This window comes from Eptatretus burgeri, chromosome 13 (assembly GCF_056783735.1).
Source record: "Eptatretus burgeri isolate ZD-2024b chromosome 13, Ebu_testis_v1, whole genome shotgun sequence".
NCBI classification, from domain to species: domain Eukaryota; kingdom Metazoa; phylum Chordata; class Myxini; order Myxiniformes; family Myxinidae; genus Eptatretus; species Eptatretus burgeri.
In genome coordinates, this window is record NC_140973.1 from 63,223,829 (window position 1) to 63,348,828 (window position 125,000).

The 125,000-nt window shown below is 39.7% G+C and overlaps 3 protein-coding genes across 4 annotated transcripts in view; 2 read left to right on the forward strand and 1 right to left on the reverse strand.

The window, feature by feature from the left end:
- The window catches only part of LOC147014638 (short transient receptor potential channel 7-like), a 110,652-nt gene extending 99,045 nt beyond the window's left edge, over positions 1-11,607 (forward strand). For both annotated transcript variants that reach the window (XM_085852765.1, XM_085852764.1), the window contains exons 10-13: positions 4,069-4,287; positions 6,123-6,203; positions 8,107-8,182; positions 8,813-11,607. In XM_085852765.1, the coding sequence (XP_085708891.1) occupies positions 4,069-4,287; positions 6,123-6,203; positions 8,107-8,182; positions 8,813-8,973 (537 nt within the window). In that variant the 3' untranslated portion in view covers positions 8,974-11,607. The remainder of the gene's footprint in view (positions 1-4,068; positions 4,288-6,122; positions 6,204-8,106; positions 8,183-8,812) is intronic.
- Positions 11,608-40,640: 29,033 nt separating this feature from the next.
- On the forward strand, positions 40,641-50,990 carry LOC147014639 (ubiquitin-conjugating enzyme E2 A). The gene is made up of 6 exons (XM_085852766.1): positions 40,641-40,876; positions 41,000-41,080; positions 43,582-43,607; positions 48,942-49,031; positions 49,483-49,571; positions 50,642-50,990. Exons 1-6 carry the CDS (start codon positions 40,833-40,835, stop codon positions 50,768-50,770), a joined length of 459 nt encoding a protein of 152 aa, XP_085708892.1. The 5' UTR covers positions 40,641-40,832; the 3' UTR covers positions 50,771-50,990.
- A 117-nt stretch (positions 50,991-51,107) lies between these two features.
- LOC147014640 (uncharacterized) lies at positions 51,108-106,116 on the reverse strand. Its single transcript, XM_085850609.1, has 5 exons — positions 105,778-106,116; positions 102,264-102,291; positions 87,786-88,068; positions 87,616-87,721; positions 51,108-51,281 (listed from the first exon to the last, which is right to left on the reverse strand). The coding sequence occupies exons 1-5, from the start codon at positions 106,114-106,116 to the stop codon at positions 51,108-51,110; spliced, it is 930 nt and encodes a 309-aa protein (XP_085706735.1).
- Positions 106,117-125,000: the final 18,884 nt, after the last annotated feature.

The window sequence follows — 125,000 nt, forward strand, 5'->3', positions numbered from 1 at the left end:
AGAGCGGATGGTTACCGAGGTCAGTCGGTCCAAATGCCCAATTTGCCGCTTCCCAATTTCCCAACAGGCACTCTGCTAAACCAATGAAAGAAACACAGAAACGAGCTGAAACATTGAACAGGGGATTTATTTATAATGGTGGGGGAGGGGGGGAGGAAACACACAAAGAGCAGAGTTATCACGACTAAAGCAAGGCAAAGAATATACAACAAAAAGCACTTAGACAATTGCTACTTATGGACTGGGCTCACGGACACACACCCAAAAGAAAAGATGGCCACGGCCTTTATTCGGCCCTTCAGCTCGGGAGGGAAGGTGAGCCGAAGGGGAGAACATGTCTCGCACCTCCCCGCCTCGTGCGGTTTTCGATTATCCAGATCGGCGGGACTCGAACCCGCAACACAATGCAATGATGGACGCCAGCCGGCACTAAGGTGGATCAGACAGAACGCCAGCAGGCCAGACGAGACGACCAGGCGACGTGACCTTGACTCAGCCTCCACTGGACCTCAACACACTCTGGCCCAAAAACTGCGCTGGACTGATCGCAACCTCGCTCGCGCACCGTCAGGTCTCAGCACACTCTCTCTGGTCGGTTTGATCGCACCAAAACTATATCCCCTTCTTGTCCAGGGGGGGAGGGGACGCCTCCTCGTTACCCGCTCTCCCTCACTGGATGGTTTTGGCGCGCAAATGCGCTCGTTGCCTCTGTCACTGGCCAAAACAGGCGCCAAGTCCGTTGATTGGTCCGGGGGCGTGGTGACATCACGCGGACCACCCCTCACACAGTGGAGGAGTCCCATTGGTTGAAGGACGGCAACTTCGCTCGCATCACCCCGATTGGGTGAGAGCCGCCGCTCGGTTCTGCCTTGAACTCCGCTCACCGCGGGTGCTATGGCGTCTGGTTGAGGAAGCAAGGTGAAGGCGTGTTGTTGTTGGCTTTGTTGATGTAAAAATGTAAAAGAAAACCCTGACTATCAAAATAACTCCACAGCGCACGAACATTTAATTCCCATTAGACTAGGGACGGTACCCTAACTAGAAACACATACTTACCGATATAACTGATCTATAGGGACTCTGACTGTTGTGTGTTCATGGCTTCCAAATTCGTAACATGATAACCCCTCCCATTTTTACTCAACTCGACCTTGAGAACAAACATCTCACCTCAACAAATATTTGAGTTGTATATAATAAACAATTCATCCCATGTCAAATCATCAATATACAACCATTGGCTTTAACATCAAACTGAACAATCATGCCACCTAACAGTCATATATAAAGAATTTGCAACATCATTTTACTATTTTTGAAGAAAACATGTTGTTGAGTATTATGTTTATGAAACATTTTAAACACCCCTCAGAAATATGCATTTGGAGGATTATCCTGAGATAATGGAGAAACATAGTATTAAAACATTCCTGATATATTTACATGTATGAACATCAAATCACCACCTCGAAATATCATCTTCATATCACATCACCTCTAAATATCATCTTCATATCACATCAACTCTAAATATCATCTTCATATCACATCAACTCTAAATATCATCTTCATATCACATCACCTCTAAATATCATCTTCATATCACATCACCTCGAAATATCATCTTCATATCACATCACCTCTAAATATCATCTTCATATCACATCACCTCTCAATATCATCTTCATATCACATCACCTCTCAATATCATCTTCATATCACATCACCTCTAAATATCATCTTCATATCACATCACCTCTAAATATCATCTTCATATCACATCAACTCTAAATATCATCTTCATATCACATCACCTCTAAATATAATCTTCATATCACATCACCTCTAAATATCATCTTCATATCACATCACCTTGAAATATCATCTTCATATCACATCACCTCTAAATATCATCTTCATATCACATCACCTCTCAATATCATCTTCATATCACATCACCTCTCAATATCATCTTCATATCACATCACCTCTAAATATCATCTTCATATCACATCAACTCTAAATATCATCTTCATATCACATCACCTCTAAATATCATCTTCATATCACATCACCTCTAAATATCATCTTCATATTACATCACCTCTAAATATAATCTTCATGTCACATCACCTCTAAATATCATCTTCATATCACATCACCTCTCAATATCATCTTCATATCACATCACCTCTAAATATCATCTTCATATCACATCACCTCTAAATATCATCTTCATATCACATCACCTCTAAATATCATCTTCATATCACATCAACTCTAAATATCATCTTCATATCACATCACCTCTAAATATAATCTTCATATCACATCACCTCTAAATATCATCTTCATATCACATCACCTCTAAATATCATCTTCATATCACATCACCTCTAAATATCATCTTCATATCACATCACCTCTAAATATCATCTTCATATCACATCACCACCACTATATATCATCTTCATATCACATCACCTCTAAATATCATCTTCATATCACCACCACTAATTATCAACTTCATATCACCACCACTAAATATCAACTTCATATCACATCACAGCACCACCTGCTTGCCTCCCTCTCTCCCTCTTTTGCACATTTTGTTTGCGGGAGTTTGACATCTTCTATTGAACTCAGTGTTTTGTCACTGCGATCATTCAAACCACTCTCGAGAGATTATTGATTGTAACTGGCAGGACATTTCATCTTTTGTGCTCCAACACTCAGGCTGAAATACTCTTGGCATTCTTTTATTCTTGGTAAATCTGTGTAGTGCAACAAAACTGTTTAATACACCCATGTCATACTAATAGTGGTTTCTGTGTACAGCAATCAGAAAACATAATACCTTCTCCCTCTCGTGAGGAAATACCGTGTAGGGATTGTACAGGAGTAGTCCTTTGCTGAAAGGATGGACCTGATGAATAAGGTGATCAAGCCGACCTTCATGGCAAAGGGAATGTCATTCACAAAGTAAATTGGGATCTCGGAACCATAGCACCAAAGAAAACCTCAATGGACCTGCCACATCCATTCACAATTGGTAATGGACAATCAGATTAAGGGGTGCAGGGGCTCAGTAAACAACCTTTATATCTTCATATTACGTCCAAAAAGATGAAGGAAATCCAATCTCTCTTGTCACCTCGTGTTCCCCATACAACCTTTCATCTCTCTCCTGCACTCCACCCACCCCACCCTCAAATCCTTCTCAACTCCTCCACCCTCTCTTTCTATTTGGAATCCTCTTTTCACTTGCTTCACCATTATATTTCATTTCATCACCCACTCCCCCATCCTGTAATATGATAACATTCTGGAATTTACAATACAGCAACACTTTCACGGCCATTACATTAAAAGCAAAACCTTATGGTAATATTAGTGAAACAATATAGAAGCTTGACGTCCTGTAAACACTTCGTACCTGCACACCTTGTCACCTGATGCTTGTAGATCGCTCCAGCCTGGAGTTTTTCACACGGAATGGGCACACCTGTTGGGCACACGTTGAGCTGAGCATCTTGTGACCTACAGGCAATTGTCTTAATGCTTTGTTTGGCATGGTGTACCCAATCATTCTGGGAGTAAATAAACCTTATGGTCCATTAGGTTAGAACCATTTTCACGAGGCTTCTCAATACTCTATTCAGACTTCAGGAGTGAAAACGATCGGTGGTGCAGAGATAATTGATGAGAAACAAATCCCCCCACATAATGTGGTTTCTTTGCCATTTGGTGCTGATTAGATGCATTTCTCAGTGCTAATGTGTAACCGGTCCGAACCCTTCACGCTAATGGCCATTTTTATTGAGCTAATAATCATTCGATCATTGGCCTACGTGACTACGAGAATGGAAATGACTTCTTTGTGAGTATCCATGACACTCTTTGATAAATTAATGTTGCTGCCTTTGCATTATCTCATTGTATTGTGCAGTTTCCTACCAAGGCAAAACAACCTTAGCTCCTCCATGAACCTCAACCTCCGGTATTTAAAAAAAAAAATACATCAAAGATGGTTGCTTAATTATATTGCTCTGTGCCATTGCCGTACAGGATGATGCTGATGTTGAGTGGAAGTTTGCACGTGCCAAACTCTGGATCTCCTACTTTGAGGAGGGCCGTACACTTCCTGTGCCATTCAATTTGGTGCCAAGTCCAAAGTCCATAGCCTACTGCCTACTAGGCATTGGCCCAAAAATTCTTCGGGTCTGCAAGAGAGCCAGCAGTGAAAGAGCAGTGAATTCTGTGCCTGAAATGGAATCTATCTCAAAGGTATAAATGATTAATATGGAATAGGCAAAGCCTAGAAGCGAACGTATAATTCTTCTTAAGGGGCTCTCACACCTTGATGTTTTAGCCAGCGTATGGCAACGTATCAAAATGTATGTAAAACGCTGGTGTACGCTGAACTATTGATGTTTTTTTTTAAGTTTTGGGCGGATAATAACGTGTTGGATGTATGCATAACGTATTAGTAACGTACACAGAACGTTTCAATCACATATAGATAACTTATACCAACGAATGCTGAGCGTGTTGTCAGCGTTCACAACCTATGCCCAACGATAGGCTAACTTATGCATAGCGCAGCAGCGTATCGCCGACGATCACGTGGCGTAGGCTATTAATAGGCTGTGGCTCGACGATTCAAATCATAACCGCACTAGACATCGACGTGTGAAGCCGCTGTCACACCTTGACGTTTTCGCCAGCGTATGCCGACGTATTAAAAATTTGCCGAACCAAGCTGGCACACGTCGAATACGTTATGGGTAAGTTTTGTATATGTTAAGAGCACGCTGGCATACGTCGTAGTATGCTGGCGTATGACACACGTTCCGCATACGCTGGGCATAAGTTTTGGGCATGTTACGCGATCGTTGACACACGTCGACACACGTTACTTGTACGTTACTCATAAGTCGAAACACGTTGAGGTAATGGTTGGCGTCAGTGTTCCAGACTCCCTGTTTTTTTTTTTTTTCGTTTTTTTTCTTCGGTATGACGGTGATGTTGACACTTCGATTTCTATTGTGGTTATGATTTAAATCGTTGAGCGGAAGCCTATTAATTATATTATATTATAACCGCACTAGAAATCGAAGTGTCAACATCACCGTCATACCAAAGAAAAAAAAATCAGGGAGTCTGGAACACTGACGCTAACCATTACATTGACGTGTTTCGACTTATGAGTAATGTACAAGTAACGTGTGTTGACGTGTGTCAACGATCGCGTAACGTGCCTACAACTTATGCCCAGCGTTATGCGGAACGTGTGAGTCATACGCTGGCATACGTCGAAAAATTTCAAGCATGGAAAATTTGTCTAACAGCTCGGCGTACTACGACGTATGCCAACGTACTACGACTTTTTTCCTGCATACTACGACGTATGCCAGCGTGCTCTTAACGTATACAAACTTACCCATAACGTATTCGACGTGTGCCAGCGTTTTAGCCAAATTTTTCATACTCAGGGATACGCTGGCTAAATCGTCAAGGTGTGACAGGGCCTTTACATTCGATGCTGCAAGTTCCGGTTACTTCGGCCTGGATTCGGGATCAGTGATCAAATAATGGAAATCACAATTAAAAATTATTTTTTGATGATGCGGGAGATATGGTTATTAAAATCAGTGGAGGAAATATACACCATGCCTGATATTTGGGTCTTTCATGTCTCCGACGATGCCTTTATCTCCTGGTACGCATCATTCCCCATGACAAAAACCAGAAGCAAAAGGGTCATAGCCGACGACACTGAATCCAAATTGTCAGGGTATTGAGTTGTTGTTGTTGTTGTTGTTGTTGTTGTTTCCTATTCTCTCATGTGCACGCGTTGAGTATGAAGCTCACTACGTTAGCTATAACTATGTTTGAACCATATTATTGACAGCCCTTAAAACATCAGACAGGTATATGAGAAGGATAGCAGAAAATTGAATTTAAACACTTATCTTATGGAATTCCAGCAAACCGTTCCAATTTTTTTTGTTTGTTTTTAATCAGGGGTACGTGAATACACATAGGTTTATGGAGCTATCAGGAATCATCACCTGTCACGGAGGCATGTTCCTAATTAAGATTTTTTTTTTGAACCATAGGATCAAACCAGCCAGGTCAGTATGAGAAGTGTAGAAAATCGAAGTATTAACAGCATCAGCCATCAACCAACACGCTACCAGGTAAGTATGCACATGAGATGCAGCTGCTGACCGAGCGATGTTTTGAATCCTGAGAGCAATTGACATAATACGTAGAGAAAATGACTGAATTTATGCCATCTTCCCTGGTGTTCCCACACCCCTTTCCCTACACATTCTCGTTCACTTCCCTCCCTCCGAATGCACGACAATATTTTGCCTTTATCACCCATCACACCAACTCCTCTGCCCTCCCTTTTGTGCACCATCTGTTGGATGGACATTAAACTGATCATCACGTCTGCCACAGGTTGGTAGATGTCAAATATCACATGGTGTCCTTCGTGAAGAGTAGGCGAGTTATCGCCGGCACATTAAACAAATTACAGGTAGGAAGTGCTTTGGTCTTCTCGGGCATCTCTTCAGACCTGGTTACGCCGCTTGTTATCTGGTTTCTGTCTGGGAAGCAGTTTCTACACTATAAACAAATTGACCAGGTAGTTTGCATGTTACATGTGAATGGCCTTCTTCAAATACGAAGGTCAACCAATTCTATAAGATATACGATAGATAATACTTTACAGTGAAGTAATTCACTCAACATTGGTGTGATATATTTCACTTGTACATGTGAATTGGTTGACCTTTATAGACAAACACATTGGATATCACCAGGAGTGTAGTGGTGCCGGAGCGCACCAGTGCTGCTCCGGCACTTCAATCCATCCGAGGCGGAGTTTAGCTCCACAACAGTTTAACAAAATACAAAAAAAAAACACGTTCAGATCAGTTGAGTTATTATGCTTTTTGTGCTTTCATGGCAAAATAATCAGGGAGAAAGCTTGGCCTGAAGCTTAGATATGTCGATACGTTGAACACTTCGTCGAGGGAGCGATATTATAACAAAATACATGCTATAAGCAACATAGACACATATTAATTGCCGAATACAGCAAGGTGCAGAAGTGCAATAAACTTGGCAACCATTTTAAATCCAAATTAAGTGAATCATCTTATGTTTACTAAAAGTATTTACACCCTGGAAGACATGAAGGCTTGGAAAAGTTTTGATGCTGACAACTTGTTGAAGTCTGGGTGGATCGGTGATGTGGCTGTTAGTGTTCTTGTGAACGATGGCTATCATGTTATATGAGTAAAGGTCGGCATATAACATAACACATCAACGGCAGACTCATGTTGGCAGAGCAGGTAAGCATGACGTTATGTTAACATCATACATATCTGCTCTGCCATCTCCTTTAATACTCTCGGATGTTTATCCGGCCCCAAAAGCTTTATCTTCTTTTGTCAATTCCAAGAAAGACACCAACTAATGTGAAAGGCAACAAAATAACTAATGTCAGCAGACTGGACTCCCAGTTTAACATCCATATGAGGAGGGCACACAGACACATTGATGAATCACTCAGCCTGTGAGAGACTGCGATGACAGTTTATCATGGAGCTGGGTCAGGATTCAAACCAAGACAAGAGAGCTGAGAGCTGAACATGCTCTTTGCCATTCTGCCAGCCCTTACCACATGGTACAAAATAAAAAAATTCAAAAACTTCTCTTTATTTCTTAAAATACATTGTTTTGTCGAAAAACAGTGGTTTGACAACCTCATCTGATTTTTTCTTTAAAATAGATTCGAAATTGTGAGATTAAGTCGGTGTGAGTGCTAAGCTTTTGTTTATTATGGTAAAATGTGTGTATTTCACCTTTCACACATTTGAGTACTCAATTGTTAAACCTTGATGTTACAGTCATTCTGGCGATGACGTCACTGCTGACATTTTCGCAAGGCTCCAGTATGTTAAAATTTGGCACTACACCACTATATATCACTGATAAACAGATTTATAATGTATGACTCATTGTTTACAACTAACCTAACACTTACACCTCATCCATTTTGCCTCAACCCTCCCCCCCCCCCAAAAGAAAATAATGAGACGTCTGATCAAGAGATACGTCCTGAAAGCACAGTTTGACAAAGAGAATGATGAAGTGAATGAAGGTTGGTGCTATTCTCATGCATATGGTGACACTTGATCAATGATGTTGTTGCACATGGTCATTAAGCTTAATAAAGGATGAGCAATGGTTAATTGCGATGTGTTTCTTTTCCCTGGTTGTTAAGTTACAAGGATTTATGGAGATTCTGAAATGAATTTGACAATCCTGTGGAATTACGATGACATTTTAAGGCCCTCTATGTGTATGGCCGAGATGACACCAGAATTTCAAAATCGTTTTTCTTTATAGTGAATTCAAGTGAATTAAGGGGCCAGATATTTATTATGGACACCATAAATGTAAGAATGATTGAACTCCTTCTTCTCACCCCCTCCCCTACCCTGTAAATGGCATAGATGCCCTTCACATCCCCTACCCACCTCTTCCTCTATATATTCCCTCCATTATCTGTCTGGTTCCACCTCCCCACCCCTTCTTTTCCTTCTTTTTTTCCAATTTTAATGTTCTCAATTTTACCTTCAACCCCACACCCCAAGTGCATATATAACAAATAGTTGCCCCCTTATTTAATGAACAAACCTTTTGGCATTTAAATCTTCTACTTGGTGTTATAAAATCATTACAAAAACTCGATATCTGTACATGGTTGCTTTCATATCGAAACCCACAGGTGAACTAAAGGACATCAAACAAGACATATCCAGCCTCCGATATGAGCTCTTGGATGAGAAATCTCAGGACATGGCTGAAGACATGGCTGCTCTCATCATGAAGCTCGGAGATAGGTTTGGACTCAGTCGTGAGCTCAGCACAACGGCACGGCCCAGCTAACTGCAGCTTGGACGGAATCGTGCGACAGAAGCTACAAACCTGATCTACGACGTCACAAAATAACGTGAATGAGATGCGCAATGTGGGATGCGCGCCTCTCGGTGGTCACAAGATGTCCTGCATCGCTAAACCACAAGCACATGGTCCCTGGACGTCCATACCAAACCGCTACTTCAGCGATATCTCCTTCGGAGATTCGGGAAAAGAAAAAAAAATTGACAAAAAATAACACAAAATGAAAGGAGCAGAATTTTGTCTGGTATATTGTTAATCGTTAATAATATCCATATATGTACACTCTGTGTAAAGTATTCCCATTACATTCCTATACACATCGTTATATGGCATTCCATAGGATTTACATTGTATCACTCAGTGTTTCTTTTGTGAAATCGTCTTATCCATTGAAAGTCTTTGTAGCTCACGGGCATGTTATCGCCTTAACAAGAACTAGTCTGATAACCTAGAGTGGTAAACCTGGATGAACCATTGGTTTTATCATAAGTTTGCAAAGGTAACGGTGTTTGCTGAAGAGCACAACAATTGCTTTATCACATCACAAGGCAATTAAAACATTTCAAACTCATAACATGTCTGGAAACGCGAGTTTCCACGTCCTGAGGATGAAATTGTCCGTGGAACTCGTAATTGTATCCTTGTATTTTTCACATCTCACTTTTTGGGTTATCATCATGAATCATGTACCGTACCTATGACAAGCTTTCGATTGGTGTTTCATTAATCTTCTGCAAGAGCTGTAGTTCTTACCAACTCTGATTATAATCATCAGATGTCAAAAATAAACAATGTGAAACGTTTAGATTAATTTACTTCTGCTTGTTTCGCTAGCATTCCTTAATATCTGAGTTATTATGTGTTAGGTACAAGCAAAGAAAAAAAAATTCATGTTCCTTCATGGGAAAACTGGCTGATGATCCCAAGAATACAAATAGAATGCAAATCTATTGAATTCAAATATGGTAGTATGTTGGTATTTAAAACGAGTTTGCAGGTGATTTGTTCACTTGCTTCTGGCTCAGAAAGCTTGTTTGCACCTGCCTATAATATAGCATAATGATATTTGGTCTGCTTCACCAATGACACACTGAAATCGCACACACACACACATCACTCATAGGACGGCTTGCCATTTTAACTCAACTAATGAGGGGGGAATCCACTCCGTGCTGATGACAGCCAGTGAGACAGAAATGCATCCGTGGATCGATTCTTTTCTGGGTAAGGTAGCTGGCTTTGCAAAAATTGCCAGTGTAGGCTGACTGATGCTATGGTTAGCAATTTAGCAGCTGACACTGCTTTTTATCAGTGGGCAGCTGTGTCTTTAACAGACTGTGACGAAGCTAGAATACGTATTTATCCAAAAACACACATGAAGAGACCGGACATAGTACTCAGATACAAAAAGGAAAATAAGGCATTGCTCTTTGAGGTTTCAGTACCAAGTGATTTTGGTCTAAATAACACAGAAATCAAGAAAATGACCAAATATCAAGACCTCAAGAATGAAGTGAAAAATGCTGGAAGATGAAGAGCACCAACATTGTATCAGTGATAACTGGAGCAAGGGGAATGAGAAAGAACCTTACGAAGATCTTAAAAACCATCCCTGGGAATATGACTGCAAATGAACTGCAGTTGGAGGCTTCCAGGGCTCAGTGACGATCCTGAAAAGAGCCCTCGGAACAAAACTCGAGAACAGCACAACTTCACAATTTAGACCTTGAATCATGATCCTTCACTGAAACGAAGGTGGATACTTTGAGTCCTGGGAGGACTCCGTTCCACCTTCTGAAATCCGAATTGTGGAGATAACACTCGACGACACACACACACACACACACACACACACACACACACACACACACACACACACACACACACACACACACACACACACACACACACACACACACACTTGGGTTTTTTTTTTTAAACATGCATATTGTAGAACATGTGTGATATCAAGGATTATCCTAATGTAGACCAATTCCAATAGATTTATTTTAAAGAAATGGGTCCTGCATTGCCAGGCCTTTCTGTTATAAATGGACACATTAGTTGGGGTGAACTTAGTTCAACATTTATTATGAACTTGGCTTTCAACCAAGACTTGGCTGAAACAGTCTAAAAGCAGGTAATATCTACCAATGACAAAACAGGAAACCCATTAAAAACCACTCCATCCTGTCCCTAGATTGTAAGAATCTGTTTTGCCAACACAAGCAGCTCAGTCATGGTGATTACTGGAGACACTTCTGAATTGCTGTCCAATGAATCTAAATACCAAAAGGTTTTGGTCTGTTCTGATAAACGAAAGATTGCCACAACTTTTAAACGTGAGATGATTTTGTTATTCAGTCAAGGGAAGACAATTTCTCATGTTAGTTTGGTTTTCATTGCTCACAGGAATGCAATGTGCACAGAACTCGTTGGGCACGTGGATGTAAACTATGTAATATATGTTCCAAAAGTATATTTCTGCAGTGAATGAAATCAACTTTCACAAGCGATGATCTAATTTAACCTTTATTGACAACCAACTGGTGCATTTTATGATATCCTTGTGTATGATATGTAAAATCGAACAATAAACACAAGTTTGTCATCAAAGAACGTTGTTATCATGATGTCTTCTGTAGAGACTGGTGTTTTGGTATTGTGGTCTCTCTTCTCTCTTCTCTCTTCTCTCTTCTCTCTTCTCTCTTGTCTCTTCTCTCTTCTCTCTTCTCTCTTCTCTCTTCTCTCTTGTCTCTTCTCTCTTCTGTCTTCTCTCTTCTCTCTTCTCTCTTCTCTCTTCTCTCTTCTCTCTTCTCTCTTCTCTCTTCTCTCTTCTCTCTCTCTCTCTCTCTCTCTCTCCTCTCTCTCCTCTCTCCTCTCTCCTCTCTCCTCTCTCTCTCTCTCTCTCTCTCTCTCTCTCTCTCTCTCTCTCTCTCTCTGCCTTGTGGCTGCTGGTAGCATCATTGGTTAGGGACAGAGTTATGCCACTGATGCAGTGCCCCTATTACCAGTACACTGGTTCTCATTTTGCCAACCTCAGAAGAATGACAGGCTGAGTCAGCCCCACCTGGTGTTAATTCAGCAGCTGATGGGGTTCAAACTCAGGATCCTTGGAAACAGAGCCAGCCACCCTCACCACAAAGGCAATGCCAGGATTATTGGGGGTTGAGGTCAGGTCAGGTATGGGAGCATGTGTCAGAGCAGTCCACTTTCCACCGGTACTCCAGGGGCCTTTGTTTGGCCATCCCCCAGGCAGATGCCTGGCCCATCACCATCTCCTTGAGATGTTGATCAACCTGCTGCAAGCAAGAGGCACGTGGTCAGCCCATTGGCCTCATCCATTCATGAGGCTGCCTCGCTGAGAGAATCTGGTGAGCAGGATCAGCGTCAGGAAAACGAGTCACATGTCCATGCAGCTGCAGCTGATGCTCATGGACCATGCAGGTAACAAATCTCATTTGAGTCTCTCTCAGCAACCGCTCATTGGACACAAAGTCCGACCAGCAATAGCCAAGGATTCTCCGAAGAGACCTGCTACCAAAGGAATTAAGCCTCCATCTCAGATCCCTGGTCAGAGTCCAGGTCTCACATCCATAGAGCAAGACTGGAAGCACCAAGGACCTGAAGACTCGGACTTTCGTCCTCCCGCACAGGTACCGGCAGCGCCACACCCCATGATCCAGTGAATCCATGACTCCCCAGGCCCGACCCAGACGTCTGTTGACCTCTGGCTCACAGCCAGCAGACACATGAATATCACTGCCAAGGTAAGTGAATCTCTCCACGACCTCAACATTCTCACCACAAACAGGCACAGACAGGACAGCAGCATCCAAGATGTCATTGAAAGCCTGGATCTTAGTTTTGACCCTGGAAACCCATAATCCCAGTGGCTCCGACTCCTCATTCAACACCTCGAGGGCCCACAAAAGGATATGTAAAGTTTCCGCAAAGATGACTGCATCATCTGTGAAATCAAGGTCAGAGATCTTGAGATTCCCAAATTCCAGTAACACTCCAGCTGCCTTCTAGTAACAGTAACTCCAGTAACATGAACTCCAGTAACAACTGGAAATAAGTTGGAGATGGTATTGCCACATCTCACAGCACTCTCAGTTTCTACAGTATAGTTCAGACATCACATTTATCAGTTTTGGTGGCACCCCACAAAGACTAAGAATCCTCAAGAGGGCTTCCCGATTCACTGAATCAAATGCATTGCAGAGATCAACACAGGCTGCAAGCAGCCCCTGCAGAAACTCTCGTTTGTGTTCGATGGGGACCCAAAGGGCAAGGATACGGTCAATCGTTGACCTCTTTGATGTAAAGCCTGACTGCCCTGGGCACTGGTGCTCAAGCAGATGGTGGCGAATCCTATCAAGAATTATCCGAGCAAAGACCTTGCCCAGCAATGAGAGCAGTGTCACCCCTTTGGTCGTTGTTGCTGTCATGGCAATCACCCTTCTTTTTCCAGAGAGGGACAACAAGGACCTCTTCCAGTCAGCTGGGATGATGCCTGTGTTCCAGTCAGAGCACAAACTGCATGCAACGACACGAGTGCAGCATTTCCACCAGCCTTGAGAAGTTGAGCAAGGATGCCACAGATCCCAGGAGCTTTATGCCATTTCAACTGGCTCACCGCAGCCTGTGTTTCCACAAACGAAGACGGATCACAGTTGATTGGAGGGTCAGCAATCGGGATAGTAACACCCCTGACATCCAACTCGACAGCTGGTGGATCAGCCTGGTGCAGCCACTCAAAGTAACCGGCTCAGCGGGCCTTCACTTCGGACTCCTCCTTCAAGAGCCCACCACCCTCTGCTCTCTCTGCAGTACACCAGGAGATGGGCTTGGAGGAACGCAATGCACAAAATCCCCTGTAAGCATGATGAGAATCACTTGACCACAGGTGATACTCCACCCCTCAGATTCCTCGCACATAGGGCTCCTTGTCCACCCTCAGCACATGTACAGTTTTATGCCTCAGCTCCCTGAATAGCTCAGCTCTGCCATTAAGCCTTCCCCTGTGACTCTGGTCAATGGTATCCAGTGTCCCTTGAGAGACAAAATTCTTCTTCGCTATTCGGTGAGTTCCAAGATATCCACCGGCTGATTTTAATTGGTGATTTGATTGGCACAAAGAGAAAATGGAATTCTCACGACAGGATCTTTGGCTTCCACAGCAATGTCAATTGCACAACTGGGAAACCCTGCTCCTCTTCTTCTCTCTTGCTGTCATCATTGTTCAGCGATGATGCCCCTGACGTAGTGCTCCCTGTAGGTTCGAGAAATAATTTGTTCAGCATACTGGCGATAAGTTACCCACTCTTCATCGAAAGGCAATGTGGAATCGTTAAGAACCAGTTGATGCTTGCAGATGAGACACGCAGCTTGACATCCATCCAAGGGTTGGCAGCACACTTTGTGATGCAACCACCTGCCTGTGACCCTGTGATACACATACACACACCTGACAGTTTATAGTCAGGTCAGGAATCAAACTAAGACTTGACAGCTTGAAGGTAAGTGCATTATCTCTGCACCATTTGTTATTTCACCATTTATGGATGGTGTTGTGATTAGTCTCACATAATTTTTTGAGAAATAAATGAGTGGTAAAGTGCCAACTGGGGTATCCATCCATCGGAACCATACTGTGTACAGAGCGTCGGTGCTGCCGAAGCAGTTTCCTTGGCTATTGGGCACAATCCTGGACGGGTCGCCACTCCGACGCAGGATACTCGAATGACTCGGTCATCCCAGCAAGCTGGTACTCATTTTGTCGACCTCGGAAGGAAGGCAAGCTGAGTCAACCCCCTGGTGAAGTAATTCAGCAGGCAACGAGGCTTGAACTCAGGACCCTTGGATCCCCAGCCGCCGCCCTAACCACTGAGCCAACAGCAGGCTTCAACTGGGGGTATATGTCAATCTAATCAATCTTAATAAACTATCATCCTGTATTGAAAATCAAAAGCCTTGTTTGATTAACATTAATACAATTCAGAGAAAAGTAGCAGTAATAATTGATGTTTTGCTCACAAGAGAACAGGTGAAAATCTTGAACGACACTGACTCACTTAAAATTAAAATGTCAAAACCAATGTTGAAGAAATATTAAATACGAGAGACGAGTGGAGGATTTCTCCCATTTCTAATTCCTTTATTTGCTGACTTAAGTGCGGCTGGAGCATTGTCAGGCGGTATTTCGGCAGCGGTAAAAACTGCCAACGAAAGGAACCCTCAAATGCAGGCTCAAAAAGAGTTGGAAAGATGCAACAAAGAATTGGAGAAACAAATTAGTGGAAGTTGAGTAATTATAGATCTTGTTGAAAAACTTGAAAGCCTCCCTGATAAAGCAAGATTGTGAGTTGGAGATATGCTTTCTTCAATCATACAAACCGGTGTAAAATTAACTAAAAGGGGAAATGTTTTTTATCTTTCTCATAAATATATGAGCATTGATGAGTGGTTTCAAAATTTAGAAAGAATACATCAAATATAGAACTTGCCAGATATTGTAAGAAATTAAAAATTGACAATGCGATTATTTGTATGAGAGATGAATTAACAAACTCGTCGAGATATACAAAGAATATTATTATGAATTTATATGAGAATAATGGAAACGGTTATCATTGGGTTTTATTTGTAATAATCAGGTTAAATATTATTTTGATAGTTATGGTCTTCCACCACCTGTTGAAGTCATTAAATTATTTCAAAATGATGTTAATCAAACATTTCAAGTCTAATAATTAAATGCCAAGTGCTGTGTCAATTATGTCTGAATGTGTTATTTCAACTCAAAAATAATATAAAAATTTATGATGTTATTTTTAATCTAATATAAATGACATGTTGGAAAAGATGGTTCTACCTTTGGTGTATCCCAAGAACTGGATATTGATTTATCAAATTATTACACAAAAGGCACAGGCTGAACGACAGAAATTTAGTATCGCAAAAAATATTAATATGAAAAATGGTTTTAAATTACTAAATTATTATCCAAGCCCTACAGATGCAAATGACTTGGTGAGATTCAGTGATTTATCACAATATATATCCTTAAATAAAATGGCTGTGTATTCCAAAGATAAAGAAATGTTGATTTTATCTCCAGATCATACAGAATTCACAGTTCCAATTGAAATATAATTTTATAAAGAAGGGTGTATCGTTTGTATGAGAATAGAACATTTGGGATATGATATGAATGATTTAGGGTATAATTGGTCATTTAAAATATACATAAAAGACCTGAAAGAATTAAATCAGTCTCGTAAGGAAGAATATTATCCACTTGGTCTCGATAATGAGATTTGTGGAAGCACGATTAGCAAACAACAAATAAAAGAATTTAATAAGGCTAAAATCAATAATGGTTTTGCTGTAGTTTATATAATGAAAACACAAAGAACAGGAATACATATAGTAAGTATGGAAATACAAACTGATTTAACGATAGGAAGATGGGGAGGTATCCTATTTAACGATAGGAAGAATGGCGCGAAAAGCCACTGAGCCTCTTGTTGGTTTTTGTTTGAAATAAAAGATAGAAAAAGAAAAACGACTGACTCAAAGCATCGCAGCCCGAATGAATCACATTTATTCCCTCTAAACAATGGGTTTGGGGCTAACTACACATGTACTTAAGAGATACCTCACCTAAGGGACCTGGATGGTGGTTTGCGAATTTCCACAGCCGTAACACTACCCCCTCCCCTTTTTACAGACTCGTCCCAAGTCGTCAAATTCTCGTGTGCCATCATGTGTAGTTCTCCCCTAGTACGTTTTACCTACGGATCCCTGAGTGTGACATTCATGGTATTCGTGTCCCCAAAATAAATAACCTGAGGGCTGAGTAACTTACTAAACAAACCCACTCACTCAGACGACTTAAATAAAATTGCCGGCGCTAGACAGACATGCCGGGGGCGCACTCATATTTACAGTACATCTTAACACCTTATAAATTTTACACTAAACCATGGCCCAGGATCAATGGACTCTGCAGGCAGAAAAAGTCAAAAGTATTACCTGTCATCATATTAATCTCTCATATATTTCTGATACATAAATGACTGCAAGAAGGCTTCAAGAAAATTATCATTTCTGTGTCCAAGTATACCTACAAGAAAAGGGTATTCAGTATTTTAATAAATATGTTCTACAACATAACAATGGGGGGGTTTCAATAAAAGATTGGCTTTATACTGATGTTGCTAAACCAAGAACTTTGGATTTAACTAAAATGTTAAATAAAGAAAAGGTTTTGAAGTTGATAAAATACTGTTACGAATTCCGCCCGCCCAGCGTTCGATCGGCCACGTAACTCAAATCGCGACACGTCGCCCACTGGAACGGACAATTCAGTCGTGACCCTCTTGGAACTACCGCCAAGGAGCCAGCCATGGGTGGGGGTTTAACCTCACCACAACCCAGTCCGCATTCTACCCGCGCGAAATAGGGTGAATCGCCGAATGTCGAGATACCTAAGTACCCGCGCGAGTAGCGTACCGAGGAGTTGCACCACGCCGCAGGTTGACTGGACACGAACCGCTTAAGCAGCTTGTTCCGTGCTGCAGGGATAACCGAGCGGAGTTATCGTCGACCTCGACGGTTCAGATTATTTACCGGGTGTTTTAAACCCACTATCAATCCCTTACGTGATGCAAGATGGAGCTTTCAATAAGGGGAGAAAAAGGACGCAACGAAATGGGAAACAGTTCACACAATGCACATTTATTTCACACACACACAAGCACGTATTCACAGCCATACAGTAATGCACATAAAAAAACAATGACACAATGCAGAGCGACAACCGAATATAATTATTACAACACTTAAACAGTTCTACTTTACAAGACTGGCGCCACACACACACATTTACACCAAACCCCAAAAGAAAATGGAAGTGTGACTTCCCTGAGCGCGTCGAGTCCTCCTTTTGAGACCGCAACTCTGAGCCCCTCCGGCATGGTCCGCGAGCTCGTGCCGCGCGTTGCTCGTGTGGTCCGCTCGACGGTACGGACGGGGTTTTGGGGAAACGGACGGGGTTTGGTCGGCGCTATTTTCCGCACTTGCGCACGGGGTCCTGGGGCTCGCGCGAGGATCAAAGAAGGCAGGAACAACAAACTCGCGACCCGAACCAGAAGACCAACATGAAGACCCACATAAAGAAGACACGAACCCTCCTCGTTCGCCCCTTTTGTAGCGCAGGGCTCCGCCCTTTGCCCCGCCCCGTTTCTGGCTCCACCTCTCTTCTGGAAGCTTCCCAAAAAGGGGCGTGCCCTCTCGTTTCCCCCTCCCCGCGCCGTGTGGGGGGGGGCGAGGAAAGTCAGTCTTGGCTCGGGGCCAGGGAATTATTCCCCCAAAATCAGGCCCCCACCTTTTTTCACCTTTGACCTCCGGCTCAAATCGGCCCTCCCCCATGCCAAAGCGTGGGAAAAGCAGAAGGGAAAATCCCACAGGCGTTGTTGGTTTTTGTTCTTGCACGCGCCGTATGACAAGGGAAGAAAGACTCGGGCGGGAGATGCCCCTTCGCACCCCGGCCGCCGCTGCCACTCCGCCCCTCCCATCCGTCCCGCGGAGATCGTGACCGCACGGTGCTCGTTGAATGGCGAGTGGCGAAGATGTGGTAGCATAGTTGTGGAAGGTGGTGTCGTGTAGTGAATGGCGTGATCGTTGAGATGTTGGTTGTGGCGATGTTCGTTGTTGTTCTTGCACCAAATTAACAATAGCCAAAGAAAAACGGCTTACTGAAGCATCACAGCCTGAATGGATCACATATATTCCCTCTATACAACAGGTTTGGGCTAACTACACATGAACTTACCGAAATATCTCACCTGAGGACCCTTTATGGTGTAATGCGAATTTCCACAACCGTAACAATACAAAGCCCTTTTTGAAATTCAGAATAAATTTTATTGGTTTCCTTTTATAAAAAATTATTTTGGATACCAGAATATCGAGAAATCCAGATGAATATATTGTTACGGCTGTGGAAATTCGCAAACCACCATCCAGGTCCCGTAGGTGAGGTATCTCTTAAGTACATGTGTAGTTAGCCCCAAACCCATTGTTTAGAGGGAATAAATGCGATTCATTTGGGCTGCGACGCTATGAGTCAGTCGTTTTTCTTTTTCTATCTTTTATTTCAAACAAAAACCAACAAGGGGCTCGGTGGCTTTTCGCGCCATTCTTCTCTGCGCTTGGTGCGAGGGAGGAGAAGCGAGGGGAGGGCAGCTGGCGCCCGATTGGTGGATGCGCGGTGTGACGCGGCCAGGGAGGAGGAACGCCCCTCTTCGAGACCTTTCTCGAAGCGCCTCGAAGGGGATGGAGCAAAGAACGGGGCGGAGCAACAGGGCGGAGCTCCGGGATATAAAAGTCGGAGACGGGCGAAGCAGTTTTGTGGATGCTCTTGCTTGGTGGATATTCTTGCTTCGTGGTTGCTCTCGCTCTCGTCTTCCGGCTCGCTCGTCCTGGTGGCCGCTGGCCTGGTGTTTTGTGGGGCAGTTGCAAGACCCCGCTGGCAGGAAGGAGCGTCCGCAATTCCACCTCTCCCGACTTCGGGCATCTACGTTCCAACCCCCCCCCCCCCCCATCCGCGCTGGGATAGCGCCAAACACTCGGTCCGTGGCGTTGAGTGGCCAACACGTGCAGGCGCGAGGCAGGCAGGAGAGGACTCGCCTACCACGCCAGGGCATGGAGTCGGTTCCAGGCGGGACCACGTCCACGGACGTAGGAAAGGGACTCGACGGCCCAAAAGGGAAGTCACCATTTCTTTTCGGGGTTTTTTTTTGTATGGAACTTGTGGCTCCGTGTCTTGTGAAGTAAAACTGTATAAGTGTTGCCGTGTGTCGGTCTTAGTCGGTTGTAGCTCTGCGTCATCGTTGCTTTATTGTTTTTGTTCTTGCATTTGCTTTATGTGCATTCTGATCCTGTTTGGCTGTATATGTGTGCTCTCCGTGTGTCGTGTGAATAAAGTGCTTGTGTGAACTTGTTCCCCGTTTCGGTGCGTCCTTCCCTTTGTTGAATCTCCATCTTGCTTCACGTAAAGGGTTCGTAGTGGGCTTAATACGCCCGATAAGTAATCAGAACCGTCGAGGCCGACGATAACACTGCTCGGTTATCCCGATAGTACGAAACGGACCGCTTAAGCGGCCGGTGTCCGGAGTCGACCTGCGGCGAGGTGCGATCGCCCGGTTTACCATCCGCGTGGGTACTTAGGTAGGTCGAGTTTGGCGAACAACCCTATCCCACGCGGGTGGCCGATTAGCACGATCGTGATGAGGCCGAAAGGCCCACCCGTGACTAGCTCCCGGCGTTAGTCCGAGAGGGTCACGACAGAATTGTCCGTCCGGTGGGCGACGTGCCGCGATTCGAGTCACGTGGCCGTTCGCACGCCGGCGGGCGCGAATTTGCGACACTGGTGTCAGAGAGCGGGAAAACAAACTCTCCTGTCTCCAGCTAAATTCACGGGAATCGGTTCGGGGTGAGAGGAGTGACCCCCGATTCCCTCCAAATTTCGAGCGAGCTAAATTAACCCCTTACGAGAAATAAGATGGCGTCTCAAAGCGAGCGGGAGCTGGGGGTATTAGAAATGGATTTAGAATGTGTTGAATCCATGGTCCAGGATGGAAACCCCAAGCAGGACATTGGTATGCAGGAACAATTTCCCCCCCAACTGAACCCAGAGCCCGAAATGGGCGCGGCGGCGGCCGCGGTGTATGACACCTCCCCTTCCCCTCTCCACCAAAACCCCCCCATCCTGGCCGAATCGGCTCAGCCGAGCACACCCGACATGGCCCAGCTATGCGCCATGCTGGCGGCAATGAATGCGAACATAAACAGCAAAATGGATGGAAATACGCAACAAATGAACGAGATGGATAAGAGAATGGAAACAAACATGAAGGAAGAAATGGGAAAAATGCGGGGTGAGACGCAGAGCATGGGAATGAGCCTAAAAGGAAGCTTGGACGAACTAAAAAAAATGAAATGAAAAAGGAAGTCGACACGATACGAGCGGAAGTGACCGGGTTGAAAGAAAAAGTAAAAGGAGTGGGGGTCGCAATGGAAGAGAGCAAACAAGAGAGGGAAAACGAAATAAAGACGGTGGTGGGAAAGATAGACAAAGTAGGAAGAGGACTGGGAGAAGTAAAAAAGGGACAAGACCAAATAAAGGAGGAAATGGGGAAGAACACGACGACGATAGAGGAATTAAAAAGAGAACAAGGGAGAATAAAGGAGGGATTGGGAGCCGTGAAGGAGGACTGTGAGAAAAGACATCGGGAAATGACAGACAGAGTTGAAAACCTGCGAAAGGAGGTAAAAGCGGAGACACAGAAAGGATTAAAGGAGGTGGAGGAGGAATGTAGAAAGAGACATGAGGAGGTAATTAATGAAATGGAGCGGAAAGCCGGAGAAAAGACAGAGGAACTGGGGGAACGGATAGAAAAACACCGGGGCGAGACGGAAGAGCAGTTTAGGACAACGGGGGAGAAGATATCCAAGACAAATAAGGTGGTGACACAGGTACAAGGGGAAGTGGAGCAAATAAGAGAGAAAGTCGGAGAACTATCGTTGGAGACGATAGGGGAGGAAGTAAACGAAGTAATAAAGGGGAAAATGGAGGAAATGGAGAGACTGACGGAATGTGTGGAGACCCGGTGTGAGAGGCAGGGTAGCCTCCTCCAGTAACGAGGGGAGGGAGTATGCCCCCTTGAGGCGAATCACGACCAGGTGGGTTCGCTCGTGCTTTGCGAGTTCGAGGGGAGGAGTGCTGCGAATGGGTGCACGGAGAGCTTGGGGGTATAGAGGCCCCGGAAACTCTTGGGGTGGCACAAATCCCCAGTGTGGTTGTCCCTGTGTGTGTGGTGCAAGGTGTGAGTGAGCCCCCGTGTGTGAGTGGTGTGGTGGTGAGAGTGCCGGAGTGCGTGCTTCCCAGCACGCTGTGTGTGGATGAGGCACCGCGGGTGAGTGCCCCCGCGTGTGTGAGTGGTATGGTGTGTGCAAGGGAAATGGCACGAGTTAGTGAATGGCCGAGTGTGAGGGAGACAGCGTGTGTAAGGTCGCTGTGTGTGAGGGAGATGTCGGTCGGCATGCGGGAGCACGCAGCCGCGTCTCCCGGGGTGAATGTAATGGAGTGGTGTGTGAGCGTTGTGACACGCAGGTGTGCGTGGTTTGAATGGCGATGAAGACGGCGACAGAGGAATGAGAGCCGGGTAGCGGCCATAGTTGTAATGGGAACCGCGCCGGGTTTACCCAGCAGCGAGCGTGAGGTCCGTGCTGTGCAACGCATGAGGCCGCCACGTGCGCGCTTGCGGGAGTGAAACCCGGTCCGGAAACGCCAGCGGTGGATGTTGCCGATCCCGCGGACGGACAAAGTTTAGGCAGGATAATGGATTCGGACCGGGCAGGTGTGTTAAGCTCCAACGGGCAGAGCACATGTGTTCGCGTGGGGAACCCCTCGAGACGTGGGGCTTGTGTTTTTTTTATGCGCCGGGTGACGTCATGGCTGCGTGTGTGTATGTGTGTGTGCGCGTGCGCGTGCGCGTGCGCGTGCGCGTGTGTGTGTGTGTGTGCGTGTGTGTGTGTGTGTGTGTGTGTGTGTGGTTGGAATCCGGCAGGAGGGTGGATCCCTGCCGGATGGTACCGTCCAAGAGGGACGCGAACAGTTGCCATAACGTCACACCAAAGGTGCGTGGCTGTGAATTGCCGCGCTGGTGCGCAGGTTGCGAGTTACCGTGCTGGTGCTGCGCAATTAAAAAAAAAAAAAGGCAAGCCTCGCTTTCAGGTGAACAGGATTCCTGGGCAAGGGGTGGATGATTCCCTTGGCCTGGGCACAGGATGGACACTAGTTAGGGGGAAGGGTTAGCTTAGCTTGACCAGCTCCATGGGGCAGGGGTAAGTCCTCATGGGGCCCATGGAATGGATTAGGTAGAGGGATTTAGATGAGATTTAGGTTGGGAAATAAAATGATTTTTGGGGACAGTGACAGACTTTGAATGTGTAGAGGGACGTAGCTTAGCTACGTAGTGTTAAATGGAACGTGCTGTAGTTTAAGGGACGACGTGGGAGCATGAGTTAGTTAGGGGAGGTAGTTAGAAGGATGGCAGAGTTCAGCGATGTGTGTGTTGAAGAGTTAGTGAGTAGTGTGGGGACATGTTGAGTGAGTGAGGCCAGCGGGTCTGTGTGAGTGGAGCGAATGTGGAATGCATGGTGCGATAAGTGATTGGGGGGAGGAGTGACTCCCGCCCAAGGGACCCCGGGGTCAGTGTAGAGTGAGTTAGGGGGTTAGTCAAATTGACAAAATGGAGGTTGTTTTGTTGTTGGTGGGAATGTAGGCTCGATACCCATTTGGAGGGGTGCAGGAGCCCTGTTGACGGGCTGGGAGCGTGGCTGCGAAAGGTGAGTATCGCTGAGTGGGTACCCCGGGCACCAGGCTAGTCGGCCAAGGGCCCATGGGGGGCCGGGATAGCGTAGTGGGCACGGGTGCGCCCGCATGGTGCGGGGGCCTGGGACGCCATTAGCCGCGTGGGCAGTGTTGTGGGCACGGGTGACCCTCGGAAAGGGGCCCGGGAAGCCAGCCTGCCACGTGAGCGTTTCAGGGGAGTCGCCATGAAAGGCACTCCCCGGTGTTTAGGGAGCTGGTAGGCTCAGAGGCAGTGTAGTGCTCAGGGGTGCCAGAGCTGGAGATTCGGCAGAGGGTCGTGCCTGCCAAGGGAGCCACGCATCCCAGCCATGAAACCGTGTGAGGGCACGGAAAGAAAATTGGGGGGCGAGGCCCGAAATTGTAAGGACACCAACACGGGCGACGGGAATCTGGGTTGTTAGAACCAATAGTTTAAGGGAGAGGCGCTTGTTGAAAGCCCCGGGGTAGTTTAAAGGTAAATGGATAGGGTAGATTAGGAAGTGTACCCCTCCGCACCATCCATCCCTTCGCTCTCGTTGTGGGCCGCTGGACCCACTTTGGGTTAAGATCGCTGAAGTCTGGGGAGGCCATCCTGAGGCTTCGTTGGGCCTCGACACAGGACGCTAGCTCTCCCTCATTCCCCTCCGGGAAGGGAACGTAGGGGTTGGGATTAGGCGAGATAGGTTAGCCGAACAAGGACGATAAAGGGGGTTAGGGGACGAATTATAGTGGGAGGTATAGGAATAAAAAGAAAATAAAACAAAAAATTAGTTGGGGCTAAGTTGGGTTTTACAGATTAAGGGGGTGGGTATGAACAGTGACAGGCAAAGGCGATAGGTGGGAGGGAGACAGTAGGCAGGTCTGAGCCCACCTTCCGAGTGGCCAGCACCACCGCACTCCCTCCACCAACCTCCACTGAAAGGCAAAGGCTGGCCAACTTCATCGGCTGGCTGTTTTACTGCAAGGCCTGTGCCGGCCCACTTCGTCGGCTGGCTTTTTGCTGCGAGGCCTGTACCAGCCGGATCGTCTGCAGCTGTTTTCTGCAAGGCCTGTGTCGGTCAGATCATCTGCCGGCTGTGTTTGCCTTCAGCGGCCTGGTTCTGCAGGCTGTGTTTGCTTGCTGCCTTTGCCATGCCATGCCCACTGCCCCTGTTCACCTGCCCCCGTGCAATTTTGCTTTGCCCCCCCCCCCTGTTCATTTCCATGTGCGCCAGGATCAATGCAACAGTTTGCAAGCTGCAAGAACTGTCCTGTTGGCAGCTACAACATTGGCCTGCAGTGGCGGCCCGTGCACCGGTTTTCTTTTGACTTTTTCTGCCTGCAGAGTCCATTGATCCTGGGCCATGGTTTAGTGTAAAATTTATAAGGTGTTAAGATGTGCTGTAAATATGAGTGCGCCCCAGGCATGTCTGTCTAGCGCCGGCAATTTTATTTAAGTCGTCTGAGTGAGTGGGTTTGTTTAGTTAGTTACTCAGCCCTCAGGTTATTTATTTTGGGGACACGAATACCATGAATGTCACACTCAGGGATCCGTATGTAAAACGTACTAGGGGAGAACTACACATGATGGCACACGAGAATTTGACGACTCGGGACGAGTCTGTAAAAAGGGGAGGGGGTAGTGTTACGGCTGTGGAAATTCGCAAACCACCATCCAGGTCTCTTAGGTGAGGTATCTCTTAAGTACATGTGTAGTTAGCCCCAAACCCATTGTTTAGAGGGAATAAATGTGATTCATTCGGGCTGCGACGCTTTGAGTCAGTCGTTTTTCTTTTTCTATCTTTTATTTCAAACAAAAACCAACAAGGGGCTCGGTGGCTTTTCACGCCATTCTTTTAACGGAGAGGAAATTTGGGAAAGGAGAATTTTCAAAGATTGATATAATCATTAAAACGAGTGTTTTGGGTGAAGAAGAAAAGACTTTGAAATTAGAAAAGTTGAATGATGAATATTTTGAGAAAGCAACAGCCTTACATGAGGGAATAGATGTTGGTACAATCTTCATGGTTGATAAGGTGCGAAGTGAAGTCGAAGTAAAATAAAAATTGAGAAAATTAGATGAAGCATTTTCAAGGTGAGAAATGAAGATTACCAGAGTGGTGTCAAAGCTACCCAATGCTCGCCTGTTTGTACATTTATCGTTTTTAAAAGACGAGTCTAATAATATTTTTTATCAAGCATTGCAGTGAAGTCTGATCCAAATAATCTTAAAGCAATATATGTATTTGTATATTGTAATCAGTAAAAAATAGTGTGGTAGATAAAAACATTAGAAAGAAAATAACTTGCACCAAAAACTTTAACATTTTCACGCTCACGCCGGGGGTATCGCTGTAGCTCTCTGTTCTTCGAACAGGTGAGCTAAAAATGAGTTCTGGGTGAAAAAGAAACCAGAGAGTTGGTGTCAAAGCCACCCAATACTTGCCTGTTTATACATTTATCGTTTTTTGTTTTTAAAAGACGAGTCTAATAATATTTTTTATAAAGCATTGCAGTGAAGTCTAATCCAAATATTTTTAACGCAGTAAATGTAGTTGTATATTGTAATCAGTAAAAAATAGTGTGGTAGATAAAAACATTACAAAGGAAATAACTTGCACCAAAAACTTTAACATTTTCACGCTGACGCTCACGCCGGGGGTATCGCAATCGCTCTCTGTTCTTCGAACAGGCGAGCTAAAAAAGCTCAAAATTAGATAAGTTGAATGAGGATTATTTTCATAAGGTGGTGGCTTCTTCTTCTTGCATATGGCAGTTCAGCTGCCAGGGAAGCTCTCATTTCTTGGAAGCACAACTGTGTCGCTGATGCAGTGGCCCTCTACCAGTACACACTGGTACTCATTTTGCTGACCTCAGAAGGATGACAGGTTGAGTCAACCCCCTGGTGTGTATTAATTCACCAGCCAACAGGGCTTGAACTCAGGACCCTAGGATCCCAAGCCAACACCAGGTTGGGTAGTGGCTATAAGGAAGGGAAAAGATAGAGATATAACTTTTACAGTTGATTTTAAGCCGAAATAAATAAGAGAAGAAAATCTGAAAGGTACTCTTAAAGTGCTTATGGTATTAAAGGGCTGTATTACAAATGATGATAGAAAAATCTAAAGAAGTATTTTCTTCATGTAAATGTGTTAATATTTCTCATAAATAAATGAGTTATTGTCTCAAATATAAAAAGAAAACCAACACTAAAAGTATCTCATTTGCTAAAAGTAAAAATAATAGTTTATCATAAGAGAATACGTTTAGTGTGTGGCTCCAAAAAGTGTCAATTCATCTCTAAGCATAAAAGTGGGGTAGATTTGCAAAAGTTTTTATCAGGAAGTAAATTTACAACAACTGGAATACCAGGGGAATTAAATCCACCAGGATATTCTTTCTGTGGTCTGGGCACAAACTTGGATAAAAGATTAGATGAAGCCAACAATCATAAACCTTGGTCTAAACCTAAAAACAGAGTTGATGAAGTGTGTATGAAGCACAATATTGATTATGGAAATAGCACGACAATGGAAGAAAAACACGAAGCGGATCGAGAAATGTTGTATAATTTGTCTTTGATACAAAATCCAACGTTGAGAGAAAAAGTTGATGGGTTCATCGTGAAGAAGATGATCAGTGCTAAAATGAGACTTGGGCTTAGAAATTCAAAAAACTTATTGGCTCTAATGATGTTATTAAGATTAAAGAGAAATTAGCTCTTGAATTAAAGAAACCAACAATCACAAAGTTTAATCGAAGGAAAAATTATTCCAAATAAGTTGATTATGTCTAGTCCACTGACTTGATCAAACTCAATAATAACTAGAGGGGGAGCACTCGGAGAGTGCAAAACCTCCGCCGCCAATACTGCTGGGTCACTCAAGTGAACCTTATATCTTATTCATGAAATATGATGTCAACAGTGCTGACAGAGTTATAGTTCTTTTCTCCAACATTTTTTTTGGGTGGGGGGGGGGGTGGAAATCACTTAAAACATGTAAATATGCAAAAAAAAGAAATCGAAATTTTGTTGAAAAAAAAGTTGCAAAAATTTTTTTTTCTCTAACAAATTTTTTTTTGGGGGGGGGTTGGAAATCACTTAAAACATGTAGAAATGCAAAAAAAATTCTCTAACAATTTTTTTGGGAGGGGGGTTGGAAATCACTTAAAACATGTAGAAATTCAAAAAAAACATTTTTTTCTCTAACAATTTTTTTTTGGGGGGGGGGGACAAAGTCCAAAATCTAATGGCATGATCCTTGGACCATACCTAACCCCCCCACCAAGTTTTGTCGAAATCCGTCGAGGAGTTTTTCCGTAATACTGTTCACAAACAAACAAACAAACAAACAGAAAGGGGTGAAAACGGTCACCTCTGATCTTCGATGGCGGAGGTTATAAGGGGTACAAGTATGCTTTAACCATTGTTGATTTGAGGAGTAGATGTGCATGGGTTGTTCCTTTGAAAAACAAAAGAGGTAATTCTCTTATGTTAGCCTTCCAACAGATATTTACTAAAAGCAAGAGAAAACATAAAAAATTGTGGACTGATGAGGGCACTAAGTTCTACAACTAAACATTTATGAATTTACTTAAAGATAATGGTATTACATTATAGGGCACCTTTAATGAAGGAAAAGTGGTTGTTATTGAGTGTTTTAATCACACTTTAAAAGAGAGACTATATAAAAAATTAACTCAACTCGCTTCTCAACAATGGTTATCTTTAATTCAGGACATTTTAGATAAGTACAAAGACACGATTCATACCTCAACAAAATCAAAGCCATCAGAAACATTTGCAAAATTAGGATATGAAAAAGGGATTAACCTAAGAAAGCCTAAGTTGGGGATACAGTAAGAATATACAGGAGGAAATCTCATTTTGAAAAATTACCCCCATGTGGGGGTGACGGTCATCTCTATAATGTTTTTTTACTATCATAATCGATGAACCGTTGCCAGATATCTCCTAAAATGACAGACTAGAAAGGTTTTGAAAATGGCGACTTTCACAACTTTCGTGATCTTGACTCTGACCTCAAATCTGGAAAAAAATATGTCGTTGGGTATCACTCATCGACCTCGACCCACATACCAAATTTCATCAAGATCGGAAGTAAAAAGTTTTCTTTGTACCGGGAGGTGTTTTTGACCATCTTCCAGGTTACGTGGCAGCCAAACGGGACAGAAATTCAAATATCTGTCCAGTTAGATACAAGATAATATTTTTTACTATCATAATCAATAAACAGTTGCCGAATATCTTGTAGAATGGCAGACGAGATACGTTTTGAAAATGGCAATTTTTTATAACTTACGTGACCTCGTGACCTTGACCTTGAACCCGGACAAAAGTTATATCGTTGTGCAACACTCATCGACCTCTACCCACATATTAAGTTTCATCAAGATCGGAAAGAAAAATTGTTGACGGACAGACATTTGGTCCGGCTTTATTAGGTCATCTCTACCGAGATGACCTAAAAAGGTTATACTAAACAATGGACAAATGAATTTTTATCCCGCCACCCGGAGGGAGGGAGCGGGATATTGTAATCGTCCAGTTTGTTTGTCTGTTTGTTTGTCTGTCTGTTCGCAACTTTACGGCAAAACGGCTTTAGCAAACACTATCAAATTTAATCCACAGGTGGGCAATGAACCTTGGATGACCCCATTAACTTTTGGGTCCAATTGGATCAAAGGTCAAGGTCACGAAAAGATCAAAATCGTTTTTCGCTCATAACTTCGTCAAATTATCTGAATTACTTCAAACTAAGCTTACAGTGAACCTTATTCTATTTGTCACTTATAATCCTACCCATTCCTATAATGAAAAATGCATATTTGTATAGGGTCCGAAGTTTTGGGGGTCATGGTCATCGGTCAAAATTACAAATTTTCCATGATAAATCAAAAAAGTTTCGGAATATGCGTGTTTACTCTGGAAGACATATATCAAGTCCTTTATTGGCTTTCATTTGACACCATGACCTTTGACCTTACGTGGCCTTGAAAGGTCAAAATCATTTTACGGTCATAACTTCGTCAAAAATGGTTTAATTGACTTCAAACTAAGACTAAAATATTCCTTATTCTATTCCTTATAATCAACATTCAGGTTAAGGATGTATCAAATTTAAATTTGATCCCCAAAATAACATTATGCCTTAAATGGGCGGGATTTGTTGTGCCTGGCACCACTTGTTTAAAATTGTTGATGTAATAGATGCAGTTCCTTGGACTTACAAATGATATAATTTAAAAGGAGAAAAAACATTGGGTTCATTTATTCACAGGAATTACAAAAGACAAAGACAACAAATTAAAAAGAAAAAATTCAAAAAATTGACTCCCCCTCTTTTTTGACTCCACCTCCACCACCCCCCTCATCCCACCTCCACCCTTCCCCACACACACACAAGAATTAAATCATTGTGAGCAAACCAAATATAACAAGTGGTGCCAGGCACAACAAATCCTGCCCATTGAAGGCAGAAAGTTATTTTCACCATAGGATTGTGAGAATTTTAAGTCACAAATAGAATAAGGTTCACTATAAGCTTAGTTTGAAGTAAATCGAATCATTTTTGACGAAGTTATGAGCGAAAAACGACCTTGATCTTTGACCTAATTGGACCCAAAAGTTAATGGGGTCGTCCGAGGTTCATTACCCACCTGTGGATACAATTTGACAGTATTTGAGACAGCCGTTTTCCCGTAAAGTTGTATTTTCATAACCATGTTTTTTAATGGAAAATTTGTAATTTTGACCGATGACCATGACCACCAAAACTTCGGACCCTACCGATATTCACAAATATGCATTTTTCACTATAGGAATGGGTAGGATTATAAGTGACAAATAGAATAAGGTTCACTATAAGCTGAGTTTGAAGTAAATCAGATCATTTTTGACGAAGTTATGAGCGAAAAACGATTTTGATCTTTTCGTGACCTTGACCTTGACCTTGGATCCAATTGGACCCAAAAGTTAATGGGGTCGTGAAAGGTTCATTGCCCACCTGGGGATTAAATTTGATAGTGTTTGCTAAAACCGTTTGGCTGTAAAGTTGCAAAAAGACAGACAAACAAACAAGCAGTCATAGACTGGAACTTACGAAATTGTCAACTTGAACTCTGACCTTGTCGAATAAAAGGTGTCTCGAGAGAAGGTAGCGACGCAAACCAGAAGTTTCTACGATGATTCTGCACCAAACCATCAAAAATCGTTATGTCGACCGAAGCAAAAATCTCCATTTCTCCACGCAATTATTTTTATCAAAGTCACAAAACCGTAATATTCGGCCATCCACCAACAATCTGTACATAATCCGACGGCTCAGCGAGTCAGGCATGCGACGATAACCTTTATTGGGATAAAAAATGACTTTTAAACACCATCTTTATCGAAAACACCGTCAGCGCGCACACGGAAAACCTTAACGTGACTCAACGACGCGTCTGCTCGAGCGCATTGCATCACGTGACGACCCGTGACGCGTCGAGTGAAATATTTTTTACACAATCTTAAAACGTCTCCAAAACATCCGATTTTTACAAGAATTTTTCGACAACCGAGTTTTAAGCGTCCTAAGCGATCGCAAAAACCGAAGACAAAATTAAAATCGAAGTTAAAACGAACTCGTAACGTCGAGCGAAGCAAAAATACTCCATTTCTCCACATGAATTTACGGAATTATGTTTGACCTCACTATAACCTTGACCGTTGACCGATTTTGACAAATCTAATCAGCGCGAGCCATCACCCTCCTGAATCACGTGGTGTAATTTCACATTGGTAGCTTCTTCCGTTTTCGAGTTATCGTGCCAACAAACAAAGAAGCAGTCATAGACTGGTACTTACGAAATCGTGAACTTGACCTCTGACCTTGTCTAATAAATGCTGTCTCTTGAGAAGGTAGCGACGCAAACCAGAAGTTTCTACCATGATTCTGTACCAAACCATCAAAAATCGTAACGTCGACCGAAGGAAAAATCTCCATTTCTCAACGCAATTATTTTATCAAAGTCACAAAACCGTAATATTCGGCCATCCACCAACAATCTTTACATAATCCGACGGCTTAGCAAGTCAGGCATGTGACGATAACCTTTCTTGGGATAAAAAAAAAGACTTTTAAACACCATATTTATCGAAAACACCATCAGCGCGCACACGCAAAACCTGTACGTGACTCAACGACGCGTCTACTCGAGCGCACTGCATCATGGGACGACCCATGATGCGTCGAGTGAAATATTTTTTATACAATCTTAAAACGTCTCCAAAACATCCGATTTTTACCAGAATTTCGACAACCGAGTTTTAAGCGTCCCAAGCGATCGTAAAAACCGAAGACAAAATTAAAATCGAAGTTAAAACGAACTCGTAACGTCGCGGAAGTAAAAATACTCCATTTCTCCACATTAATTTACGGAATTATGTTTGACCTCACTGTGACCTTGACCTTTGACCGATGTTGACCAAAATCTAAGCAGCGCGAGCCATCACCCTCCTGAATCACGTGGTGTAATTTGACTTTGGTAGCTTCTTCAGTTCTCGAGTTATCGTGTCTACAAACAATCAAACACACAAACAAGCAGTCATAGATTGGTACTTACGAAATCGTCAACTTGACCTCTGACCTTGTCTAATAAAAGCTGTCTCTCGAGAAGGTAGCGACGCAAACCAGAAGTTTCTACGATGATTCTGCACCTAACCATCAAAAATCGAATGTTTTCGATGTTTGACCTCACTGTGACCTTGAGCTTTGACCGATTTTGACCAAAATCTAAACAGCGCTAGCCACCACCCTCCTGAAACACCTGGTGGAATTTGCAATTGGTAGCTTCTTCCATTCTCGAGTTATCATTTTTTGGATGTTTGACCTCACTGTAACCTTGAGCTTTGACCGATTTTGACCAAAACCGAATCAGCACCAGCCATCACCATCCTGAATCACGTGGTGCAATTTCACATTGGTAGGTTCTTCTGTTCTCGAGTTATCGTGCCAACAAACAAACATACAAACAAACAAACAAACAGAAACGGAAGTCATCAATATACTTTCAAAATCTTTTGATTTCGTAACTAACAAACAAACAGAAACGGAAGGCATCAATATACTTCGGAAATATTTAGATTTTGTAAGTTATAAATACACAAACAAACAAACAGAAACGGAACTGATCAATATACTTACGAAATCTTTAGATTTCGTAAGTAACAAGCAGTCATAGACTGGTACTTACGAAATCGTCAACTTGACCTCTGACCTTGCCTAATAAAAGCTGTCTCGAGAGAAGGTCACGACACAAACGAGAAGATTCTACGATGATTCTGCACCAAACCATCAAAAATCGAATGTTTGACCTCACTGTGACCTTGGCCTTTGACCGATTTTGACCAAAATCTAATCAGTGCGAGCCATCACCCTCCTGAATCACTTGGTGTAATTTGACATTGGTAGTTTCTTCAGTTCTCGAGTTATCTGTACCAAACCATCAAAAATCGAATATTTGACCTCACTGTGACCTTGACCTTTGACCGAATTTGACCAAAATCTAATCAGCACAAGCCATCACCCTCCTGAATCACTTGGTGTAATTTGACATTGGTAGTTTCTTCAGTTCTCGAGTTATCTGTACCAAACCATCAAAAATCGAATATTTGACCTCACTGTGACCTTGACCTTTGACCGAATTTGACCAAAATCTAATCAGCACAAGCCATCACCCTCCTGAATCACGTGGTGTAATTTGACAATGGTAGATCCTTCCGCTCTCGAGTTATCGTACCTACAAACAAACAAACAAACAAGCAGTCATAGACTGATACTTTCGAAATCGTCAACTTGACCTCTGACCTTGTCTAATGAAAGCTGTCTCGAGAGAAGGTAGCGAAGCAAACCAGAAGTTTCTACGATGATTCTGTATAAAACCATCAAAAATCGTAATGTCGACCGAAGCAAAAATCTGCATTTCTCCACGCAATTATACCTTAACATAACTCAACGACGCATCTGCTCGAGCGCACTGCATCATGGGAAGACCCGTGACGCGTCGAGTGAAATATTTTTTATAGAATCTTAAAACGTCTCCTAAACATCCGATTTTTACCAGAATTTCGACAATCGAGTTTTCAGCGTCCGAAGCGATCGCAAAAACCGAAGACAAAATTAAAATTGAAGTTAAAACGAACTCGTAACGTCGAGCGAAGCAAAAATACTCCATTTCTCCATGTGAATTTATGGAATTATGTTTGACCTCACTGTGACCTTGACCTTTGACCGATTTTGACCAAAATCTAAACAGCACTAGCCATCAACCTCCTGAATGACGTGGTATAATTTGACATTGGAAGCTTCTTCCGTTCTCGAGTTATCGTGCCTCCAAACAAACAAACAAACAAGCAGTCATAGACTGGTACTTACGACATCGTCAACTTGACCTCTGACCTTGTCTAATAAAAGCTGTCTCTCGAGAAGGTAGCGACGCAAACCACTAGTTTCTACGTTGTTTCTGTACCAAACCATCAAAAATCGAATGTTTTGGATGTTTGACCTCATTGTGACCTTGACCTTTGACCGATTTTGACCAAAATCTAATCAGCACTAGCCATCACCCTCCTGAATCAGGTGGTATAATTTGACATTGGTAGCTTCTTCCGTTTTCGAGTTATGATGCCTACAAACAAACAAACAAACAAACAAACGGAAGGCATCAATATACTTACGAAATCTTTAGATTTCGTAAGTAACAAGCAGTCATAGACTGGTACTTACGAAATCGTCAACTTGACCTCTGACCTTGTCTAATAAAAGCTGTCTCTCGAGAAGGTAGCGATGCAAACCAGAAGTTTCTACGATGATTCTGCACCAAACCATCAAAAATCGAATGTTTTGGATATTTGACCTCACTGTGACCTTGACTTTTGACCAAAATCTAATCAGCGCTAGCCACCACCATCCTGAATCACGTGGTGTAATTTGACATTGGTAGCTTCTTCCGTTCTCGAGTTATCATTTTTTGGATGTTTGACCTCACTGTGACCTTGACCTTTGACCGATTTTGACCAAAATCTAAGCAGCGCGAGCCACCACCCTCCTGAATCACGTGGTGTAATTTCACATTGGTAGCTTCTTCCATTCTCGAGTTATCATTTTTTGGATGTTTAACCTCACTGTGACCTTGACCTTTGACCGATTTTGACCAAAATCTAATCAGCACTAGCCATCACGCTCCTGAATCAGGTGGTGCAATTTGACATTGGTAGCTTCTTCCGTTCTCGAGTTATCATGCCAACAAACAAACATACAAACAAACAAACATACAAACAAACAAACAAACGGAAGTCATCAATATACTTACGAAATCTTTAGATTTCATAAGTAACAAGCAGTCATAGACTGGTACTTAAGAAATCGTCAACTTGACCTCTGACCTTGTCTATTAAAAGCTGTCTCTCGCGAAGGTAGCGACGCAAACTGGAAGTTTCTACGATGATTATGTACCAAACCATCAAAAATCGAATGTTTGACCTCACTGTGACCTTGACCTTAGACCGATTTTGACCAAAATATAAGCGGCACGAGCCATCACCCTCCTGAATCACGTGGTGTAATTTGACTTTGGTAGCTTCTTCCGTTCTCGAATTATCTGTACCAAACCATCAAAAATCGGATATTTGACCTCACTGTGACCTTGATCTTTGACCGATTTCGACCAAAATCTAATCAGCACTAGCCATCACCCTCCTGAATCACATGGTGTAATTTGACATTAGTTGCTTCTTCCGTTCTCGAGTTATCGTGCCTACAAACAAACAAACATACAAACATACAAACATACAAACAAACAAACAAACAAACAAACAAACAGAAATGGAAGTCATCAATATACTTACGAAATCTTTAGTTTTCATAAGTAACAAACAAACAAACAAACAAGCAGTCATAGACTGGTACTTACGAAATCGACAACTTGACCTCTGACCTTGTCTCATAAAAGCTGTCTCTCGAGAAGGTAGCGACGCAAATCAGAAGTTTCTACGATGATTCTGTATCAAACCATCAAAAATCGTAACGTCGACCGAATCAAAAATCTCCATTTCTCCACGCAATTTTATTAAACCTTAACGTAACTCAACGACGCGTCTACTCGAGCGCCCTGCATCATGGGACGACCCATGACGCGTCGAGTGAAATATTTTTTATACAATCTTAAAACGTCTCCAAAACATCTGATTTTTACCAGAATTTCGACAACCGAGTTTTAAACGCCCTCAGCGATCGCAAAAACCGAAGACAAAATTAAAATCGAAGTTAAAACGAACTCGTAACGTCGAGCGAAGCAAAAATACTCCATTTCTCCACATGAATTTATGGAATGTTTGACCTCATTGTGACCTTGACCTTTGACCGATTTTGACCAAAATCTAATCAGCACTAGCCATCACCCTCCTGAATCACCAGGTGTAATTTGACATTGGTAGCTTCTTCCGTTCTCGAGTTATCGTGCCTACAAACAAACAAACAAACAAACAAAAACGGAAGGCATCAATATACTAAAGAAATCTTTAGATTTCGTAAGTTACAAACAGAAACGGAAGTCATCAATATACTTACGAAATCTTTACATTTCGTAAGTAACAAACCGGACGATTACAATATCCCGCTCCCTCCCTCCGGGGAGCGGGTTAATGAACAACATTGAAAACATGAAACATTTTTCTTTGGGTGGCAGTGAATATTCAAATGTGAAACTGAACTTCTTTCCCAGCAATGTGCTTCAGATGGCTTGTGGTTCTGAAACTTTGACACTATATTCTGTTTAAAACAAAGGAAGAACCATTAGGGTATATAAAGATGATTAAAAATATATATTTATGAAATTAATAAACAAGCAGTCATGGACTGGTACTTACGAAATTGTCAACTTGACCTCTGACCTTGTCTAATAAAAGCTGTCTCTGGAGAAAGTAGCGACGCAAACCAGAAGTTTCTATGATGATTCTTTACCAATCCATCAAAAATCGAATGTTTGACCTCACTGTGAACTTGACCTTTGACCGATTTTGACCAAAATCCAATCAGAACTAGCCATCACCCTCCTGAATCACGTGGTGTAATTTGACATTGGTAGCTTCTTCCGTTCTCGAGTTATCGTGCCTACAAACAAACAAACAAACGGAACAAACAAACAAACAAACAAAACAACCTAAGGATTTCATAAGTAATAAAGCATTTACCTCCAGAAGATTGAGTTTTGTGTCAAGTTCATCCAGACGGATGTTTAAACTGAACAGGTTGGGAATGGGTCAGCACTCCATGTAACTTCAAAATAGTCCCATGGGGAGGGGAGGACAGAGAGTTCGAGGTGAGGGTGCATGGAGCTGGAAGAGGGAGAGTGAGACATTGGGAAGGGGGGGAGGGATTGAGGACTTGGGGTCTGAAGGGGGGTTGAGTACTTAGGGTTTTGGGCAGTTGAGGACTTGAATAAAAAAGGGGAGAGGGGATGACAGAGTTGGCTTGGGGGATGGAGGGCAGAGAGGGGACTGAGTTGGGATCGAGAGGGGTTTGAGGATTTGAAGAAAGGGGAGGGGAGCACAGAGTTTGGGTGTGGTGGTAGGGGGAGAGCAGAGAGAGGAGAGAGTTGGGAGGGGGGTTGAGGACTTGGGATTGTGTGTGTGTATGTGTGTGTGTGTGTGTGTGGGGGGGGGGTGGGGGGGTAGGGTCCCTATGTCACATTTTACATGATGCAGAATTTCCATGGGTCCCAGACAGTCCCGTTTTTTGTGTCCTCGGGTGATTTGGATCCCCTGGGTCTTTTGGGCCCGCTGGATATTTTGGGTCATCTGGATCCTTTGGGTATTATAGGTCTTTGGGGTACTCAGGGTCTTTTGGGTGTTTTGGTTCCTCAGGGTCTTTCAGGCCTTTTTGGTCCTCGGGGTCTTTTGTGTCTTGTGGGTCTTCGGGTTCTTTTCAGTCTTTTGTGTCTTAGGGGTATTTTTGGTCTTTTGAGTATTCTGGATCTTTGGGGTATTTAAGGGTCTTTGAGGACTTTAGAGTCTTCAGGGTCTTTAAGGGTCTTTTGGGTCTTATGGGTCTTTAGGGTACTTTTTGTCTTTTGGGTATTTTGGGTCTTTGGGGTTCATTGGGTCTTTGGGCTATTTTGGGTCTTTAAGGGTGTTTTAGATATTTTGGGTCTTTGGAGTATCTGCATCTTCAGGATCTTCTAGGTCTTTGAGGTCCATTGGGTCTTTGGGGTCTTCACAGTCTTTTGGGTCCTCGATGTCATTTAGGTCCTTGGGTTTTTGGGTCCTCGGGGGGAGGGGGGTCTTTTGAGTCCTCTGGGTACTTTCGGTTCAGTATTTCAGGTTACAATTGTGGGTAATGTCAGGTCAGCTGTCCAACCAATAGGTGAAGAGCAGACATACATACAGACATACATACATACATACATTCACTACATGGCCAAAAGTATGCAGACACCCCTTCTAATTTGGGATTCGGGTATTTCAGCCACACTCATCGCTGACAGATGTATAAATTCAAGCACACAGCCAAGCGATCTCCAGAGACAAACATTGGCAGTAGAATGGGCCACACTGAAGAACTCAGTGACTTTCAACGTGGCACCATCAAGGGATGCCACCTTTCCAAAAAGTCAGTTCGTCAAATTTTTACCCTGTTCGAGCTTCCCCGGTCAACTGTAAGTGCTGTTATTGTGGAGCGGAAACATGTAGTAGCAACAACAACTCAGCCGCGAAGTGGTAGGCCACACAAGCTCACAGAATGGGACGCCAAGTGCTGAAGCATGTAGCGCAGAAAAATAGTCTGTTGTCGGTTGCAACACTCACTACTGAGTTCCAAACTGAATCTGGAAGCAACGTCAGCACAAACACTGTTCATCAAGAGCTTCATGAAATGGGTTTCCATGGCCAAGCAGCCACACACAAGCCTACGATCACCATGCACAATGCCAAGCGTCGGCTGGTGTGGTGTAAAGCTCACCACCATTGGACTCTGGAGCAGTGGAAACGTGTTCTCTGGAGTGATGAATCACGCTTCACCATCTGGCAATCTGACGGACGAATCTGAGTTTGGCGGATGCCAGGAGAAACGCCACCTGTCCGAATGTAGAGCGACAACTGTAAAGTTTGGTGGAGGAGGAATAATGGTCTGGGGCTGTTTTTCATGGTTTGGGTTTGGCCCCTTAGTTCCAGTGAAGGGAAATCTTAACACTACAGCATACAATGACATTCTGGATGATTCTGTGCTTCCAACTTCGTGGCAACAGTTTGGGGAAGGCCCTTTCCTGTTTCAGCATGAAAATTTCCCCGTGCACAAAGCGAGGTTCATACAGAAATGGTTTGTTGAGATCGGTGTGGAAAAACTTGACTGGCCTGCACAGAACCTTAACCTCAAGTCAACCCCATCGAACACTTTTGGGATGAATTGGAACGCCGACTGCGAACCGGACCTAATCACCTAACATCATTACCCAACCTCACTAATGCTCTTGTGGCTGAATGGAAGCAAATCCCAGGAGCAATGTTCAAACATCAAGTGGAAAGGCTTCTTCGGAGAGTGGAGGGAGACTTTTAGAGCAGCAAAGGGGAGGGGGGCAACTCTGTATTAATACCCACTAGTACGTGCCCGTACGTGCGTGGCCTTACGTGCAAAAAAAAACAAACTTTCAAACCGCGAGCCAGAAACAACAACCACACAGGCCGTTCCTTCGCTCTCGCGTGCCGTACGTGCACCCCCTCCCAAAAAAAATTTTTTCAAACAACTACACAGGCCGTTCCTTCGCTCTCGTAAACGACGACTGGATTGGGGCATTGTGTTTATCTATAAATGCGCATAAGAAATCGAGAAATTATTAGCATACACTATCCGGAAGTAGTGCGTGCCCGTACGGAATGTTCACATGCATTCCACGAATTAACGCTTACATTGAAGTAACAACTGCTGTGATACACACACAGAGTTAATTAAAATCCAAATTAAAATCAAGTTTACCTCCCTGTCTTTGCTTGCCATGACATTCGCTGCCATTTACCATTGGCACTTCGACGCCACGGTAACTAAGGCACCGATCCCCATCGTAGACGTGACGTGACGTGACGTGACGTGACGTGACGTGACGTGACGTGACGTGACGTGACGTGACGTGACGTGACGTGACGTGACGTGACGTGACGTGACGTGACGTGACGTGACGTGACGTGACGTGACGTCATCGTCGGCCAGCCACGCAGCGGCCTACGCAGCAACGTGTCCTGTGATTGGTAACTAAATGGCACATCGGCCACGCCTACACAGCAACATGTCCTCTCATTGGTTGGTAAATAAATGGCCATAACTTGGGAAGCACTTGTCCGATTAATATCAAACCTTGAAAAGGCACATTCTCAGGGCCCCAGAAATATACCAGGCAAGTTTCAATTAGATCGGACCAGCGGTTGTCGAGAAACAGCGGTCACAGACACACACAGACACACACAGACACACACAGACACACACAGACACACACACACACACACACACACACACACACACACACACACACACACACACACACACACACACACACACGCACACACGCACGCGCACACGCACACGCACACGCACACGCACACACGCACACACGCACACACGCACACACACACACACACACACACACACACACACACACACACATACATTTGCTCCATTATACGTAGATGATTAGTATTATTAAAATCCCCAACACCTTGTATTTATTTATGTTATATTGCATCTGCTGATCTGCACAAAAAAAAACCGTCAATGACGTCATATGTATGACTGAGAAGAGGAAGATGGCTGAACGAAAAGTTGGCGGTGGTTTCTTGTATTCATTTACTCACAGTAAATTACACATCGTTCGGGAAGGCGGAAATTCCGCTATGTATGCTTACGTAATAAATAGACTTTTTTCAGTCGTCCTATATATCCGGTACACTATAAATGTGCGGAGCGGAGGTTAAATCGCCTTTTTCACATTCGAAAGCAAAGAGAAGGCCTTTGGTCTTGAACGAAACGTTCCACCGCAAAGCCTGCCGTCATTTACAGCTCTATAACCCTTTTGGGATGAAAGAATGCGTTTCAAGACTAAAAATGCACGTCATGTATATCGACATGAAGCGATCGACGAGCGCCATTTTTAAAACTCAAAACCGACCAATGAGCAACGGCCATCGGTGGTATTGACACGACTACGTCACGGCCAGTCGCAGACTAGTGACGTCACGTCGGCGCTCGCATCGCCTCTGCAGAGGCCTTGGAGTCTCATTGCAGGCTGGCATTTTCCTCGCAGCGTTAGAACGCATCAAGACTATTTTCCGACCCCTTTTGACAACGGCGACGGTAAATATAGAGCGAGGAGTAAGCAGTGACCTTGTAGGATGTCGACGCCCGCACGCCGGCGCTTGATGAGAGACTTTAAGCGGTGAGGAGGCGTTGGGCCTGCAACATGGCGCCTTTGGCTTGTAAACACGACGGCGCCGATCGGCTTTTCTTCGGGATTTCGAACGCACACACTTGTCTCATTTGCTCGCATTTTGTCCTTCAGTCTCCAGGAGGATCCCCCGGCGGGAGTGAGTGGAGCGCCGACAGAGAATAATATCATGGTGTGGAATGCCGTCATTTTTGGGTACATACTGTTATTTATAATAATGACTATTGTTTATCGACAGGTAAATGATTTTGTGACGGGGTATCGTATCGAGAACCTGTGGGCCTTTCGGAAGGTCTGATATCCTTGTGTCATCTCATTTGGTGGCTGTGTTTTTCTTCTTTGGTGGTTAAACTTCTCGCACAACCTCCTTTAAATGCAGACATTTATACGTCCTTTATTTGACGATGTTTTTTGGAAGTTATCTCGGATAAATCTGACGTCCGTCCCCTTGATGGTGGACAAGGTTACCTTTCCTTTTAAGTACCAATATGACGTGACTGGAGGATGACGCCGATGGTGGGCAAAAGCGAAAGGAAATTGAAACATTTGGATGTTTCTGAGTTGGAAGCAGACTCACCTTGTACAGTTTGTGTATTTAAAGTGTAAGTCACGAGGTATTTACTATATGATGGGATTGGCGGATCTCATGTAACTATAGATCGTTTGTAAGGTATTTTATTTCCATTTTTTTTTTTTAGGAATGGTTGTCGTTTTATTTATTTCATCCTCGTCTAACAGTTCAAATGTAACTATTTACAACTGGTTTACTTTTTAAAAATATATATGTTTGGGAACTCTTCTTATTTGATTTAACTCGTAAATCTACATGATGTATGTTTGTTTAATGTTTGATCTGTTGGGGTTAGGGTGGCTTTCATTGTATAAGTGACCATCTTTACTCTTTAGGAGACAATTTTGCCTTCCTCCCCATCGTTATGCCACTTGACCCCCCCCCCCCCCCGTTTCCGCGTTGTCCGTCCGGATTTTCGTTTCCGCGATAATTCAAGAAGCAAATTGTAGAATTTCATCAAACTTGGTTAAAACGTAAAGTAAGACGGGGCAATTAAGTGATTAGATTTTGGGCCAGATGTGATAAAGGTCAAAGGTCATGGGTCAAGGTCAAACTCTGAAATTTTACTGTTTACACCCTAACTCAAATATTGGACAGAATTTCATCAAACTTGGTACAAAGGTAAAGTTAGACAGGACAATTAACTGATTCGATTTTGGGCCAGATATGATAAAGGTCAAGGGTCAAATATGTTAATACTCAAGTGTTTGTGCGGGAGAGCGGAGGCATACCCGTTGACTGCGCGCAGTTTAATTACTCTAGTTTAACCTGTGACACATCACAGGTCTACAAGACCTCCACGTTGCTGTTGTTGGGGTTCTTGTTTTTACTCCGATCCCACACCCTTCCACACTCATCTCCAAGCTGTCTATCCTGGGTTCGAATCCCAACTCAGCTATAAACAGTCATCCCGGTGTTTGACAGGCAGGATGATTTGTCAATGTGTGTGCGCCGTCCTTCAGGTGGACGTTAAACGGGCGTCCTATCTGCCAACATTAGTTGCCAGACGTTAAAGTTCCCACGGGGTGTCTTTTGTGAAGAGGCGAGCTATCGCCAATATACCCTGAACAAATTATAAATTCCTGCCCTGACTTCCTAGGTTGGAGTGGTGACACGTTCAGGATTGTAACCACAGCCAAAGAAACTACTTTGGCAGCACCAACGCCATGTACAAATCATGGGGCATAATCTTATCTGATCATATCATTTCTCTCTCGCATATCCCTCCTGCATCCTTCCCCCCCCCTCACTCCCACACTGACTCTTCCTCTTCATTATTTTTATTTTATTATTATTTTTTAAACAAGATCGAGGTGCATGGTAGAGTCACGTGACAGAGTGTATGAACTTATCCATCATTGTAATGTCAGTAAATCCTTGTCGACAATGGTGATTTGTAAGCCTGCTGTTGGCTTAATGGATAGGGTGGCAGGCTTGGAATCCTATGGTCCTGAGTGCAAATCCCGCTGGCCATTGAATTAATACCAGGTGGGGTTGACTCAGCCTGTCATCCTTCCGAGGTTGGCAAAATGAGTGCCAGCTTGCTGGGATGATTGAACCATTTGATTATCCTGCATCGGAGTGGCGACCCGACCATTATTGTGCCCAATAGCCCAGGAGACTGCTTCGGCAGCACCAATGCTCTGTACAGAGTATGGTCCCAATAGATGATGGAATAGTGATTTGGAAGCTCGAACATATGGTGGGTTTTCAAACAGAGACATTGGGTTGAAAGGTTTTTAATTTTATTCTTATTTTTGTAATCTTATAGAATAGTATTACTATTATGAGCTCATTCTATTGGTTGGTCCTCGTGTCATGCTACCCCCCCTCCCAATTGTGTTTGCTTGTTTGTTTTTGCTCAATTGAAATTAATTCCATTGATATATTAAACTTGTACATGTAACGATTTTGTTCGGAATGCAAATGAGCCTCATGAACACAACACTGATGAGATTAACGTGTGTCCATCGAAGTTTATGTCTATCTGGAGTGGGGGGGGGGGATTTGTTCACATGAGCACATTGACACACCATTTAGAGTACATCTTTGTTTGCCCAAAATTTTTGAGGTTTCATGTGCAAGCTTTGTTTTATTTGCACTGTAATATTTGCTGTCGTTACAGACCAGAGGGAACGCCTTTTGAGGATGGTAAGTACAGTCTTGCTAAAGTTTTACTGAGAAAGGTTGGCCTCATAAGACCTTTTAAACTTTACTTTTTTGTTGTTTTGTTGTTACCCTCGCCAGAGCAGAGGGTATTGCATTTGGATGTCTGTCTGTTGGGTAGTCGATGTAGTCAAAAAAAAAAAAATTTCAGAAAAATTTTTTGGGGAAATTTGTTCTACTCTTATTATCACTTTTCCGTCGATATGTTTGTCTGTCTGTCTGTCCCTCTGTTCGGTCCAGTGCTCCGTTTAATACTGTTGCGAATTCGCGCCCACCGGCGTGCAGACAGCCTCTTAACTCGAATCGCGGCACGTCGCCCACCGGACGGACAATTCTGTCGTGACCCTTTCGGAACAACGCCGGGAGCTAGTCACTGGTGGGGGTTTAACCCCACCACGACCGTGCCAATTGCCCACCCGTGCAGGATAGGGTTGCTCGCCAAATTTGATCTACCTAAGTACCTGCGCAGATGGTCGACCGGGCGATCGTACCACGCCACAGGCCGACTCCGGACACGAACCGCTTAAGCGGTCCGTTCCGTGCTACAGTGATAACCGAGCGGTGTTATCGTCGGCCTCGACGGTTCCAATTAATTACCGAGTGTCTTGAGCCCACTACGAACCCTTTACGTGAAGCAGGATGGAGGGTCCATAAAGAAAAGACGAAGCGAAACGGGAAAACAGTTCACACAAAGCACATTTATTTCCCGGCACACGGAAAGTACACATATACAGCCAAACAGTCAAAATGCACATATAGCAACAAAAGCAACAATGACGCAGAGTTACTACCGACTACACGCACACACGGCAACACTTATGCAGTTCTACTTTACAGACGGCGCCAACACACATTTACTCAAAAGGAAAGGAAAGAAGCCACCCCCATAGACAAGGGGGCAGACGGGCCTGTAGGCCAATATGCGCGCGTGACCTGAAGGAGCGGCCAGGCCCGCGAGACCTGGGGGGGGGAGGTCCTACCCGTGTCCTCGTAACGCGTTGGCGGACGAGCCGCAGATGTGGCCGCGTGGCTGTGCCCCGACTCCGTGCTCCTTGGCAGGTTTCGTTGGCACGACGTTTGGAGTAGGGTGGGAACGAGGCCCCCTTTTGCACTATCTCAGCGCGGGGGAAAGGTGAATTGTTAATGCCCTGGGGGAGGGAGATGGCTGGCTGGCTTGGGTCCCGCGACGAGCGATCCCACACCGCGACCTCGTCGCCGACCGCCGTCCTTCTCGCCTTGGACCCTTGCTCCTTGGCCTCTTCCCACAACTCGATGACACTCTGATGACCGCCACCCGACTCGACTCACTCTCCACCCGACTCGACTGACTCGACTCCTCTCTGCCCTGATTCGCCTTGTAGTCCAAGAGCATTAGGTCAAAATAGGCCCTAACCTGGACATTTTTGGTAACAAGCTGATTTTTTCAGGATAGGTCCAGGAATATGTCTAGAATAACATACTAAAAGTCCTCATAAATCCTCCTTGAGCGTTTTCCGCAATCCAAGATGGCGTCCAAAATGGTCGCCTCTTCTGTTTTTCTCATAACTTTGAAGTATAAGGAACTCGATAGAATACATTTTAAGAGATGTTGAAGCACGCAAGTACCAATAAAACTGTTTGAGCTCTTCCTAAAATCCAAAATGGTGTCCAAAATGGCCGTCATTAACAATTTTATCTCAAAATTGTTTAAATATTTATCATTAATTAATTAACTGTGATATTTCATCCTGAAAATATTCAACAAACATTTCAATTATAAATGTGGTTGCTGTGCATACAGTATTCAAATAAATTTGAATGTTAAAGTCTAGAAGCGTGCCCTTAATCGCTTATGACATTACGAGAAACATTGTACCATCAGTTTGATGCTAAACAGACAGGGCGACATAAATTTGCCATATGGTCCATTTTCGTCACCTAAAGCTCGGAAATTGAAAACTTGGTGCTAACCTTTTTTTACCAACAAGATGCAGTTGATGTCTACCATGAGGTGAGTTCTATTTGAAACAGTCCATTATCATTAAGGAAGTAAAACTATTATTTTTGGTACCCAGACTAAATGCATGATCAAAATTTGTGTCTTCATGCATGTACTACACAGTACTGTGTAATATCACTTGACAGGGAATTTCTGTGGAGTAGTCTATCGTTACACCTAAAACATTGTATTGAATCATTTTATTTGTTTCATGCAGATGAAAAGAATTATAGTATGATAGAAATCAGAGAGTGTATGACACTCCTTCCTATTGGTACATGTATGCTGTATTTGTATAAAAGGTTCCTTTTTTGTGTGTGTCACAGCATATCGCATATATTGTGATATGCTAGTATACATTCATTATTAATAATAGCAGACGTTTTAAAGTGCCTTTTCCATTGGATACAAAGTGCTATGAGATGTCATCCCTGGTTGTCATAGGAGATAAAATATATTACCAGGCTGCGACAGTACAAGTGCAGTGCACATCTAGGGATAACAAAATAAGTTAGTCTTCAAGTCACATATTACATGGCAGTGAATTTCTGTGGAGTAGCCACTATCATCATCATTTTCCTCTCGGGTTTCCTTGCGAGATTTTCTCTGCCCAATACAATTCCTACCAGACATTCTGGCACCCCACAATGAGTTGATTCATCCATAATTTAACTTCACAGGTATCAATATGTAAACATGCTATAGAGTACTGTGATTGTGATGTGTTATAGAAATTGCAGAATCATGTGATGGCAATCATGTGATGGCATTGGCACTTGTGTGCTTCTACATCTCTTATAATGTATTCTATTGAGTTCCTTGTACTTCAAAACATATATTTAGACATCTAAAGTGCGTTTTGGGGAAACCTACTTGCAAAGTTAAGAGAAAAACATGAAATGGCGGCCATTTTGGACGCCATCTTGGATTGCGGAAAACGCTCAAGGAGGATTCATGAGGACTTTTAGTATGTTATTTCACACACATTCCTGGACCTTTCCTGAAAAAATCAGCTTGTTACCAAAAATGTCCAGGTTAAACCCTAATGCTCTTGGACTATTGCGCTCGCCGTTTTATAGGCCGGCAGGAGAAAACAATATGCAAATATCCGGATCAGGATGACCTTGGGGGCGGAGACATGCTCGCCCATTGGTCGGAGGAAAGGGGGCGTGAATCTCCCCTGATCCTAGAATTTGCATGTATCGATTTCACACAGACGCGCCTGGAGGCGGGGCCAAGCCGCTCCGCGCTTGCTAATTGGACGGAGGGGAAGTGGGCGTGTAGCGTTCTTGATCCAAATTCTCCCTCGGAAAGGCCGCTATTTGCGCTCGCGGCTCGGTGCGTTCGGCACCAATCGCCGAACGGGCCCGAGACTGCCCGACGTTCAGTGTTCACAGGTGGTGCGGGAATGGCCGTAGAAGGAGAGAAGCGAAGGTGGTGGAGGGTTTTCGGTGGTGGTTGATGGTTATGGTGCCGATTGGGAATGGCGGTGATGCGATGATGTGGGAGCAAGTTGTGAAGGTTTAGGTCGTGGCTGTTGGCGTTGTTGTTGTTGTCCGAGGGTTGGAGCGTGGTTGCAGTTGGTGACGATGGCTGGCGTGGTGGTTAAGGTGGTTGTTGTGTGATGGCGGTTGAGACGTGGTTGGTTCAAAATAAAGATAGAACAGAAAAACGGCTATCTCAAAGCGTCACAGCCCGGATGAATCACATAAATTCCCTCTTTTCAACGGGTTTGGGGCTAACTACACCATGTAATTAGAGATATCTCACCTACGGGCCCTTCATGGTGTAATGCGAATTTCCACAGCCGTAACAATACAATGGTGATTTCGATGAAACTTGGTTGGTGGGTTCATACCATGACCGAGTTGTGTGCAAATGAAAACCGTTGCTATGGACACCACTGTTGCCTAGCAACGGGACTTTGAAATTTTTGAAAAATCAGAAATTTTTTTTTCGAAAATCAAAAATCGGGCCCCGAGCGACTGTGGGCAGTACATTCAGCCATATTGTCAAAACTTCCAGCCGGGTTCCCATGAAAACTGTCGGAGAAGATAGACTTTGAATGAACCCTGGTCGAAAACAATAAAAAAACGAAGTTCGTTATATCTCAGAGACTACGAGTCAGATATACATGAAACTGGTATGGCAGGTTCATGGTATGTCCTAGTTATGTGTGAGAAAGAACCGTTGCTATGGACCCCTCCGTTGCCTAGCAACGGTCAAAAAACCTCTAAACATTGGGGTATTTTAATGAAAAAACAATCTGCAGCATTAACCCTTGAAGCTAGAATCATGAATTTTCTTGTGCTTAATCCTCAGGTCATTCCCCATCGAACGGGTCCATCGCGTCAGGTTCTATTGGGTAGTCGACTAGCCATGTCCGCCTACTGGCTTGTTTTTCTGCCTGTCATGCTCTCTCCTTCTAAACGGTTGTGCAGAAATTCACCAAACTTGGTCGTTATGATCACCACATGGCAAACATTCCACAGCAGTATCAGTTTTGGCCCCTTGGTCCCCTGTGGCGGGGTGAAAAGGTCTAACACCAAAAAATTCAATTGCGGGCACATTTTAAAACATTTTTGGAATGAAACTTTGTATATGCAATCGATATTGGGGGATGCATGAAATATGTAATGATTTTTTGGGGATTTCATCCCTGGTTTATTCGCCAGGGGCTGGGGACTTCAAAGGGTCACAGGGGTCAAAAGAGAAGTTGTTTTTTAAAACTCAATTTGATATTGGGTCATTCCTGGTGGAACTTTTTGCCATCTTTCAACCTTGCTTTCGGTTGGAAGTGTGGGTATTTGTGATGGTGCACCATGGACTTCGCTCTAGTTTAGCTTTGATTGCCTTTAAGGATTTGGGGCTCAGCTCTCACTCTGTTTTCTTCATTGAGCGATGCAGTTCCCATCCAAGCCTTCTTCTCTGATCCAATTTAGTTGCAGTTCTGAGATACCCTCGTATTCTCAGTTTCTAATTTTCTTTTCCAGGGATTTATTTAATGGGACTCAGTGATTTTTCTCTTGTACATGGACAATCGTTTAAATTTAATCTTTGATTGGTTTCAGTGAGTCAGGCATCAGTCTTCTCCATCCAGGTGTTGACGTCTACGAACCACCAGTCATTTTCGGTCGAGAGTTTTTTTTTTCCTCCACATTCTTCATATTGTGTCTTAAGTTCATCCAATCTTTGTTATCCATCTGTGTTTGGGGAGCTTTACAATGTTTATCAATTAATGTTATCATTGTATCCCATTGTTTGAATGTTCTCTCCACATCTTTCTTAATCAAACTCTTTATTCCTCCATGCTGGTAACACAATTTTTGATGCTCTTTCAGGTACTTTTAAATTGACGATAGAATTTACTGAAGAATATCCAAACAAGCCTCCTACCGTCAGATTTGTGTCGAAGATGTTTCACCCCAACGGTGAGGAAATTATATCAATCTGAAAAATGATTTTCTGACATTTGATCCATAACATGTAGCTTTTAAAATCCTGCAAGCTTTGGGAATCTTTTGAGAACATGTTCGGTCATCAAGTTTGCTCGTATAGGTGGGAATTTTAGGAGGTATTGATCCAAATCCAAACCAATGTTTCAAAACTGCAGATTTATTTATTTTACCCAAGCAGCAATCTACATATTGTGTACCCAAAAAGAGTACATTTTTCTGACCCCAACTCCCACCATACCCAGTAACCTCCTTCCTCTACTCTTCCCTCATCTCAACCTTTTTTCTTTGTCTACCCCTTCTCCTCCACCCTCCCAACAAACTTCCTTCCTCCCCTTTTAAAGAAACCTGTTCACTCCAAATCTCAGATCATGGTTCGTTTAAGAAATCGTTGGATATGTTCATGGAAATGTTTATTTTTTGGCAGTGTATGCCGATGGCAGCATATGTTTGGATATCTTGCAAAATCGTTGGAGCCCTACATATGATGTATCTTCTATTCTCACATCAATCCAGGTGAGACAATGAAATGTTTGTGAAAATTGTCATTCTTATTACCCTGCGCTCGCGAAGCGAAAGCAAGGTTAAGCAATTGGTAGCGTGCGTACGTCGTACATACATACATATGGCGTACGTCGTGTCTGCATTTTGTTAAGAGTGTACATTGAAAACCGTTCAGCGAAGGAAATTTAAACTTTACCACATGTTATATGACCATGTGATATAGAGGTCACTTTTTTGAGGTCAACATAGGGCAATCTTCTAAAATTGTCAATTTTAATCCAATTGACTTGAAATTTGAAGAGGATTTGCATATCAAGTCACTGAATTCAACCACCAACTATTTTGAGGTTAACATAGGCCAAATTTCTAAAATTGTCAATTTTAATCCAATTGACTTGAAATTTGAAAAGAATTTGCCTATCAGGTCACTAAATTCAACCACCAACTATTTTTGAGGTCAACATTGGCTGAAAGGTCAACATCAGCCAAAAGGTCAACATAGGACAGCATTTCTAAAATTGTCAATTTTCATCTGACTGACTTGAAATTTGAACAGGATTTTCATTAAAATGGCCATCATGTGTCACGTGGTATGGCAGCCATATTGGATCTAAGGGAAAAATCTTTGAAAATCTTCGTAGGAGAAACCGCTTAACCGATCAAGGCATAATTTAACTAATTGATCAACTACACATGGGAAATATGGTGTAATAAAGATGACGTCATTGATCACGTAGCTTGCCCACCATATTGGATCAAAGAAAAAAAAAAACCTTAAAAAAAACAAAAGCGTTGGCTTGCACCAAGTCCTTCTCAAGACTGTGCAGTGTATGTATTTTATGAATGCTATCTAGTTTTTATTTTGGTTTCTTTTATCCGGTAATGTTTTTGACTGGCAACAGACGTTGCATTCCCAGGAGGATGTTGTCTCTGCCATTGACCTATTCTTTTTTTAAAATGTAAGTTCTAATAAAGTTAGACTATTATTATTTTTTTATTATTATTATCCTTAACAGTGATTTATTGCTGCTTCTTCTTCTTCTTGTTCTTCTTCTTCTTCTTCTTCTCTTAATCTGAACCAGTCCCTGCTTGATGAGCCAAATCCTAACAGTCCTGCGAACAGCCAAGCTGCACAGCTGTACCAGGAAAACAAACGCGAGTACGAGAAGAAAGTGTCTGCGATTGTTGAACAGAGTTGGAAGGACTGCTAGCATCGCTTCTGAAAAAGGTCTTCGCTGTTTAGCAAGGTGATATCATTCTCGCACTGTGATGCAGTGTTGTTTTTACCAAGTCCAACATTTATTGGTAAAGTGGTTCTTATATCAAAACCATTCTTTTTCTTTTCTGGAGAGAGAGGTGCCATTGTACTTCCCCGGTTATGTTTTGTTGGTCTTTGGTGGGTGAACCTGTGATTTTTTTTTTGATTTTTTTTTTTTTTAAATAACCAAGCGAGTTCATTTTGAGTGATTTGCTGCTCGGTAAGCGGTGAGTCATGCGGAGAGCATCGTTTTAAAATTGCTTTAAAGCAAGGGTTCCATGTTACTACATTTAAACATCTTTTACATCTATTGTTTTGTCCGTATTCCTTTGGATCTGCGAGGTATTGTGTACAACACTCTTGAGCATTTTTACCTGACGCTTTTCGTTTTGAACAATACAACCATACTTCCTGGAAAAGCTCCACGGATTGACGTGGATTGACCCGGCCTTTGCGGTACATGCCTGTCGGTGTTGAATACGCATGGTTATGATATAAACTTATTGACCTTCAAAAAGCCCATTTATTGCCTTCTCTATTTAAACAGGATTGTCACTGAAGCTATCAATTAACCCTATTTGCTGCATTTCACTTATAGCTCTCATGAAATAGCTTATCGTGACGTCACATTTGCTTATTGTCCCCTGCCCTCCACTTCCCCCTCCTTAATCACTTTGTATTAGGCTATGTTTTCACATCTTGAAGGAAAAGTTATTTTATCTTCAGAATGTTTTTTTTCCAGTTTTAACCTGCATTGGTTTTTTTTTCAGTGATTTATTTTATTATTTTAGTTTACACGTGCAGGGTTTACTTTAAGCTTCTCCCCTCTGGAAAAAAAGAAATACACTTTTGTGTGATGAGCCTCAAATTTTCTTGAAATATGAGGATTTTTTTTTGGACCCACTGCTTTAGATGTTCCAAGCTCCTGAGGCTTGTAGAAGATAAAATTTGTGGACAGATACTGTTCACCATCAAGGATGTTGTGAAGTATGTCACAATCGAGCGAGTGTTGATAGTGCTGAATTTGAAGATTAACCCGTTTCATCGAGTGGTGCTGGATTATACTTTCTGCACATGCTTAAATTCTTTGCTGATGTGCATGTAAAGGATTTGTTGTTTGTGTTATTATTTTGCACTTGTAATTAAACTGTACATACTTCGAGATCAAACGTCTCTCTTTGTTGGTGAATCGTGAATTTCAGGTGTAGATGAATGAACATTTTCCAAGTATCAAAATGGTTGTATAGACAGCCCCTTCCCCAAAGTGCTTCATTCACTATTTATGTGGGAACCGACCTCTCTGGAGCAAATTCTCCATGGATTAGCTGAACGATCTTTGATTCTGATGTGCCATACTCTACACAGAGCATCGGTGCTGCTAAAACAGTTTCTTGGTGAGGGTTATACTGGATGCTTGGCCATTGCGTTCCTAGCAGTAGTTAGGGCAGGAATTTGTAATTTGGCCTGGGTACCAGCGAAAGCTCACCAACTCTTCATGAAGGACATCGGAGGATCTTTAACGTCCACCAACTAATGCTGACAGATGGGACGCCCAGTTTAACGTCCATTTGAAGAACAGCACATACAATGATGAATCGCCCTGCCTGTGACACACTGGGATGACAGTTTATAGCTGGGTTGGGATTCCAACACAGACTTGAAATAGGGGAGTGCGCATACCTCTGCGCCATCCTGCCTGCCCTCTGAACGATCTACAGTTTGTACAAATTAATCAGACACCGATATAGATATGAATAGACACCATCATGGATGAAGTCTTTCCTCTTCCATGAGTGTTGAGACATGCCAGTTATAGATCAGGATTCTCTTCCATTTTGCCCTCTAGGTCGGAGGATGATGTAAAGTAGCAAAGAAAGTGATGGGGAAAAACGTAAAAAAAATTGCTTTTGTTTTTTTAACCCTGCAGCATTGTGCAGATCCTGATTTTTACAAGAAAGAACGATCTTAAAACAATGGTGGTGGTTCAAAAGCTTATCATAACCCGATGCAATTGTGCAAAACACAGCCATTTTCTATTTTTAAAATATATAATTCAGGAGAAATGATAAATACTTTAAAAACCTGTAAAACACTCCACAGAGAACGTCGGTGCTGCCGAAGCTGTTTCTCGGGAAGGAATAAACTTGGTGTCCAGGTGGTTTGCCATTGCCTTCGCAGCATTGGTTAAACGAGGTGTCCAGGTGGTTTGTAATTGCCTTCCCAGCATTGGTTAAATTAGTACGTGCCCGTACGTGCGTGGCCATAGGTGCAAAAATTAAAAAAAAACTTTCAAACCGCATGCCAGAAACAACCACACAGGCCGTTCCTTCGCTGTCGCGTGCCCGTACGTGCGTGCCCATACGTGCGTGCCTGTACGTGCAAACCAAAATAAATAAAACTTTCAAACAACCACACAGGCCGTTCCTTCGCTCTCGTAAATGACGACTGGATTGGGGCATTGTGTTTATCTATAAATGCGCATAAGAAATCGAGAAATTATTAGAATACAGTAAGTCATCACTATCCGGAAGTGGTGCGTGCCCGTACGGAATGTTCACATGCATTCCACGAATTATCGCTTTCATTGAAGTAACAACTGCTGTGATACACACACAGAGTTGATTAAAATCAAATTTACGTTCCTGTCTTTGCTTGCCATGACATTCGCTGCCATTGATCATTGCCACTCCTACGCCACCGTAACTAAATGGTGCCCTTTCCCCATCGGCCACGCCTACACAGCAACGTGTCTTGTCATTGTTGGTAAATAAATGGCCATAACTTGGGAAGCACTTGTCCGATTAATATCAAACCTGGAAAAGGCACATACTCAGGTCCCCAGCAATATACCTGGCAAGTTTCAATTAGATTGGACCAGTGGTTGTTGAGAAACAGCGGTCACAGATATACACACACACACACACACACACACACACACACACACACACACACACACACACACACACACACACACACACACACACACTGCTGGAATTATAGATAGATGAGGTACCCAGGTGGTTTGCTATTGCCTTCCGAGCATTGGTAAAACTTGGTGTCCAGGTGGTTTTCCATTGCCTTCCCAGGATTGGTTAAACGAAGTGCCCAGGTGGTTTGCTATTGCCTTCCCAGCAGTAGATGATAAATGGAGAAAAAGGGAAAAACTTTCTGACTCGAGCCCCAAAAGTTCAAAATAGGAGACTGATTTTCTCCCCACCTCTCCCCTTCCCTCCCATATAAGCAAATGTAAAATTGAGACTGATTTTCTCCCCACCCATCCCCTTCCCTCCCATAAAAGCAAATGTAAAATTGAGACTATGAAAGATTGAGACTTATTGATGAAAGCACTTCTTCCCTTTCATATTATCATTCCACTCAAAGAGCGAACCAACAAATATTTGTCCATGTTCTACTTTCGGGAATAATTTCATTTTCTTGTAACATTCATTAACATCGAGTATATTCACAAAGAATAACTTGGAACTTGGTTCATGGTTTAAGTGTCTTTGTTGAGCAGAAATGAAATGATAAACTTCTCTTAATGCTCTTATTTGGCCACCTCCTGAGCCACATATTATTTTGAGATTGTAGTAAATTGTTTTTCCATTGTGCAATTGGTAACCATCAAAGTTTTCAGTCTATTCAAGGATATTAATTCTTTTTCTTTACATCCTCTAACTTATTTGTAATTAAATTTATCCGCTTATTTGTTTTTTCCACTTTTACCCCGGTGATTTCTTCAATAAGACTGATTTGATATTTCGGCACGCCCCTTTCTTTGTTCCACCATCAGATTTTTGTTACTGCATGAAATGAAACAAGATTTGGCACATATACTAATGATATTATTGTCTTCCTTAAGAGGCCCCTCAAAATTCGTTTTGATGCATTTTCACAAACTCCAACGGATTCCATTCAAATTCGGTATGATTATGGCTTTTGGTCCAACTTAGGTCATTAGCTATAAATTTTTTCCATAACACTTCCGATATTCGAAAAAAATCGATAAATCGATATCCCTTATGGGATTTTCCATTCAAATCCACTCAAGTTTAAGGCCTACGGGGGACGCAAATTTCCACTTTGCCCCGGGCGCTGTTTACCTCCGCTACGCCAAGCTGTTAGGGTTAGAGTTTGGGTTAGTGTTACGGTTAGCTACCCTAACACTAACCCTAACCCTAACCCTAACCCTAACAGCTAACCCTAACCCTAACCCTAACCGCTAACCGCAAACAGCTATTCAGGAAATTTGCAAGAAAGCCCAGGCAACACCGGGCTTTATTGCTAGCCCAAGCAACGCCGGGCATTACTACGAGTTCTTTATGTTTCCCATTTAAATACCAAGGCTGATTACATCAGCACTCTTTGGTTTGGTTATTGCTTGGTTCTATCATTTATAAATCAGTAAAAAGATGACGGTAGCCTGTTAAAATTCCCAACCCAATATCTGAACACTCCTACTTATAACCATAAGGGAGACTATTGATTCCATTCTCTAAAATATATCTTTTATCATCAAAAGCTCCTAATGGTTTCTTATTTATCTCTTCTGTCTATAATTGATGTTTATAACTTCTTATTGTATTCATTTTTCTGTACTCCGTTCTTTAAAGTTAAACAGTTTTAATAATGTTTGAAGTTTATTGTTTCCTTGATTATATTTTTCTTCATTCCCTTTAGCTTCTTATCACACCTTTCAATGTTATTATTATCAATATACGTGAAAGCATAAGACTTTGATCTCAATCCTATAAATTCACTCATGACGTTCCCACCCAATTCATCTTTAAACTTACCAATAACCTTTTTATTCTTTGATGAAAACAACACATCACCTGACTTGTAATTACTTGCATCTTATATATCAATATTATCAATCATATCCTCATATACATCACTTGTCTTAATTTCTAATATAAAACTATCTGTATCCATATATAACAATGACACATTATCCTTATACTTTGATGTGAAATTATTATAACAATAGTCATACTTTAACGACTTAGACAAGTCAAGAATTGTTGTTCCTATATAAATAGGTTTATCCATTTCAATACTCCCTTTTTTCAAATGATAAGCACAAAAGTTCTCTGAAAACACCTCCGCTCGCTCAAAACTTGGTCTATTAATTAACTTTGAAGCCTGTTTCCAAGATGTAGCAAGTCTTGTGTTTTGTCGATTCCTAACATTTTCCATAGTCTTTCCAAATACAGCATTATTCATTCATTGATAAAAGTCCTTCTCAAAATCTGTTTTTGCTTCTGTTCTCCTTTTTGTATTAAAATCAATATACTTCTTTAACCAATGACTGTTTAAATTTCAAAATCCTATGAATTTTCCTCTCTCTCAACCCAGCAGATAAATATTGTCTCAAGTTCCTTTGATGCAAAACATAACTTTCTTTATCATATAATGTTGCAAGTAGTTTTTCTGTAGATTTACCTTTTATATTAAATGACTGTTGGTTATTTTTTTTGTCATTGAGCCTGGTGTTGGCGAAGTGGTTAGGGCAGCGGCTTGGGATCCAGAAGGTCCTGAGTTCAAGCCCCGTTGGGCCACTGAATTAATACACCAGGGAGTTGACTCAGCCTGTCATCCTTCCGAGGTCGGCGAAATGAGTACCAGTGTACTGGGCCGGTGTATACCCCGGTTAAAATAGGTGTACCATATCCCTGTGTCATAAGAGGCGACCAGGGTTGCGTCAGGAAGGGCATCCAGCGTAAAACATGTGCCAAATCACTACGCGGATCATACGGATGATCCGCTGTGGCGACCCCGAACGGGAGCAGCTGAAAGAAGACGAAGAAGGTTATTTTTTTGTCATAGCAAATCCACTACCTACTACAGTTATCAATATCTTGTTATTGACTCTGGAGTTCATCGTAAACATCACATCTTACAAAATCTTGAAATGATGAGATAAAGTGAGGGTTTGTCCCCATATCGGGAGTAGTTTCATCACCTTCTCTTACCATATTCAATTTTACTCCCATATAAAACTTAAAAGTTTTCATTTCACTTCATGTGTTTTTAATTATAGTTTCAATACCTTGTTTAACCATATCAACAGCTTCAATGATTGAAGATGGTCCAGGGTCTTGAAAGCGAAACAATCTTATTTTTATTTGTCCTTTAAATGCCCAATCAGTGTTTTCAATGGAGAATTTAGTGGCACCTTCCCTTTCTTCATTGTTCTTGTGCTTGCATGATTGAAGGTGTTTATTATAATTTTTAAAAAGAATATCATTAACACATCTATCGCAATGTTTTGTTTCTTGGTCAAGTGGAGATATTTGTCTGAAAATATTGAATGTGTGTTTGTTGGTTTGAAGGTGTTTTTTATTACATTTATATTCATGTTTACAAACATCGCAGTACGTTGTATTCACCATATATATAGAAACAAAACTTTGCTAAAAATAAAATTTTCTTGATGAAAATTCTGTTTAACATATAGGTGAATTTGTGCTTAAAACCATTTTATCCTCCAACTTTTTTCACTTAATAAATACAATGTATCAAGACACAAAAGACAAGTTTCAATCAATTTCTTCATTTGTAAAAGATACTGAGAAATATGTCGAGGATGTAAAATTGAATAAAGATGAATATAACAACGATTGGATAAAACAATTATGGTGAATATATGAGTTCTTCAATTTCCTTCAGTGGAAGGGCTTTTAGTATATCTGGAAGAGCATCAATTAAAGTAGCTCCAACAAAAGTTTCTCCTCTCCTTCGGGCAATATATTCAAAACTAGAAAAAGCAATGAAACAAGAAAAAATATCAAAAAAGAAAAACCTTGTGGATGAAGCTTTCGAAAGAAAAGATAAGACCATCTGTAATATGCAAGGAGAAATTTCTGTTTTTTTTACAACGCTAAAGATGTAAATCCTGATGAAATAAAGGATGTTAATACTGTATATCAGGTGAAATGACATTTCGTTCATGAGGAGTTAAGGACCATTTTAAAATTACCTTTAATATAAAAAATGTAGTAGTTGAATCTGTTAATGAAAAAAAGTATAAAGATAGTGATGGTAATGTTTTTTCTACTAATTAAATATGAGTCATTATTCAACTGAAGATTTTGAAGATTATGAGAGTGATGATATTACTCTGTTGGAACAGAAGACAGTTATGATACCGAGAGTTTGTGTTCAAACGATAGTGATGAAAGTAGTTTTATGGATGATTGTGAAAGCACCAATGAAAGTACCGAAGATGATACCGAAGATTAATTTTATTTGAAGTAAAGTTTTACTTTATAAATATGAATAGTTTACTAGATTTTGAGCCTCTTGAATTTCCTAATTCTCCACATGACAAATTTGAGAATTGTCCTGCGTGTGAAAGACGGGGTTTAAACACAGTCAAAAGCGGATAAACAATGTATGTTCTGTGATTATCTTCTAATTAATGATAATAAAAAATATAAAAAGGAATATAATTCTTTGAGATTTACACCAAAAATGAATTACTTTGCAAGATTGATTCGAGAAATTAATGTAAAGTATGAGGGTGATAATACACCTTTTTTTTTTTTTTACAAGAGAAGACTGCACAAAATATGACGACCATGTTTCGTGGATTGATGATTTATATTATTCACAACTGTCATTTTCAGGGAAATATCAACACAAGATATTGTATAAATAAAATAATGGATTATCTTGAAATTAAACCCGAACTTCGGATAAAATATAGTTTCCAAAAAAGCCAATAAAAAATTAAATAACCTGTTTTCCAAATATATAAATGAATGATTTTTTCCCATTTGGGAAAATAAGATAAAATTTAACAACCATAAAAATCTTCCAAATTCATTAAGAGGTCTCATAGTTAATTCAAGCAGATGTGAAAAAACCTGCTTACTTTTAAAGATGCTCCTTACTCCCAACTTTTTAGATTATGATCATTTAATAATTTTCACAAAGTCAAGTTTTCAAACTGAGTATCCACTACTCTCACAAGGTTTTAATACTGGTCTTCAAAAAGAAGATATTGTTGTGGTTGACGAAATTCAGAAACCACCATTCAGGTCCCTTAGGTGAGATATCTCTGTAAGTATATGTGTAGTTAGGCCCAAACCCGTTGTTTCGAGGGAATAAATGTCATTCAGTCGGGCTGCGACTCTTCAGGATAGCCGTTTTTCTTTTACTATCTTTATTTTGGACCAGCCGCCATTACTACCACCACCAACCACGTCTCAACAACCACCAACCACAACGCCGCTTCACAACAACAACCACCAACCACAACGCCGCTTCACAACAACAGCCACGACCTTTACCGTCACAACTCGCCACCATCGCATCCCCACCATTCTCGCGCCACTTGTGGGCACCGATACTGGACTCGTGTAGAGCGCGCACCGAGCAGCGTGTTCAGAAACATCACAGACTTTCCGAGAAAAACGGATCAAAAACGACTCACGCCCACTTCTGTTCCGTCCTATCGGCGAGCTGGGGCGAATTGGCCCCGCCTCCAGGGCGTTGGAGTGAGGACGCTATATGCAAATTCATGGATCAAAAAGCATTCACGCCCACTTTTCCTCGGTCCAATGGGGAGCCAGTTAGAGAGGTGAAGGGTCGGAGGCAGAGGGTCAAAGGTGAAGGAGCGAAGCCACGGGGCTTATATAAACGGCTGCGTTCGTCAGTCAGTTCAGTTCAGTTGGCAGTTGTGAGTTCGGAGGGGAGAAGTCAAGAGTGAAGAGTTGGGACGAGCCAAGAGAGGAGACGGAGAGGGCGATTAGACGGAGCTGTGGAGAGGTGGCGGCGGCGAAGGCGGACGAGGGGGTGCTCGCGTCGGTGCCGGGAGCTGCAGAGGGAGAGGCCAGCAATGCGACCGAGGTCGAGGAGGAGACGCTCGTCGCGGGACCCGCGACAGGGTGATATCCTCCTCCCCCCCCGAGCATCAACAACCCCCTCTTGTTTCCCCCCGCGCTGAGATAGTGCGACAAGGGGGCCTCTTTCCCACCCCCTACCAGACACTGTCCGCGAGGCCCGCGGAGTTGAGGCGCCACCGCCGCTCTGCGTCTCATCATCAGACGGGTAGGCCCGACACGGTCTCGGCCCCAGGCCCCCCTCATCCTGGAGGGTGGTTCTTTTTCTTTTGCTTTGGGTATCTGTGTTGTCGGCACCGTCTGTGAAGTAAAATTGTATAAGTGTTGTCGGATAGCTCTGCATTGTGTTTCTCTTTTATATTTGCTTTTTGTGTAATATTGTGTTTCTTCTCCTTTTACATGTGCTTTTGGTGTAATTGTATATGTGTGCTTCCCGTTCATCGCGAAATAAATGTGAGTTATGTTGAACTGTTTTCCCGCTTCGCTTCGTCTTTTCTTTCATTGAATCTCCATCTTGCTTCACGTAAAGGGTTGGTCGTGGGCTAAAACGCCCGATAATTAATCGAACCGTCGAGGCCGACGAATAACACCGCTCGGTTATCCCGATAGTACGGAATGGGTCGCTTAAAGTGGCCCGTGTCCGAAGTCGACCTGCGGCGAGGTGCGATCGCCCAGTCTACCCTCCGTGTGGGTACTTAGGTAGGTCGAATTTGGCGAGCAACCCTATCCCACGCGGGGGCCGATTGGCACGATCGTGGTGAGACCGAAAGGTCCACCCGTGACTGGTTCCCGGCGTTAGTCCGAGAGGGTCACGACTGGATTGTCCGTCCGGTGGGCGACGTGCCGCGATTCGAGTTACGTGGCCGTCCGCACGCCGGCGGGCGCGAATCCGCAACAATATAATCGGTTTATATAAACTTCAAAACAAACTAAATGATTACAACATTAAAGACATAATACAACTATTTTGTGATACACAGCGATACAAGCCGGTCGGCGGCCATGGGAAGTAGCCTACCCCATACAACCTGACGCGATGGGCTCGTTCGATGGGGAATGACCTGGGGTTGAAGCACAAGAAAATTCATGATTCTAGCTTCAAGGGTTAATGCTCCAGATTGTTTTTTCGTTAAAATACCCCCACATTTTGAGGTTTTTTTGGCCGTTGCTAGGCAACGGAGGGGTCCATAGCAACGGTTCTTTCTCACACATAACTAGGACATACCATGAACCTACCATACCAGTTTCATGTATATCTGACTCATAGTCTCTGAGATATAACGAACTTCCTTTTTTTATTGTTTTCGACCAGGGTTCATTCAAAGTCTATCTTCTCCAACAGTTTTCATGGAATCCGGCTGGAAATTTTTGACAATATGGCTGAATGTACTGCCCACAGTTGCTTGTGGCCCGATTAAATTTTTTTTTTTTTTTTGATTTTCGAAAAAATATTTTTATGATTTTTCATAAATTTCAAGGTCCCGTTGCTAGGCAACGGTGGTGTCCATAGCAATGGTTCTCATTTGCACACAACTAGGTCATGGTATGAACCTACCAACCAAGTTTCATCAAAATCATCATTGTATTAATGGAGCACTGGACCGAACAGAGGAACAGACAGACAGACAAACATATCAATGGAAATACTGATAATAAGGGAAGATCAAATTTCAAAAAAAAATTTCGACGAGATAGACTACCCAATAAAAAGAAATCAAAGCCGATAACTTGTATTCTTAGTGATAATACGGATGATATACCTTCTCCCCAAGATTTGAATAAATCAAAAAAGAACCTCGTTATCTTTGATGAATGTGTTAATGGATAGCTACTACACAAGAGGGAGACATTCTTCTTGTAATTGTATTTATCTTGGTCAATCAAACTTTCAACTCCCTCGTCGCTCAATAAGAAACAATGCTAATACTTTTATTTTATTCAAGTTAAATTCAACAGATATAAACAATTTTTGGAGAGAGAATTGTTCTACATTATGTATTAAAAAGGAATTTGGGGATTATATGAAGCACACGACTGAAAAATATAAATATATTGTTGTGAAACAAGATGAGACATTAAGGGATATATTTTTTTTATTTTATAAACAATTCCATATATAAATGGCAACTATTATTATAAATCTTGTGGGTAAATCTGCTTCTGGAAAAAATTTTCATAAATCAAGGTTCTTGAATAGTACAAATGAAAATATTGTAAATTTGCTTAAAAAGCACCATGTAGTTCATATTGTATCAACAACAACGAGAGCAATAAGACCTGGAGAAGTAGAAGGTAAAGATTATTACTATATTTTAGTAGAGGATCATATGCGATTGAGGAATGAAGGTCAAATATTTGAGGAGGTTTCTCTTGGTACAACAAAATATTCAAATTGTAAGAGTGAGTTAAAGAAACTAAAATCTGGTGGTCTTGGGATATTAGAAACTAATCCAGAAGGAATGAGACAAATGATTAAACATCTGAGTGGTAATGGAGTTCAGATTTTATCATTCGGTTTTGATGTTGATGAAGAAACTCAATGCAAACATATGAAAAGCAGAGATACAAGTATTAGTGAAGAAGAAATTACAACTCGTATGAATGTTAAAAAAGAATTTGATGAAATATTTAAAGAAAAGGATTTATTTGAACACATCTACTTTAATAATGAAGAAAGGAAAATTTCCCTGTTGACCTTTATAATTCAGTTAATGATATTTTCCAATAAATAAATGGATGCAAAAGAAAGAGCAAGAAGATTTAAGGAGCATCAAGAGTTGGTTTCAAAAGTTGTAAAACAACAGGAAGACAAAGAAGAAATGCAGGCAGAAACTAACAGGTGAAGAAGCATTTGAAGGAAAACAAGAGAAATTTTTTTAACCACTTTAAAAACTTCCCAAGGAAAAATTATAGATGCTTCCACAGTTCCCACACTAGAATATACTCCTAAAAAAACTTCAAATGTTAAAAGATTTCAGTCAAATAACGGAGGAAGAATTGGAGCATGTAGGATTATTAGAATTTGATGGTGGATTATTTCAACAACTGGAAGAGATTAATCAACCCCCTGATTATATTGTGAAGGCTCTTCAAAACAATGAATATTCAGTGGATTCAAAAACCAAAGCAGGACTCATTCCAACAGAACAACCAGCAATATTTCATCTTGTTCAAGAAAAGGTATTGATATTTAATGATGAATTAAGGTTCTTAAGTTCTGCTCAACCCCCTGTTAAACTAACTCCGAGATTAATGTTTCTTCGAACAAAAGATGGAAAACAAGGTTCAACTGTGAGGGATGAATCAAAGTATTTTGATAAACCATTGGATATGAAAAATAAGGATGACAGAGTATATATTGATCTGCTGTACTCTCTTAATTGTAGGGTTAGTCTATCTAGTAAAAGTAGGAAGAATGAGAAGGAGAAACACATGATTCAGGCTATAAGTGGCCTTGGTTCAGGTGTTGGTTTTCTTCCAAATGACCCATCACAATTAGTTAATGGACTGTAATTGCTGTTAGGTCGTAAGAAGGCTGGAAATAGCAATTGTTTTAATGAAGCATCAGCCATTTTAAACCAGTTGATGAACATGAAAATAATAAATGTCAATACGAAGACATTTTATCCCATGTTAAATAAGAGAAGCACAATCCTTAGTTTTAATTTCACAACAAGCGACCACACATGTTCATTTCCATACCCACTTCAACTTGACGCAACAAAAGAATATGAGGCATCTTTATTGTCTATGGAAACTTATAATAACTTGTTTAATATCACTGAGAAAAATGACAAGGTCAGTTATAATCCGGGAAGTGGATACAAAACGATGACAGTTTCACCCAGAGCATATGAGATTTCTCAAATATCTTCCGAAATTGTTCGCCTTATGAAAGAACAGGGTGATGAACCAAAGAATATTGTTATAGATATTCAAAATCACGATTAAACTTAAAAAATAACTGCAAGGTTGATTTCACAATGAATAATTCATTTAGAGAGTTATTGGGTTTCTCCTCAAAAAAGATTGAAACTAATGGGACGTTTTACAGTGATGTCATTCAAATATCCTCAGGCATAAATTCAGAGTAGGGTGAATATACTGGTTCTAGCTCACTTTTCCCCATGTAAATGAATGGGGGATTTTCAGCGATTCCCTTTTTTTTTTTCCCTAAAAATAAACCCCCTTTTTATCTGTTTTTCCCTGCTGTGCAGGGGTTTAGCTTTTTGTGAGGCAATGTTTTATGGTCGGATGCCCTTCCTGGACACCTCTTACAACACAGGGATATGGTACACCTATTCTAACCGGGGCATACACCGGGACCAGTATACTGGTACTCATTTCGCCGACCTCGGAAGGATGACAGGCTGAGTCAACCCCCTGGTGTTAATTCAGCAGCTGAGCGGGATTCGAACTCGGGACACTGGGATCCCAAGCCGCCACCCTAACCACTAAGCCAACACCAGGCTTTGTATATATATATAACCAGGCTATCCCAAGGTATATTTATTTGTCTCCCCTTTAACCTGGAGGTTGATCAGCTCACTCATTGAACCTATAAAGATTTGTTCATTCTCAAATTCCTTCAATAGTTTAATTTTCTTTGCACAATAATCCCCATCTAAAATATTGACAAACAAAACATTTGAATCTTTATATTTTTTAAGATACCCCTTTTGTGCCATTACGAAATGATAAACTTCTCTTAATGATCTCATCTGACCACCTCCTGAGCCACATATCATTTTGAGATTATAGTAAATTGTTTTTCCATTGTTCAATTGATAACCATCAAAGTTTTCAGTCCATTCAAGGATATTCATTTTTTTCTTTACATCCTCTAACGTACTACTTTTTAAATTGATTCGCTTATTTTGTTTTATTTACCTTTGTTTTAGTTATTTTTTCAATAAGACTTATTTGATATTTTTCACATTCATTATGTTTTCCATTTATATACCAAGACTGAGATTTTCTCCACTCTTTAGTTTGATTAATACTTGGTTTAACCATTTATATATTGTGAAAAAACGCGGCGGTAGCCCTTAAAAAACCCTAACCCATCTTCCCATCGTTAAAACGCAATCTATTTTATACACTCTATCATACAATATCCATATGGAACACAATCTATTCCATTATCTAAAATAAATCTCTTATCATCAAAGGCTCCTAATGCCTTTTTATTTACTTCTTCACTATATATGTTATGTTTATAACTTCTTATTGTATTCATTTTCCTGTATTCTTCTTTCTTATTCATCAAACAATTATAATAATTTCTAAAAGTTATTGATTTCTTTATTACATATTTCTTTATTCCCTTTAACCTCTTATCAATCTGATCACCATACTTATAAGCATATGCCTTTGCTCTCAATCCAATAAACTCACTCACTACTTTTCCACCCAACTCATCCTTAAACTTACCAATAACCTTTTCATTCTTTTTGGAAAATAACTCACTCTTCTTGCTGAAATTACTTGTATCATATACTCCAATATTTTTCTTCATATCTTCATAAACATCATCAGTTTTTATATCTAGGATAAAACTATCAGTGTCCATATACAACAATGAAACATTTTCACCATACTCTTTCTTTAAGTCATTATACAAATAATCATACATCAATATCTTTGATAAATCAAGAACTGCTGTTCCAATATAAATTGGTTTATCCATTACAATACTTTCCTTTTTCATATGAATTGCAGAAAAGTTCTCTGAAAAAACCTCTTCTCTATCAAAACTGGGTTTATTTATCAATCTCGAAGCTTCTTTCCAAGATGTTGCGAATCTAATGTTTTGCCTGTTTCTAACATTTTCCATAGTCTTTCCAAATACAGCATTATTCATTAATTTATAAAAGTCCCCTTCAAATTTTACTTTTGTATTTGCTCTCATATCTGTATTGAATTGAATATACTTTTTCACCCAAGGACTTTGTTTAAATTTTAAAACTCTATGAATTTTAGCTACTCTCAATCCTTCTCTCAAAAACTGTTTTAAGCTTCTCTGATGCAAAACATATCCCTCTTTATCATAGAATGTTGTTAATAACTTTTCTGTTGATTTACCTTTAATATTAAAACTTTTATGATAATCACTTAACCATTCTTTCTTTGGGGTTTCTTTCTCACATGCAAAAGGAAGATCTTTATGCTTATTATGAAGATTACTCGGGTACCTCAAATCAACTTCAAAATAATAACCTTCTTCTTCGTCATTCAATTCCTCTTGAGAAGAAATAACAATATTCATCAAAGCCTTTTCATAATCCTTTTCTTCCACCCACACATATCTACTCCTCAAATCAATAACGGTTAAAGCATACTTGTACCCCTTATCATTATTGAGTTCAATCAAATCAGCAGACCAGATATAATCTACTTCCTTGGAATAAACTTTCCTTCTCTGAAACTTTGTGAATATTGGTTTATGTAATTCATCAGCTAATTGCTCTTCAGTCTTAATGACATCATTAGAGCTTACAAGTTTTTTGAATTTCCAAGTCCAAGTTTCAATTTAGCACTGATCATCTTCTTCACAATGAACCGATCAACTTTTTCTCTCAAGGTTGGATTTTGTATCAGAGACAAATTATACAACATTTCTCTATCGGCTTCATGCTTTTCTTCCAACGTTGTGGTATTCCCATAATCAATATCGTGTCTCATGCACACTTCATCAACTCTATTGATAGGCTGACTCCAGGATTTAGGATTGTCTGCCTCATCTAATCTTTTATCCAAGTTTGTGCCTGGACCACAGAAAGAATACCCTGGAAGATGTAATTCCCCTGGTATTCCAGTAGTTGTAAATTTACTTCCTGATAAAAACTTTTGTATATCTCCTCCGAGTTTGTGTTTGGAGATAAATTGATTTTTTTTTTGAACCACACACCGAACATATACCTTTTTGGATAACCCTGTTATTTTTACTTTTAATATATGAAATATTTTTAGTATTAGTTTTCTTTTTACATTTGAGACAATAACTCATTTATTTATGTGAAAAAGTCCTGCAGAGTGCAAAAACCTTTTTAGTTTCCAACATGCACATTTGAATCTTAATTTTTAAAACATAAAGAATCCTAAGAAATGCCTTCACTCTCTCCTCCATTTATTTAAGAAAAAACTTGAATTAAAATGAATAGCTTGACGATGTCAATAGTCTTGAAGAAAATATTGCAAATAGACTTGTCAATTCTTTGTTTTCCTCCTCGGTGGGTTGAGTTATTTTCTGTAATACCACCAATCCTTTTTGAATCTCACTGGATTCCATATTTTGATATTTATTTTGTCTCGCTCTTTCCTCCCTCTCCTCCCTCTCTCTCTCTTCTCTTTTTCCTCCTTCTCTTTCTTCTCCCTCTCCTCCTTCTCTCTCTTCTCTCTTTCCTCCTTCTCTTTCTTCTCCCTCTCCTCCTTCTCTCTCTTCTCTCTTTCCTCCTTCTCTTTCTTCTCCCTCTCCTCCTTCTCTCTCTTCTCATTTTCCTCCTCTTCCCTCTCTTCTTCAACTCCTTCCTCATCCCTTACTATGCTTGAATCGTTTACACCCCATAGAATATTATACATATATTCATCAGGATTTCTTGTTATTCCTGCATCGAAAATATTTTTTTTTACAACAGGAAACCAATAAAATTTCTTTTGAATTTCTAAAAGAGCCTTACCTTTTCTTAACTTTATTATTTTTTCATTATTTAACATTCTAATTAAATCTAAAGTTGTCGGTTTATCAACATCAGCATAATGCCAATCTTTTATTGAAAATACCTCATTCTTATGTTGTAGAACATATTTATTAAAATACCGAATACCCTTTTCTTGAAGGTATGCTTGGACACAGAAATGATAATTTTCTTGAAGCCTTCTTGCTGTCATTTATGTATTAGAAATATATGTTAGAATAATATTATGGCACGAAACACCTCCCCATCTTCCCATAGTTAAATCATTTTGTATTTCCTTACTTATTATATATAATCCTGTTTTTTCTGTTTTCATGAGATAAACAAGGGCAAAACCATTATTATATTTACCCTTATTAAATTCTTTTATTTGTTGTTTACTAATCGTGGACCCACAAAACTCATTCTCGATACCAAGTGGATAATATTCTTCCTTACGAGACTGATTTAATTGTTCCAGGTCTTCGAGGTTAATTTTAAATGACCAATTATACCCTAAATCATTCATATCATACCCCATTGTTCTATTCTCATACAAACGATACGCCCTTCTTTATAAAAATTTATTTTAATTCGAACTGTGAATTCTGTATGACCTGGAGATAATATCAACACTTCTGTATCTTTGGAATACACAGCCGTTTTATTTAAGGATATATATTGTGATAAATCGCTTAATCTCACCAAGTCATTCGCGTCAGTCGGGCTTGGATAATTTTTTAATTTAAAAGCATTTTTCATGTTAATATTTTTGGTTATATTATATTTATGTCGTTCAGCCTGTGCCTTTGTGTAATAATTTGATAAATCAATATCCAGTTCTTGAGATACACCAAAGATAGAACCATCTTTACCAACATAAGTCATTTATATTAGATTAAAAATAATATCATAAAATTTTATATTTTTGTTGAGTTGAAATAACACATATAGACATAATTGACCACAACACTTGGAATTTAATTCTTGGACTTGAAATGTTTGATAAACACCATTCTGTAAGAATTTTATAACTTCAACAGGTGGTGGAAGGCCAAAACTATCAAAATAATATTTGTCTTGACTATTAAAAATACAAACCCAATGAGAACCGTTCCCATTATTATCTTCTAAGTTCATAATAATATTCTTTGTATGTTTCGGCACATTTGTTAATTCATCTCTCATACAAATAACCACATTATGAATTTTTAATTTCTTACAATATTTGACAAGTTGTAAATTTGATGTTGTATTCTTTCCAAATTTTTCCAACCACTCATCAATGTTCATTTATTTATTAGAAAGATATAATCCATTACCTCTTTTCGTTAATTTTACACCTGCTTGTGCAATAGAAGAAAGCATATCTCCAACTAACAATCTCGCTTTATCAGGCAGACCTTCAAGTTTTTCAGCAAAATCTACAATTACGCCACTTCCACTAATTTGTTTCTCCAACTCTTTGTTATGTCTTTCCAATTCTTTTTGAGCCTGGAGTTGAGCCTTCCTTTCGTTGGCAGTTTTCACCGCTGTTGAAATACCACCCGTCAATGCTCCAACCGCACTTAAACCAGCAAATAAAGGAATTAGAAATGGGAGAAATCCTCCACTCGTCTCTCTTATTGAATATTTTTTCAACATTGGTTTTGTCATTTTAATTTTAAGTGAGCCAGTGTCATTCAAGATTTTAACCTGTTCTCTTGTGAGCAAAACATCAATTCTTACTGCTCCTTTTCTCTGAATTGTATTAACGTTAATCGTACAAGGCTTTTGATTTTGAACACAAGATGATAGTTTATGAAGATTGATTTGATTAACATATACCCCAGTTGGTACTTTGCCACTCATTTATTTAACAAAAAATTATGTGAGACTAATCATCACACCATTATCTGTATTAATCTGCAATTCTGTTTCTTCCAAAAGCAAACAATATGTATCAACTTCTTCACTCTCTCCTCTTTCAATGTATAGGGAAGTATCCACTCGATTAGACTTTATAGTTTCCTTTTGCGCGCTCAGGTCAAACGCATAGATTGTATACAAACTTTTAAATGCTGTCATATCCAAAATAGGTTCTTTATTTCCATTACTTTCACACACCTTTTGGTAAGACTTGTATGCTTCAGCAAAATCATTTTTTTCCCAATTAATTTCCAATCTATCTCGTGGATAAAATGTTCCATCTAGAGAAACGCGAAGTTGTTTCACCTTAGCATTATCACTCAATGCATTATTCTTATCAGTCGCAGTATCACCATCTGGCTTTTTAAAAATGATCCACAGATATCGTGGCTTTCCTTACAGAACACCCAAATTCCACGTGTAAGTAGTTTGATTGAGTTTAACGTGTTGACATCTTCTTTTGAGGTATGATACACTGAGTGGTTTCTTTGAGTTAAGTCTTCGATTCAACATCTCTTCTGTTTTAAGATTAGGAGTATATTCACTGATATACCAACTCATCTCCTCAATCACAAATTTATTCTGTTCACCAAAAGCACTAGCAACACCAAAAAGCAATCGATTTTCATTATCATTCCTTTGTAGTTGAAATCTAATTTTAAGACCATACAGAACTTTATCATAATCACAAAATCCAAATATACCTTTAAGAGGAACTGCCACAGTAAAACTATTTTCTGCTTTTGTATCATCATTATACGCTCCTTTCCTTTGAATATATCCAGGGTCTGTGTTTGTTCCCGTTGACATATCAGGAATAAAACCTTCGACAGACCCCTTTCCCATTCTATCACTGAATGTATAGAGTGTAAATTTTATCATTTCAGATACAGCAGAGACATAATCAACCGCTTCAACTTCTTGTGTTCCAATATACAAACGCACACTATCAAACATTTTCCAGAAGAAATCATTTACAAGTGTAGCGTTTGTGTTATTCCCAGCTTTAGTGAATTTAAATTTACACAACAAGAAACTTTCGGAGAGATTCAAATAGGTTTGTTGATTATTTATTTCAAAACTTTTTGTACCATTCGTATTCCAGTCTGTTCCAGTTATTGCATTTACCTTGAAGTAATCTTCTTTTTAGTGGAGTTTGAGATAATAATAGTATCATCCAAATCATAGATACTATCAATTGCTTCCATACTTGTATTTATTTAGGAAAAAAGATGTTAAAACTTTTGAAACCCTGATCCAAGTATTTGAATTATTTTCTGTCGTTCTTGGGGGGACAACTGAGTTTTGCCTTTCTTAATTTCTTTTATTGCTTGTAATTTATGAGATTTCTTCTGAGCATCTTTTATACTCTTTACAGCACCTGCTACATTTCCCACAGCAGAAGCAGTTGAACCAATTAGATCTTTATGTTTAAGAATAGTTGAACCAATACCCATGAGAGTATCAATTATCTCATCTCCTCTAAATTGATGTCCAACACCCCTTTGTCTCTTAGGTTTATAGTATCCTCTACCAAGATACATACCTTCACCCTTGTAGTATGGGGAAAGGAACATCCCATCCCCTGTAATTATTTTATATTTTCCCAACTCGTGTTTCCTCACAATAACCATCGTATTTATTTATTGGAAAACTTCACGTAGGTGAATTCTGATGGATATAACTTCTCCATTAAAAGAAATCACACGATTATCTTGGTCGGTTATCCTAAAATTTACTCTGTGTATGGTTTTTCCTGACACAGGTAGATAAACCAAATTTTTGGGTTCCATATTGAATTTATAACCAATTGGGGTTGAGTATGCACTGAATGAAAATATTGTATTTGTTTTTTTCCATCATTATAAGCACCATCAATCAAATCACAGTGAATTAACACCGAATTTATTCCTGAGGATATTTGAATGACATTATCACTGTAAAACGTCCCATTAGTTTCAATCTTTTTGAGGAGAAACCCAATAACTCTCTAAATGAATTATCAATTGTGAAATCAACCTTGTAGTTATTTTTAACTTTAATCGTTGATTTTGAAGTATGTTTTTGAATGTTTATAACAATATTTTTTGGTTCATCACCCTGTTCTTTCATAAGACGAGCAATTTCGGAAGATATTTGAGAAATCTCATATGCTCCGGGTGAGACTGTTATCGTTTTGTATCCACTTCCGGGATTATAACTAAACTTGTCATTTTTATCAGTTATATTAAATAAGGTATTATAAGTTTCCATGGACAATAAAGATGCCTCATATTCTTTTGTTGTGTCAAGTTGTAGTGGGTATGGGAATGAAGATGTGTGGTCGCTTGTTGTGAAATTGAAACTAAGGATTGTGCTTCTCATCTTATTTAATATGAGATAAAATGTCTTTATATTGATATTTATTAATTATTTTCATGTTCATCAACTGGTCTAAAATGGCTGATGCTTCATTAAAACAATTGTTATTTCCAGCCTTCTGACTGCCTAACAACAATAACAGTCTATTAACTAATTGCGATGGGTCATTTGGAAGAAAACTAACACCTGAACCAAGGATACTTAAAGCCTGAATAATGTGTTTCTCCTTCTCATTCTTCCTACTTTTACCAGAAAGAATAACCTTATAATTTAGAGTGTTCAGCAAATCAATATATACTCTATCATCATTATTTTCCATATCCAATGGTTTATCAATATACTTTGATTCATCCTTCACAGTTGAACCTTGTCTTCCATCTTTTGTGAGAAGAAACATTAATCTCGGAGTTAGTTTAACAGGGGTTGAGCAGAACTTAAGAACCTTAATTCATCATTAAATATCAATACCTTTTCTTGAACAAGATGAAATATTGCTGGTTGTTCTGTTGGAATGAGTCCTGCTTTGGTTTTTGAATCCGCTGAATATTCATTGTTTTGAACAGCATTCACAATATAATCAGGGAGTTGATTAATCTCTTCCAGTTGTTGAAATAAACCTTCATCATGTTCTAATTCTCCAATATGCTCTAATTCTTCCTCCGTCATTTGACTGAAATCTTTTAACATTTGGAGCTTTCTGGGAGTATATTCTACTGTGGGAACTGTGGAAACATCTTTCATTTTTTCTTGGGAAGTTTTTAAAAGTGGTTTAAAAAATTTCTCTTGTTTTCTTTCAAATGCTTCTTCGCCTGTTAGTTTCTGTCTGCGTTTCTTCTTTATGTCTTCCTGTTGTTTTACAACTTTTGAAACCAACTCTTGATGTTCCTTAAATCTTCTTGCTCTTTCTTTTACATCCATTTATTTATTGTAAAATATCATTTAATGAATTGTAAAGATCAACAGGGAAATTTTCCTTTTCTTCATCATTCAAGTAGATGTGTTCAAATAAATCCTTTTCTTTAAATATTTCATCAAATTCTTTATTAACATTAATGCGAGTTGTAATTTCTTCTTCACTAATACTTGCATCTCTGCTTTTCATACGTTTGCGTTGAGTTTCTTCATCAACATCAAAACCGAATGATAAAATCTTCACTCCACTCAGATGTTTAATAATTTGTCTCGTTCCTTCTGGATTAGTTTCTAATATCCCAACACCACCAGATTTTAGTTTCCTTAACTCACTCTTACAATGTGAATATTTTGTTGTACCAAGAGAAACCTCCTCAAACATTTGACCTTCATTCCTCAATCGCATATGTTCCTCCACTGAAATATAGTAATAATCTTCACCTTTTACTTCTCCAGGTCTTATTGCTCTAGTTGTTGATACAATGCGTATCACGGGGTGTTTTTTAAGTAAATTTACAATATTCTCATTTGTACTACACAAGAACCTTGATTTATGAAAGTTTTTTCCAGAAGCAGATTTACCCACAAGATTTATAATAATAGTTGTCATTTATATATGTAATTGTTTATAAAACAAAAAATATATCCCTTAATATCTCATCTTGTTTCACAACAATATATTTATATTTTTCAGTCGTGTGCTTCATATAATCCTCAAATTTCTTTTTACTACATAATGTAGAACAATTATCTCTCCAAAAATTATTGATATCTATTGAATTTAACTTGAATAAAATAAAAGTATTAGCATTGTTTCTGATGGAACGACGAGGAAGTTGAAAGTACGATTGACTAAGATAAATACAATTACAAGAAGAATGTCTCCCTCTTGTGTAGTAGCTGTCCATTACCGTTTGGTTTCTCTCATTAACACAATCATCAAAGATAACGAGGTTCTTTTTGAAGACCAGCATTAAAACCTTGTGAGAGTAGTTGATACTCTGGTTGAAAACTCGACTTTGTGAAAATTATTCAATTGTCATAATCTAAAAAGTTGGGAGTGAGGAGCATTTTTAAAAGTAAGCAGGTTTTTCCACATCCACTTGAACCAACTATGAGACATCTTAATGAATTTGGGAGATTTTTATGGTTGTTAAATTTTATCTTATTTTCCCAAATAGGTAAAAAATCATTCATTTATATATTTGAAAAACAGGTTATTTAATTTATTATTGGCTTTTTTAGAAACTCTATATTTTATCCTAAGTTCAGGTTTAATTTCAAGATAATCCATTATTTTATTTATACAATATCTTGTGTTGATATTTCCCTGAAAATTACATCCATGAATAATATACAACAACAATCCTTTGAACATTTCTCTTATACGTTCAGTTTCTTCCCTTGTAAGGAAAGGTGTGTTATCACTCTCATACTTTACATTCATTTCTCTAATCAATCTTGTAAAGTAATTCATTTTTGGTGTAAATCTAAAAGAATTATTTTCCTTTTTATATTTTTTATTATCATTAATTAGAAGATAATCACAGAATATACATTGTTTATAGGCTTTTGACTCTGTGTTTAATCCCCGTCTTTCACACGCAGGACAATTCTCAAATTTGTCATATGGAGAATCAGGAAAGTCTAGCATATTTATAAAGTAAAACTTTACTTAAACTGAAATTCATCTATACTTTCAGTTGTATATTACCATCGATATCGATATACTTTTTTCATTATCAGATTCAACGACAACATTTTTTATATTAAAGGTAATTTTAAAATGATCGTTAATTACTATTGAACGAAATGTCATTTCACCTGATATATTAACATCCTTTATTTCATCAGGATTTACATCTTTAGGGTTGTTGAAAAAAATACAAATTTCTCCTTGCATATTACAGATGGTCTTATCTTTTCTTTCTAAAGCTTCATCCATAAGGTTTTTGTTTTTTGATACTTTTTCTTGTTTCATTGCTTTTTCTAGTTTTGAATATATTACTAGAAGGAGAGGAGAAACTTTTGTTAGAGATACTTTAATTGATGTTCTACCAGGTATACTAAAAGCCCTTCCACTGAAGGAAATTGAAGAACTCATATTATTTACCATAATAGTTTTTATCCAATAGTTGTTATATTTATCTTTGTTCAATTTTACATCCTTGACATATTTCTCAGTATCTTTAACAGATGAAGAGATTGATTGAAACTTGTCTTTTGTGTCTTGAAACATTGTATTTATTAAGTGAAAAAGTTGGAGGATAAAATGGTTTTAAGCACAGATTCACCTGTAAAACAAACGAAATTTTCATCAAGAAAATTTTAGTTTAAGCAAAGTTTTATTCTATAAATATGGTGAATACAACGTACTGCGATGTTTGTAATCACGAATATAAACATTATAGAAAACACCTCCGAACCAACAAACACACATTTAATCTGTTTCATAAAATATCTCCTCTTGAGTTGGAAAGAAAACATTGTGATATCTGTTCAAAGGATGTTTTGAAGAGTAGTTATAATAAACATCTTCAATCACAAAAACACAAGAAAAATGAGTTTAAAGTAAAGGGAGACTATTATATTGAAAACACTGATGGGGCATTTAAAGGGCATATAAAAATAAGGATTTTTCAATTTGGAGAACCCGGTCCATCATCAATAGCTGAATCAATTGAAATAGTGAAACCCGATGTTGAAAAATTTATTAAAAAGACATTAAAAGAAATGAAAACTTTAAAGTTTTATATGGGAGTGAAAATGAATATGAAAAGACAAGATGAAGAACAAACTCCTTATATGAGAACAGATCTTCATTTTATAACATCATTTCAAGATTTTTTGAATAGTGGGGTTTATGAAGAACTATCAAGACAAGAGGAGGATGTTGATAATACAGTGGTAGGAAGTGGATTCAATATTTAAAAAATCATCTTTTTAGATATACACATTCTAAAATCAAACCCTCTTAAAGCTTCTTCTTATATTGAATTACCAAAAGAAATAAAACTAAAGAAGGCAGTTGTTAATATTAAGAACAATGATAATAAATGTTTTCTCTGGTCTGTTCTTGCTCACTTACATCCACCAAAATGTAATTCAGAAAGAGTAAAACAATATATGAAATATGAGAATACCTTGGACATTAAAGATTTTAAATTCCCAATGCCACTAACAGATATTCCTAAATTTGAGAAAAAGAATAATCTTTCTATTAATGTATATGGATTAACGGATACAAACAAAGTTCAAATATTAAAAATTTCAAACAACTATAAAAATGAAGAAACACACATTGATCTTTTATATTTTAGTGTTGGAAAGAATTCACATTACACATACATCAATAATTTATCAAGATTAATCTCTTCTCAGGTATTCAGAACAGCAAACAAAATATATCCTTGTAAGCGATGTCTTAATTCATTTCATACAAAAGAACGATTAGAACAACATTCAAAATATTGTAGTAATCATAAATCAGCTGTAATTACAATGCCTAAACCTGGTGAAAAGATTTCTTTTGAAGATTATAATAAATCTATCATGCACCCATTTGTGATATACGCTGATTTTGAGTGTATCCTTAAAAAGATTAATACTGCTTCTCCTAATCCAAAAGAATCATATACAAATAAATATCAAAAACATATTCCTTGTGGTTTCTGTTATTATATCAAATCATCTGTTGGAGAAAAGTATAACAAACTTGAAGATTATCGTGGAAAAAAAGCTTCACAAGAGTTTGTAAAACGATTAGAAAAGGATTGTATAAGACTCACTAAATTAATGAAAGAAACAAATGAACCGATGAAATTAACCAAAGAAGAAAAATTAGAATTTAGAAAGAACAATATCTGTCATATTTGTGAGGGGGAAATTAAGGAGTCAAAAGTTAGGGATCATTGTCATCTTACTGGTAAATATAGAGGTCCCGCTCATTCCTGTTGTAATCTTAATTATAAATTACCTTCTTTTATTCCAGTCTTTCTTCACAACAGCGCCAACTATGATACACATCTATTTATAAATGAACTTTCAAAAACACCAGGGAATATTTCTGCCATAACAAACACAAGTCGAAAGTATATTTCATTTACAAAAATGATATTCACAAAACCTATAACTCGTATTCGGTTTCTTGATTCGTACAAGTTTATGGGAACACCACTAGCCTACCTCGCATCAAATCTAAGCTCCACGGACTCTTTTCCAAATCTTAATTCATTCTTTCCAAAAGAGGAAATTCTCACTAAAGAGGAAATTCAGATTAAAGAGAGAATTCAAAGTAAAGAGGAAACTGTAATTAATGAAGAAATTCTAACTGAAGATGAAATTCTAATCATAAAGAAAATTCGAACAATGAATGAAATTCTAACTAAAGAGGAAATTCTGATTAAAGATGAAATTCTGATTAAAGAAGGAATTCTTACGAGAGAGGAAATTCAAACAAGGAATGAAATTCAAAGTAAAGAGAAAATTCTTACAAGTAAGGGAATTTATCCTTATGATTATATGGATTCATTTATGAGATTTAAAGAAACACAACTTCCATCAAAAGAAAGTTTCTATAATAACCTTTATGAAGAAGAGATAAGTGATAAGGAATATAAACACGCACAAGAAATATGGAAATTATTTAAGATAAAGAACCTTGGAGAATATCACGATTTATATCTAAAAACAGATGTTTTATTGTTAGCTGATGTGTTTGAAGCTTTTAGATCACTCTGTCATAATAAAAATTGTTATGGATTAGATCCTGCCCACTATTTCACAGCTCCTGGTTTAGCTTGGAGTGCAATGTTGAAAATGACAAAACAAGATATAGATTTAATCAGTGATGTTGATATGCTTTTGATGATTGAGAAGTCCAAGAGAGGTGGAATATCACAAGTATGTTCAAAAAGATATGCTAAAGCAAATAATAAATATCTTCCAAATTATGATAGTGAAAAAGATAGTAATTATTTGATGTATTTTGATGCTAATAATTTGTATGGATGGGCAATGTCTCAATCTCTGCCTTATGGTAAATTAGAGTGGGTGGAAGAAAAGGATTATGAAAAGGCTTTGATGAATATTGTTATTTCTTCTCAAGAGGAATTGAATGACGAAGAAGAAGGTTATTATTTTGAAGTTGATTTGAGGTACCCGAGTAATCTTCATAATAAGCATAAAGATCTTCCTTTTGCATGTGAGAAAGAAACCCCAAAGAAAGAATGGTTAAGTGATTATCATAAAAGTTTTAATATTAAAGGTAAATCAACAGAAAAGTTATTAACAACATTCTATGATAAAGAGGGATATGTTTTGCATCAGAGAAGCTTAAAACAGTTTTTGAGAGAAGGATTGAGAGTAGCTAAAATTCATAGAGTTTTAAAATTTAAACAAAGTCCTTGGGTGAAAAAGTATATTCAATTCAATACAGATATGAGAGCAAATACAAAAGTAAAATTTGAAGGGGACTTTTATAAATTAATGAATAATGCTGTATTTGGAAAGACTATGGAAAATGTTAGAAACAGGCAAAACATTAGATTCGCAACATCTTGGAAAGAAGCTTCGAGATTGATAAATAAACCCAGTTTTGATAGAGAAGAGGTTTTTTCAGAGAACTTTTCTGCAATTCATATGAAAAAGGAAAGTATTGTAATGGATAAACCAATTTATATTGGAACAGCAGTTCTTGATTTATCAAAGATATTGATGTATGATTATTTGTATAATGACTTAAAGAAAGAGTATGGTGAAAATGTTTCATTGTTGTATATGGACACTGATAGTTTTATCCTAGATATAAAAACTGATGATGTTTATGAAGATATTGTTGTGGTTACCAAATTCGCAAAACACCATTCAGGTCCCTTAGGTGAGGTATCTCGGTAAGTACATGTGTAGTTAGGTCCAAACCCGTTGTCTAGTGGGAATACATGTCATTTATGCGAGCTGCGACTCTTCAGGATAGCCGTTTTTCTTTTGCTATCTTTATTTTGGACCAACCGCCATGATTACCACCACAATCACAACATCAACCACCAACCACAACGCCGCTTCACCACAACCGCCACGACCTTCCCGTCACACCTCGCAACCGTAGCATCGCCACCGTTCTTGCCCCGCTGTGGGTACCGGTGTTGGACTCGTGCAGGGCGCGCGTCGAACAGCGTGTACAAAATCACGGATTTTGTGCTTCAAAAACGGATCAAAAACGACACACGCCCACTTTTTGCCGTCCAATCGGTGAGCGAGGGGCGATTTGGCCCCGCCTCCAGGACGATCGATATATGCAAATTTGTGGATCAAAAAGCCTTCACGCCCACTTTGTCTCGGGCCAATGGGGAGCGAGGTGAAAGGTCAAAGGGAGGGGGTCAAAGGCGAAGCTACGGGGGGATAAAAGGACCGTGTTCGTCAGTCAGGAGAGTCGGAGAGTCCAAGAGTGGAGAGTCGGAGAGTCCAGAGGCGGAGAGTAGGAGAGTCGGAAGCAGAGGGTCAAGACTTCGCGGGCGGTGGAGCTGCTCGTCGTGTGCGTTGGAGTCGGAACGGAGGGGACGAGCTGTGGAAAGGCGGCGACACCAGACGAGGGGGTGCTCGCGTCGTGCAGGGAGCTGCACCCGAGGGAGGCCGACAGCGCGACCTGGCCGAGGTGGAGACGCTCGTCGCACATAATAAAGATCCTCTATACCCCGAGCATCAACAACCCCCTCCTGTTTCCCCCCGCGCTGAGATAGTGCGACCAAGGGGGCCCCTTTCCCACCCCCTACCAGACACCCTCCGCGAGGCCCGCGGGTTGGGGCGCCATCGCCGCTCCGCGTCTCATCACCAGACGGGTAGGCGCGACCCGGTCTCGGCCTCAGGCCCGCCTCATCCTTGAGGGTATTTCTTTTCCTTGGTTTTGGGTATGTGTTGTCGGCGCGGTCTGTGAGGTAGAATTGTATAAGTGTTGCCGTGTGCTCGGTAGTCGGTATTAGCTCTGCATTGTCTTCGCTTTTATATTTGCTTTTTGTGTAAATTGCATTGTGTCTTTTTTGTGTGCTTTTGGTGGAATTGAATATGTGTGCTTTCCGTTCGTCGCGAATAAATGTGCTTTATTGTTGAACTGTTTCCCGCTTCGCTTCGTCATTTCTCCCATTGAACCCTCATCTTGCTTCACGTAAAGGGTTGGTAGTGGGCTGAGTACGCCCGATAATTAATCGAACCGTCGAGGTCGACGATAACACCGCTCGGTTATTCTGATAGTACGGAACGGGTCGCTTAAGTGGCCCGTGTCCGAAGTCGACCTGCGGCGAGGTGCGATCGCCCGGTCTACCCTCCGCGTGGGTACTTAGGTAGGTCGAATTTGGCGAGCAACCCTATCCCACGCGGGGGCTGATTGGCTCGATCGCGGTGAGACCGAAAGGTCCACCCGTGACTGGTTCCCGGCGTTAGTCCGAGAGGGTCACGACTGGATTGTCCGTCCGGTGGGCGACGTGCCGCGATTCGAGTTACGTGGCCGTCGCACGCCGGCTGGCGCGAATACCGCAACAATATGAAGAAAAATATTGGAGTATATGATACAAGTAATTTCAGCAAGAAGAGTGAGTTATTTTCCAAAAAGAATGAAAAGGTTATTGGTAAGTTTAAGGATGAGTTGGGTGGAAAAGTAATGAGTGAGTTTATTGGATTGAGAGCAAAGGCATATGCTTATAAGTATGGTGATCAGATTGATAAGAGGTTAAAGGGAATAAAGAAATATGTAATAAAGAAATCAATAACTTTTAGAAATTATTATAATTGTTTGATGAATAAGAAAGAAGAATACAGGAAAATGAATACAATAAGAAGTTATAAACATAACATATATAGTGAAGAAGTAAATAAAAAGGCATTAGGAGCCTTTGATGATAAGAGATTTATTTTAGATAATGGAATAGATTGTGTTCCATATGGATATTGTATGATAGAGTGTATAAAATAGATTGCGTTTTAACGATGGGAAGATGGGTTAGGGTTTAAGGGCTACCGCCGCGTTTTTTCACAATATATAAATGGTTAAACCAAGTATTAATCAAACTAAAGAGTGGAGAAAATCTCAGTCTTGGTATATAAATGGAAAACATAATGAATGTGAAAAATATCAAATAAGTCTTATTGAAAAAATAACTAAAACAAAGGTAAATAAAACAAATAAGCGAATCAATTTAAAAAGTAGTACGTTAGAGGATGTAAAGATAAAATGAATATCCTTGAATGGACTGAAAACTTTGATGGTTATCAATTGAACAATGAAAAAACAATTTACTATAATCTCAAAATGATATGTGGCTCAGGAGGTGGTCAGATGAGATCATTAAGAGAAGTTTATCATTTCGTAATGGCACAAAAGGGGTATCTTAAAAAATATAAAGATTCAAATGTTTTGTTTGTCAATATTTTAGATGGGGATTATTGTGGAAAGAAAATTAAACTATTGAAGGAATTTGAGAATGAACAAATCTTTATAGGTTCAATGAGTGAGCTGATCAACCTCCAGGTTAAAGGGGAGACAAATAAATATACCTTGGGATAGCCTGGTTATATATATACAAAGCCTGGTGTTGGCTTAGTGGTTAGGGTGGCGGCTTGGGATCCCAGTGTCCCGAGTTCGAATCCCGCTCAGCTGCTGAATTAACACCAGGGGGTTGACTCAGCCTGTCATCCTTCCGAGGTTGGCGAAATGAGTACCAGTATACTGGTCCCGGTGTATGCCCCGGTTAGAATAGGTGTACCATATCCCTGTGTTGTAAGAGGCGTCCAGGAAGGGCATCCGACCATAAAACATTGCCTCACAAAAAGCTAAACCCCTGCACAGCAGGGAAAAACGGATAAAAAGGGGGTTTATTTTTAGGGAAAAAAAAGGGAATCGCTGAAAATCCCCCATTCATTTACATGGGGAAAAGTGAGCTCGAACCAGTATATTCACCCTACTATTCAGTATTAATTCACTGTGATTTGATTGATGGTGCTTATAATGATGGAATAAAAACAAATACAATATTTTCATTCAGCGCATATTCAACCCCAATTGGTTATAAATTCAATATGGAACCCAAAAATCTGGTTTTATCTACCTGTGTCAGGAAAAAAACATATACAGAGTAAATTTTAGGATAACCGACCAAGATAATCGCATGATTTCTTTTAATGGAGAAACTATATCCATCAGAATTCACCTACGTGAAGTTTTCCAATAAATAAATACGATGGTTATTGTGAGGAAACATGAGTCGGGAAAATGTAAAATAATTACAGGGGATCGGATGTTCCTTTCCCCATACTACAAGGGTGGAGGTATGTATCTTGGTAGAGGATACTATAAACCGAAGAGACAAAGGGCTATGGCGTAGCCAGGCTGAGGCAGACGAGGCAGTTTCCTCGTCGCTCATTTCCTGAAATATGATGTGGCCTGAGCCCTCTGGCCATCTGAGCTCCCTGGGGAGTAAACTATCAAAGCTACCCAGCAGTGCTCTGAATACTCTTATCTCCACTCCTATCACAATACTTAAATCGGACAATACCCCACCTCCCCCCCCCCCCCCCAATATTACACAGGAAAATAAAATTATCCCTATGTTTACTTTCTTATTGCGCTACGTGCACCGTCACATCAACCAAGTTCACCTCATCGCTTTTGGACCTCTGGCTACACCCTTGAAGGGGTGTGGGACATCAATTTAGAAAAAAAGGAGATGGTATAATTGATACTCTTATGGGTATAGGTTCCACTATTCTTAAACATAAAGACCTAATTGGTTCAACTGCTTCTGCTGTGGGAAATGTAGCGGGTGCTATAAAGGGAATAAAAGATGGCCAAAAGGAATCTCATAAATTGCAAGCAATAAAATAAATTAAGAAAGGCAAAACTCAGTTGTCTTCCCAAGAACGACAGAAAATAATTCAAATACTTGGGTCAGGGTTTCAAAAGTTTTGACATCTTTATTCCCAAATAAATACAAGTATGGAAGCAATTGATAGTATCTATGATTTGTATGATACCATTGTCATCTCAAACTCTACTAAAAAGGAAGGCTACTTCAAGGTCAATGCAATAACTCGAACAGACTGGAATGAAAATGGAACAAAAAGTTTTGAAATAAATAATCAACAAACTTATTTGAATCTAGCCGAAAGTTTCTTGTTGTGTAAATTTACATTTACTAAGGCTGCGAATAACACAAACGCTACACTCCTAAATGATTTCTTCTGGAAAATGTTTGATCGTGTTCGTTTGTACATTGGAACACAAGAAGTTGAAGCGGCTGATTATGTCTCTGCTCCATCTGAAATGATGAAATTTACACTTTATTCATTTATTGATAGAATGGGGAAGGGAGCTGTCGAAGGTTTTATTCCTGATATGGCAACGGAAACAAACACAGACCCTGGATATAGTCAAAGAAAAGGAATGTATAATGATGATACAAAAGCAGGTAATAGTTTTACTGTGGCAGTTCCTCTTTAAGGTATATTTGGATTTTGTGATCATGATAAAGTTCTGTATGGTCTGAAAATTAGATTTCAACTGCAAAGGAATGATAATGAAAATAGATTGCTTTTTGGTGTGGCTAATGCTTTTGCTGATCAGAATAAATTTCTAATTGATGAAATTAGTTGGTATATTCGTGAATATACTCCTAATCTTAAAACAGAAGAGATGTTGAACGGAAGACTTAACTCAAAGAAACCACTCAATGTGTCATACCTTAAAAGAAGATGCCAACACGTTAAACTGAACCAAACCACTTACACGTGGAATTTGGGTGTTCTGGAAGGAAAGCCTCGATATCTGTGGCTCATTTTTTTTAAATCCACATGGTGATACTGCTACTGATAATAATAATGCATTGAGTGATAATGCGAAGGGGAAACAACTTTGCCTTTCTCGAGATGGAACATTTTATCCAGCAGATAGATTGGAAATTAATTGGGGGAAAAATGATTATGCTGCAGCATACAAGTCTTACCAAAAGGTGTGTGAAAGCAATCGAAATAAAGAACCTATTTTGGATATGACAGCATTTAAAAGTCTGTATACAATCAATGCGATTGACCTGAGTGCTCAAAAGGAAACTATAAACTCTAATCGAGAGGATACTTCCCCATACATTGAAAGAGGAGAGAGTGAAGAAGTTGATACATATTGTTTGCTTTTGGAAGAAACATAATTACAGATTAATACAGATAATGGTGGTGTGATTAGTCTCACATAATTTTTTTGATAAATAAATGGGTTGTAAAGTGCCAACTGGGGTGTATGTTCATCAAATCAATCTTCATAAACTATCATCTTGTGTTCAAAATCAAAAGCCTTGTATGATTAACATTAATACAATTCAGAGAAAAGGAGCAGTGAGAATTGATGTTTTGCTCACAAGCGAACAGGTGAAAATCTTGAACGATACTGGCTCACTTAAAATTAAAATGTCAAAACCAATGTTGAAGAAATATTCAATAAGAGAGATGAGTGGAGGATTTCTCCCATTTCTAATTCCTTTATTTGCTGGTTTAAGTGCAGCTGGAGCATTGACGAGTGGTATTTCAGCAGCGGTACAAACTGCCAACGAAAGGAAGGCTCAACTCCGGGCTCAAAAAGAGTTGGAAAGACATTACAAAGAGTTGGAGAAACAAATTAGTGGAAGTGCTGTAATTGTAGATTTTTCTGAAAAACCTGAAAGTCTGCCTGATAAAGCGAGATTGTTAGTTGGAGATATGCTTTCTTCTATCGCACAAGCAGGTGTAAAATTAACTAAAAGGGGTAATGAATTATATCTTTCCAATAAATAAATGAGCATTGATGAGTGGTTTAAATAATTTGGAAAGAATACAACATCAAATTTAGAACTTATCAAATATTGTAAGAAATTAAAAATTCATAATGTGGTTATTTGTATGAGAGATTTCTTCACAAACGTGTCTCAACATACAAAGCATATCATTATGAACTTCAAAGATAATAATTGGAACGGTTCTCATTGGGTTTGTATATTTAATAGTCAAGACAAATATTATTTTGATAGTTATGGTCTTCCACCACCTGTTGAAGTAATAAAATTCTTTCAGAATGGTGTTTATCAAACATTTCAAGTCCAAGAATTAAATTCCAAGTGTTGTGGTCAATTATGTCTGTTTGTGTTATTTCAACTCAACAAAAATAAATTTTTTAATGACATTTTTTAAAATCTCATACAAATGACTTATGTTGGAAAATATGGTCTATCTTTGGTGTATCCCAAGAACTGGATATTGATTTATCAAATTATTACACAAAGGCACAGGCTGAACGACACAGAAATATAGTAGAGCAAAAATTATTAGCATGAAAAATGTTTATAAATTAATAAATTATCCAAGCCTGATTGACGCGAATGACTTGGTGAGATTAAGTGATTTATCACAATACTCGCAGCGATACCCGTGCTCCGCAATACCACTATAATATTATATTTTCCCCGCCATGTTTTATGTGCAGAAGACTCGAGTTCAAAAATGTTAAGATTTATTGCCGCATCAGATAAAAAAACCATAATGCCTCAACAATGTGAGGCTGGTTTCATGTCATCATTTGCGACTTAATTTATACGTCGGGCATAACCCAGCCTGGCCCAGCGTATTTGATTTATTTACGTCTGTTATCCTGATAAAAAAAATTATGTTATATTATGTATACTAAGTTACAACGTACCGACGCCCATAACCATTCTATAAAATATCCACATTGTCCATAACCATTTAATTATAAAATATTATACACATACGCCATACGCCATCACCATTCTATTTATATCTGTAATATGTATATATACAAACCACCACCACCATTTTTTTTATTTCCCACCACCATTTTTATTTTTCACCAGCAACATGTATTTCCTTCATCGCACATCCTATTCCCGTTTATGAAATAACTGAAGTAGCTCAATAATTTTCATGGAGTGCTCGAGGATAAACAATATTTGATGTCTTCCCCTCTGGGGCCAATATGTATAAAGCCTCAGATGATCCCACTCTGGAGCATCCCACATATAGCTGACCATGGGAAAAGCAAGGAGTGGATCATTCCAGCCCTGCGACTTTCAATAACTGTCCTTGTGCCTTATTGATAGACATTGCAAAGCACAGGTATACAGGAAATTGTAGTCTTAAATTCAATCGTTGAATTTGATGGAATGAGTGGAATTCGCAGAATGAATACATCTTCTCCTTTCGCACATCCTGTCATGATAGTGGCCTCAATTACATGTGGTAATAGTCTTTTCACAATCAGTTTATTTCCGTTGCAAAGTTTTGGTGCATCTCGATTACGTAATAACATAATAGGGCATCCAACTTTTAACGACAGATTGTACGGAGGCAATCCTGGTAATTGCAATGAGTTTAGAAATTCTGTGGGATAATGTATGACTTGCTCAGTATCCAGTGTGGTGTCAATAGACTTGTGACTAATGTTGTTCGCCTGGAACTACTTGAAATAACTGATGGTTTATTATACGGACTGTTTCATTAAGTGGAGCCAGGATTGTTCTTTCACAGAGCCACTGTATGTTTTTGTAATTAGTCACTAAATTGGGATACACATGAGCCTCTAATTCTTCCATAGATGAAACTATTGTACCACAGTCATCGGGAATAGATATTACATCATTTGTATTCGGGATTTCACCATTTCCAAGTTTGAGAAGTAATTGTGCGAAATTGCCAGCATCTAAATCACCATATAATTTGACCCTCATATTTGTTGTTCCATGGATAGTTTGTACGAATGTCCAGAGGTATGAAGATTTTATACTGGCTTTCATTTCATCAGCTGGAGTGCCACGGGGTACTACAGGTAAAGTTTGTCTGAAATCGCCAGAAATAACCAGCGTAACTCCACCTATAGGCAGGTCTACTCCTCTTCAATCTCGCATAGCTCTATCTAATGCTTCGAATGCATCCTTAGGCGACATCGTACCTTCATCCTAAACTATGAGGTCGCAATTCTTCAGCACTTTTGCTGCTTCAGTTTGTTTGCCAATGCCACAAACCGGATATTCCATTGTAGCTAAGTCGAGAGGCAATTTGAAAGCAGAATGCGCTGTGCGGCCACCTGAAAGTAGTGTTGCGGCTATACCAGATGAAGCAACGGCTAATGCGATCTTTTTCTGGCTCCTCATCTTAGCAAGCAACAGGTTGAGGACAAATGTTTTGCCAGTACCACCCGGGGCATCCAAGAAAAATATCACACCACTTCCCTCTTGAACCGCTTCAGAAATCAGTTGATATGCATTACTCTAATCCTGTACCAGAAGCGGCTCATTGTCAGAAACAAACTTTGCGAGAGTATCTGTGTTGTAGTTTGTTTCACGGAACCATTCTCTACTGATGGTTGCGCTTTCAGACCTATTAGAAGAGGGAAGTCCCCACTTAGTTAAATCTTTCCCGCTCATGTATAATACCAAATCTTCAATGTATATCAGAGCCTCATTGAACATATCTGGTGTGTACTGGATGTCCTCTTGGGGATGTTCTCTTTGGACTCTGTTTTTTACATCCTCAGACAGGGCCTCTTTGTGAATGTCCCATAGGCTCTTGGGATCTGACATCTCACACGCAGTTATCATAATAGCAAATAGATACCTCATGGTCGATGGGGATTGAGAAACAGTTGCCTCTTCAAGCGTGGCGTTCCAATGGGCATCGTCTTCTAGGAGTCCGAGGAGATTGCAAGCCTCACGGAAAGTGCTGCAAATTTGCCCGTCCACTGTTCTCAGGTCGATGAAACTCACTGGACCTCATTTCACATGCAGGAGGAGGCGGACGCAGAAACACTCAAAATTATTGGGATGTACTGTGTACACTCGACCCAATGCGTCAGATTTGTAAATACCGGGATATCCTGGAACTTCTGAACCTTGCTTCCTCCTGTTCCAACGTTTTTGACTCGAGTTCCAAGTGAAATACGTTGGCACCTGAGCATACAGTAGAGTTCGAGCAAAGTCATCAATTTTGCATAGTTTGAAAAATGCCAGTAAGTTAGAAATTGGAGGTTCTTCCGCTCGTTGTTGGACATTTTGATCTGTAAAATAAACTCTCTGTCCGTTCTCAAGGTGAATTGTCAGGTAAATAACTGGAGGAAACCTGCCAGTAATGGGGAAGTTCAATATTCTCCATATGGCTTCATTGCTGCATATATATATATATATATATATATATATATATATATATATATATATATATATATATATATATATATATATATCGACCATTTTCATATTTTTGAACCTCGTTGATGTCGTTTCTCTCAATGGTTACTACGGCTTGATCACTGCCCTTGTGAATGTATTTGCTTATGTATTTGATAGCTTTTACACTATTGCAGTACTCAACGTTGATATGGGCATTGAAAATAGCGGAGAGAAATGGGATATATGGAACTATCCATTTATCATCAACAACGACGGGTTCAGGAATACCGTGAACTTTAACCGTTGTTTCAAATCCACCATCATCAGGTGCCCGCCTACGATACAACGGATATCCATCTTAGTAGGGTGAATATACTGGTTCTAGCTCACTTTTCCCCATGTAAATGAATGGGGGATTTTCAGCGATTCCCTTTTTTTTCCCTAAAAATAAACCCCCTTTTTATCCGTTTTTCCCTGCTGTGCAGGGGTTTGGCTTTTTGTGAGGCAATGTTTTATGGTCGGATGCCCTTCCTGGACGCCTCTTACAACACAGGGATATGGTACACCTATTCTAACCGGGGCATACACCGGGACCAGTATACTGGTACTCATTTCGCCGACCTCGGAAGGATGACAGGCTGAGTCAACCCCCTGGTGTTAATTCAGCAGCTGAGCGGGATTCGAACTCGGGACACTGGGATCCCAAGCCGCCACCCTCACCACTAAGCCAACACCAGGCTTTGTATATATATATAAAACCAGGCTATCCCAAGGTATATTTATTTGTCTCCCCTTTAACCTGGAGGTTGATCAGCTCACTCATTGAACCTATAAAGATTTGTTCATTCTCAAATTCCTTCAATAGTTTAATTTTCTTTGCACAATAATCCCCATCTAAAATATTGACAAACAAAACATTTGAATCTTTATATTTTTTAAGATACCCCTTTTGTGCCATTACGAAATGATAAACTTCTCTTAATGATCTCATCTGACCACCGCCCGAGTTGCAAATCATTTTTGTGTATAAACCACGCCATAAAAAAAGTTTTGTTTCAAATGTTTTCAGTTCATGCCGTGAAAATGAGGAAGTGTTTTTGACACGGTCGTGCTGTGTGGTTTTAGACAGTCATGCTGTGAAAAAATAGGAACTATTCTGTGAGACAAGGTCTCGTGTTTATATTTTATCTCAGAACACGAACTGAAAACATTTGAATCAAAACCATTTTAAGTATGTTTTGTAAATGATTCATACAATCGCCCAGTTATTTTCCAAGCTGTCATTTCCTGTGGCCGCACCCAATGCTTAGGGAATTTCCTCGTTGTTGCCTTATAAGTGATTCACCAGACAAAGTTTCTGCCAGACGGGATTTTCATTTTTACAACTGAGACATGGATGATCTCTCTTCCGATGAAGGCAAAAGCTTACTACAGAGTTGGTAAGTTTGTTTGGTTTTCTCTTTGAACGATGAAGCAAATGATTATTAATTAAATCATGATAATTCTGATATATATATATATTTTTTTTTTCCCTGACAGGGCATTGGAAGAAATTGAGTTTACGTATCACGACGTGGTTCATGAAATTAATACTCTTATTGAAGAGATCAATGATTTTAGAAGAGAATTGAAAGACATTTTCAATGAGTGGCACGAAGTCTTATCACGTCCTATCATCTCGAAGGAATTAAACCAATGGTGAGACACGTGTGTGTGTGTGTGTGTGTGTGTGTGTGTGTGTGTGTGTCTGTCTTCCTACCTACCTCTCTCTGCTCTTATTGAAGAGATCAATGATTTATAATGACTGGTCTCTGATCTCGAATGAATTAAACCAATGGTGAGACACGTGTGTGTGTGTGTGTGTGTGTGTGTGTGTGTGTGTGTGTGTGTGTGTGTGTGTGTGTGTGTGTGTGTGTGTGTGTGTGTGTGTGTGTGTGTGTGTGTGTGTGTGTGTGTGTGTGTGTGTGTGTGTTGCTTTCCCTGTCTGTCTGTCTCTTCATCTATACCCTTGACTTATTATTTTTTTTTTTCAGCACTATCGCACAACATCAGCTGTTGAAGCAATCTTGTACAACACATGATTTTCTGGAGGTAAATATTTCTGAATTATTGTTAATATCACTCTCTCTTTAGAATGTCGTCTAATGTTGGTTGCATCATTAGTTTGAACGCGGTTTTGTCAGTACACTGGAATTAATTTTATTGACCTTGAAAGGATGACAGGCTGAGTCGGCCTCCTGGTGTGTTAATTCAGTGGTCAACGAGGCTTACTCATATTACCATGTAATTATTATCCACTTTTTGTTTCAAAACAGAATATGGTGTCTGAGTTTCGAAATCACAAGACATCTGGAGAAGATTGCTGGGAAAGATTATACATTCTCGCAAATGAATATTTAATATTTTCAATATTAATAAATTATATTTGTTTTGTATACAATTACTTGATTCTGAATTACAAGAAGAGGATCAAAACATGAAGGGAGGGTAGGTGCGCCCCCCCAATGACCCATCACCCCCTCATCCCATCCCTCCCCTCCCCATGTGTGTGTGTGGGGAAGGGTGGGGGTGGGATGAGGGAGGTGGTGGGTCAAAGGTGGGGGCGCACAGGGGGATGAGGGGGTGGGGCTTGTGTGGGAGGGGCTTGTGTGGGCGGGGCTTCGGTGGGGCTTGTGTGGGCGGGGTGTGGGTGGGGCTTGTGTGGGCGGGGCTTCGGTGGGGCTTGTGTGGGCGGGGTGTGTGTGGGCGGGGTTTATGTGGGTGGGGCTTGTGTGGGAGGGGTTTATGTGGGTGGGGCTTATGTGGGCGGGGCTTCGGTGGGTCTTGTGTGGTCGGGATGTGTGTGGGCGGGGTTTATGTGGGTGGAGCTTGTGTGGGAGGGGTTTATGTGGACAGGGTTTATGTGTGTGGAGTTTTTGTGTGGAGCTTGTGTAGACAGGACTTATGTGGGAGGGGTTGATGTGGGCAGGGTTTATGTGGGCAGGGGTTTATGTGGGTGGAGCTTATGTGGGAGGGGCGAATGTGGATGAGGTTTGTGTGGATCAATGGATGGGTGGAGAGATGGGTGGATGGGTGGATGAGTGGAGCTTGTGTGGATGGGTGGATAATTTTTTAATTAAATAAACATGTTGTGTGTGGGGGAACTAATTAACTAATCACTAATTATGTGAATATGGGTGGAGCTTGTGTGTGTGTGGAGCTTGTGTGGAGCTTGTGTGGAGCTTGTGTGGGGTTTGTGTGTGGTGGGGTTTGTGTGGGGTTTGTGTGGGTGGGGCTTGTGTGGGTGGAGTCAAAAAGGGGCGGAGTCAAAAAATTTCAATTTATTGGAGCTTGTGTGGGGATTGTGTGTGGTGGGGTTTGTGTGGGGTTTGTGTGGGGTTTGTGTGGGTGGGGCTTGTGTGGGTGGAGTCAAAAAGGGGCGGAGTCAAAAAATTTCAATTTATTGGAGCTTGTGTGGGGTTTGTGTGTGGTGGGGTTTGTGTGGGGTTTGTGTGGGGTTTGTGTGGGTGGGGCTTGTGTGGGTGGAGTCAAAAAGGCGCGGAGTCAAAAAATTTCAATTTATCTTTGTCTTTTGTAATTCCTGTGAATAAAATGAACCTAAAATCTCTTCCCCTTCCAAATCATATATCTTATAAGTCCAAGGAACCGTATCTATTACATCAACAATTTTAAAAAGCTCGTTGGTCCATCTTTTCGTATAACCTTTTTCAAAATGAGATTTCCACCTATATATTCTTACGATATCACCAACTTTGAACTTAGGTTTTCTGACATTAATCTCTTTTTCATATTTTAATTTTGTAAATGTTTCTGATGGTTTCATATTTGTTGCCGTGTGAATCGTGTCATTATACTTATCCACAATATCCTGAATAAAAGATGACCATTGTTGTGAACTGAGTTGTGTGAATTTTTTATATAGTCTCTCTTTTAAGGTACGATTAAAACGTTCAACAACAACTGCCTTCCCTTCATTAAAGGTACTGTATAATGTAATACTGTTATTTTTTAGAAAATTCATAAATGTCTTGTTATAAAACTCTCTACCCTCATCAGTCCACAATTTTTTAGGTTTTCTCTTACTTTTATTAAATATCTGTTGAAAAGCTAACATAAGAGTATTACCTGTTTTGTTTTTTAAAGGGACAACCCACACATATCTACTCCTCAAATCAATAACGGTTAAAGCATACTTGTACCCCTTATCATTATTGAGTTCAATCAAATCAGCAGACCAGATATAATCTACTTCCTTGGAATAAACTTTCCTTCTCTGAAACTTTGTGAATATTGGTTTATGTAATTCATCAGCTAATTGCTCTTCAATCTTAATGACATCATTAGAGCTTACAAGTTTTTTGAATTTCCAAGTCCAAGTTTCAATTTAGCACTGATCATCTTCTTCACAATGAACCGATCAACTTTTTCTCTCAAGGTTGGATTTTGTATCAGAGACAAATTATACAACATTTCTCTATCGGCTTCATGCTTTTCTTCCAACGTTGTGGTATTCCCATAATCAATATCGTGTCTCATGCACACTTCATCAACTCTATTGATAGGCTTACTCCAGGATTTAGGATTGTCTGCCTCATCTAATCTTTTATCCAAGTTTGTGCCTGGACCACAGAAAGAATACCCTGGAAGATGTAATTCCCCTGGTATTCCAGTAGTTGTAAATTTACTTCCTGATAAAAACTTTTGTATATCTCCTCCGAGTTTGTGTTGGGAGATAAATTGATTTTTTTTTGAACCACACACCGAACATATACCTTTTTGGATAACCCTGTTATTTTTACTTTTAATATATGAAATATTTTTAGTATTAGTTTTCTTTTTACATTTGAGACAATAACTCATTTATTTATGTGAAAAAGTCCTGCAGAGTGCAAAAACTTTTTAGTTTCCAACATGCACATTTGAATCTTAATTTTTAAAACATAAAGAATCCTAAGAAATGCCTTCACTCTCTCCTCCATTTATTTAAGAAAAAACTTGAATTAAAATGAATAGCTTGACGATGTCAATAGTCTTGAAGAAAATATTGCAAATAGACTTGTCAATTCTTTGTTTTCCTCCTCGGTGGGTTGAGTTATTTTCTGTAATACCACCAATCTTTTTGAATCTCACTGGTTTCCATATTTTGATATTTATTTTGTCTCGCTCTTTCCTCCCTCTCCTCCCTTTCTCTCTTCTCTTTTTCCTCCTTCTCTTTCTTCTCCCTCTCCTCCTTCTCTCTCTTCTCTCTTTCCTCCTTCTCTTTCTTCTCCCTCTCCTCCTTCTCTCTCTTCTCATTTTCCTCCTCTTCCCTCTCTTCTTCAACTCCTTCCTCATCCCTTACTATCCTTGAATCGTTTACACCCCATAGAATATTATACATATATTCATCAGGATTTCTTGTTATTCCTGCATCGAAAATATTTTTTTTTACAACAGGAAACCAATAAAATTTCTTTTGAATTTCTAAAAGAGCCTTACCTTTTCTTAACTTTATAATTTTTTCATTATTTTACATTCTAATTAAATCTAAAGTTGTCGGTTTATCAACATCAGCATAATGCCAATCTTTTATTGAAAATACCTCATTCTTATGTTGTAGAACATATTTATTAAAATACCGAATACCCTTTTCTTGAAGGTATGCTTGGACACAGAAATGATAATTTTCTTGAAGCCTTCTTGCTGTCATTTATGTATTAGAAATATATGTTAGAATAATATTATGGCACGAAACACCTCCCCATCTTCCCATAGTTAAATCATTTTGTATTTCCTTACTTATTATATATAATCCTGTTTTTTCTGTTTTCATGAGATAAACAAGGGCAAAACCATTATTATATTTACCCTTATTAAATTCTTTTATTTGTTGTTTACTAATCGTGGACCCACAAAACTCATTCTCGATACCAAGTGGATAATATTCTTCCTTACGAGACTGATTTAATTGTTCCAGGTCTTCGAGGTTAATTTTAAATGACCAATTATACCCTAAATCATTCATATCATACCCCCATTGTTCTATTCTCATACAAACGATACGCCCTTCTTTATAAAAATTTATTTTAATTCGAACTGTGAATTCTGTATGACCTGGAGATAATATCAACACTTCTGTATCTTTGGAATACACAGCCGTTTTATTTAAGGATATATATTGTGATAAATCGCTTAATCTCACCAAGTCATTCGCGTCAGTCAGGCTTGGATAATTTTTTAATTTAAAAGCATTTTTCATGTTAATATTTTTGGTTATATTATATTTATGTCATTCAGCCTGTGCCTTTGTGTAATAATTTGATAAATCAATATCCAGTTCTTGAGATACACCAAAGATAGAACCATCTTTACCAACATAAGTCATTTATATTAGATTAAAAATAATATCATAAAATTTTTTATTTTTGTTGAGTTGAAATAACACATATAGACATAATTGACCACAACACTTGGAATTTAATTCTTGGACTTGAAATGTTTGATAAACACCATTCTGTAAGAATTTTATAACTTCAACAGGTGGTGGAAGGCCAAAACTATCAAAATAATATTTGTCTTGACTATTAAAAATACAAACCCAATGAGAACCGTTCCCATTATTATCTTCTAAGTTCATAATAATATTCTTTGTATGTTTCGGCACATTTGTTAATTCATCTCATACAAATAACCACATTATGAATTTTTAATTTCTTACAATATTTGACAAGTTGTAAATTTGATGTTGTATTCTTTCCAAATTTTTCCAACCACTCATCAATGCTCATTTATTTATTAGAAAGATATAATCCATTACCTCTTTTCGTTAATTTTACACCTGCTTGTGCAATAGAAGAAAGCATATCTCCAACTAACAATCTCGCTTTATCAGGCAGACCTTCAAGTTTTTCAGCAAAATCTACAATTACGCCACTTCCACTAATTTGTTTCTCCAACTCTTTGTTATGTCTTTCCAATTCTTTTTGAGCCTGGAGTTGAGCCTTCCTTTCGTTGGCAGTTTTCACCGCTGTTGAAATACCACCCGTCAATGCTCCAACCGCACTTAAACCAGCAAATAAAGGAATTAGAAATGGGAGAAATCCTCCACTCGTCTCTCTTATTGAATATTTTTTCAACATTGGTTTTGTCATTTTAATTTTAAGTGAGCCAGTGTCATTCAAGATTTTAACCTGTTCTCTTGTGAGCAAAACATCAATTCTTACTGCTCCTTTTCTCTGAATTGTATTAACGTTAATCGTACAAGGCTTTTGATTTTGAACACAAGATGATAGTTTATGAAGATTGATTTGATTAACATATACCCCAGTTGGTACTTTGCCACTCATTTATTTAACAAAAAATTATGTGAGACTAATCATCACACCATTATCTGTATTAATCTGCAATTCTGTTTCTTCCAAAAGCAAACAATATGTATCAACTTCTTCACTCTCTCCTCTTTCAATGTATAGGGAAGTATCCACTCGATTAGACTTTATAGTTTCCTTTTGCGCGCTCAGGTCAAACGCATAGATTGTATACAAACTTTTAAATGCTGTCATATCCAAAATAGGTTCTTTATTTCCATTACTTTCACACACCTTTTGGTAAGACTTGTATGCTTCAGCAAAATCATTTTTTTCCCAATTAATTTCCAATCTATCTCGTGGATAAAATGTTCCATCTAGAGAAACGCGAAGTTGTTTCACCTTAGCATTATCACTCAATGCATTATTCTTATCAGTCGCAGTATCACCATCTGGCTTTTTAAAAATGATCCACAGATATCGTGGCTTTCCTTCCAGAACACCCAAATTCCACGTGTAAGTAGTTTGATTGAGTTTAACGTGTTGACATCTTCTTTTGAGGTATGATACACTGAGTGGTTTCTTTGAGTTAAGTCTTCGATTCAACATCTCTTCTGTTTTAAGATTAGGAGTATATTCACTGATATACCAACTCATCTCCTCAATTACAAATTTATTCTGATCACCAAAAGCATTACCAACACCAAAAAGCAATCTATTTTCATTATCATTCCTTTGTAGTTGAAATCTAATTTTAAGACCATACAGAACTTTATCATGATCACAAAATCCAAATATACCTTTAAGAGGAACTGCCACAGTAAAACTATTTTCTGCTTTTGTATCATCATTATACGCTCCTTTCCTTTGAATATATCCAGGGTCTGTGTTTGTTCCCGTTGACATATCAGGAATAAAACCTTCGACAGACCCCTTTCCCATTCTATCACTGAATGTATAGAGTGTAAATTTTATCATTTCAGATACAGCAGAGACATAATCAACCGCTTCAACTTCTTGTGTTCCAATATACAAACGCACACTATCAAACATTTTCCAGAAGAAATCATTTACAAGTGTAGCGTTTGTGTTATTCCCAGCTTTAGTGAATTTAAATTTACACAACAAGAAACTTTCGGAGAGATTCAAATAGGTTTGTTGATTATTTATTTCAAAACTTTTTGTACCATTCGTATTCCAGTCTGTTCCAGTTATTGCATTTACCTTGAAGTAATCTTCTTTTTTAGTGGAGTTTGAGATAATAATAGTATCATCCAAATCATAGATACTATCAATTGCTTCCATACTTGTATTTATTTAGGAAAAAAGATGTTAAAACTTTTGAAACCCTGATCCAAGTATTTGAATTATTTTCTGTCGTTCTTGGGGGGACAACTGAGTTTTGCCTTTCTTAATTTCTTTTATTGCTTGTAATTTATGAGATTTCTTCTGAGCATCTTTTATACTCTTTACAGCACCTGCTACATTTCCCACAGCAGAAGCAGTTGAACCAATTAGATCTTTATGTTTAAGAATAGTTGAACCAATACCCATGAGAGTATCAATTATCTCATCTCCTCTAAATTGATGTCCAACACCCCTTTGTCTCTTAGGTTTATAGTATCCTCTACCAAGATACATACCTTCACCCTTGTAGTATGGGGAAAGGAACATCCCATCCCCTGTAATTATTTTATATTTTCCCAACTCGTGTTTCCTCACAATAACCATCGTATTTATTTATTGGAAAACTTCACGTAGGTGAATTCTGATGGATATAACTTCTCCATTAAAAGAAATCACACGATTATCTTAGTCGGTTATCCTAAAAATTTACTCTGTGTATGGTTTTTCCTGACACAGGTAGATAAACCAAATTTTTGGGTTCCATATTGAATTTATAACCAATTGGGGTTGAGTATGCACTGAATGAAAATATTGTATTTGTTTTTTTTCCATCATTATAAACACCATCAATCAAATCACAGTGAATTAACACCGAATTTATTCCTGAGGATATTTGAATGACATTATCACTGTAAAACGTCCCATTAGTTTCAATCTTTTTTGAGGAGAAACCCAATAACTCTCTAAATGAATTATCAATTGTGAAATCAACCTTGTAGTTATTTTTAACTTTAATCGTTGATTTTGAAGTATGTTTTTGAATGTTTATAACAATATTTTTTGGTTCATCACCCTGTTCTTTCATAAGACGAGCAATTTCGGAAGATATTTGAGAAATCTCATATGCTCCGGGTGAGACTGTTATCGTTTTGTATCCACTTCCGGGATTATAACTAAACTTGTCATTTTTATCAGTTATATTAAATAAGGTATTATAAGTTTCCATGGACAATAAAGATGCCTCATATTCTTTTGTTGTGTCAAGTTGTAGTGGGTATGGGAATGAAGATGTGTGGTCGCTTGTTGTGAAATTGAAACTAAGGATTGTGCTTCTCATCTTATTTAATATGAGATAAAATGTCTTTATATTGATATTTATTAATTATTTTCATGTTCATCAACTGGTCTAAAATGGCTGATGCTTCATTAAAACAATTGTTATTTCCAGCCTTCTGACTGCCTAACAACAATAACAGTCTATTAACTAATTGCGATGGGTCATTTGGAAGAAAACTAACACCTGAACCAAGGATACTTAAAGCCTGAATAATGTGTTTCTCCTTCTCATTCTTCCTACTTTTACCAGAAAGAATAACCTTATAATTTAGAGTGTTCAGCAAATCAATATATACTCTATCATCATTATTTTCCATATCCAATGGTTTATCAATATACTTTGATTCATCCTTCACAGTTGAACCTTGTCTTCCATCTTTTGTGAGAAGAAACATTAATCTCGGAGTTAGTTTAACAGGAGGTTGAGCAGAACTTAAGAACCTTAATTCATCATTAAATATCAATACCTTTTCTTGAACAAGATGAAATATTGCTGGTTGTTCTGTTGGAATGAGTCCTGCTTTGGTTTTTGAATCCGCTGAATATTCATTGTTTTGAACAGCATTCACAATATAATCAGGGGTTGATTAATCTCTTCCAGTTGTTGAAATAAACCTTCATCATGTTCTAATTCTCCAATATGCTCTAATTCTTCCTCCGTCATTTGACTGAAATCTTTTAACATTTGGAGCTTTCTGGGAGTATATTCTACTGTGGGAACTGTGGAAACATCTTTCATTTTTTCTTGGGAAGTTTTTAAAAGTGGTTTAAAAAATTTCTCTTGTTTTCTTTCAAATGCTTCTTCGCCCGTTAGTTTCTGTCTGCGTTTCTTCTTTATGTCTTCCTGTTGTTTTACAACTTTTGAAACCAACTCTTGATGTTCCTTAAATCTTCTTGCTCTTTCTTTTACATCCATTTATTTATTGTAAAATATCATTTAATGAATTGTAAAGATCAACAGGGAAATTTTCCTTTTCTTCATCATTCAAGTAGATGTGTTCAAATAAATCCTTTTCTTTAAATATTTCATCAAATTCTTTATTAACATTAATGCGAGTTGTAATTTCTTCTTCACTAATACTTGCATCTCTGCTTTTCATACGTTTGCGTTGAGTTTCTTCATCAACATCAAAACCGAATGATAAAATCTTCACTCCACTCAGATGTTTAATAATTTGTCTCGTTCCTTCTGGATTAGTTTCTAATATCCCAACACCACCAGATTTTAGTTTCCTTAACTCACTCTTACAATGTGAATATTTTGTTGTACCAAGAGAAACCTCCTCAAACATTTGACCTTCATTCCTCAATCGCATATGTTCCTCCACTGAAATATAGTGATAATCTTCACCTTTTACTTCTCCAGGTCTTATTGCTCTAGTTGTTGTTGATACAATGCGTATCACGGGGTGTTTTTAAGTAAATTTACAATATTCTCATTTGTACTACACAAGAACCTTGATTTATGAAAGTTTTTTCCAGAAGCAGATTTACCCACAAGATTTATAATAATAGTTGTCATTTATATATGTAATTGTTTATAAAACAAAAAATATATCCCTTAATATCTCATCTTGTTTCACAACAATATATTTATATTTTTCAGTCGTGTGCTTCATATAATCCTCAAATTTCTTTTTACTACATAATGTAGAACAATTATCTCTCCAAAAATTATTGATATCTATTGAATTTAACTTGAATAAAATAAAAGTATTAGCATTGTTTCTGATGGAACGACGAGGAAGTTGAAAGTACGATTGACTAAGATAAATACAATTACAAGAAGAATGTCTCCCTCTTGTGTAGTAGCTGTCCATTACCGTTTGGTTTCTCTCATTAACACAATCATCAAAGATAACGAGGTTCTTTTTTGATTTATCCAAATCTTGGGGAGACGGTATATCATCCGTATTATCACTAAGAATACAAGTTATAGGATTTGATTTCTTTTTACATCTCTGTGTATCACAAAATAGTTGAATTATATCTTCAATGTTATAATCATTTAGGTTTTTTGACGTTTAAATAAACCGATTATATCTTCTTTTTGAAGACCAGCATTAAAACCTTGTGAGAGTAGTTGATACTCTGGTTGAAAACTCGACTTTGTGAAAATTATTAAATTGTCATAATCTAAAAAGTTGGGAGTGAGGAGCATTTTTAAAAGTAAGCAGGTTTTTCCACATCCACTTGAACCAACTATGAGACATCTTAATGAATTTGGGAGATTTTTATGGTTGTTAAATTTTATCTTATTTTCCCAAATAGGTAAAAAATCATTCATTTATATATTTGAAGAACAGGTTATTTAATTTATTATTGGCTTTTTTAGAAACTCTATATTTTATCCTAAGTTCAGGTTTAATTTCAAGATAATCCATTATTTTATTTATACAATATCTTGTGTTGATATTTCCCTGAAAATTACATCCATGAATAATATACAACAACAATCCTTTGAACATTTCTCTTATACGTTCAGTTTCTTCCCTTGTAAGGAAAGGTGTGTTATCACTCTCATACTTTACATTCATTTCTCTAATCAATCTTGTAAAGTAATTCATTTTTGGTGTAAATCTAAAAGAATTATTTTCCTTTTTATATTTTTTATTATCATTAATTAGAAGATAATCACAGAATATACATTGTTTATAGGCTTTTGACTCTGTGTTTAATCCCCGTCTTTCACACGCAGGACAATTCTCAAATTTGTCATATGGAGAATCAGGAAAGTCTAGCATATTTATAAAGTAAAACTTTACTTAAACTGAAATTCATCTATACTTTCAGTTGTATATTACCATCGATATCGATATACTTTTTTTCATTATCAGATTCAACGACAACATTTTTTATATTAAAGGTAATTTTAAAATGATCGTTAATTACTATTGAACGAAATGTCATTTCACCTGATATATTAACATCCTTTATTTCATCAGGATTTACATCTTTAGGGTTGTTGAAAAAAATACAAATTTCTCCTTGCATATTACAGATGGTCTTATCTTTTCTTTCTAAAGCTTCATCCATAAGGTTTTTGTTTTTTGATACTTTTTCTTGTTTCATTGCTTTTTCTAGTTTTGAATATATTACTAGAAGGAGAGGAGAAACTTTTGTTAGAGATACTTTAATTGATGTTCTACCAGGTATACTAAAAGCCCTTCCACTGAAGGAAATTGAAGAACTCATATTATTTACCATAATAGTTTTTATCCAATAGTTGTTATATTTATCTTTGTTCAATTTTACATCCTTGACATATTTCTCAGTATCTTTAACAAATGAAGAGATTGATTGAAACTTGTCTTTTGTGTCTTGAAACATTGTATTTATTAAGTGAAAAAGTTGGAGGATAAAATGGTTTTAAGCACAGATTCACCTGTAAAACAAACGAAATTTTCATCAAGAAAATTTTAGTTTAAGCAAAGATTTATTATATAAATATGGTGAATACAACATACTGCGATGTTTGTAATCACGAATATAAACATTATAGAAAACACCTCCGAACCAACAAACACACATTTAATCTGTTTCATAAAATATCTCCTCTTGAGTTGGAAAGAAAACATTGTGATATCTGTTCAAAGGATGTTTTGAAGAGTAGTTATAATAAACATCTTCAATCACAAAAACACAAGAAAAATGAGTTTAAAGTAAAGGGAGACTATTATATTGAAAACACTGATGGGGCATTTAAAGGGCATATAAAAATAAGGATTTTTCAATTTGGAGAACCCGGTCCATCATCAATAGCTGAATCAATTGAAATAGTGAAACCCGATGTTGAAAAATTTATTAAAAAGACATTAAAAGAAATGAAAACTTTAAAGTTTTATATGGGAGTGAAAATGAATATGAAAAGACAAGATGAAGAACAAACTCCTTATATGAGAACAGATCTTCATTTTATAACATCATTTCAAGATTTTTTGAATAGTGGGGTTTATGAAGAACTATCAAGACAAGAGGAGGATGTTGATAATACAGTGGTAGGAAGTGGATTCAATATTAAAAAAATCATCTTTTTAGATATACACATTCTAAAAATCAAACCCTCTTAAAGCTTCTTCTTATATTGAATTACCAAAAGAAATAAAACTAAAGAAGGCAGTTGTTAATATTAAGAACAATGATAATAAATGTTTTCTCTGGTCTGTTCTTGCTCACTTACATCCACCAAAATGTAATTCAGAAAGAGTAAAACAATATATGAAATATGAGAATACCTTGGACATTAAAGATTTTAAATTCCCAATGCCACTAACAGATATTCCTAAATTTGAGAAAAAGAATAATCTTTCTATTAATGTATATGGATTAACGGATACAAACAAAGTTCAAATATTAAAAATTTCAAACAACTATAAAAATGAAGAAACACACATTGATCTTTTATATTTTAGTGTTGGAAAGAATTCACATTACACATACATCAATAATTTATCAAGATTAATCTCTTCTCAGGTATTCAGAACAGCAAACAAAATATATCCTTGTAAGCTATGTCTTAATTCATTTCATACAAAAGAACGATTAGAACAACATTCAAAATATTGTAGTAATCATAAATCAGCTGTAATTACAATGCCTAAACCTGGTGAAAAGATTTCTTTTGAAGATTATAATAAATCTATCATGCACCCATTTGTGATATACGCTGATTTTGAGTGTATCCTTAAAAAGATTAATACTGCTTCTCCTAATCCAAAAGAATCATATACAAATAAATATCAAAAACATATTCCTTGTGGTTTCTGTTATTATATCAAATCATCTGTTGGAGAAAAGTATAACAAAGTTGAACAATATCGTGGAAAAAAAGCTTCACAAGAGTTTGTAAAACGATTAGAAAAGGATTGTATAAGACTCACTAAATTAATGAAAGAAACAAATGAACCAATGAAATTAACCAAAGAAGAAAAATTAGAATTTTGAAAGAACAATATCTGTCATATTTGTGAGGGGGAAATTAAGGAGTCAAAAGTTAGGGATCATTGTCAACTTACTGGTAAATATAGAGGTCCCGCTCATTCCTGTTGTAATCTTAATTATAAATTACCTTCTTTTATTCCAGTCTTTCTTCACAACAGCGCCAACTATGATACACATCTATTTATAAATGAACTTTCAAAAACACCAGGGAATATTTCTGCCATAACAAACACAAGTCAAAAGTATATTTCATTTACAAAAATGATATTCACAAAACCTATAACTCGTATTCGGTTTCTTGATTCTTACAAGTTTATGGGAACACCACTAGCCTACCTCGCATCAAATCTAAGCTCCACGGACTCTTTTCCAAATCTTAATTCATTCTTTCCAAAAGAGGAAATTCTCACTAAAGAGGAAATTCAGATTAAAGAGAGAATTCAAAGTAAAGAGGAAACTCTAATTAATGAAGAAATTCTAACTGAAGATGAAATTCTAATCATAAAGAAAATTCGAACAATGAATGAAATTCTAACTAAAGAGGAAATTCTGATTAAAGATGAAATTCTGATTAAAGAAGGAATTCTTACGAGAGAGGAAATTCAAACAAGGAATGAAATTCAAAGTAAAGAGAAAATTCTTACAAGTAAGGGAATTTATCTTTATGATTATATGGATTCATTTATGAGATTTAAAGAAACACAACTTCCATCAAAAGAAAGTTTCTATAATAACCTTTATGAAGAAGAGATAAGTGATAAGGAATATAAACACGCACAAGAAATATGGAAATTATTTAAGATAAAGAACCTTGGAGAATATCACGATTTATATCTAAAAACAGATGTTTTATTGTTAGCTGATGTGTTTGAAGCTTTTAGATCACTCTGTCATAATAAAAATTGTTATGGATTAGATCCTGCCCACTATTTCACAGCTCCTGGTTTAGCTTGGAGTGCAATGTTGAAAATGACAAAACAAGATATAGATTTAATCAGTGATGTGGATATGCTTTTGATGATTGAGAAGTCCAAGAGAGGTGGAATATCACAAGTATGTTCAAAAAGATATGCTAAAGCAAATAATAAATATCTTCCAAATTATGATAGTGAAAAAGATAGTAATTATTTGATGTATTTTGATGCTAATAATTTGTATGGATGGGCAATGTCTCAATCTCTGCCTTATGGTAAATTAGAGTGGATGGAAGAAAAGGATTATGAAAAGGCTTTGATGAATATTGTTATTTCTTCTCAAGAGGAATTGAATGACGAAGAAGAAGGTTATTATTTTGAAGTTGATTTGAGGTACCCGAGTAATCTTCATAATAAGCATAAAGATCTTCCTTTTGCATGTGAGAAAGAAACCCCAAAGAAAGAATGGTTAAGTGATTATCATAAAAGTTTTAATATTAAAGGTAAATCAACAGAAAAGTTATTAACAACATTCTATGATAAAGAGGGATATGTTTTGCATCAGAGAAGCTTAAAACAGTTTTTGAGAGAAGGATTGAGAGTAGCTAAAATTCATGGAGTTTTAAAATTTAAACAAAGTCCTTGGGTGAAAAAGTATATTCAATTCAATACAGATATGAGAGCAAATACAAAAGTAAAATTTGAAGGGGACTTTTATAAATTAATGAATAATGCTGTATTTGGAAAGACTATGGAAAATGTTAGAAACAGGCAAAACATTAGATTCGCAACATCTTGGAAAGAAGCTTCGAGATTGATAAATAAACCCAGTTTTGATAGAGAAGAGGTTTTTTCAGAGAACTTTTCTGCAATTCATATGAAAAAGGAAAGTATTGTAATGGATAAACCAATTTATATTGGAACAGCAGTTCTTGATTTATCAAACATATTGATGTATGATTATTTGTATAATGACTTAAAGAAAGAGTATGGTGAAAATGTTTCATTGTTGTATATGGACACTGATAGTTTTATCCTAGATATAAAAACTGATGATGTTTATGTAGATATGAAGAAAAATATTGGAGTATATGATACAAGTAATTTCAGCAAGAAGAGTGAGTTATTTTCCAAAAAGAATGAAAAGGTTATTGGTAAGTTTAAGGATGAGTTGGGTGGAAAGTAATGAGTGAGTTTATTGGATTGAGAGCAAAGGCATATGCTTATAAGTATGGTGATCAGATTGATAAGAGGTTAAAGGGAATAAAGAAATATGTAATAAAGAAATCAATAACTTTTAGAAATTATTATAATTGTTTGATGAATAAGAAAGAAGAATACAGGAAAATGAATACAATAAGAAGTTATAAACATAACATATATAGTGAAGAAGTAAATAAAAAGGCATTTGGAGCCTTTGATGATAAGAGATTTATTTTAGATAATGGAATAGATTGTGTTCCATATGGATATTGTATGATAGAGTGTATAAAATAGATTGCGTTTTAACGATGGGAAGATGGGTTAGGGTTTTTAAGGGCTACACTTGCGTTTTTTCACAATATATAAATGGTTAAACCAAGTATTAATCAAACTAAAGAGTGGAGAAAATCTCAGTCTTGGTATATAAATGGAAAACATAATGAATGTGAAAAATATCAAATAAGTCTTATTGAAAAAATAACTAAAACAAAGGTAAATAAAACAAATAAGCGAATCAATTTAAAAAGTAGTAAGTTAGAGGATGTAAAGAAAAAAATGAATATCCTTGAATGGACTGAAAACTTTGATGGTTATCAATTGAACAATGAAAAAACAATTTACTATAATCTCAAAATGATATGTGGCTCAGGAGGTGGTCAAACAAGAGCATTAAGAGAAGTTTATCATTTCGTAATGGCACAAAAGGGGTATCTTAAAAAATATAAAGATTCAAATGTTTTGTTTGTCAATATTTTAGATGGGGATTATTGTGCAAAGAAAATTAAACTATTGAAGGAATTTGAGAATGAACAAATCTTTATAGGTTCAATGAGTGAGCTGATCAACCTCCAGGTTAAAGGGGAGACAAATAAATATACCTTGGGATAGCCTGGTTTTATATATATACAAAGCCTGGTGTTGGCTTAGTGGTGAGGGTGGCGGCTTGGGATCCCAGTGTCCCGAGTTCGAATCCCGCTCAGCTGCTGAATTAACACTAGGGGGTTGACTCAGCCTGTCATCCTTCCGAGGTCGGCGAAATGAGTACCAGTATACTGGTCCCGGTGTATGCCCCGGTTAGAATAGGTGTACCATATCCCTGTGTTGTAAGAGGCGTCCAGGAAGGGCATCCGACCATAAAACATTGCCTCACAAAAAGCCAAACCCCCAAAAAAAAGGGAATCGCTGAAAATCCCCCATTCATTTACATGGGGAAAAGTGAGCTAGAACCAGTATATTCACCCTACTCATCTTTATCCGACCGTTTCGTGGAGGAGTTCTCTCGGGAACCTCTTTCCACATTTTCCATTTCTCATGTAGGGTGCCTTGCTATTTATTACCCCACATGGACCATGGATCATATGACGTTTCACAATAGTGTACAAAAACGGATCCTCTTCTGGGTTGGGCAGTTCCACACGAATGACTGAGTCAATCTGGGTGGGTCTAAGTTTTTCTCTGAACCAAAAAAGGCTATGTACATGTGGAAGACCACGTTTTTGCCATTCTATGGTATAGATGTAGGCAGCAACAGACCCACACACGTTAAAATTCGTCATAAGATTTAACGTTACGAAAAGTGTGTCGAATGCATAAGTCATAATTCGGAAACCGGGAAGTCGGAAGTCATTGTCTTCAATTGACTGTAGTATTAATTTCTCATTCTCCAGCAAATTCCGTTGGTCCCATGTCAATTGGCTGAACTTGAAAAATTAACGTTATGCAATCAGGTGATGACGTCATAATTCGGAAACCGGGAAGTCGGAAGTCATTGTCTTCAATTGACTGTAGCATTGTTTTTTCATTCTATTGCAAATGGCGTTGGCCCCATGTCAATCGGCTGAACTTGAAAAATTAACGTTACGCAATCAGGTGATGACGTCATAATTCGGAAACCGGAAGTCGGAAGTACAATTATTTTACATCGGGACACTGAGGATCAGTCCAGTACTTTTCGCGTGCATAGGTCACAGAGAAACAGACACACAGACAGACACACTTTCAACTATATAGGTATATATATATATATATATATATATATATATATATATATATATATATATATATATATATATATATATATATATATATATATATATATATATATATATATATATATATATATATATATATATATATATGCCTGGTGTTGGCGCAGTGGTTAGGGCAGCGGCTTGGGATCCAAAAGGTCCTGAGTTCAAGCCCCGTTAGGCCACTGAATTAATACACCAGGGGGTTGACTCAGCCTGTCATCCTTCCGAGGTCGGCGAAATGAGTACCAGTATACTGGGCCGGTGTATACCCCGGTTAAAATAGGTGTACCATATCCCTGTGTCGGAGGAGACGACCAGGGTTGCGTCAGGAAGGGCATCCGGCATAAAACGTGCCAAATCGCTATGCGGATCATACAGATGATCCGCTGTGGCGACCCCGTACGACGGCACATTTGATTAAACAAGTAGAATTTACAACCACAACACCTGGTTCAACAAACCATACACCTTTTCTTATTAGATTCAATTATCTGTTTAGTATTGAATTTTACAAAGAAGGAAGAATAGTTAATATGAGAATAGAGAAATGGAGGTATAATATGTGTGACTTAGGATATAATTGGTCTTTTTCATTCAACCTCGAAGACCTACATAATTTTTATCACTCTCGTAAAGAAGAATATTATCCTCTTGGTTAGAATCAGGAGATATGTGGAAGCACAATTAGCAAACAACAAATACACGATTTCGGGAATAGGAAATTATATGATGGTGAAGCAATAGTTTATATGACAAAGAAGGAAGGAAATTGGATAATTATACAAAGTCGAGGAATACAAACTGATTTAACAACAGGAAGATGGGGTGGTATTGTTGCAGATCTGGCAGCCATTTGCACACAGACAGACAGCAGTCTCTAAGCTTAGTTATTTCGATAAGTATGTGTTTATAGTTAGAATCCTTCCTTCTGTCTAATGGGAATTTCGTGTGTGCGCTACGAGTTATTTTCTAGTTAGTTTTTTTTTTACATCTACAACAACTACATCCTCTACATCACCAACTACAACAACAACAACGCCATCGCCCACGTGCATCGTGTCACGGACAGGGGTGAGGTTCTCTCCGCCCACCGTGAGCTCGTCCAATCAACGGCGGCCACGAGTCACCCGACAACCCCTCGTCCAATCCGGAGGCGAGTACCTCAGAGCGTTTCCCTCGACCCGCGGGGGAGGGGAAAGATAAGTCGAGTGGTGAGCAGACATTGGGGGTGATTGGCATAGTCGACGAAGGTTCTGCAGAGTGATCGTGGCGACTGCAGAGTGGTCATGAGGAGCAGGTTTTTCGGCAGACCTGTGTCTTCGTGGCGACTGCAGAGGGTCGACAGTCCAGTGGCGATTTGCTTCATCTGCGGCCGTGCTGGCTGGCGTCCGTGGTGCCATTCTTGGTCCCCGGAGCTTGGTGTGGCATTGTTGGCGGAGGGTTCGAGTCCCCCACTGGACAAGCTCGAATCGACCACACAAAGTGAGACAGGTACCCAGGCCCGGCTGAGGACCGAAATAGACCCACGGGGTCCAGTTTCTTTTTGGGTGTGTGTGTGTATGTCCGTGGGCCCAGTCTGTTAAGTAGAGCTGTTAAGTGTTTTCGTTCCTTGTACATTACATTTCTTATTCGGATAACTCTGCTCTTTGTGTGCTTCCCTCTCCGATTATTATTGTAAAATAAATCCCCTGTTAAATGTTCCAATTCGTTGTTCGTGTTTTCTTTCATTGGCCTAGCATGGTGCAGGTTTGAGAATTAGTAATGCTGTTTGGGTCGGTAAGTTGTCATTGGGACCGGCGCGGCTCTGGTAACTCCACTCGGTTATGCCGGATCCGAGTCGGTACTTGCAAATCGGTCCGGACAGAGTCGGCCGAGGGTGTGGTTTTCCCCGGTAGTTGGACGACGTGGGTACTTAGGTATATTGAAATTAGGCAATAAACCCTACCCCACGCCGTCGAAGTATTGGCGACCACGGTCCGCTAAGGGACCCATGACCTTCGGACTTATCCGAGAGTCACGACCTAAATTCCGGGTGTTCGGTGGGAGACGACTCCACTGCTCCACCTAGTGGTGGTTCATCGCCACCGAACCCCGGCCCACAACAGTATTACGTGTCATCATATTAATCTGTCATATATTTCTGATACATAAATGACAGCAAGAAGGCTTCAAGAAAATTATAATTTATGCATTCTAGGATACCTACAAGAAAAGGGTGTTCGATTTTACATTCCTTATGAATTGGAACATACACATGGACATTTTTCAATTAAGAACTGGCCTTATATTGATGTTAAAAACCCACAAATCGAGATTTCATTAATATATTAAATAAAAATGAACTTCTAAAGGTGATGATATATAAAACTTTTTAGAAATCATCAACAAATCTTATTGGTTTCCTATGATGAAAAAAAAAATTTATGGATTCAAGAGTATCGCAGAATCCAGATGAATATATTTTTGATATTCTATGGGGTGAAAGTGGTTCAAGGATAGTAAGGGATGAGCAAGGAGTTGAAGAAACTGAGACAAGAGAGAAGGAGGAGAGAGAGAAGGAGGAGAGAGAGAGAAGGAGGAGAGGGAGAAGAGAGAGAAGGATTAGAGGGAGAAGAGAGAGGAATGGGAGAGGGAGGAATGAGAGAGAATAAATAAATATAAAAATATGGAAACCAGTGAGATTATAAAAAGATCAAAGGTATTACAGAAAATAAATAAATCTCAACGCACCGAGGAGGAAAACAAAGAATTGGCAAGTCTATGAGAAATATATGCGTCAAGACTATTAACATCGGTTTCAGGGAGAAGATTTGAACGAGAAAGTGGAGATAAAGAAGAGAAAGAAGGAAAAGATTATATTATTGATGATGGTGTAATTGATTTTGATTAAAGTTTTACATTTTTTTTCTTAAATAAATGGAGGAGAGGGTGAAGACACTTCTAAGGATTATTTATGTTTTAAAAATTAAGATTCAAATGTGCATGTTGGAAACTAAAAAGGTTTTCGCATTGTCGGAATTTTTCACATAAATTAATGAGTTATTGTCTAAAATGTAAAAAGAAAACCAAGAGTAAAAATATCTCGTATGTTAAAAGTAAAAATAATAGGGTTATACAAAAAGGTACATGTTCGGTGTGTGGCTCAAAAAAGAGTGAATTCATCACCAAACACAAACGAGGGGGAGATGTACAAAAGTTTTTTTTTTATCAGGAAGTAAATATCAGGAAGGAACAACAACTGGAATACCAGGGGAATTACATCTACCAGGGTATTCTTTCTGTGGTCCAGGCACAAACTTGGATAAAAGATTAGATGAGGCAGACAATCCTAAACTGTGGAGAAAACCTATCAATAGGGTTGATGAAGTGTGCATGAGGCATGATATTGATTATGGAAATAGCACAACGTTGTAAGAAAAACATGAAACCGAGAGAGAAATGTTGTATAATTTGTCTCAAATACAAAATCCAACCTTGAGAGAAAAAGTTGATAGGTTCATCGTGAAGAAGATGATCAATGCTAAATTGAAACTTGGGCTTGGAAATTAAAAAATCGTATAGGCTCTAATGATGTCATTAAGATTGAAGAGCAATTAGCTGATGAATTATATAAACCAATAATCACAAAGTTTCATAGAAGGAAGGTTTATTCCAAGGAAGTTGATTATATCTGGTCCATTGATTCAATTGAACTCAATAATGATAAGGAGTACAAGTATGCTTTAACCGTTATTGATTTGAGGAGTAGATATGCTTGGGTTGTCCCTTTAAAAAAACAAAACAGGTAATACCCTTATGTTAGCTTTCCAACAGATATTCAATAAAAGCAAGAGAAAACCTAAAAAATCGTGGACTGAAGAGGGTACAGAGTTCTACAACAAAACATTTATGAATTTTCCTAAAAATAACATTACATTATACAGCACCTTTAATGAAGGAAAAGCGGTTGTTATTGAGCGTTTTAATCGCACTTTAAAAGAGACTATATAAAAAATTCACTCAACTCGGTTCTCAACAATGGTTATCTTTAATTCAGGACATTGTAGATAAGTACAACACAATTCATACCTCAACGAAAACTAAGCCATCAGAAACATTTACAAAATTAAAATATGAAAAGAGATTAATGCCAGAAATACCCCTGGCTCTGGGGGTGGGGGGGCAGTGTTTGTGTACATGACTCTTTTAGAGAGTTACCCCAATTTTTTTTGTTCTATATGCCAAGAACTTCAAAAAAAGTTTTGGTAACACCTCCAGATCAAGTACGTTTTCTCTGTGGGGTCCATCTTGGATTTGCAGTTGGCTACCAGCAAACCATAATTGAACCAATATGCCCGTATTGGGTTTAGATGGAATAAATCATTATTGAGCATCCATAAATTATTAATTTTGATTTACTTCAATTACTTATGCATTGCTTATCACATTTTAGCATGATTTATTCTCTTAAAACTTGGTTCACTATAGAAAATGACCATATGTTACGTAATTTTAGTCAAAAATAGTCAAAAATAGCTTTCAACTTGAAAGTAGCTCAAAGTTTGATGGTTTCTGAATGACTTAATATTGTAAGTAGAGCTAAAAAATTTGGCCAAAAGTTTCATTATAAAGTTCTCTGAGCAATTCAATTTTCATATTCTCACAATGGGGCTATGTGTGATGACCACAGAGCTCATTGTAAACCAAAGTCACCCCTACCCCCAAATGGCCACTTTTGCGGTATTTCATCAAATGATGATATCTCCTTCATTAAATGGCATGGAAAGTTGATTTTTTTAATACCAAATATAGGTTATTGGCCCCAAGGAATTCATTGGTAACATTTTTGTATTTTTTTAGCTGATATAATTAGCGTAATCCCAAGATTTTCCTCAAAATGACTGCCAAAATAATGAAAAGTAGACATGATTTAACATTGAAGCTTTAATTAATGGTCGAAAACAGTGATGTGCATATGCTTCAATCCTACAGAGACTATATTGAGACACTCATCTTAATTAGATGTAGGGGAACTTGGGGCACAACCACATACCGGGGCAAGGTCAAGTACCAAAAGATTTCCTTATTTTATTTCTAGCCATCACACCATGTTTAGAATGATATGGGTGTTTCCTCGATAAAGGTAATACTGTGATGACAATGCTGTTAGGGTCCATTTGACCTTGACCCCACTGTTCGAGGCCAACCACCATGTAACCAAACGATTCCATATGTTATTCCCCATTTATTCATAACACATATATGTAACTGAGCCATCAGACCATTTTTTTTTTAGAAAGATAAGGACATTTTTTTTACAAAGGGAACACTGTTGAGGGTCTATTTGACCTTGAATCCTTCACTCAAAGTCAAATATCAGGTGAGCAAATGATTCCCATATGTGATTTCCTATTAGTGTATAATACATACCTCAGCCCTCAGACCATTTTAAAATAAATTACAGGGATATGAAAGTCTATGATGTCATTTTTGGGGATACCTAAGTGAGGTAAACTATGATGTCACTTCCTCTTGGCAACTGGATTTTCAAGAAAAAGAAGAGAAAACAATGCTACAAACAAAAGGTAAGATTTTAATGGATCACCTTTGATTTTACGTAAATATAATGGTCAAAAGTTGTAAATGAAATATCAAAGAATAATTGTATCTCTTAAAATGAAATATTTTAACGAATAATTGTGAAATCTAGATCAAAATATTTAAATTTCAAAGCAAATGGGGGAATCCCCCAATTCTATCTGATCCCCAAAATGAGGGAATCCCCCAATTCTATCTATAAATAGACAAATTGTCTAATGTCATAAAATTTGATCTTGAACACATAAAAATATAAATTAAATGTCAAATCATACATTTTTAAGGGTGAGGAATTGAATGGATTTGGTTTCAAAGACCTTGACTTATGCTTTCAGGGTCAACTATTAGTATTCAGATATTAACTAGGCAATTTGTAAAATATAATAAAACCTGATGGAGAACACAAAGAAATATGAATTAAATGTCAAATCATCACATTTTTAAGGGTAAGGAATTGAATGAATTTGGTTTCCTATACCTTGACCTTGGCCTATGTTTTCAAGGTCAACTATTATTATGCATATATTAAATGTATCAGCTTGTCAAATCATATCTAGGATACATATGAATATGAAGAAAATGATAAATTATACATTATCAGAAGTTGGGGAAGAATCGAATGGAAACTATCATCACATGTTTTCTGCCGAAACAATAAAGCAAAAACAGACTCCCATTAACATGAACACATGTAACATGGGGCACAACCATACATGTAAATGGATGGGGCACAACCACATACCAGTGTGCGATTGTGCCCCAGGCCTGGGACACAGCCACACACTGGTATGTGGTTGTGCCTCATCCAGAATGTGCAGAATAGTTTACATGTATTTACCTGTTATGTCGCTGAGGAGATGGGGGTCATATACAATTGCCAAAATTAAAACAAGCATTGATTCAAAATAGGTAGTTGGCCAATTTACTTTAAGTGTGTGTTTGTGCCTCCAATTGCCCTAGTATGTACAACATGTAGTACTAATAATATCGTATTTTTTTCAGGGTTGTGAAGAGTTGGATAAAGTGCCAATGATGGAGTCTGTAACTCTTGTAAAGTCATCTGAAGACCTCTGTTATGATGCAACAAAATGTATTATCTGCCAAAAAGTAGGCGATGATAAGACAGCAAGCACAGGCAATGGCTGTAAAAGGATATGGGAAGCCAGCGGCATACACAATGACCATGTTTCCAAAAGACTGAAGCTTGTTGAAGGATATGGGTTTTGTTATCATGTGACTAATGAATGTTACAAGAAGTACACTATGAAGACAGTTCTTGACAGAATAACTAAGAAGAATCTAGTTCAAGGCCAAGACTCATCTTTTTCTCAGCAGAACAAAACTGAAGGTAGAAGCTCTGTGGTAACGGTGGTGTCCATAGCAACAGTTCTCATTTGCACACAACTAGGTCATGGTATGAACCTACCAACCAAGGTTCATCGAAATCGCCATTGTATTAACTGAGCACTGGACCGAACAGAGGGACAGACAGACAGACAAACATATCGACGGAAATACTGATAAGAAGGGAGAACAAATTTCAATTTTTTTTTTTCGACGAGATCGACTACCCAACAGACAAGCCGGTAGGCAGACATGGGTAGTCGACTACCCAATAGACCCTGATGTGATGGGCCCGTTCGGTGGGGAATGACCTGTGGATTAAGCACAAGAAAATTAATGATTCTAGCTTCAAGGGTTATTGCTGCAGATTGTTTTTTCGTGAAAATACCCCCACATTTAGAGGTTTTTCGGCCGTTGCTAGGCAACGGAGGGGTCCATAGCAACGGTTCTTTCTCACACATAACTAAGACATACCATGAACCTACCATACCAGTTTCATGTTTATCTAACTCATAGTCTCTGAGATATAACGAACTTCGTTTTTTTTATTGTTTTCGACCAGGGTTCATTCAAAGTCTATCTTCTCCGACAGTTTTCAAAGGATCCGGCTGGAAATTTTTGACAATATGGCTGAATGTACTGCCCACAGTCGCTCGTGGCCCGATTTTTGATTTTCGAAAAAATTAATTTTTTATGATTTTTCAAAAATTTCAAAGTCCCGTTGATAGGCAACGGTGGTGTCCATAGCAACGGTTCTCATTTGCACACAACTCGGTCATGGTATGAACCTACCAACCAAGTTTCATCGAAATCGCCATTGTATTAACAGAGCACTGGACCGAACAGACAAATGCAGACAGATAGACAAACATATCGACGGAAATACTGATAATAAGGGTGGAAAAAAAAATTTCAATTTTTTTTTTCAACTAGATCGACTACCCAACAAGCCGGTAGGTGGACATAGGTAGTCGACTACACAATACAACCTGACACGATGGGCCCGTTCGATGGTGAATGGCCTGAGGATTAAGCACAAGAAAATTCATAATTCTATCTTCAAGGGTTAATGCTGCAGATTGTTTTTTCGTTAAAATACCCCCACATTTAGAGGTTTTTCGGCCGTTGCTAGGCAACGGAGGGGTCCATAGCAACGGTTCTTTCTCACACATAACTAGGACATACCATGAACCTACCATACCAGTTTCATGTATATCTAACTCATAGTCTCTGAGATATAACGAACTTCGTTTTTTTATTGTTTTCGACCAGGGTTCATTCAAAGTCTATCTTCTCCGACAGTTTTCAAAAGATCCGGCTGGAAATTTTTGACAATATGGCTGAATGTACTGCCCACAGTCGCTCGTGGCCCGATTTTTGATTTTCGAAAAAATTAATTTTTTATGATTTTTCAAAAATTTCAAAGTCCCGTTGATAGGCAACGGTGGTGTCCATAGCAACGGTTCTCATTTGCACACAACTAGGTCATGATATGAACCTACCAACCAAGTTTCATCGAAATCGCCATTGTATTAACGGAGCACTGGACCGAACAGATATACACAGACAAATACAGACAGACAGACAAACATATCGACGGAAATACTGATAATAAGGGTGGAAAAAAAAATCTCAATTTTTTTTTTCAACTAGATCGACTACCCAACAAGCCGGTAGGTGGACATGGGTAGTCGACTACACAATACAACCTGACACGATGGGCCTATTCGATGGTGAATGGCCTGAGGATTAAGCACAAGAAAATTCATGATTCTAGCTTCAAGGGTTAATGCTGCAGATTGTTTTTTCGTTAAAATACCCCCACATTTAGAGGTTTTTCTGCCGTTGCTGGGCAACGGAGGGGTCCATAGCAACGGTTCTTTCTCACACATAACTAGGGCATACCATGAACCTACCATACCAGTTTCATGTATATCTGACTCATAGTCTCTGAGATATAACGAACTTTGTTTTTTTATTGTTTTCGACCAGGGTTCATTCAAAATCTATCTTCTCCGACAGTTTTCATAGGATCCGGCTGGAAATTTTTGACAATATGGCTGAATGTACTGCCCACAGTCGCTCGTGGGCCGATTTTTGATTTTCGAAAAAAAACTTGACTTTTTTTTATTTCAAAGGTCCGTTGGTAGGCAACGGATGGGTCCATAGCAACGGTTCTCATTTGCACACAACTAGGTCATGGTATGAACCTACCAACCAAGTTCATCGAAATCGCCATTGTATTAACGGAGCACTGGACCGAACAGAGGGACAGACAGACAGACAGAAAAACATATCGACGGAAATACTGATAATAAGGGTAGACCAGATCGACTACCCAACAGACACACACCCATAATGAATATAGTGGTCACTTACTGACTCGTGAACCAATAATGGGTCAAAGACAGAGACAGAGACAGACACACACACACAAACATGCACACACCTATACACACATACACACACACACACACACACACACACACACACACACACACACACACACACACACACACGCACGGAGGCAGAGATAAAGACAGAGGGAGAGAGACAAAGACATACAGACACACAGAGAGACAGAGGGATAATTTCTCACCTTTGACTCGACTCGTTCAAGGTCAAAGGACGTGAGAGAATTTTTTTCCAGCCAACAAAAATGTCATTCAATTCTCTTCTGAACGATCGAATGTCTTCAAGGAAGTCATTCATTTTAGCCACTCGTCGTGTAATTCAAAGGTCTCTTGTTCCAGATCAGTTATTTATCAACGATGTTCTTATTGGGGACAACCTGTTAGAAAAAGACATACAATAATTATTGGTTGTATCGTGATTTAATTCTGTATAAAACAACAAATAACTAGAGGGGGAGCACTCGGTGGAGTGCAAAACCTCCGCCGCCAATACTGCTGGGTCACTTAAGTGAACCTGTTATCCTATTCATTGTAGGTCAAAACGGATCAGACTCTACTGAACCATGATTGAAGAAACTAAACTAGATGAACGCGCATGTAGAAATGCCCAAAAAAAAAAATTCGAAATTTTTTTGAAAAAAAAGGTGCAAAATTTCTGGGTTTTTTTTGTCTAACAAATTAATTTCTTTTGGGTTGGAAATCACTTAAAACATGTAGAAATGCAAAAAAATATATAATATTTTTTTAAAATGGCCTCCATAGCGGCCATATTGGACTTTGGACCAAGTCCAAAATCTAATGGCATGATCCTTGGACCATACCTAATCCCCCCACCAAGTTTCGTCAAAATCCGTCTAGGAGTTTTTCCGTAATACTGTTAACAAACAAACAAACAGACAGGGGTGAAAACAGTAATCTCCGTCCATCTTCGATGGCGGATGTTAATGAATGGGGTCAAGGATCTCACCTCTCATCTTGTGAAAACAATTGATCTGCAAGGTCAGAGTTCTCTTGTAAATACTCCATTCTCTGAATAAGACTCAAAATTCTCTCAATAAGACTCTGAATAAGAACGAAGTTCACTTTGACAATAAATAGCCTCAATTTGATGACTTCATGGGAGATTACACAACAATGGGGTTTTCAGGGTGTGTCTCACATAGGAAATGAGTCACATTTTTGCTTCGGGCGAGGGAACTTGGCTAACGCCAGACTGACTCATTTTAACCCAAAAATGAAACAGCTTGCTTTGAATGATTTTGAGAAAAACTTACGTTTAAAATATAGTGTTACGTCTGAGGGGGGGCTATGCATTCAAAGGGTAATTAGGATGTTTAATTAGGTATGCCATGCTGTTCGAGTTTACCAGGATCTCGATGTAATAAGTAGCAATTCAGTGGTGATAAGTTGTCTAGTAAATGTCCATTTCTTCAAGGGGGAAATGATAATTGGCGTGTAATTAGTTAGGGAGAGGGGTTAGGGTAAGTGTGTCTGCGTAAACCCTTTTTAGTATTCCCCGGAGGCTTGCCGTGACGTCACAGGACAGTGCTGCGGATGGCTCCGCCCCGTGATCACGATTGGCGGAAGGCGACGGCGGAGGGCCAATAAAACGGCTCGATTGGAAGTGACGAGGACTCGAGGATAAATAAGGTTCTGTTCGGGGAAAAGGGGTGGGAGGAAGAAGATCGGTAAAGAAAAACCGTTTTGGTGGAGGCTGTTGTGCTGTTTGCGTGCTGTTTTGTTGGGCTGATTCGATCCTGGTTTCATCGTGTCTCGTGGCCTTGCTGTGACTCGTGCCACCTTCCTCGTCCCGTTTGCGGTAGAGCGATTAAAACCGCAATCTTTGGGTTATAAAAAAATAAACCGCCTCCATCGTTTCGGCTCATTCTACGTTGGCGGGACTGTTCAAGTCCCGTGGACGTCACAATATTCTTGTTATTAAAGTTGTTTTTGCTTGCTTTTAGCTAAACTTTGTTCTGTTAGTGTTCTGATTATTTAAGATATAACCATGAGAGACATGGGCACAGAATACGTCCTCATTTTCATAGCACGACTGTGCTCTTAAAGGCACTTCCCCATTTTACAGAACCGAAGGAGGGATAGTGAACTTCCCTTTTTTCGTGCTTGAAGAGATAAAGTGAATTTACTTGATGGAAATGAATGTTATAAGAAAATTAAGTTATTCCCTGAAGTAGAACATGAACAAATATTCGTTGGTTTGCTCTTCGAGTGGAATGAAAATATGAAAGGACTGTGATTATTTTGGGGGGAAGAAGTGCTTTAATCAGTAAGTCTCAATCTTTCATAGTCTCAATTTTACATTTGCTTGTATGGGAGGGAAGGGGATAGGTGGGGAGAAAATCAGTCTCAATTTTACATTTGCTTGTATGGGAGGGAAGGGGATAGGTGGGGAGAAAATCAGTCTCAATTTTACATTTGCTTGTATGGGAGGGAAGGGGATAGGTGGGGAGAAAATCAGTCTCAATTTTACATTTGCTTGTATGGGAGGGAAGGGGATTGCTGGGGATAAAAATCACTCAATTTTACATTTGCTTGTATGGGAGGGAAGGGGAAAGGTGGGGAGAAAATCAGTCTCAATTTTACATTTGCTTGTATGGGAGGGAAGGGGAAAGGTGGGGAGAAAAATCACTCAATTTTACATTTGCTTGTATGGGAGGGAAGGGGATTGCTGGGGAGAAAAATCACTCAATTTTACATTTGCTTGTATGGGAGGGAAGGGGAAAGGTGGGGAGAAAATCAGTCTCCCATTTTGAGCTTTTGGGGCTTGAATCAGAAAGTTTTTCCCTTTTTCCCCATTCATTTGAATGGGTGTCCCATTTGAATTTCCATACCGGATCGGTCGAGGCCCGGGTTACCAACGACCGCCACCGGTACCGGTGGTCAGCAGGGTACCAGTGGAAATTGTGCTACTGCTGGGCGAAGGAGGAGAAGGAGACGGGGAAGGCGAGTCCGGAGGCAGTGGGAGAGGGGGAAGGGTAGAAGTGTGGAGGTGAGAGTTGGAACTCTGAATGTTGGGACGATGACTGGCAAAGGGCGAGAGTTGGCTGATATGATGGAGAGAAGAAAGGTGGACATACTGTGTGTACAAGAGACCAAGTGGATGGGGAGTAAGGCGAGGAGCATTGGAGGTGGTTTCAAACTGTTCTACCATGGTGTGGATGGGAGGAGAAATGGTGTCGGGATAATCCTGAAGGAAGATCATGTCAAGAGGGTATTGGAGGTGAGGAGGGTGTCTGACCGAGTGATGAGTGTGAAGTTGGAAATTGAAGGGGTGATGATGAATGTCATCAGTGCATATGCCCCACATATGGGGTGTGAGATGGAATATAAAGAAGATTTCTGGAGTGAGTTAGATGAAGTGGTGGAGAGTGTATCAAAGGATGAAAGAGTGGTGATTGGAGCAGATTTCAATGGACATGTTGGGGAAGGGAATAAAGAGGATGAGGAGGTGATGGGGAGGTACGGTCTCAACAAGAGAAATGTGGAAGGGCAAATGGTGGTAGAGTTTGCAAAAAGAATGGAAATGGCAGTGGTAAACACGTATTTCAAGAAGAAGGAGGAACACAGGGTGACATACAAGAGTGGAGGAAAGTTCACACAGGTGGATTACATCTTAAGTAGGAGATGCAACCTGAAAGAGATTAGTGACTGTAAGGTTGTGGCAGGGGAGAGTGTAGCTCGACAGAATCGATTGGTGGTCTGTAGGATGACTTTAGAGGTGAGGTTGAGGAAGAGAGTGAGGGCTGAACCAAGGACCAGATGGTGGAAGCTGAAGGAGGAAGACTGTTGCGTGAAATTTAGGGAGGAGGTGAGACAAGCGTTGGATGGTGGTAAAGATGGGTGGGATGATTGGGCAACGACAGCAGAAGTTGTGAGGGAGATAGCTAGGAAGGTACTTGGTGTGACATCTGGACAGAGGAAGGAAGATAAGGAGACTTGGTGGTGGAATGAGGAAGTACAGGAAAGTATAAGGAAGAAGGGGTTGGCGAAAAAGAAGTGGGATAGTCAGAGAGATGAAGAAAGTCGGCAGGAGTATAAGGAGTGGCGTCGAAAAGCAAAAGAGAGGTGGCTAAGGCCAAGGAAAAGGCATATGACGAGCTGTATGAGAAGTTGGATACAAAAGAAGGGGAAAAGGATTTATACCGATTGGCAAGACAGAGGGACCGAGCTGGGAAGGATGTGCTGCAGGTTAGGGTGATAAAGGACGCAAATGGGAATGTGCTGACGAGCGAGGAGAGTGTGTTGAGAAGGTGGATGGAGTACTTTGAGGAGCTGATGAATGAAGAAAATGAGAGAGAGAGAAGGTTGGAAGAGGTGGAGATAGTGAATCTGGAAGTGGGGTGGATCAGTAAGGATGAAGTGAGGACTGCTATGAAGAAGATGAAAAGTGGAAAGGTGGTTGACCCAGATGGTATACCAGTGGAGGCATGGAAGTGCTTAGGAGAGATGGCAGTGGGGTTGTTAACCAGATTGTTTAATAAAGTCTTGGAAAGTGAGAGGATGCCGGAGGAGTGGAGATTAAGTGTACTGGTCCCGATATTCAAGAATAAGGGTGATGTGCAGAGCTGTGGAAATTACAGAGGGATAAAGTTGTTAAGCCACACCATGAAGTTGTGGGAAAGAGTAGTGGAAGCTCGGTTGAGAGGAGAGGTGATGATCTGTGAGCAGCAATATGGGTTTATGCCAGGAAGGAGCACCACTGATGCGATGTTTGCTTTGAGAATGTTGATGGAGAAGTATAGGGAAGGCCAGAAAGAGTTACATTGTGTGTTTGTGGATTTAGAGAAAGCTTATGATAGGGTGCCAAGAGAGGAGTTGTGGTATTGTATGAGGAAGTCGGGAGTGTTGGAGAAGTATGTGAGGATCGTGCAGGATATGTATGAGGACAGTGTGACAGCGGTGAGGTGTGCGGTAGGAATGACGGACCGGTTTAAGGTTAAAGTGGGATTGCACCAAGGATCGACTCTGAGCCCTTTCCTGTTTGCAATGGTGATGGACAGGTTGACGGACGAGATCAGACTGGAGTCTCCATGGACCATGATGTTCGCGGATGACATCATGATCTGTAGGGAGAGTAGGGAGCAGGCTGAATCGAGCCTTGAGAGGTGGAGGTACGCACTGGAGAGAAGGGGAATGTTAGTCAGTAGGAGTAAGACGGAGTACATGTGCGTAAATGAGAGGGAGGGTGGTGGTATGGTGCAGTTGCAAGGAGTTGAGGTGGGGAAGGTGGATGGGTTTAAATACTTGGGATCAACTGTCCAAAGTAACGGAGAGTGTGGGAGAGAAGTGAAAAAGAGAGTGCAGGCAGGATGGAGTGGGTGGAGAAGAGTTGCAGGAGTGATTTGTGACAGAAGGGTAGCTGCAAGAGTGAAGTGGAAAGTATACAAGACGGTAGTGAGACCAGCTATGTTGTATGGTTTGGAGGCGGTGGCGCTAACAAAAAGACAGGAAGCAGAGCTGGAGGTGGCAGAGTTAAAGATGCTGCGATTCTCGTTGGGAGTGACGAGGATGGATAGGATAAGAAATGAGTGTATTAGAGGGACAGCGCAGGTAGGACGGTTTGGAGACAAAGTGAGAGAGGTGAGATTGAGATGGTTTGGACATGTGCACAGGAGGGAAACAGAGTATATCGGGAGAAGGATGTTGAAGATGGAGCCGCCAGGCAGGAGGAGAAGAGGGAGGCCAAAGAAGAGGTTCATGGATGCGGTGAGGGCGGACATGCGGGTGGTTTGGAGTGTCAATGGAAGATGTGGAGGATAGAGCGAAATGGAGACAGTTGGTCCGCTGTGGCGACCCCTAACGGGAGCAAGCCGAAAGAGGAAGAAGAAGAAGAGAAGATTTGAATGGGTGTCCCAGAGGCCCCATTTATCATCGACTCCCAGCAATGGTAAAACTACTGTATGCGCCCAGGTGGTTTGCTATTGCCTTCCCAGCATTGGTTAAACGAGGTGCCCAGGTGGTTTGCCATTGCCTTCCCAACATTAGTTAAACGAGATGCCCAGGTGGTTTGCTATTGCCTTCCCAGCATTGGTAAAACTTGGTGTCCAGGTGGTTTGCTATTGCCTTCCCAGCATTGGTAAAACTTGGTGTCCAGGTGGTTTGCTATTGCCTTCCCAGCATTGGTAAAACTTGGTGTCCAGGTGGTTTGCTATTGCCCTCCCAGCATTGGTAAAACTAGGTGCCCAGGTGGTTTGCCATTGCCTTCCCAGCATTGGTTAAACGAGGTACCCAGGTGGTTTGCTATTGCCCTCCCAACATTGGTAAAACTAGGTGCCCAGGTGGTTTGCCATTGCCTTTCCAGCATTGGTTAAACGAGGTGCCCAGGTGGTTTGCTATTGCCTTCCCAGCATTGGTAAAACTAGGTGCTCAGGTGGTTTGCCATTGCCTTCCCAGCATTGTTTGGCCATCCTTTATATTTTTAAATGCTGAACGTCCAGCAAGGAAGATAGCAAAGCTTGGAAAATACCGTATTTGGTTTGACTCGGCTGGGATTTTAACCACAGACCTCCTCGACCCACCGCTGCCACCATGAGGTAATTGTGATAAGGCGTGTAGATGAGTCACAGACAAGAGCAGAAAAGTCTCTGAGAGGTTTAATTGGAACACCATCGGAGACCCCAAACACCAATAACCGCCACCGCCACAAGTGTCCTCCCGCCTCACCGGCATTAAAAAAAGGTTCTTTGGTATCACTACCACCCAGTGCAGACGTTCTTAAGTTTTTCTAAGTCTAACCATGACGCCAACATAAATAAACAAGAAAGAAGAGAATTTGTGTTTGATTGCGTGACTGCACGGACCCGTGATGGGTGATAGATCGGGACTGAGCGAGGTGAAATAATAACCATGAACAGACAGTTGGTTGCTGGAGGAGGTGTATTGAACACAGTACCAGAAGAGAAAGTACAATAAGCAATGAGTCCAATAAACCAACTCTTGTCCAAAATTACATGAGTTCTGAGTTATTGTTGCACAGATTTACAGGTAATAGCAAAGATCCATTAATAAGTCAGTGGTTAACATGGTGTTGCTCAAACTAATTGTTGTGTTCAGTTACGTGCTTTTGTTCTGGTTGGTGACACGCATGCATCGTGTTTAACTGGAGAGTTTTACCTTGTCGTAAGTGAGGAGTGGGGACCTGCTTGACAGCAAGGAGAGCGGCGCCATGTTTTTTGAGGATGTGCAAGTCACGCAATAAACGTGTTGGTTGGTTTCCCATCCTAAAGTAGTTGGAGTCGGCTTTTTTTACGCCGGAACATTGGTGACGAGGATGGGATACATTTTGCTTTCAACCCGGCCTGCCTTTCTGACTCTACCCGGCAAGCCGCCAGTCCCCTGGAACCGCTGGATCTTATCCTTCCAGACATATCTGCTCGCCTTCAACCTGGAGGATGTGAGTGATGCCTGGAAACGCGCTCTGCTGTTACATTGCCTTGGGACACAGGGACAGCGCGTTTTCTCCACATTAGGACCGGCAAACATAAAATGAGGCTGTCGCTGCTCTCAAAGCACATTTCACCACCGCCCAGATTGTGTCTCCTTCCTGTCCCCAATGATCTAGCCACTGTGCCGTATTCACCTCACCCTCTGGGATGAAGTGACGGCCGAGCTGCAAGCCCTTCTGGATTCTGGAATTATTGAGCCCATCAATGCCTCGCCCTGGATCTCAAACCTGGTAATAGCAACAAAAGAAGTTGGGGGTGGGGGGGGGGCGCTCCGCATTTGCGTGGATCTGCGTGCTGTGAACACAGCCATCGTCCTCGATAAATATCCACTTCCAACAACAGAGGAGCTCACCACCCATTTGTATGACTCCATGGTCTTCAGTAAACTGGTCTTGCGACAAGGCTACCTCCAGGTTCCCCTACTTCCAAGCAGCAGGGACCTCACTGCTTTCGTCACACATGCTGGCATTTTTCGCTACACCCGCATGCCTTTAAGTCTGAGCTCGGCGCCCAGTTGTTTCACTGAAGATCATGTCGTCTGTCTTCGCTGGCATTCTAGGAGTGTCCATTTACCTGGATGACAATGTGGTGCACGGCCCCAATGCCTCCATCCATGACGAGCGCCTCGACCAGGTGTTCCGCAAGCTGGCCCAGCACAACCTCACGCTCAATGAGAAGTGCATCTTTACCATGCCGGAGATTGAGTTTGTGGGGTTCCGCCTCTCAGCCCACAGCATCTCTCCACTACAGTCAAACTCGGACACGATCCACCGAGTTCTGGAACCGACGTCAGCTGCACAGCTCGCCTCCTTTCTGGGTATGACAGCATACGATCTTCGCTTCTTGTCGCAGTACTCAGCCACGACATCGCCCCTGCGCCAGCTGCTGAAGAAATAAAAGAAGCTCCCTGGGTCTGGACCGCAGATTGCCAAGAGGCTGTGCGCCAGCTGAAGAGCCAGCTCACCACTGCACCCATCCTGGCACATTTCGACTTTGCCAGTCCCACCTTGGTCACCTGTGACACCTCTGCCACAGCATTGGGGGCCGTCCTCTCCCAACTTTAAAACGAGACGGAGAAGCCCATCACTTTAGCCTCTCGGGTATTGAGCCCTAGCGAACAGAAGTATTCGGTGGGGGAGTGTGAGGTTCTGGCACGTGTCTGGGCTTGTGAACGCTGGCACATGTACCTATATGGCTGGGCGTTTACACTTCGCACAGATCACCAGGCTCTTACAGCCTTGATGTCCACCTCGGGTACAGGACACAGACCGCTCTGACTGTACACATGGGCAGATCGCCTCCAACAGTACAATTTCAAGCTTCACTTCACCCCAGGCCAGGACAACGTGGTAGCAGACCTGCTCTCCAGAGCTGTCATCGCTGCCGCACTTGCCAGCCAACCAGTGGACATGGAGGATGACTCGATCCAACGACTGCACACTCCTCTCCAGGCTGCAGTTTCCCTCCGCGAACTCCAGCCGGCATCTGTGAAGAATCCCATCTTTTGCACCTTGCGCTCCTCTATCACGGGAGGCTGGCCTACCCGGGTGCCCGATGAGCTCGTACCATTTCCCAGGATCAAGGAGGAGCTGTCGTGCTGGGACGACACCTGTGCGATTCGAGGTCACTGCACAGTCGTACCATATGCTCT

Excerpts from the sequence above, each read along its gene's own strand:
- LOC147014639 (XM_085852766.1), top strand. The coding sequence starts at position 40,833 with ATGTCGACGCCCGCACGCCGGCGCTTGATGAGAGACTTTAAGCG. Across the intron at positions 40,877-40,999 it reads TTGATGAGAGACTTTAAGCG|TCTCCAGGAGGATCCCCCGG; the intron begins GTGAGGAGGCGT and ends TTTGTCCTTCAG. Across the intron at positions 49,572-50,641 it reads CTATTCTCACATCAATCCAG|TCCCTGCTTGATGAGCCAAA; the intron begins GTGAGACAATGA and ends AATCTGAACCAG.
- LOC147014640 (XM_085850609.1), bottom strand. The coding sequence starts at position 106,116 with ATGACTTATGCATTCGACACACTTTTCGTAACGTTAAATCTTATGACG. Across the intron at positions 102,292-105,777 it reads GAGAACTCCTCCACGAAACG|CTTTTTTTCCACGATATTGT; the intron begins GTCGGATAAAGA and ends ACTCTTGTGAAG. Across the intron at positions 87,722-87,785 it reads CAAAAATATGAAAATGGTCG|ATATATATGCAGCAATGAAG; the intron begins ATATATATATAT and ends ATATATATATAT.